Genomic DNA, 129,596 nt, shown 5'->3' with positions numbered 1-129,596 from the left:
GAGGCGGAGCCAGGTTGCCCTCTGAACCATCGTCTGCCAGGCAGCGATGCGAGAGGAACACACCGCTGAAGTGGCGCACATATTCAGAATCGCGTCAGCGGCTTTACAGAGAAAGCCTTTCAGCTCCTCTGGCAGCTCTGCTTCCTCCACCTTCCTGGAGAAGACAAACGCTAGCATGGCAGTGTTGTTAGTCACTACAGCTGACTGAACAGTGCATTGATGTGCGCGATCAGTGAACCTTGCTATCAGCTGGTCAAGTTTGGCGGGATGGGCCGGTCGCTGTCCAACGACCTTGGTCATTTTGGTGCTGAAAACTGAAGCGAGGCTCGGCTCTAGAGGGGGAACAGGCGGAAAACTCCGGTCTGTGAAGCCCTCTGTGAAGCCCTAGGTAGAGACCGGCGCTCTAATCTTCGCTGGCTCTGCTGCTGCCTCTGAGTGGTAGGTCATCACCGCCGGGAACTGAGGCCAGATGGGATCTGGGCAACGAGAGTGAGCGGAGCCATACCTTCCCGCCAGATCATCCGATGGGGGTGGAGCAGGCTGAGGGACGGGAAGTCCCTTCTCACCAGCTGCCTCCTGGATGATGCCAGGCAGATCCAGGAGCAGCGCACCAACAACTGGGAGCGGCGTCCTCGCCGACATGTGAAGGCCAGGGGTGGATGAGCGTCCGCTGCCCAGCTGGGAGGCAGTGGAGCTGCCACCACTGCCGTTTTCCTCACGGTGGGTGGAATCATCCAATTCCGGCCCACCATTGAAGAACTCGATGGCTTCTTCCAGCGAGTACCTCTCTCTTAGCGGGAACGCCTCCTCAGCATCAGCCTTGAAAAAGGCTGACCTCCGCTGCTTTTCCTCTGGCGGGAGGAGCTAACAGGAGCGGCAATAGGATTAAGGTGTGAGGGCGAGGTCCGCATGGTGAGGACCGAGGCAGCCCACGCAGACGGCATGTCGGTCATACGACATGATGTAGCCGGTCTGGCAGGATGGACACAGACGGATGGTCTCGCTGGACATCTTCTGGCTGGCTGAAGAAAAACGTTAGAGCCGATTTCCTGGTCTCACCGTAACTTATACTAGACCAGGGTGAGGCCCACACAGCAGGTGGGCGTGGACTAAAATACTTCAGTGCTGCGCGCACAAGGGGAATACCCACTTAAAGGGCTGCGCCTATACTCATAGAATCTGGGGTTACAATACGTAACCAACGTTTCATAAAAATATTAAATTACTCTTCACTCTTTACTCTTCAGTAAAATCTAGTCTGTCGTTATGTGCTCCAGAGTTAGATAGGTGAGACAAAGGCACTTTGCAATCAGCCCAGTCATTCTTCAGTCAGGTTACATTAGCTTAGCCTAAAACAAGTTAAGTGAACGGAAATTACTAGCATTTATTGTTCCCTAGGCTTGGGAATGGTTTCGATTAGAACCATTCTGGTTTTGATTCAGATTCCTCATTTTGATTCAAATTCCTAGCGATTCTAGAGTCTTATGACAAATTAAAGCAACCTGGCTGCTGCAAGATCATCAAAATCACTAGGATGGTAGCAACATGTTTTTCCTCACTTATCTTATGATGGGGGATCTAACAGACCAAATTTTATTTACAAGTGGATATCCCTTTAAATGTTCACTTACTTGGGAGACGTCAAACAACGCCGGCCATCTGTCCTTGATGTCGCTGACACTCAGCTGTTGGCTGATAATATCATGTCTTCTATGTGCAAAGGTTTTGCACATTAAATCCTTGATGGCTGTGCTGTTTTTCTTCTTACACTCATCAATCAGTTGTTGTCGCTCCAGCTCTTGCTGTTCTTTACCATCTTGTCCTGGATAGTGTGGCAGAAACAGCACTTCTCCTTTCCGCGCCTTCTTTATGTTCTTCGCTGGAGCCTTGTCATCAGGGTGCTTGTTCTTCAGTGAGTTGCAAGTAACCTCTGGAACTCCAAGACTTCGTAACTTTGACCTGTAATTTCCCATCTTGTATTTAAGACTATACATCCATCCCATCCAGCCATTACGACTGCCTGGCTCTGTCAGACATGGGTGCTTTTTGACCAGAGCCTCTGCCACTTCTCCAATCTGAAGACCAGTAGGGTAGGCTGTGTAGCTGTACATATAATCAGCTAATTTTTCCATTATATCTGACTTGACTGAAGTATTGTTCAGCACAGTGCCATTTTGAACAAAGACTTCATTGGCATTTTTCAGTACAGTCTCTGTTGCCACAGAGAAAAGTGGAATGACAATTTCATCTGGCCATGTAGTCTTCAGAGGACTTTGAAGAGGGGAGAGTATGACGGTGTTGTCTGAAGACAGAGATGATCCATCTGTTTGGTCCTCTGTGGTTTTATAGGTTGAAGAGCTTGAACTTTCATTCAGTGAACTTACATCTGAGGGATTTTCACACTGAGGAATCAATGTAAGCACTACTGATGGAATGACCACAGCTTTGACTGTACCCCTATCTTTGATTTGGTTGGGAGAATGAAGTGTAAAGAAATCTCCAAATGAGTCATCATAATAGTGCAATGTGAAATCCTCAACTAGCCCAAATGTCTCTCTCACCGTCTCATGCAACTCCTCAACAGTCCTGGGTATTCCTGAAGAGAGCACAAGCTTCTCACTCTGTTGTCCAAAAATTACTTTCAAGGCAACGGAGTCCATCTGCAGAATAAAAACCACAAGAAAAAAGAAAAAGAAAGGGGGTATCTGAGTCTTTCCCCTTACACTAACAAACAATGTGATGTTTTATTGACACCATTTGCTTGCCTTCAACACGATATGGTGTTAAGGGGTAAGTGTCACCAAGTACTCTGGGATGTATTAAGGTCATTTTCCCAGAAGGATCCAGAATAAATGCCCTAAAATGTTCATCATACCAGCTGTTGAGCAACTTCACAATGAAAAGAAATTCACTGCTTAAGACAACAATCTGTAAAATCTCCATAAAGTCAGGTAAGCCACAAGTAGATCCATGAGGCAAAACCATTCCTGAGGCATATTTAGTTCCATGATGAGTCAGAGAGTTGGTCAAATTCACATAGGCTTGTGTTGGATAAAGTTCCTTGAGACACTGCTGTATTTCTACATCAAGCAGTTCCAATGGAAGAGATGATACTTTAGTGACACACACTGATGGCTTCAATGCATTACCATCTGAATAGTATGCCATCATCATCTGGTGCTTTGAGGCAAGTGACAATAGTACATTTCTGAAGCTGTTTGTGTGTTTAACAACCTTCTTAAAGAAACTATGTTTAGCCTCAAAGTGCATAGTCCAGAGGCATACTAATGGACCAAATCCTCTGATCAAGTCAGGATAATGCTCCAAAAAATGGTGTTTTGGAGTTAGTTTTTGCTCTGGGAAAACCTCCAATAGCCTGTTGCGATGTTCAGATATAAGTGCGTCCAAGTAGCAAATACTTTCCTCTCTGTGAATAGGGGACACAACAAGTTCAGTTATATCTTTTAGAGTCATAAGAACTTGCCATGCTTCATCATTTTTGGGAATCTTTTCCCCAATAATAAAAGGTAATAGTCTCAATAACGTCCAATTTTCATGTGCGTTGCCACCAATGCTTTTGCGAGTGGAAAAATTTAGGGGGATGATTTGGGGGCGATCTGTTTTATCGGTCCATTTGTAAGGAAATTCTGTTATGAAGTTATTGAGTTCAGTTAAGGAAAAGTAACGTTTACGGATAAACACATGAAGGCATAATGCTAATTCTAGTGGAATTATGCCTTCAAAAAGGTTGTGCAAAAGATCTGGAGGATACCCTGTGACAAAATGGAAATATTTTAATTTCCCTGTTAATGGACAACCTTTCTTCACACCACAAAAATGAACCGAGGAGGAATCTTCCTTTATGGTTTGGACATGTAGATCATAGTTCTCTTTTGTTCTTGGTGGAAAAGCTCCTGAACGAACTTCTTTTTGCTGAAAGTCTGAATGGTCTCCAAGGCAAAATCTACAGATGTAATGTCCAGAAAAGCTTTCCACGAGTCCACTAAGAGAATGAGCGCCAAGATTGTCAGCACAAACACAAAAAACAGTGCCCCTGATATATCTACCAAGCTGTGAACAAAAAATCCCGTCTCTCTAATGTTATGAGATCCTTTAAAAGTGGCTCGAGAACAGTTTCATAGCTAAAAGTTTTAACATCACTTGCCTTACACAGGAGAGCCAATTGAATTGATGTTAGCTGTGATCTCAGTTCAGTTGGTATATCAGCAAGTACCCAGTACACAGCTGTGACTGTGTTTTTTTCTTGAAGTCCCAAGTGGATTACAAATTTCAAAGTCATCCACATAGAGAACAAGGGAAATACTTAAGTCCTCAATAGCACAAAGTTGGTTTTGCTTGAAATATTGTCCATCGTGGAAAGAGGATAACTGTGAAGTGTTCAAATGTCTAGTTAATATACTGTTAACATGTTCTTTACTCAGTAACAGCTGCAAGGACTGAAGAATAGGCACATACTGAAAAGTGGAATTCTTTTATGGATCCAAACAGTATTCTACTGGTTCAATAACACAGAAGTTTTCCTTGAAATATTTCTGTCTCTTATATCTTGAAGCAAAGGGACCATCAGGACTAAGGGCTGCACATAAAGGACTACAGTGACATATTTTTTCAGCCAATTCACTGACAAAAGACTGATCAATATTACAGTTATTCTTAATAAGAATATCACTTATTGACTTTGGAATATACTGAAGTGATAATGTGCAGATATAACTGAGCTGTTCCACCAAGTCATCCACACATTTACCAGAAACATTATAGATGCTTTCCAGTTTTAACAAGAGCACACCAATATTTTTCAAAATTTCATTTGTTGTTTCCCTTTCACAACCAAGTTCAATGGTGACATCCAAGTCCTCGTGATCTTCTAATTCCAGTGCTGGTAAGAAGATTTCATTAGATGTACAGACAGTTTGCTTTGAAATCAAGTTAGTTTTAAAGTGCTTCCATGAACAAAATCTGTGCTTTCGACTTCTGTGAGTCGCATAAGTCCCACAAATGTTTGTCTTAAACTCACAACCATCAAAAACACACTCTATGGTTTCATGGCTTTTCAAATGGGAATTTATATGTTGAAAATAGTCTTTTGTGTTTGGGTAAAAAGAGTCACAGATTTTACATCTAATAGTTGGAAGGACCTCACACTCTTCCGTTTCATGCGAACTGTGAGACCTAGACAAGTGTGAGCGTAAGGCACCCTATGTCTTAAAAGAGCAAGGACAATTCAAATGAAGACAGGGTATGGAATAGCCATGACCAAATGTACCATGTTTCACTCGATAATGTTTGAGTAGTGACACTTTTGATGACTCCTCATGTTTGCAGAGTTTACACTGCCATCTCATCACCTGTGACCTAAAAAATTGTGAGAAAATATGTCTCACAGTATGAAGATGACAGAATGGTGTATAACCATATTTACACAGTTTTTGTATGATTAACTGATTGAATAACCAATACTCACTACCAATTCAGGTGGAGGATACAACTTACAAATAAGTCAACATGGAACAAAGTATAATACTTAACCACATTGAAATAATCTGAATCACATCACCACGCTGTATAAATAAAAAGATAGTATGGTGACACTAGATGACAGACCATGAACTCATCAATATATTTACCGAACTGAAAAATTCTCAAAATTTAGATTTGGCATTTGTATGACTAAAATAACCCACCACAAAACCAGTATAAATATTTAGGTGGTATCACCATCCACTACTCAGCTTGTATAAAACAATATCATATCATTCCAAAATTTAACACATCAAGTCCTCTGAGTAAAATTACCTGCTTTACTTTGTAGTTGATGCAGATTTTTTTTCTCCTGGTGGTGAAGATGGTGCTGAAAAAATACAAATCAAAACTTTATCATTACAAAACATGTCACTGAGTAATCTGCCATAACATCAATCTCTTATAAGAAATTTTAGCTTGGATTGAAATAAACATTTATTTATGTAAATTGGGAGTAACTATACTGGAAATGATGGTACTTTTGGCTTGACCCAAAGGACCAAAGCTTTTTTTTTCATTATTTTCTGGGATCTGAAAGGAAGTAGGGCCCCGAGTCAAAATTTACTTAAGGCCCCATAGTACTTTGGACCGGCCCTGGATGAGGTAATCTGCTGACCCGGGCGGTCCTCTCAGCGTTCTCTCAAAAACTGGCCCTGTTCGGGACAAAGCTGAAAGCAGCGTCTTATATGCTCTGAAAGACCCCACATAGAACAAGAAAGCTAAGCAGCATGGTTGCTGCTATGAACTGTTCCGCGGGCAGGTCTTCTTAGTTACCAAAGCCATTGATGACGTCTGTTCATCTCCTCCTGAACAACCTGACAGAGTGAGTCAGGCCGTGTGACTACCGCAGCTCCCGCACCGCGACTCAACAGGGCCATTTTCTAGAAATGTCTGAGCACACTTGCTTTCACGTGGTTCCTAAAATGCCCTCGATTAAACGGTCAGGTCGCTGGTACCGGGACATTCCGGTCAAATTACCCGGAACGCAGATAGCGACTCAGAACGTAAAAGGATAAAAGGGCGCGGTTTCCCGCCGCCTTGACTGGAAGACGGGTTGAAAACTTAAATTAACGTGCACAAACACGCTGCGAAAAGTGAGCCACCATGACAAACGCTTTCTTCAGAACATGTTATAAAAGAACGGTGTGGATAAAGACAGCTAATGTAAGAATTGGTCACTTACCTGAAAACGTTACCAAGTCTGCAGTGGATGTGTGTCTGTCTCGTTCAACGTGCAGAAAATCTCCCATGAGGCCATGCTCCTCGCGCGCGGTACATGCCAAAGGTCATTAGTCTTACTCAAAGTTTTAAGTTAGTATTGGGGGACAAAATTATATTGATTTTGAACCATTAATAATTAAAGTTAAAGACAATGATAAGTATGAATACCAGTGTCTCAGTTATTTTGAGTACTTTCTATGAGATATGTTGAGTAGATTTAAATAATGCACCCTGTGTTTCAAATACAGAATTTTTTCTTTTAAATAAACTTGAACAAAAGAGCTCAGTTCAACTCAAAAACTGGTGTTGAAAATTTAAGCATTCTTTTCAGTATTTTCAACTCAAGATAACACTTTTGTGATTTTCAAAGATTTAATCAAGGTCATCTAACTTAGAATTATAATGATATTTACTAAGCCCCTGAATAATTTTTTAGGGTGTAGCAGATCATTACATGAAGGAACCTTTTGAATACAAGCACGCTCATGCTCACAGGTGTACACACGGGTGCTCACACAAACAAACTACACCCTTTTTGGCTCCTACCTCAAAGCACACTGTGTGCTGTCGATCTTACGTGCTGCACAATAATATCCAATATTTAGTATTTACTGTTATATTCACATAGATTATCGCGAATATGTTGTTTATTATATTGCTCTCTTTTTTTCTTGTTTTCTCTTTTTTCTTTCTCAACAGGTGATCCAGGTGATTGATATATATTTATGTATTTTTTGTCTGTTTGTTTTGTTTGTTTTTGTTTTTTGCCCTTTATCACCGTTCCTCTTCCCCACTGTTTCTCTTTCCCTACCTCTCTTTCTTTCTCCCTTTTCTTTCCTCCAGTCATGTCTGTCCTGTGTGTAGCAAGTGAAAATAAAATAAAATAAACAATAGAAACAAAGTTCAATCAAATGGACCAATACGGCAAGGCCGGGATGGTCCATTTGGTAAAGTTAATCCGTTGGGCATCTTTCTTGGCCTTTAATTCTGATGGCAAAAGAACCAAATGGGACAGGCGGGAAAAAAAAAATAAAAAAACAAGTCCTTAAACATTCCTTCTGTCAGAAGCTGATGAAAAAATACAAAAATATTTTCCCTTTTGTTCCTTTATCTGTTTGTCATCAGTCTCCCTGAGTGTCTGAATTTAATATGTCAGATGATGAAGAAAGAGATCTATCAGCAGCCTCATCATTCTCTGCACTAAGACTGTTAGCTGAAAGTACTGTATGCAAAAGTCTTGAGTCACCCCTCACTCCTTTATATTTTTCTTGGAAAATGGGAAATAGGTGCACTGATTTATTGAAACATGTATTCACAGAAATACAGTATGTCAGGCAAAAAGTTTGTATAGTTCTAAAGAACTTGAAAATCAAGATTTTCAGATGCTTTCCAGATAGGATTGTATGGTGGATCAAAATTTGATGATATTTTTCTTCATTCATAATTGCAAACAAGATCTCCAACACCACTGGTTGAAATGGAGCTCCGAGCTATGACAGAGCCTCCGCTGTGTGTTGTAAACTGATTTTCAGCCCAGTTCTTGTTTAAGTTTGGCATTGTTTGGCATTTTTCAGAGGTTCAAATAAAGATATTTTCCATATACTGAAAGTAAAATAAGAACATTTCAACAAAAAACAACAAAATATTTAAAGATGTAACATAAAATGTATGCTAGTAGTAGTAGTAGTAGTAGTAGTAGTATATATAAGGATCAAAGAACTATTTACACAAAGAAATTTTAAGAATGAAAACAGAGAAAGAAAGAGTAAAAGAGAAAGCATCACATTTAAAACCAGGAGAAACAAATAGACAATGAACCTGAAATCTTATTGTTGTTATAGCTTTTAGTCACCTTTACCTCTGCTGTCAGTAAGTTGTGATAATGAGTTTGACTGACACCTTGTGTATTTGCTAACCTCGGTCACATTCCTCCATCTGACAGCAGTCAAGGGGTTATTACAAGAAACCTTCTTGTAAATGAAAACAACTGGAACATCCATACTTTGTTTCATCAGACTGTCAGTCAATGTTAACTCTTATGTTTATCAGTATTTAGTAAGTGTAAGTTGAAGCATAACATATTTAATTTACAGTTTACATTCTTTACCACAGAAATTTTGAAAACATTAGTGGTATATTTCATCCGTTCTCATTAGAAGGAAAAAAAAAAACCTGTGAGACAAATGTTTTTGTAAAAAAAATCCTTTTATTTTAGAAAAATGTGACTGTGCTAGCTCACAATTACACATCATGTCTGAATAGTTTTTTCTCTTCACGCTATTATTGGGTGAAAAATTGTGGCTTGTTAGGGTCATTTTAAATCAGTGAAAAAAATAAATAATATAAAGAAACTTTCAGAGTGGCCAGACAGATTTAATAATTGGATAGAAAGAAAGAAAATATTAAGGTATATGATATCCTTATTTATAGTAAAAGTTTATATAAAAGTGGGAAATTTATGGAAAAACACTAAAACAGAAACTTGGAGTAGGATGATTTTTTTTTATCAGAAATTTACATTTTACATTTGGAACACTCGGTTTTGGTCAGAATATTGCCCTCCTCTGCTGGCTGTACATACCACATAGAAAACACAATACAAAACAAAACATGGAGGAAAACAGAGAGCCCAAGACCTGCATGCAAACCAACAGAACATGATCCATCAACTTTGCTTTAAAGAAGAATTTGGGGGTTGAGAAGCCATTTGAGTCATGAGTGACATTTTGAAACAGTTGTTTTGGATTTAAGCGTTCTAAAGTGACAAACATACACCAAGCCTAAACATATATGAAAAAAAATATCAGTGGTTGTACTATCAACTACAGTTAGTACAAATCATTTAGTTCATAGCAACAAACAGAAAATTCAAGTACTTAAAAAGAGAAAACATAAAGACAGATTTTAAGAGGCTGTTTTGCAGATGAGAACTTCTATTCTATTTATTTCATCAGTTATAATAGTTTCTCTCTCTTAGCACCTGGTTCATAAAACCGGAAGTCATGAAATTTTTATAAATGTTTTCTTTCATGTAAGTTAACATCTTGTGCAAACATAACAGCAAATGAATGAAATTTTCAAAACTTTCTCAGTGTAATTTACATAATATTATAATATCTCGTCAAAACCATAACTTCTTGGGGAAAGCTAGTAACTTGTCAGTACAAAAAAATACCTGATTTGACCACCAACACCTTCTCAGAACAAGTCAGTCACCTGTCTGAATAACACAGTAACTTGTAACCTGTAAAATAATGTTTTACATTGGCAGAACAATAATAGTTACTTGAAACACGATAGGAATTTGTTCAAGCAAGATAGTAAGATACTGCCTTAAGAAAACAAAAAGTACTATATTTATCAGAAACATAACACCTTGGTAGAAAACAATAATGTGTTGAAATGAGACAGTAACTTGTGCAAATACAATAATAAGAATATTAATTTCTTGAGAAAAGGAGAGGAACTTACAGTCATGAGAAGAAGAAAGTTTTCACAGCAGTGTAGTTTTGTGAAAAACCAAGTGAACCCAATGATTTACTGGCTTCTAGAGGGGGATTCTACAAGATGTATGGATGGAACTTAAAGTAATCGGTTTCTGTTTGACATTATCATGTCCCATCATTGTGTAAGGATTTTGGCCCACTCCTTTTCTTTGATGGTGCTTCAGCTCATTGAGTTTTGCACAGCTCTCTTAAAGCCCCGCAACAGGATTTCAAACAGGTTGAGGTATGGACTTTGCCTGGATCATTGCAACACCTTCATTCTTTTCTTTTTCAGCCATTCTGTTGGAGATTTGCTGTGTTTGAGATCATTGTCTTGCTGCATGATCCAACTTAACTGCTGGACAGATGATTTGACTTTAGAATACTTTGGCAGGCAGACAAGTTCATGGTCACCTCAATGACTGCAAGGCGCCCATGTCAAGTGTCGGCAAAACAAGCCCAAATCAACACCCTTCCACCACTGTGTTGACGGTTGGTATGAGGTGTTTGTGCTGAGGTGCTATGATTGGTTTTCTCCAAACATGATGCAGTGCATAATGGGTAAACATCTCCACTTTGGTCTTGTCTGTCCAAAGGACATTGTTCCAGGAGTCTTGTTGTTTGATCAGATGCAACTTTCCAAACCTAAGCTGTGCTGCCATAATCTTTTTAGAGAGAAGAATCTTTCTTCTTTCTAAAAAGATTTGCTGTGATGTCCACTCCTCTAAAGGTTGTGGCATTGTGTTAACATACATCTGAATGCCCAAGACAAGTAAAATGCCCAAACTTTTGCTTTTGTAGAGGTCACACTCACTAAGGATCACTGACTAAAATGCATTTAATTAGCAGCACTTGTCTGCTACTTACCCTCAAGAATAGATAGTCTTGAAGAAGACAGTACCTGCAGTGACTTATGACTTGTCAGAACATGACGATGCCTTCTCTGAAGAAGAGAATAACTTTTTGGAGAAAGATAACTTTCTTGAACTTCACAAAGATATACAACACAGTGACAGGCTATGCATGTTCAATACATCAGTTAATGTTCCAGCAAGCACTGACTAACAAATGTAAACATTCCCATTTGCAAAGTGACTGATTGGGTGAACATGAAGCAGAAGGAAAAAAAAAAGAAATTTTGCTGATTCAAGCATGGTTTTATAGTAATGTATATATTTAAAACAAGGGCTCTGAGATTCTACACATCATATCCCAGAAAAAGCTACCAGAGCAGCAAAGGCACTGATGGGGATGAGCGTTGCAAGTCACAGCTGTCCTGAAAAACCACGTCGGAAAAACAGAAATTAATACCAAAAGACATATATTAAAATAATGTTACTGGTGCAAAAATTAAAAACTATACTTCAGACGCGCTTCTTTAATATGACAGCAGTGACAGGCAAGTTGGGATATTATCAGAAACCCTTGAATTTAAGCTAAGGTGAAAGTGTAAGACAGAGGTATGCAGCTGTGAAACTGTTGAGAGGTTAAAAAGCAGTTACTGAAGTCTTTGTACAGAATAAATAAGCAACACAGTGAATACAGGAAAAGTTGAAGTTTCAAGGTAAGAGAAGAGGCAACCTCAAGGATCCCAAGTTCATTTCAGGGTCCCTCAGAAGTAAAACACTGTTCTTAGAAAATAAACTCCAAGATTGTTGAACATTTGGTCACCTTCACCTCTACTCCCTTCCTCAACACACAGACGAAGGCAGGTTTCTGTAGAGAAATTAGGACATTTATGCAGGTCAATGAAACGTTTTTCATCACACAACATTAAACAACTAAACTAAGCTTTTATAGTGCAGGAATGTCAGCAAATCTAAGGAGAAAATCTGAGGAGTTAAACATCTCCCAAGCTGAGATGTTTGCAGTGATGCTAATCCCTTTCAGCCACTCTAGATAAAGTCTTACTCTTAAGGAAATACATGGTGAGAATTGTTCTCTATATTTCCATCAAATACTCATTCTTTGGTCAAGACTGGGAGGTCAGGAGATACTTTTGGTTCTATGTATAGTTCGACTCTGAGACAACTTTTGTTATTTTAGCTATTTACAAAAGAATATTAAAGTTCTTGTAAGAGTTCACTTTTTGAGGGGTTTAATAGAGCAAGAACCATTGAAGAATTAAATGTATTTATATACATAGTCGACTGTTTTCAGACACTCAAATGCAGTTGAGCAAAACAATGAAAAGCTGGACAAAATTCATAATATGACTTCTTCATTTAAGCAGATTGAAGATGTGGAGATGGTTCCAAGTGAGGAATTTGGAAGCTGCATCTGTGCAGCAAAACAGTATGTCCTCAGACTGCAAGTAAAATAAATCCATCAGAGAAAACAGTGGGAACATTGGGCAAGCATGAATCACAAATGTGTTCATTCAGAGAACAAAACAACACACTGGTAAGTTCACCAACATTAAAACCTGGACCTTCACAAAAGACAACAGAGGGTGATGAGTCCATCTCCATGGAAAATCCCTTCACAAGATCCAGGCAAGTGACCAACACTCTCCAGGAAGTAGATACATGAATACAGAAAAATCACTTAATATAAAAAGATGAGTTCACAGGGAAAATCCAGAGGATTCCTGTATCGACAGAAGCATACAGCTCAGGAACAGCGTTCTTTGGAAAAATGAATCAGAGATCAACCTCTAGCAGGAAAAGCTGGAGGTAACTTGGAACAAATCATGACCTGAAAGTCACAACACGAGCTGGAACACGTTACAGTTGGAAAGCAATGCATAGATATTAATGGCTTCAAGTGGCGCTGCCGTTTAATGTTGATATGTTACAAGGCAGAAGAAAAAATATGTTATCTGTTCACGTTAATCCAAATGTAGGGAAACAGTAGAATATTGAACAATTAGACCTGAACCCAATGGAGCTAAATTTCACTGTTGAAGACAAAACCAAAGCCAAAAACAGCCGTGAATAAACAAAAAGTGAAGCAAAGAGGAGATAACTTGTTTAGTCAATGAGTTCATTGTCCGCAAAGGATTCTCCAGAAAGGATTACAAATCAACAATGTAGCCTTAGTTTTATTTGAGACCCTGAAAATAAAGGATGGTTTATGCACTGTTATTGTTAAACTGCTCAACTTAAAGTCTGAAGTTTGAGTCTATATTAATCTTCATATTCATCATATAATCATCATAACTTTAATATGTTCTGGGACAAAACTGAAATAACAAATTGCATATTTCCCTAAGACATGGTCATCTTCATAGACACATCAAGAAATGTAGAAGTAACATTTATTTCAGCTGTACATGACCTGTACAGATGAAATCAGCTTAGCCAACATTTTCCTAGTGGCCCAATATTTTTCAGACTTTCCAAAACCAACGATTTGACTTTATTCCACTTTTGCTTTCAGACATGTTCACAGTTTGCCTGTTTTGTTACAAATCAGTGAACAAATTGGAAACAGCGGCAGCAGCCCAGGGTTGGAAATCAAAACCAAGTCCTAGAAATCTACAAACCTTTATTAAAAATGTAAAAGAAAAAATGCAAAAGATTTATGTGTCATGAGAGGAGGAAAATTAGAACAATGCTCCTGGCTGGGTCTGGCTATATTGTCTGAATATAAGCCAAGATCAACCAAATATCAGGACAACAGGAAGGAATCGCACATGGTGTAGATTTGTCTGTGGTTCAAAAATTGTATTTACAGTTAAATGCAGACACTGAGGTGTAACTATCAGTAGGCATAATGGAACTGTGACCGCGCTCTTCATCCTCAGAAATGATCTAACTTTGCCATGTATTTACCTTAGAGAATGGGGATATGTTTCAGATAATTACTATCTCTGCTGTCCTGTAGCTTTAATTCTGTCACATTTTCCAGTGTACTGTAAATAAATTTCAGTGGGTGGGTTTGTTGGTACCTGGTCAGAGGCTGCTGGATGGTTATGTGCTGGAGCTCCCTCTCCTCTCCAGGAATCTGGTCCACCAAACAAGAGAAAATTGGATTAGTTTGCTGGTTTTGGCTGCTGACTGATGAGGTCCAAACAGGCGACTTCCAAACCACAAAAAAACCCCAAATTAAACCGAAACATAAACAGGCGAGCATAGAGAGGAAGGAGGATTATTGTTTGTATGTTTCCGCACATCTGAGGTCAGAGTGTAGTTTAAAGCCACTCGCCAGACCATTCCTGCTATTTTTAAATGTTTCCAATGTTTTTCCTCAACTCAACTCTCATCATGATGGAGATTAGGCTGAGTTTAAAGCAGTTTGTTTGGTCTGAAGCTTCTGCACAGGCCGTTAGGGTAACCGCTGAGGAAGTTTCACTGGGTTTTATTTCCCTGGAGTACAAAAGATATTTTTCATACACTTCACGATGAGAGTTTAAAATCATCAACTTAACCACAAAAACCTACAGAGTAAACTCATTACCAGTGGCATGGTGTTTGGATATGATTTGTTTGAGTTTGGCTTTCATTCATTGTATTTTTCATTTTAACATTCATGTACAAAGCATTTCTAAGTTATATTGAAACATTCAGTTTTTTTCCAGTTGCACACTCGTTTTAGCATTTCAGAAATCATTAAATTCCTCGCTCCATGTTAGTCATACTAGGATTAATCAGAAAATGCAGCTAACATGAAGATTATTTCTTTAGCTCTTTTTAAATTGGATGTTCACACCTTCAGCTTATGTTCACTCTACAAACAGCAATTATAAAGCTTACATTTGAGTCTGTCGCACAAATTCTGCAAAGTGTTGATCCCTTGCACACAGCTCGATTATCCTCAGGCGTTCTTGAATCTCCTGCAGAGAGGTTAGAGGTCAGCACAGAGAAAACATGTTTGTGTGAGAGTCGGTCTAGAGGAGAAAGAGGAGGGGAAGAACGAGGACGAGGAGTTCCTGCATGTAAAAATACCCGTCTGCGTAGTACAGACCTCCTGCTGAGACTGAAAACCTCTGATCCAGAAAAATGTCACAACAGCTGGCCGGCTCTGTCTGAGGTGTCAAATTGATTTTACTTGAAGTAAAGCTTTGTGTAGGAGGTGAAAGTCACTTCCTTTACCAGCTGCCCTGTAATCCAGAACTATAAAAATCAAACCCATAAACTGGGTCCTCTTGAAAAGTTTCCTTTTCTAAACATTGCTGATGTTATAAAATCAGCACCCTTATTGTTCTTGATACAACATGCTCAGTGTTACCCAATTCTATGCTACATAATAAATTTTTCAAAATCCTAAAACTAAATAGAAATTCATATTTTTCCACTCAATATCTGACACTCAGCTTGTTTATTTAAGCTACCATTTTTTTTTCACTATTTGAGGGCATGTTCATGGTGTTCCACAAGGCTCAGTTTTGGGCCCATATTTTTTTGCAAATGCAACAAATTCCCCCTGTATGCAGATGACACCCAGCTTTACGCAGCAAAAATGTTGCCTTTTTCCTACCTCTTTACTGAGTGTGGTGTTTTGATAGATGTTTTTTATCTCTTCACTGCTGAGGTCTTTAGAATCGCCTACACTGGCAGAGCTGCTGAAGTGAGGGAGCCCGCGATCAGACTCATGGTAGTACTGGGGCACGTCACCATTGTAGCGGCGGTAGTACTGGGCAGTAACAGGGTCACTCTCAAACATCGGGTTGAACTTGGTGGCACGTTCAAGTGTTGGCAAACTGTCACCTCGCCTGGAAGACAACGCAAGTTCAAAAAGTTTGCTTTCTAGAAATGTATTTTTTCTCATTTAATTTGTTTTTAAAACTCCAATGATATTGTTGTACCGTAAGGGGTCCTCTGTGTCCTCCCCATCATACTGCTCTTGTAACGACCTAGCCAGGAAAAAGATAATCCCAGCCGCCACCATCAGGAAACCAGCCACTGAGGCAATGGCGATGCCCACCACCAATGGCTCGGAAACATACTCTTCACAGTGTTCACCACGATACCACCAATTTTCTCCAACACGACACCTGCAGCAAAGATTACAAATTTGTAGTACAAATTTGCAGTAAAAACACCAAAGATTATACTGAAATGGTCTAATGGTATCCTTTCAGGCTTTTTCAGCCCTCTTTTATTTAATATTTCTAGAACTGGCCTAGCATTCATCTACACATAAGTCAATATTCACATTTCTGCAGACAATGCAACTATATGTTTTAATTTTGCTGTAATTTTCATTCAGTATACAGCTGAACATCTAAATGCTTCACAGGTATCCTTCAACCTAGGAACATTTTGTGTTCATATTATTTATATTCTCCAAAGTGCTATGTAGCTGTTTGCAGATGAAAAAGGTATTTATGTTTAAGAACAACTGAGACAGATCATACAAAGTGCCTTGTATTTTGTTATAACATTAATCACATATTCACAAGGGCCACAAAGGACAATTTAATTTTAGAAATATATAATGCAAATCAAAAAAACTTAAAACTTAAAAATGCAATTTTGTTGATAAGAAAAACATATCAAGGTAATATAAGCAGCTTTTATTTTGGAGGTAGTGCCCTCTCTTAACATTTATCTTTAATTGTCAGAGACCGTGCATAAAAATACTGACTTCATATCATAAAAGATACTTTATACCAGAATTCACTACTAGCTAATTTCTACCTGCTGTACCTGCAAAGGATCTTTTTACTTTCACTGGGGAAAAAGTACTACCTACATCTGTATCTACAGGACATTAACTGCTTAGGCAGGGATAGCTCAGTAGGTAGAGTGGCGGCCCCATGATCAGAAGGTCGGGGGTTCGACTCCACTGAACGGCTACCCTGAGGTACTCCTGAGCAAGGTACCGTCCCTACACACTGCTCCCCGGGCGCTGCATTGGTGGCTGCCCACTGCTTCACTGGGTGAATGGGTTAAATGCAGAGGAACTATTTCCCTATGGGGACTAACACGCACACTTTACTTAGTAAGATGCATTTTATTTGAAGAAAGCTGACTGTTTTCTCTTTATTTTAAAGTCCTCAAATTGGTGCATGCAGACATATTGCAGTATATTTATACATTGTAAACTAATTAAATATGTGGTAATATACTGAAGAATGAAACCAATGAGGCATAAAATACAGAAACATTGTGAAACAAGAACAGCGATATTTAATTTTCTCTTACCTGCAGATGGCACCCTTGCCAGGGATGATGTCACATTTTCCATCATTAAGGCAAAAATCATGTTGCACCTCACAGATGCTCTGACATGGCAGGCCATCCACACTCAGATATCCAGCGTTGCACACACACTCTGCTTCACTTGACCACTGATTCACTATACACCTGGAAAACTTGTTACATGCCTGGAACTTACAGGGATCAGCCCGGTCACCTAAGGAACAAACAGTGGAAAATGAAAGGAGCAATTAGAAGACAGTGTCATATGAAACCATAAGAAAGAGAAGCAGATGCCATCCCACATAAACAGAGGTAAGGGTTCAAAGAGCTCTAGTAAACTCCAGGCCTCAGTAGTCTGCATCTGGTCAGCACTCAAATGACAAAATGTTTGTTGGCCTGGTCTTAATAAAGACAAAAGCAGCACAAGGATAAATCAGTTTATGTTTATGTACTTCAGCATACCCTAGAAAGTGCTGGAAAATCTTAGATGCTTTTCTTAGGCTTTTTCAAGTCTTTTTTAACACAACAATCAATGACTTTAAATATTTCACATGGAGACACCAGACCAGCAGCAAGAGTCCTGACTGTTTGTATCTTGGGAAAATCCTTAAGAGTTCAAGAACAACCAACCTAACTAACCTTTATATGACCCAATAAGGTTGACATGTGCTTGTGCAATGGAAAACCTGCCTCGAGAGTACAGGGAAGATGAGAGGAGTAAACTGATTATATGTACACAGTGAGTCCTGATGCAGTGACTCACTGCTATAGCTTAGGGTGATCAGGCAGTGAGGTGCTCCTCTGATTGGCTCAGACAGATTACAGAGCTACAGCTCAGCAGCAGAGGTGGAGGGAAGATGGAGTAATTCCTCCGATAACAGTAAATAAAATCTCATTCTTCTGTGGATAAATCCTAAACTCTGCTGAAATGCAAACATGTATGTCACTGGACTGGCAGATTGGGTTACATGTAAGTCTTGAAACACTATTACAGCAACAAAAAACTTTCTTTTTGGACCTCTTGGTGGCAAATTGTTAATGATGTGTTAAGTGATTGTTCCACTCAGAGTTGTTGTTTTTTGCCAAATTCCACTATTTTAAACTTACACCACTTTCTTAGTTTTGGACCTGTCAAACTACTGTCTTCCTCATAGGATTAGAGACATTTTATATTCTCGTTGAATGTTATGATTCTGCAAAAATGTCCTGGTGCTAATTAAATAAAAACAAAAATAATACTTTTCAGGAAAACGGGACAGTTATTTTAGCAACATAGTATACAGACCTAAAGAATTAAAAGTGAACCACAGTGTTAATCTGAATTTAACAAGTAAAATGATTTCTCCCTCCTTTTCTCCCTCCTACACCTGTTTAAGAGCTTCATTTAACACATACGTCTTTACACTCCTTTCAAAACCCAGATAAGAATCCTCACTGTCTACACTCAAAGACCTGCAGTTACTGCAACTATAAAAACCAGTCTAGGCTCAAAGGAGCAGCTCTAAGCAGCGGCCATGATGATGTCCCATAAGGGTGAGTCAGTGTGTGCTGCTACTGAACACGTTTCTGCCAGACAGATTATCTCAGGTATTAGATCGCAGTCCTGACAGCTGAAGCCTGTCAGAGCTGCTGAGACGCTGCACATACAAACTTAGGATTTAACAGTCTGAGGAGCATCATGGCAATAAGTGCACAAGTAAACAGTAGCTTTGATTTCATTTCTCCACAGCAATAAACACATCTGACTGTATTCCACTTTATTCTACATTAAAAATAACTTACTGGAAAAAGAAAAACTATCAGTACATGACTGGAAAATAAATTTCTGTGTTCAGATTTTGAAGGTATTTATTTATTCATATAGGTATTGAAGGGATCGTTTCTGTTTACCCTGAAATTCAAGCCTTAGATGCATAAAACCATGAATCAACTGGATAAAATTTTTAATTAATTCTGTACATTGTGGTTAAGTCGCCACATATAGAAGACAAATGTGTCCTGGTTTGTCCCTAACACCTAATCAGTCTAGGGATGTTGTTTTTCATGAAGCCCACTGTGATCATAATTGAAATATGCTAAAACTGGAAGGCACTGATAGATACATTCAAGATGCTGGTCTCATAATTTTAGTAACTGTATTAAAATTCAAGGGTCTTTAGTTTTAGAGAAAAACATTTTCAACTTATGAAACAGTTATTTTTAATGAATGTAAACTGAATATTTTCAGAATAAAGATAACACCTCAGTGTCAGTTTTAGAGACCCACAACTGGCAAAATTAGCATCTGCATTAAAGCATTAGATGTAATTCTGCACGAGCCTGGTTCTCCCAAAGGTTCCTTCGTGTTCCCTTGTAACAGGAAGGAACCCACTATCGCAAAGTGCTCACTCATGTTGGTGGGGGGGTGGGGGGTCATCTAATTGTTGGGTGAACTGATTTGAATTGAATCCTACCTGACTCAACATCAAGTGAGTACTTGTCAATTGCGAGGTTCATGGTCTGATAGGCAGTGTTGGCAAAGTCTTCCAAGATTAAATAGACAACATTGGTGACTCCTCTGTGTACTGGTTTACCAAACCTCATCCTACTGTTTACCACAATGCTGCCATTTCTAAAGTTAAGGATCTCCAGGTTCTGGAAGTTGTTCAGGTTTGACTCCAGGTATGGGACCAGCTATGAGGTGAAGATAAAGATGTGTTAGTAGCATGGCATATGAATCTGGAAGGTTCCTATTCACTGAGTCATGATTCTTTGAATCCTCACCAGCAGGAGGAAACGCTGCTCCAGAGCCTTGTATTCCGGGGAGCTCTTGTTGAACAGGTCCATTGAGAACACCATATTGGTCACCCTCAAGCTGAAGAAAATTGTTAACGCCCTGCCAGGTCGAGTTGGCAATGCAATGGCATCTAAATCAGAGGCCTGAGCTCCACTGGAGAAGCCACTGCTTTCCCCTTCAATCGACACCCCGCCATACTGGAAGACATCAAAGCTGACAGCGATGCTGGGCACATCAGAGACACCATGTTCAAAAGGTTGGAGTTCAGTCACAGGAACGTGGTCATCAACTTTCTGCACAGAGGAAGGAACAACGACTGCTGGTTTTGACTGTGGATCTGAAAATAGAGTGTGTACTGGGGTTTCACTAAGATCTTCATGTCTTGTGTCCTCACTGAAAACCACAGCTGGTTTTGACTGAGGAACCTTTGGAAGTGGTGTGTTTTTTGAAGCTTCATTAAGATCTTCATGGTTTCGATGCTCATGGTGAACCACTGCTGGTTTCGACTGACGACCATCTAAAGACGGAGCCCTCACTGGAGCTTCAGGAACATCTTCATGATCCTGATGAGGAATCACTGCCGGTTTTGACTTAGGACCATCTGAAGACGGATCCCTCACTGGAGCTTCAGGAACATCTTCATGGTGCTCATAATGAATCACTGCTGGTTTTGACTGAGGACCATCTGGAGAAGGAGTGCTTACTGGAGGTTCAGGAAGATCTTCATGGTTTCGATAATCATGGTGAACCACTGCTGGTTTCGACTGATGACCATCTAAAGACGGAGCCCTCACTGGAGCTTCAGGAACATCTTCATGGTCCTGATGAGGAATCACTGCCGGTTTTGACTTAGGACCATCTGAAGACGGATCCCTCACTGGAGCTTCAGGAACATCTTCATGGTGCTCATAATGAATCACTGCTGGTTTTGACTGAGGACCATCTGGAGAAGGAGTGCTTACAGGAGGTTCAGGAAGATCTTCATGGTTTCGATAATCATGGTGAACCACTGCTGGTTTCGACTGACGACCATCTAAAGACGGAGCCCTCACTGGAGCTTCAGGAACATCTTCATGGTCCTGATGAGGAATCACTGCCGGTTTTGACTGAGGACCATCTGGAGAAGGAGTGTTTACTGGAGGTTCAGGAAGATCTTCATGGTTTCGATAATCAAGGTGAACCACTGCTGGTTTTGACTGAGGACTACTTGAAGATGGAGTGCTTCTTGAAGCTTCAGGAAGCTCTTCATGGTGTTCATGGTAAACAACTGTTGGTTTTGACTGAGGACCATCTACAGGTTCTGTGCTTACTGGTGCTTCATTAAGATCTGTATGCTTTGTGTGCTCATGGTGAGCCACTACTGGTTTTGACTGAGGACCATATGGAGGAGGAGTGCTTGATGGAGCTTCAGGAAGATTTTCATGGTGTTCATGATAAATCACTGCTGGTTTTGATTGAGGAGCATCTGAAGGTGGTGTGATTACTGAAGTGTTAGTAATATCTTTATACCTTGTGTGTTCATGGTGAAACACTGCTGGTTCATTGTGAACCAGATGGTCTAACCCATCTGGAGACTGTGTGCTTATTGAGGATACAGTAAGCTCTTCATGGTTTAGTTGCTCATGATGAATCAGATCATCATCATCTGGCACTGAATCTGACACTCGAGTGAATGGTGAGTCCTTCTCTGGTGAGAGTGCAATGCTACTGTGGTGATCTGGCCTTACTGATGAAGTTGGGACTGGAGTAGTAGTTGTTGTAATGGCGATCATCACCTCATCCACAATCAGGTCCTCATCTTGTACTTTATTTGCTGGTGCTGTTGTTGTTGTCCCGATATGCTGTTCTTCCAAAATTTCAACCTGATTTTGGGCTTTCATTCCTGCCAGTAGCAGTTCAGGTTTTTCTGTAAGAACTTCAACTATTGATGGTGCATCAGTGATGGCATCAAAGCTGAAATCACTGCCTGTGATTGTGTGTGGGGTAGCAGGGCTGTCCCTATCAGGTACTTTAGGTGGTCCAGATACAACTGTAACTTGAACATCTACATTCTCAGGTCCATTTTCTGCATATTTAGATTCAGTCGTAACCATTGAAAGCTCTATTGTTGTTTCACTAGGCACTTCCACCTCTTCAGTGGTTTTATGAAGCCCAATAGCTAAATCCGATGGTCCAGGAAAAACAGCTTCCTCCTGACTCCAAGCCCCAGGTTCAGGAGAATCTGTAACTACTCCCACAGGGGTTTGAGGCTCAGTCAAGGAGTAGTCATCATACATGCCAGACGCTTCCACTGTTTGTACAGAAAACTCGACAGCCAGAGTTTCTTTGGGTGAAAAAACAGGTGCATGAGTTGTGGTTGAGTATCGGGGATCAGTGCTTATGTGCGGAGTCACCAGGACCTCATCCAGAAAAGGTTTTTCAATATGTCCTTCTGACGATGCTTCTTCAAAAACAGGAGCTGCTGTTGCTTTTAAAATAAATTCTACTCCCATGTCAACCAAAACAGATTTCTTAGTAGTTAATGGTTCAACAGCAACCTCGCCTAAATCAATGTCCTCCTCTTCAGTCTCCTCCAGGTCAGGCGGTGGGAGCATGTCCAGACTTCCACCTTCATTGTCACTGAATGTCACTGAAGTCTGCCAGGTCCAAAGATCAGCTTCCTGGTCGTCTCCAGAGGACCCAGAGCCAGAACCATCATTCTGAGTGAGCCCAGGTATTGTCTGCTGGTTTACAGGAGGGGGTTGTCTGGCTGCAGAAGAAATTTCAGGACTGACAGCATCATTCTCTCGGTTGGCTTTGTCACTGGCAGGGGGAGAATTACTCAAGAGGAATCCCTCATCTTCAATTTTTCCATCACCTGTAGAAACGAGAAAATCAAGAACAGAACAGGTTTATTATATATTATTATATATTCTTGTATATATATAAAATATCTAATATTTTATATATATACATATATATACATATATATGTATATATATATACCTGTGCACTGGTCAATTTTTCCAGATTTTTTCAAAATCATCCCTTTGACTATTAAACCAGCATTTTCTTGCTCTTTGTAAATCTAAAATATAAACAACAAACTCCAATCTGCAGAATTCAGAATCACCTTCAAGAATTTAGATAGTGTTCAATTCAAGCCTTAGAATTTTTGACCAAGCTATTGAACAATTATAAGATAAACAAGTGTGTTCACACTATACTTCGATTTAAAATTCACTTTTCTGTACAGTAAGTAAGAATTTACTGTTTCGAGTCTCCAGATCGAAGGTCTTCTGTGGAAATTCAGGGTTCAGTGGAGACGCTGTACTCTCATCAAGCAAAAAGACATCATTCTCGCTTGTCCTGTCAAGCTGTGGAGCTTTCCACTGGCTGAAAGGATCGAACAGGAAGTCCTCCTTCTTTGAGAAAACATCATTGTCATCCGCCTCATGCGTCGGTGCATCGGGAGGCTTCTCTGCAGCGAGGACATTGTCCTTGAAACAGAAATCATTTAAAGAGTGTCATCAACATAAAATTGTATATATTTTACTAGTTTCCAAGAACTATGATTTGCCATATTCTTCATGTGAGAGAGTTAGCGGAACAGTATAAATGCACACTCATCTCATGTTTACTTTAATTTTTTATCAACAGTAATAGAGCTGGATGCTTGTACTTTATAAGATGGTGGATACTTTAAAGGAAATGAACATATGTAGAACATGTACCGATAATTTTAAGTATGTTTAAGTTCGACTCACCATGTTGTCAAAGGTGTCAAATGGTTGACTTGTTGGTTTCACAGGAGGCAACAAGTTCTCTGCTGCAGAAAGAAACAGGATCAGTTAGAGTTGAAGATCTGTCTGATGGAATATATTTATTTGTTATCATGAAAAAGAGTAAAATGGATTTACACTCAGTTTTGTTTTGAACTGAGCTTTAAATAGTTTTTGGTTTTATTTGAGTTGTTAAAATCTTATTATTTATTTCTCAATAATAATATTAAAACACTTGAGGTAAAGTTTCGGGTATGGTACCATTCTCCAACAGCAGTGGGTCACCCTGTGTCTCCAGGCTATTGTTGGTCATGAAGTTGTCTTTGTGCAGAGCCTCAGTGATGTAGTTGCGGAAGTCAGTGATGGTGTAGACAACAGTGGGCTGCTCAGCGGAACCAGGGTAGTTCTTCTCCACAAGGTTGTTCTGCAGAGAGATGAAATCCAACGTGTCGTTGGCAATCCCACTCCCATCCACCTCCAGAGTGATGGCATAGTGCACAAGGACCACCAAACCCCTAAGAGGACGAAAACAGGACTGGTCAGCTTGTTTCACGATACTACAGGAACCTGAATCTCATCAGGTTAGTTTGGTAGGGAATTATCAGGCAATATTGGGAAATTATCTTGACATCAAGATGTCTTTTCTACACTAACCCAATGCTGCTGAATCTTTGATTTTATTTATTTTTTGCTGTGTTTTACTTGGATCTATTTGAAAGAGTAAGTGTAAACACAAAAAAATATTTTCTTTTATATGCTGAAATATGCAGAAAATAGGTTTAAATGTTAAACAAATTTCTTCAAGTTGCATATAACTAAATTTTTGCTTGATGCAATGTGCATAAAGTTAAAAGATTAAAACTATTAAAATAATTTTTAAAAAGAGACTTTTTCATTTGATTCAATTTTATATGATAGATTATGCAGAAAAAATGAATTGGGCTGAAATGTCTGTATTCAGGTTGTGTACAATGTTTTTATAAAGTAATAAAGTAACTAATTACTTTTTAAAATAAGTAATCAGTAAAGTAACGGGATTACCTCCTTGAAGAAGTAATCACTAATTGGTAACTAATTACTATTTTCAAGTAACTTGACCAACAGTGATCAAGACATTATCTGGAAATGTTAAAAAGATGTTGCTTTATTATCCATAAATTATCACAATGTCAATTAAGATAAATATTGGCAAATTGTTATGAGATTATCAATAACATCTGAGGAAATTATATCCACTGCAGTTCTTAATAAAACCTACAAGTTATAAGGCTATATTTAGTGAAAAGAGTAACTTTTTACTGATGTCTGATAATGTTGTTTCAGCAGTTTGTTTCTTTAAATCACAGCTGACATGCAAACATCTATAATCTGATGATTTTACAGCCTGACTGTTTTCCTCCTGCAGCTCTCACAGTTCAGGTAGCTTTAGGGGCTCACAAAGACAGACTAACCTGAGGTGGGGTTTCCCGGACAGAATAACGGTGAGCCTGTCATAAACCTTTAACGGTAACACTACAGGGTCTACAGGTGGCCTGAAGCTACCCAACGACTTATCCCACTTAAGAGGTGATTGACTGTTGGTAAAGACATTAAGTGGCAAGTAGAGCAGAGCTACAGCAGAGCCGTTATTTACTTCAAAGGGTAGGTCACAGGGGTTGTGAAGACATGATGACGTGGAGAGCATGACATTTGGACTCATAATCTACAGGGTAGCTTATCTCCACACGAGCTTTGAGAAGTTACTTTACTGTATTGTCTGTATCAGGTAGCGAATCTATAAAATCAGGGGATAATAGAAAAACTAACGTTTGTCCAACTTACCGCTCCAGATCTTTCTGGGGTCTGAAAAAACAGGCAAAACACAACATAATATAACTAAAACAATAGTCAATGACTTATTTTAAAATTTGTATCTTTTCTTTAGCAAAACTAATTTTACATGAGGGCTTGATAGGTGCTCTTTTTGTACTGTATGCCAGCTGAATTGTACCTGAATTCCACAATGTAAACCGTCTTGAAGCCCGGCACTCTATGAAAGGCGTCTTCAATCTGTTTGTCGAAGAAAGGAAGAAAACACGAGTGAAAACCTCTAACATCAGAGTCAAACCAGACTTTTGTGAGGCCAAGTTAGCAACTTATAACATATATATATGTGTAAAAATAAAGCCCTTTTATGAGATCACAGCTTTTTCTATTGGTTGAACAACAAGTGGGTGGGGCTTCTGTTTCTCAAATGACTATATTAGGGGATATCCATTTTTAGGATGTCGTGCAAAACCAAGGGTAGAAAAACATTGTGTGGAACTGAGCATTTAGAAAAGTCTGAAACTCACAGAGATTTCTTATATGTACACTGACCTCAGTGCACTCTAGGTCTAATCCATGTTCTGTTTCTAGTAGAATAGGCCTGAAACACCTTATCCAGGAAGTGTTCAGCACCAAATCATCATGTTAAAAGGGATTGCTCATCCGAGTGGTCACAAGAGCCAAGTTTATAGTTTCACAAGGCAGACTGGTCCTAGGTGTGAGGCTAGACTAAGAGTGATTATGAATATCACTATGATAAACTACAACAGCAAAAACCAAGTTACCCTGCCTAGGACAAAGTTACCAAGCACCTTACTCTAGTCCCAGGCCAGGGTTAGTAGCTTAGGATTGACTGCCTGGTTGAACGAGCCTTAACCCATGGGCTTCAGTGTATTATGGACTGAGCAGTCAGGGCATGATATTAGAGGCAGAGCTGATGTTGTTTTGCTCGGAACTGCTAAAGAACTGATGAATATTTCTGGAGAGAAGGTGGACTTCTCATTTGTCAGACAGTCTCATAGTTGAGATGAAAATAATCTCTTTAAATTACTTTTGGCTGTGAAATGTGTGCAGCTAAAAGCTGCAACGAAGGATGAGTGGACTCAAACTGTCAGAGAAAGAAACATTGACCTTTACTTAAGACTGCAATCTGTAAAGATTTAATACACTGTGAATAATTGACTATATAAATATATGGCTTTAAGTTGTAACAGTGGAAGTAAGTCTTTTTCCATATGAGTATTGTTCATGTCAGCCCTTTTTCTGCTTTAAATTATCAAGAAAAATGATCTGCTGATGGTGAGACATACTCTGAAGACCTGCTAATGTTCATAAAGCTGGAGGTTTATACAGTCTTCTCAGAGAGTGACCACTGTGTGCATTTTTAAACACGTATTAGCTCTTCAAGTTGGAAGTCTTCCCACTTTGTTAAACCATCATGGAAAGACATAAACTGATAAATGGTTGGCCATTCGGTTTCTTGATGCCCAGTTAAAGTCATGCTTATCTGGATAAAAACCAGCATTTTGCATTTGCACTCTGCTTCTTCTTCGTCATGTGTATTTCTGTGCTGCAGCAGAGCTCCTGCTGTTTCTATTATCCACTTCATACTCCCTCATTAACAAGCCTGACCCCGATACTCAAACCATAAACTGCCTTCCCGCGTCACTAACGTGGAGCGGAGCCTGAAAGCCTCCCGGCAGTTCGGGAACTCACCGGCGCTCTGCTTTCCTGGCAAAGCAGCTTTTTTTCCAGCAGCTCGTGGTGACTCACTGCTCGTATACTGTACTGTATGTCCTCTGCAGTTTTCCAGCTCTGTTTCTGCCTCATCGGCTCGTATAGCCGATTGCTGGCAGTGGGGAGGAAACTGAGCTCAAAAGCGTGAAGAATCCGAATGCGTGAAAAACAGGCAAAAGCCTTTAAAGACACAGCCAAACGCCTGAGTCTGCAGTTTGTGGGAAACCACAAGCAAGTCAGTTTGGTGATGAGTAAGTATGGTGGACGTCAGAGAAAGTAGTTAAAGAGTAGGAAGGAGGGAAGAAGAGGTGTCAGCAGGAAGCACAGAACCAAAACAAGGAGGAACAAAGTTAAAAACATTCTGAGATAAAAATCATTTCCAGAAAATCCCTGCTGTTTCCAACATAAAATCGCTCACAGAGTACAAACAACAATCACTGAGAAGGAGATGGTCCTCTTTTTAAGGCCCCTAGACTCTAAACTGCTACTTTCATATGTTTGCATTTGCTTTGAACAACTTTGTGTTCAACAGACAAAAACTACAGTTACATTAAACAGGTCTCCTGGCTAGGGATGGGTATTGATAAGATTTTCACGATTCCGATTCCATTTTCGATTCTGTTTAACGATTCGATTCTTTATCGATTCTCTTATCGATTCTTTTTTTTAAAAAAGGAGAACACTAAGGTCGATTAGCTTAGAACTTTGTTTTATATCCTCTCTTTGAACAAGATAGAAATTTAGCAGTAACATGGCCTTACAAACCCAACAGTGAGATCTTAAGAGATCCAGCCTATGGCTCTTCAATGGGGTGTCACAGGGTCCCCGGGGAAAAAATTGTAAATGTAAAACAATAAAATAAATATTCTTCTGTAGCAATAACAAAGTATAACATAAATTATTCTGTAGCAATTACACAAGAATATCCAGTAATGTCCCTGCCTACAATTAAACACATTCACTTACCGAAAATCGGGGGCATCTGCTGTAGCAAATGGGTGCAAGCCTTTTACCACAAACTCAGTCACTGCTCGGTGACATTCGTCTATCCTGGCCTGAAAGGAGACGCTACCGGTAGACTGCAGCGAGAACTGCCAGCATCTGAGCCAGCCAGACTCTGTCTCTCTCATCATGGTCACCTAAATGCAGCGCACAGTAATGGCAGGTTTTGTAATAAGGCAGATCGCGCTAACATAATATGCACTGTTAGTTGATTATTTACCTGCCGCATTAACGGGAGAGGACGTGCAAACGTTACCGCTGCTGCTGGGTTTAGATTCACGAGTCCGGAGCAGAATTAAAATCACGACATCCATTTAAGGTTATCGCGTGTTCTGTGAGCAAATGCTTTTGCATATTCGTAGTGTTTCCTCCCTTAAATGAAATATCTACTTTGCAAGTATTGCAAGTTGCCCTGTTGTCATCCGTTCTCGTAAAGTATAACTAAACTTTTGAGCGTTTAAGCCACTTAGGCGTCGTGTTTCCTGCCAGGTAAATGACGCTCCGCAACATGGTGACGTCATTCGGGGCGACTGGAATCGATAAGGGAATCGTTTGCAAAAATGGCAAACGATCCCAAGGAATTGAAACAGTGGGAACCGGTTCTCAACAAGAACCGGTTTTCGATACCCATCCCTACTCCTGGCACCTATAGCCCCAGGTACAGTGACTTGACCCATGTGTAAAGGGTTAGATAAACCGACACCAAGTAAGTAACAAAGATTGCAGTTCCTCTAATGCAAGGCTGGGAAACTCCAGGCCTCAAGGAACAGTGTCCTGCAGATTTAAGCTATTACCCTGGGTCAACACACCTAAATCAAATGATTAGTTTATTACCAGGCCTCTGGAGAACTTAAAGACATGTTGGGGAGGTAATTTAGCCATTTACATCAGGTGTTTTGGATCAAGGACCCATCTAAAACCTGTAGGACACCGGTCCTTGAGGCCTGGTGTTCCCCCACCCCCCCGTTCTAATGTCTACTTGAGGCTGGCTCCAGCAGTGATTCAGTGTTAGAATATCCACCTTTACAGCAGAAATACACATGTCTACCTGATACAAAAGCCTGTTACAAAAAACCCCTAATTTCCCCCTTCATAACAACTATACAGGGGATAAGGTTCAAGGGTTCAAGGTTCTTTATTTGTCACATGCATAGTGAAATGTAGCCTGACACGCTCCTCGACATGTGCAAAAATTGTGTGTGTGTGTGTGTGTGTGTGGGGGGGGGGGGGGGGGGGGGGTAGAGGAAGAACATTATATATATATATAGTATATACATTGGGTGAATGTGCAGTAGTAGCAGCAAGCAGGTGAATTCTGTACATTAATATGAATAGACATCTGACTATTTTACAGGATAGACAATATAAACATATTTAAAATTAAAGGAATTTGAAATGTACATTGTGCCTTGGTTTAGAGTGTCTGGAAGAGAGTCCTGTCTCAGTCAATTATAAAAGATGTGAGAGGGCGGGTGTGTGTGTTTAGGGCCTGGATGGCTTGGGGATAGAAGCTCCTCTTGAGTCTCTCTGTCCTTGCCCGGATGATGTGGAACCTTCTACCAGATTGCAGAAGTTGGAACAGTTTGTTGCCAGGATGGGACGGGTCCTTCAGTATCTGCGCTGCTCTAGTCCGGCATCTCCTGGTGTAGGTGTCCTGAAGCGGGGGGAGAGCAATCCTGCAGCAGCGTTCTGCTGTACGGATCACTCTCTGGAGAGCTTTTTGGTCCTTCACACAGCTGTTCCCAAACCACGATGTCATGTTCTGTGTGAGGATGCTCTCCACAGTGCCTGTATAGAAAATCCTGAGGATCTTTGGAGAGACCCTGAACTTCCTCAGTTGTCGTAGGTGATACAGGCGCTGCCTAGCCTTTTTGGTCTGGACCTGAATGTGGGCAGCCCATGTCAGGTCTGAGGAGATGTGGACACCAAGATACTTGAAGGACTGCACCCTCTCCACTGGAGCTCCATTGATGATAATGGGCTTGTAGTCTCTGTGCTGACCCCTTCTGAAGGGTCCTTGGTCTTGCCGACGTTCAGCTGGAGGTGGTTGTCCTGGCACCATGATGCCAGATTCTTCACTTCATCCATGTAGGCCGCCTCATCGTTGTTGGAGATGGCGCCCAACACCACTGTGTCGTCAGCAAACTTCACAATGGTGTTAGAGCCATGGGTGGCCACACAGTCTGAAGTGTAGAGGGAGTAGAGCAGTGGCGAGAGGACACATCCCTGAGGTGCTCCTGTGTTGATGGTGATGCTGTTAGAGACGCATCTACCCACCCTCACCACCTGAGTTCTGCCAGTGAGGAAGTCCAACACCCATGCACACAGACGGCTGTTAAGTCCCAGATCCCTGAGCTTTGTGAACAGTCTGCAGGGCACTATTGTGTTAAACGCTGAAATGTAATCAACAAACAGCATTCGCAAATAGTGACCCTGTTTCTTGTCCACGTGGCTGAGAGTGGTGTGTAGGACGTGGGCGAAGGCATCCTCTGTGGATCTGTTGGATCTGTAGGCGAACTGCAGCGGATCTGTGGTGTCTGGGATGGAGGAGGAGATGATGTTCTTCAGCAGCCTCTCAAACACCTTCATTACTACCAAGGTCAGTGCAACTGGCCGGTAATCGTTCAGGGATGAGGGTTTGCTGTTCTTGGGCACAGGGATGATGGTGGATCTTTTGAAGCATGTGGGGACCACAGACTTCGCCAGGGACTCGTTGAAGATGTAAGTGAACACACCTGCTAGCTGGTCAGCACAGCAGCGCAGCAGATGGCCGGTGATGCCGTCTGTCCCCGCCGCTTTCCTTGTGTTCACTCTCCTCAATGCCGCTCGGACGTCAGGCGGTAGATAGCATTAGCCGCCTGGCTAACCTCGAAACGGGCGTAGAACTGATTCAGCTCGTTGGTGAATGCAGAGTCGGCGTTGATCGGCGCAGTGTCCCTGGCTTTGTAGTCCGTAATGGTGCGTAGTCCGTGCCACATACTCCGTGTGTCGCCCTGGTGGAAGCGGGACTCCACACGTTCCCGGTACCGGCGTTTGGCATCTCTCACCGCGCGCCGCACGCCGTATGAGGCCGCTTTGTAGGCGCTCATATCACCAGTGGCGAGACCCGCGTTGTAGGAGGCGGTCCTGGCGTTTACTGCAGTGCAGATCGATCTGTCCATCCACGGTTTCTGGTTTGGGAATGTGGTGACTCTCGCAGTGGGGATAATCTCCTCCGCTAGCATATTGACGAAGCATACTGCTACTTCCGTAAACTCGTTGATGTCGACTGCGCATGCTCTGAACATGTCCCAGTCGACGTCGTTGAGTGCGTCCTGTAGCGTAGCTTCTGATTGGGCAGTCCACCGTTTTACCTCCCTCGTGGTCACGTCTTCCCTCCGTATGTTTTGTTTATACTGGGGAATGAGAAAGATGGCGTTGTGGTCAGACTTCCCAAAAGCCGGGTGTGAGACAGCTTTGTAGCCCTGCTTGTATGACGTGTAGCAGTGATCCAAAATTCGATCCCCTCTCGTTGGACACGAGACATGCTGGTAAAAGTTTGGCATGACTTGTCTGAGGTTCGCTTTATTAAAGTCTCCTGCTACAATGAGGGCTGCGCCCGGGTCCTTGTTTTGAAGCGAGCTCAGCACATCATGTAATTCGGACAAAGCCATACCTGTGTCCGCTTGGGGTGGGATGTAGACCACCGTGGCGATGACCGAGGTGAACTCACGGGGCAGATAGAAAGGGCAGCACTTAATGCTCAGGAACTCCAGATGTGGCGAGCAGCCACTGGAAAGAGTAGAAATGCTCCTGGCATCACACCACTTTCTGTTTACCATGAAACACACTCCTCCACCTTTGGTTTTGTTCGACTCTGCCGTTCTGTCCGCGCGGAGCACAAAGAATGAATCCGACGGAGTTACGGCCTGGTCCAGCACGGTGGGGGTCAGCCATGTCTCCGTGAAGCACAGAATGTTGCAGTCCCTCATGTCACGTTGGAAGGTGACCCTTGCTCTTAGGTCATCGAGCTTGTTCTCCATGGATTGTACATTGGCCAGTAGGATACTGGGCAGTGGTGCGCGATGCGCCTGCTGTCTCAGTCTGTTCCTAATACCAGCGCGTTTCCCCCGGCGCTTCTTTGTTCTGCGCCTCGGATGAGCGGCCTGTCCTTTGTTGTTCTCCGCGCCGCGTAGAATCTCTGGCGGCCAGGAAGGGTCGGGTTTAAAAGTGTCCAAGATTAGATGTGCAACCTTGGCACCGATGTTTACAAGTGATCCGCTGTCGTATACTATAAGACTAGAGGATTTTGGGATGTAAACCAGAGCAAAAAATAAGACAAGTGGATAGTCGGAGCGGAGCGGTCAGGAAGGCGTCTGGACGTGGCCGCGCCATCTTGGGAATAATTTTTATAACTCATCTGTTTAAATTGTATTAAGACTCAAGGTTTGTATTATTAGAGGCATGACCTCGTAGACTGGCAGACAGATGATGACATATGGAGCTGTAGCTGCTAGCTGTCTTCCAGGCTTCGTGTCAGCAAATCGATTCCCTAGGATAGACTGTGTTTGTGCTGTTGAGCTTTTTGGAGCATTTTAAATGTAATTGTCTGAGTACTAGTATGGCTGTTCTATGCGTACTAATAGGCCATTCAAGAAGTCTCTTTTGGTGAGCGAAATTTTGGGATTTTATTTATATGTTAATTAGCACAAATGTACAAGTATTTGTGTCAGCTTGCTGAGAAAACTAGCTAGCATTTGCCAATAATTTGGGACTCCACTCTGACTTTGACATTTTCACTTCCTACTCCAAAAAAACACCGCACCACCAGACCTAATATTAAGCCTTAAAAAGAGTTTTCAAATCCATTTCACTCACTGAAATAAACTCAATTAAATAGCTGCACTGATTTCATGAAAGATTGACCACAGATTCTAAGGTTCTTCTTCAGATTTGTTGAGTCATTAATATTTGCATTAATATTCTTGGTTTATATGAATGAAAAAAGAATCACACTCCTTTTCCTACTCTTTTTCATTTGACATTTTTGGCTGTTATCTAATGCAAAGAATTTGCAGTCAAGCATATAAAATTCTTTAGAAAAATACCCGTGAGTATACTCTTAATGCTGTATACAAGTCACTGTTCAGGTAATAACTACAGCAGGTATGTTGATATCTCAGAAAGTCATGTATATCCAACCCAACATTTCATAGTGGTAAAGCATCTTAAAAAGTGCACTTTACATGGCATGTCTGCACAGACCCCTTCATATATAGAGCAGATTGAAAATATAGTTGACTCACCCTGCGTTTGAAGTGTCTGGCCAGCTGCTGATACTCAAAGCTGCTTGGGTCTCTCAGCGCATCGTTGTAGGTTTCCTCTTTCAGTTTCATGCTCAACTCTACCACCTCATCCTTCAGGGGCCTCGGGGGCAGAAGTAACGTGTCTATCTCATTGCCAATCTAAATTTGAAGGTAGGCATACGGATATGGGGTTGGTACGGGAATGTCATGTATGAAGGGATTACCTCAAGTCATCTGATTAAACATATCTTCTTACCAAGTTCTCCTCCTCATCCTCCAACTTGAAGCCATTGTTTCCAAAAAAGTTGCCATTTACGTCATAAACCCTCTCTGTAAGATCGGGAAAGTTGCCATTATTGTATTCGACCACATACTTGGTCGTAACCTCCAAATAGGAAGTAGGGGTAGACTCCTCAGTGGCACCCAGTGTAGTACTTTGTGTTCTCTCTTCAGTGAAATCCACAACTGTTTCTAGGGTGATGGAATCAACTGACTCAGGTGCCACTTCTAGTGGAGTCTCTGTTAAGATTTCATCCACTTCTTCAGTTGGGGAGTCACCCTCAGCTGATTCTTGATCAGGGTCTTCTAAAGCTACCGGGATACTGCCCTCATCTGAGGCACCATCTTCCTTACTGGGAAGCTCTTTAGGAGACTCTGAGGTGACCTCCTTAGGGGTTTCTACCTCTGAAATTGTGCCTGGTTGGGCATCAGTGACAGCTTTTGGAGATGTTTCAAGTGGAGCCTTTGAGATTTCTTCCTCACTTCCCACTTCAGATCCACCTGGAGGTTCCACTGTTATCTCAGGTGCAGATGTCTCTGTGTCTTCTGGAACAACAACAAGCACAGGAGTGATTTCCTCATCAGATTCTGAAGGGGTCTCTGTAACGTCTGGTGAAGTTTCATCTGTTTCTGGATCTTCAAAACCAGCTTCTTTCTCCGTTACATCATCTAAGCTCTCAGCGGCAGCTTCTTCTCTGTCCTCAAATGTTTCCCCTTTAGCTGCTTCTTGAGTTTTATTGACAGATGTTAAAACAAAATCAGGTTTATCATCCTCCGTTATTATTTTGGGTTTTGATTGTTCTATAGATTGTCTTGTTGGTTCATTTTTTTCACCAGTTTCTTTTATAGATTCAATTTGGGCTGGTTCTGTTATGGGTTGTGTTTTTTCTGTAGTATCTTTGATGAGTTCGCCTTCTCTTGGTTCTTCTGTGGGTGCTGCTTTGAGTACTGGTCCTTCTGCTTCTTGAACTGGATCATTTTTGAGTTCAGGTTTCACTGTCATTTCTTCACTTAGTTCTGTTTTTCTTGTCGGTTCTCTCTTGGGTTGTGGTGACTTCTCATGAATCTCTTCTACGGATTTGGCCTCTGTCACTGGTTTTTCTACTAGTTCTGTCTTTTCTGTGGTTTCTTTAACAGGTTCCAGTTCTTGTGCCAATTCTTCCAGAGGTTTAGTCTCTTCTCTGATGACTTCTACAAGTTCTACTTCTTCTGCTGGTTCTACTGTGGGCTCAGTCTCCTTTGTTGTTTCTTCTATGGGTTTGACATCCTTTGTAGTCATTTCTGAAGGTTCTACTATATCTACAATTTCTTCCACAGGCTTGAGAGGTTCAGGTTCATGTAAAGTTTCCACTAAAAGTTTTGGTTGTTCTGTAGTTTCTTCCTTTCTTCCTTCCTCCTGTACAGTTTCTCTAAAGTCATCAGTTGTATCATCTTCATCTTTAACTGGTTCTCCTGTAGCTTCCAACATTTTCCCTTCTATCTGTGTTACATGTTTTTCCTCTTCAAAAGGTATTTCTACAACTACCTCAGCTCGCTCTTCTTCTGTTTTGTCTGTTGCGACATCGTCTGAGGTTATTAATGTACTCTCCACTATAACTGTTGCCTCTTCTGCTTTTTTGTGTAGTTCTTTTGCTGCTGCTTCTGGTGCTGTTACTGTTACTGTTTGAACTGCAACTTCTTCAGCAACTGTATCTTTTGGCCCTTCTACACCAGTCTGTGTTATTTGTTTAGTCCTATCTACCAGAACAACCTCTTCTTGTTTGACTTCTGCTTTTACCTCCTCTTTTGACACCACTGGCATTTCTTCTTTGCTGTGTTCCTTGGATGTAGTTATCTGTATTGTTGGCGGTTCCTCTGTGACACTATACTTTTCACCTTTGTTATGTTCTAATATTAGAACAGGCTTAGAAGTAACCTCAGCCATTAGTGTTGGTTTGTCCTTTGGAGTGTATTCAACAACTGTTACTTCCATCTTATGTGTTGTCGTCAGAATAGAGGCCTGGGAGGGGACTTCTGTTTCTACATTTGAGGCAGATCCTTGTTTTGGAGTCACATTATTGAATATTTCAGCTTCTTCTTCTGCATCTGTTATCAGTAATACAGTTTCTGTTGCTTCTGTGATGACTTTGGTTACTTCTTGGCTCACCTCTACAACTGCCTTTGAAGGATGTTCTACTGGAGGTGCATGTATTTTGTCTTCAGCTTCTTCAGGAATTGGAAGTGGTATTGCTTCATCAATTGGCTCTTGTAAATCCTCTGAGGGTTTCTCTACAAAATCCTCAGTGAAAGTTTTGTCATGGATATCCAGAGATTTTTCTGGAATTCCTTTAATTTCTGTCTCAACAGCATCTTCCGTGGTTGCCTTAGGGATGTGCTGTATCATGACTTCTGAAGGAGCCTCAGAGGTCACCTTCAGATGTACCTTCTGCCCTAATTCCTCCAATGTGATAGTTTCTGATGCTGTGGTGGGCTTCTGAAGAACCACAACAGTTTCTTCTGTGGGTGCTTCATGGGCCACAACCTCTAACGGAGGTTTCTCACCTTTTGGGGTAACTTCCTGAATGACCTCAGAGTCAACTATGATCACATTTTCAGGGATGATCCCAATGATCTTGTCATCTTCAACTACAGCCTCCTCCTTATCTGATATTTCAGGGATAGTTTTGTCTTCCCCAATTTCCTGATCGATCCAATCTAAAGGCTTATGTGTAACAGCATAATCAGCCTCTGTTGCCACCTCCACAGAATCCTCAAGCAGGCCCCCAACACTTAAAACCTCAGTGTTAATGTGTGCCGTAGACTCTTGATGTGGACCTTCAGTCACAGAGACCGGAGGAACCCAAGAAGTGACCTCAAGATCTACAGTAAGATCGTCTTGCTTGATTGTGATTGCCTCTGATCCAATGATGATGTCACTCTCTCCTATAGTTGCAAAAAAAGAGAAAACTTGAAGGAGGAGGACAAAGAAAAGGTAGCATTTTAAGCATTACAACCAAATTCTACTGCAGAATTTTTAAATTTTGTTCACCTTATTGTTGATACACTAATCTCGAATACAACAAATAACAACACCAAAACATTTCTGTATATATATTTAACTTATCAGATATCATAAATGGGTTCTTTGTAACAATGAGGGTAAGTATAAAATGCTTAAAAGAACTGAAGAGAAGAGCACCAGTTTTTAAGAAATACTCAGTTTATCCTCGCTATTGCAGTTTTCAGCTTCATAAAACAAGGTGTGTCCTTCGCCTCTTTGTTCCTGCTTGTAATTGACATTGACTGCAAAGCTGAAGAATGTTACTTAACAATGCTAACCTGTGACCTAAAGTTCCACTGGAAGTCTGCCATGTTTTCCTTGTGGATAAAATAACTTCCAGGTCTGCCAACAAGTAACTAATCCTTAAAATGATCTGCTAAAAAAAGGCTGCAATTCATGACTTCTGACAGCAGGGGTTCTGTTGAGAATCTCATTGAGATCTGGGGACTATCATGAAAGTCACAGACTTCATGAACCAAGAGTGTCATGAAAACATTCTGCAGTTTTCTTTCTATTGGATGTCAATGTGAAGACCTCATAGCCGATGCACTTTGACAGAAATCGTACTGATGATGACATGAAACAAAAACAAGGTTAAAATGAACCATCTGTAGCTGTGATCTCACTAACCCTGATAGTTGTCCTGCAGTAACTCTGTCATGTCCACATTTCTGCTCCCAGTCCTCTACTCAGTCTCCATCCATTGACCAGACACTTGCCCGTAAATAGGCTTACAGATCTATTCTGAGAGTGGAGCGTGTCACGGGAATCAGCCTCCTACACCCACTCCTACTTCACATAAGACAGATTTGGTTGTAAGGTGAGTGACTGCGGCTGCTGACACTTTGTGCCACCAACTGGGGTTTCAACAAAGACTTTCAGTGGCACGTAAAAGAGTCACCAGTAAGGCACTAATCTGTATGCACATCCAGTCCATAGATTCCTTCAGCTAGTTGTAAAGCCCATTCATGAATATTTGTTAGGGCTATGCCAAAGATGGCAAAACATCCCTAAACTAGAAGTTTTTGGCATGCACGGGGGCTTCTCAAATCAGTATTTTTTTTTTTCAATTTATCAGTTTTAAACCAAAGTCCTGGTGTCCTGGTGGGTTTATCAACTTCCTTGACCGCACAATTTATTAGGGTACAATAGATAATGATAACACCCTTCTCTGTACAAGTTGGCTGAGATGTATCTTTGGAGATGCATAAATCAAGTAATCAGCAATGGTCCACCTTGTGTACACCTGTAGCTACATGTTGAGGCTACAGTGAGCTGTGATTGGCTTTTGTCCAAAACGTGTTTCTGGACAAAGCTGAGCTTTCTGACCAAACAGAGTAAAAGGCTCTGTCTGCCAAGTTACTAAGTTACTACCAAAAATATCTTCATGTACTTTGTGTTCTTGAAAAAAAAAATTGGTCAAAGTTAAGGACGTTTTGAATAACTGGCTTATACTGACCAGAGCGCAGAGCTCAAAAGACAAATATTGCCAGATGAACTGATTACCATGATGGGAATTATTTCTGATACACTGGAAAATAACTAAAGCATCTAGTAGTATCTTAAGAATAACTGCTTATTGTATTAAAAGCTCATTAGAACATTAAAAGGGTAATGGAGACTCCCTGATATCGAAAATATTTACCTGGTGAGATCTCGGTCACTGCATCTCCAGTCTGAGTGGTCGGTGTCTCCGAGCTACAAGACAAACAGAGACAAAAAGCAAAGCATTTAGCAAAAACGTGATTTATCTCCTCTAGCACTCAGCTGAGAGAAACATCATTTAACCAGTAGGACAGTGCCAGCTTCTTTAATACTAATGCTTTAATACTTCTGTTTTTGTCCTCTTCTATGATGGTGTGCTGTGAAGTCTAACTTTGTTCAGTAAACAAAGATTTGATGTGCTACAAAAGACATATAAAGCATGATAATGTGACTTCTAAAGGGGAACATCATCTGTTTTAAGGTTTCTATGTCCTTCTTGTTTCCCAGTTTAGTGAGAAGAACAATTTTAAAGTCTCGTATTTATGTCCAACATTTACCAAACCCTACAAGTCCACAAACCCTGGAGCCTCATTCATTGTCAATGTACACAAAACATCTGTGAATCCTTAAAATAGTTGGCATTCCCCTTTAAATTTATTAAACTGCAACAATTCCCATGCAGCTGGACTGAGGCATTTTTATTAACAAAAACCACACAACTGTAAAATAAATATATAAACATGCAGCAAGCCAAAGAAAGCAGAGATGATAAACAAGCCACGCACGCGAGCACTTCACTTTCTCTTCTCCAACCTCTAAAACTGGCCAGCGTCCTGCCAGAGTAGAAAGCAACAAAGCTCAGTTTTCTGTCTCTGGGATGGAGTCATTAAAGCTCTTCAAAATCTCTAGATTAGACTAAAGTTGACACTTTTTTATTTATTTTCTACTCTGATACATTTTGATCTTAGTGCTAATGCCAACGAACACTGTCAGATATATGCTGTAAACATAGACATAGTGTTAAATAATGAGTTAACCACTGTTCTTTCAACTGTCTGAACTACGTCATGCATTTATTTACTACACACAGCTCAGAAAGTCTGATGTTTGCCCCTCAGCTGGCTTCCAGAAAAGGGGGTAGGGTGGGGTGGGGGTGTTAAAGAAACAGTTTAGAGTACAATGTCAGTCACATGTGTTTAATCTCTGTAATATTCTCGATATTTATATTTGTATATATATATTAGGACCTGATTTCACTTTGTAATATATTGTATTATTTAATTTAGTTCAGTCATTTACCCTCCTTATTGATTTGGAGCAATTTCCTTAGAAATTTATAAAGTATTCTGATTCTGAAGGGCTGCATAGAGATTCAGCAATTATAAATAATAAGTAATAAGTTCTGAAATCCCAGAGTCTGGGGTTGGTTGGTGTTCAGTGTCTGCAGGCCTACCTGCATGGAGTAGGGCTGATGGGCACACTGCAGCAGGTGATCAAACACAACATAGATGTAAATACACAACCACCACTTTTAGTTTTTGAACTAATCACTGCTGGTACAAAAAGTCTAACAAACCATTTACTTCAGTGTCAGGTCCTCAGAAATCTTATTGATTTAATACTGATTAAACTTAATTTAATACTGTTAGGCTATACATAGTGCATAAACTCATAATTTGCTTTGAACTAGCGTTGTACAATGTGTTGTATTGAAGTGAGATATTTTATTTTAAAGACCACAGACTTATTAAGTTAAAAATAATGTTCTAGGAAAGCAATAAACTAAGAATTACATGTATCCATCCATTCTCTTCCACTTATCCAATTCAGGGTGACGGGGAGCTGGAGCCTATCCCAGCTACCATAGGGTGAGGGGCAGGGTACACCCTGAACAGATCGCCAGTCTGTCGCTGGGCCAACACATAGAGACAGACAACCATTCTCACTCACATTCACACCTATGGGTAATTTAGATTCAACAATTAACCTAACCCCACTAACTGCATGTCTTTGGACTGTGGGAGGAAGCCGGACTAATATGGACGCAAATATGGGGAGAACATGCAAAGTCCACACAGAAAGACCCTAATGGTTGAATTATACTTAGGACTTTTTTGCTGTGAGGCAACCGTGCTAACCACTGTGTGACCGTGCTGCTGAATTACATGTAGACTGTTTATAATTAGCAGTATTATCAAAGTTGTTGATTAAGATTTTGTTGCTTGAAAGCTTTCAAAGTTCAAATCGTTAAATAGTCCTGTCTGACCTGACAACATTATTTACTGTTTTTTACTTTTTAAGATATCCATGGACATGACACGTCACTTAGTGATTTGTTAAATTTATATTTGTACAGTTTACACAATAACACATTCGACTGTCTAATTGCTGGTAACTTACATGTTCATTGCAGCAACCAGAGCAACTCGCTGAAATACAGAAAAACACATAATCAGCAAAAGAATATCACCAAAATTTACAACTTCTCAAAGAAGCACGAACGTGGTATGCTTTAGCCTGTTAATTTTAATATAACGTGGAAGGGGAAGAATGGAAAACCACAGCAATCTTCTTTTTGTAAATGTATAATGATGAGAACAGTGGAGAATAAAACATTTTGCACCAATACCACTATCTGAAAGCAGGGCTGCAACTTAATAATATTTTTTATTATTGTTTAAGATATCAATTAATGGATCAATTATTAGCTTTAGTGGTGTTCTTACACTCCTGATGAGACTCCGATGCTCCTCTGATTGGCTGAAGAATCTGCCTATGTCCATGACACTGATGGAGCCATCCATGCAGCGGCTCACCCAGCCCTGGTACTCATCCCGCTCGGGCAGCCGATCCCAGAAGATCTTAAAGGCCTCCCAAACTGTCTCCTGACAGACTAAAACACACAGAGACACCAATTACTGAAGATAATAAGATCCTGAAAGGTAAAACTTACTGTTGGGTCCACATTAAAAAACAAAAGTTGTCTGTAAGGCTGTCATTTGTCAGGTTTGTGGTCCTCACAAAGCTACATGACTATTTTAGACGTAATCTTGCCCTAACAAGCAGCTTTTTGTCTGCCTCCATTTTTTTACTTCAACAACTAATAGCACCCCTGCAAGCTCTGACTGATAGGACTTTTAACCTATATCTGACGTAATGTAAATGTGAAAACTCAACAGGTAAATCATATCAACCCTCAAGTCTGAAGAGAAGAGGAATTATTATGTATTTACTGTGTTGATACTTGCAGAAGGGCTAGCTGCCTTTTATTTTTACTTATATGGACAATGGATACATCTTTTCTTGAGTGAGTTAAAAATCCCTTTATAGTAAGAATAAGTGAATGTTTTCCATAAGCTGCTGTGATATTTTCCCAGATTTCTTTACTCAAATAATACTTGAATACATTTGTGAAAGAGTCAAAAAGATTTTTTTGGGGATGAAAGGGAAATTATCACAGAGGAATCTGCGAAAAGACCCAAGGTGGTCGAAAACAATGGAAATCAAAAAAGAGACTAAAATTAGACTATAAATGTATATAAATATCTGTAATTCCATATGATTAGAGGCTTCTTTAGATAGTGCTCTGTTATTCAACCAAGTGGTGCTCCACTCAAGTGTTTTTGAGAGGGTACAACATTTCCATATTATAAATCAGGTCCACATCTAAAGCAAGTACATTTTAAAAACACCTCTGTCTTCAGGCCAAGATCCATCCACCAACAAAAAAGCCACTGTGCTGCTTCTATTTGTTGCTTTTTGTCACTTTGAACACATTTCTTAATGCTAATCTCCTGGGGCTACAATGGACATATAGTAGTTGTAGTAAGTTACATAGTAATGTGAATGTGCTCAAAGAAATCAATGAATCTGAAGAGAAAGAGTGCAATGGAAAAGAAACGAGGCCTAAAAAGAGCTGGAGGGAAAGAAACATGATGGATGGTTGATGAGATGTAATTTCAACCACATCTGCACTTTGAGGAAAAAAAATAAATAAATTCATCTGAGTAGAGCTGAGGTGATTGATGAAACCCTGTAATAACGTCTGTTTCTTCAGTAATATCACATTGCTGTTGCTTTATACAAAGTTTGAACCAAGAATACCCCCCCCCCCCTCCCCCCCGAAAGGAAAAAAAAAACTGAATGTGTGAATGTGTTTAAGGGGTTGGTAGTTATTGGTGTGGGATTAGTTTTTAGTTAGCATCATGCCAGCAGAAACCACGTCCGAGCATTGATGAAATCATAAGCATAACTAATTTTAATGTTATAATCATGCACATGACACAGGAACAGTATGTGATCAGAGAAATTTAAATCAAGGAACAAATTCCAGCAATGAAGGTCAGAAAACAGCATCAGTATAAACGAGGAAATACTTTTTTTGTTTCTGGCATCAGAGAAAAGAAACACAGATGTTTCATTTGCTATTTAATTAAAAAGATTTTTTGTTCTGTACAAAATGTCATTTATGAGTCTGTTTACATGAATTCAATCAAATCAACAGTAAGATTATGAGGCATATGAAAGAAATCCTTTCATGCCAAAAGCATTCAGTGCTTGTTTCTGAAACCTTCCCCGTTGTGTTTACTTTGGGCTTTTCTTTCCCATTATTACTGATCATTGTATTATTTTAATATGTTCAGGTTATGAGACAGATGAATTACGAAGCTGTTGTATTTGTGGTTCTTTGTGTATTTGAGTGCATTGTGTTAAATCCTGTTGCATGACTCCTGCCAACATTTGTTGTAACAGCAATAAAGTTAATTTAGCTCATGTGTTGGTCCAGTTTGCTTTGGCTCATGTGGCTGCTATTTAAAAAAAAAAACTGAACTTTTTAATGATTGTTCTGTTTCTTTTGACCCAAATAGAGACTAGGACACACAGAGACATGTTTTTACTGTAATAAAGGTTTGAAGCTGATTGTTCACCTTGGAACCATGTGAGCTTTACTCAGTGGTTTCTTTAAGTGCTTATGTCTGTGTTGTTGTGTTAAGGTCTAAGCCATAGCTAGACTTAAATACAGAGAGATGTTTTTTGATTGATATAGAGGGATAAACTTGATTAAAGTAGAGATTTGACTCATGCTTTAAATCTGCTCAGAAAATCCCAGCAACTCAACACAATTGACAGAACTGAAACCAAAAGGCCGAACGAGCTGATCGGCTTGTTAAGAAACAGTGCATCTGGCGTTGCAAGACCTCTGACCTCTGCCACAGAGGTGACAGCAGACTTGCTGCTCAAGCTTATGCTTGGATCAGAGCCTAAGTGAAAACGCTCTAGCTTTGAAGAGAAGATGAAGGGGAAAACCTTGTCGCCCGCAGGCACAAATATCAAAATTAAGGCAGGTGAATCGAAAGAAGTGCAGATGGGCGGAGAGATGTACCTCTGAGATGGAAGTAGCTGAGGTGGTTCGCAATAGCTTGGTCGAACGTCTCCTGAGAGCAAAGCTTGACTCCGCTGGGAAACAAGACGTCCCTCTTCTTTCGAGTTAGAGCGCCGTGTCGTCTGTATAACAACTCATCAGAGGCCGCCACTGGCTCTCCTGTAGATTCTCCACTCTCCTCCAAACCCACCTCCAGCTCAAAGGTGGCATCTGTGGTTTAAATTAATATTAGTGCTAAAGCTAAAGTACATGGTACTGCTTTACAGGTACCTGACTGTTACCTTAAAGTTACTTCATATTTAAAAACAAATTATAGGTTCTGTCTGTTTTTGTCAGGTTTTTTATTTTTTTTATTTTATTTCTGTTAGGACCGGAACTAACAGTGCTTTAAATTATAATCACCTAATCAAAATATTTGCCAAATAGCCTTCTGTTGATTGACTAGTTGATAAATCAGTTGATTTTAAAGAAGCGGGCACTTAAATTTCTCATACAAAGTCATTTCAATAATTGTGGAAGTTACCCAAAAGACAAAGTTTATTGTTGCAGTTTGAGTTTGACCTCATTGTAACATAGTAAAAGTTACCACACTGAGTACCAGAGGTATAATTCTATTGTATTTTCCTCCTTAAACTCTATCCCATCCTTCCCATTTTTAATGTGTCACTGGTCTTCCTTTGACGGCCCATTTGAGGGCCACACCTCTCCAGATTAGGAGCCGCTGATTAAAATGGCTCCAGCAGGAAAACACTACTGAAGATTCAATGTGTCAGGATCAATAATCTGATCAAAGTAAATAGAATTAGTGCTACTCCAAACTTTCACTTGAGTGATGGTGCTGTTTTTCCCCGGTTATGCAATGCTTCAGCTCATACTAGAACATTTTTATTAAAAGAATCAAAGCATGTGATACATCGGTCATGACTTTTACTGTGATATTTTGCTGATGACACTGTGCTTTTACTTTGTAAAGCAGCACTATCATTCAGAGCATTTTATCAATAAAAGGAAAGAAATAACTGTTAATAACATCAACATACAGACCTGTTTCCATGTACAAGCAGCATGAAAGCAGCATGGCCCCAAGCACCCACAGCACCAGCTTCCCACACTTTCCAGCCATTTCTCAAAAAAAACACCTCCCCCAAAGATCCACCCTGGACTCGCTGCTCCTTATTTCCACGTTCTCAGCTCATCAGCAGCTTCCCGCTCATCCATCCACCAGATCTCATGGCAGAAGAAAAAGAAAAAGAAGACAAAAGAGATCCTAAAGTGTGTGTTGTCTGCAGGCCGCTTCCTCTCAGGTGAGCAGATGGGACTTTGCTGCTGCTGCCGGAGATTTTTTTCCTCTTTGCTCTAATCCTATTTGTTAAGCTGCTGGAGTGGATGACTGTCAGAGCCACGGTGCGACGGGCCAGTCAGAAAGAAATCAAACAAACAGGCTGTGTCGGGCAAGGAGACAGTGCACAGGGTTAAAACTTAGTGGTAAAATATAGAGTTATGCCCAAGAAAATGTGAGGCGACAGGTTAAATCCAGACCTAGGTAACAACATTAACCACCACAACTGCTGAGAGAAACAGAAAATAATCCTAACTAACAAATGACTGAAAAAAAAAAATTATGAAGCCCTGTCAGATAATCCATTTTATTTTATTTTGTTTTTGTGCTCAAATGCAGCTCTTTAAAGTCCAAGATACATTATCATTAAAATAAATCTTCTACAAAAAAGGTAATTTCCTTAAAATATAATGAAGTTCCACCAAAACAACTGACATTTTTGAAGGAAAAGTTCTTCTGTGGTGCAGCCAGAACGATGATGACCATAAATGATCCTTTCCTTTATTTTTCTAGTAGCAAATTTCATTTCCACTAAGACAAAGTCGCTGGCTGATTCCAGCTACAATCCAACTCAAATGCACCACAAGTCAATCAAAATCAATGTACAATCCAGCAATAATCCAGCTAGATTGCATCAGAAATCAATAACCAGAATAGGTCCATAATCCAGTCTGAGACCAGTTTGAATTCAGATGGAATCCTACCAAAGTCTAGTCTGGTTCCATTTTTAGCTCAGTGATTGTTATGTTTAAAATATCTTGCATTTATTTTCTGGAGCTCCATACATTTCCTCTCCACTAAGAAAAGAAATTGCTGTCTGAATACATCTACACTCCAGCCTGGTGAAATACTAACATGTCTGATTCTAATAATGACCCTAAATTAGTCTTCTATTTATATTTATGGGATCAAGTCCATTAAGGCAATTTTGTATCTAGAATGCATCATACAAGAATCCAGCGACTGAGCTGAGATTGAGTGGTTGCGTTGAGTGGTGTTTTATAATCACATTTCTGATCCAATAGGACAAAGTTAGTGTCTGATTCCAGCCACAATCCTGCCAGATTACAATGAAAACTCAAAGAATGTAGCCATAATCCAGTCAATCCATCTGAATTGACTGGTTGTATAAGTGACCATGCATCCTGTACATATTTTTCTGGGGTTATGTCCACTGATTCATATTTTCCAGCAGAATCCAGTCAGAAATCAGCAACATTCCAGCTAGATTACAGCCAAAATCCAACCAGTACATGGTTTCAGTACAATCCATCCATCTTAAATCCAGATGAAGTCAGTGGTGGCAGTGACAACCATAAATATGTCATATGTTTATTTTTCCTTGAGTAACATTACAGTCTTCACAGTCATTTAAAAAAAGAAAGGGAAAAAAAAAAAAAAAAACACTTAAGTGACACTAAATATAAAATAAATTCTCAAAAGCTCCTGAGAGCATGAATAACCCAGTCAACCCGTCTTTACTCAGATTACTTTGTTAGGTTTTGCATTTTTCAAATTATTAATAAGGTTTAAATGATTTATTCATTGTATTTTTTATGATTTCAGCAGAACGTGCTAACATGTTAAAGATTAAGCTCACAATCGTTTTCAATACCATTTTAATCAAAATCTTTCTGTATTTTAACATTTTTTGCAGTCAATAACAAACAAACTACAATACATGACAAAAATCAAACCACTTAATTTTGCATTGCATGTCACATGTCCATATTAACATAATTTACATGAAATATACAAAAATTATATGTATTATTATTTTTACATGATCTACTTTATCATATAGATATTTTCAACAGACACAGTGAAGAAACCTAAAGAAACATGCAGGTTGAATGACAACAAACGGAGAAGGATTTATTTGAGCTATGACTTCCAGTTTTCCGTCTTCAGGGCTCACTTAGATTATTTTGGAAGGTCTCATAGGGGCCATAAATCTGTCTAATCTCAACCTCCCATTGCTAAGATTAGCCGATTCTATGGCCTAAAAAGGTCAGTCAATCAGTTCAGAGTCAAACCAGGACCAGAACCAGAGAAGAGACAGAACAGAGCCCCAATACATCCAGGACCAACGCCCGAACAAAAGAGGGTTGGACCAAGTCTAGATGTAAGAGATACCAGAGTCCATCCAAGCCTGGGACCAACAGAGGGCCACACTGGGCTGGACTATGACTCAGGAGTCAGGGGTTCCCTAACCAGAGTCAACTGGAACCAAAAAGGGACCAAACTGGGCTAAACTGATGTCAGACCAAGGCCAGACAACAAACACATTTAGGCCAGGAGAGTACAGGCCGACATTTCTAAGGTGTCTTTAATGTTTTTACATTTTAACAAGTTTATTTTGGTTAGAAAACTTTATTCTCTGACAGCCGTTACGTTGACATGTGGCGGCTCTATGGTGCATCCCACCTCAGTTAAAAAAGTTTTTTTGGGCTCCATAGAGGTGAGTAATTAGCGGTCATTATGCTCATCCACTAATCTTGACCTCTACTGTGGCGCTCCTGTCTTTAAATGTATAAGCCCTCCTTGAGGCCGGCGCCCCCTCCTGTCTGATCCAGTTAATAAGCGGTAAGCCGATTGGTTCTCAGTGGGGGGGCGCTCGGCTAAAACCACAGAGATTACCCAACTAGCCCACACAATCGAATGAACACAAAAGCAGACAAACATGTTTTAACACAGACACAGAAATAAAAACATCGCATCGTGTTTGAACAGGAGACGACTAAAACATGAAGAAACTGAGAAAAATAAATTAAAAAAGTGAATTAAAGAAGTCGGAATGCTAGAAAACACCAAGACACTCACTGGTAGTAACCCAGTGACCTCTGACCCCAGCTTAGACAAACACCAAGGACACACTCTCCTCACTTCACTCACAACTGATTACCAATTAATTCATCAATTACACGCTTCACTCTGCAGCACGCCAGCTCCAGGCTTTCAAAATAAGAGCCTCACATTGTAAAATTTAAATAAATACTTTTATTTTAAAAACCAGGAAGTGTCAGTATAAATTTATGTACATTCACAGACATATAGTTTGACTGAGTGAAACAGGAAGCAGTCAATGAAGCAGCAGCAGCGGTGGTGGCGAGTTAGCGGCTCGGCGACGGTTTTGGCTCCTCCTCCTTCAGCTGACTCTGGTGCAAACTCATGATTAGACTCCGGATCTCATCGCGCTTCTGTCGCGCTCGCTGCCGCGGAAACCAGCTCTCCAACCGCAGCGGGATGTCAAAGTGCACCACAGGGTTCTGGAGGAGCCAATCAGAGAGCTCGATTAAGCCTCAGACCATCAGGACATCAGACAAAGCGCACCATGAAGACGATAACAGAGCGACGCGAAAAAAAAAAAAAGCACGTTTCTGTAAGTTTATAATAATTCAAATTAGGGCTGCACGATATTGGGAAAACCTGCGATGTGCGATAACTGTGATCAGTACTGCGATAACGATATGACTTGCGATAAAATAAATAGCAAAAAAAAAAAACAAACAATACATAATTTCCGTTTTACTGCAACAGTTTTATTTAATGAAAGCTGCTGTATTAGCAGTGTAACAACAAAGTGCACTTTAACATTGAAACATTGCCCCCATAAAAAAAATTTCTGAGGTTTGAATTCTGAAAGACATCCTTCCCGGTCTCTAGAATTCGTTTTAAATAAAACATAACTTAAATTATACTGCAAATTATCTCAGTGCAGCTGTTCATCATTTTACCACTCACCAAGTAGTTATGATGTAAGTCAAAACTGGAGAGGAAACTTTACTGTAGTTCTTTACTGTAGCGGTCTTGCGGCATGTTTCATACATTTGTGGAATGGCAACATGGGAAAAGTAGTTTCGTGAGGGGATGCGGTATCTCCGGTCCACTTTATGTATCAGACTGGTGAAACCCTCTCTGCTAACTGTATTTATAGGCATCATGTCTTTGTCACAAAATGTGTAATGGCCTCTGTTATTTCTTTGTAGCGCTTCGACGTTTTCCCATAAGGAGTTCCACTTGAAAAACTCTGATACAGAGACGGCTGTTGGACTGCTGTGCTCTTTGTCTTAACATTAGCAACCTTTGTTTGGCTAGCCCTGTCTTTCTGGAACTATTCAAACAGTTCTCTGTGGTTGTATTGAAGATGATGGTGGAGATCCGTGGCAACCACCAGAGGAAACACGACTAGTGTTCGGCAAGTTTTGCAGAGTACCTGTGTTTGGAGAACGTCGTCTTTATCAAATCCAAAGTACCTCCAAATAAGCGAGGTACTATTTTTTTCTTTTAGGCACGAGTTCATAGTCAGTAGCGTTCTCGTCATGCGTCTCGCTCTCAGCCTTTACAACTCTGACTCGTTGCTGCAGCGTTGTTCGCTCCCCACCTGCGTAGGAAGCGGGCCTCTAATCCATTTGATTGGTTAATGCCGTGAAGGGCTCTGTTCGACTGGTCAAATGTGTAAAGGGGATTCTTTGATTGGTAAATTTTTTAAAGCACGTGTGTAAACATTTTAAGGTACCCAATTATCGCAGTTTACGTCATCTTTTGCGATGGTCCCATCGCGCAGGCTGATATCGCGATGACAATAAATTTTCGATTTATTGTGCAGGCCTAATTCAAATATTATTTTTAGTCATAACGTCAGAAAAACACACTTGAAATACGATTCAACACATTTACTTAATTAATATTTTCTTTATCAGCATCATTCTGTGATTTTACACATTTATGTTCTTATTTTTCACATATTTCAATAGAATTTTTACTGTGTGGTAAATATTATTTTGATACAATTTATTTAAAAAATAATGCCAAAAATAAAAATTATTTGGAGACTTTGTTTTACATTTTTAAAATTACAATTTTTTCTAGATAATTAAATACATTCTTGACATGCTTCACACAGTTTATTACTCTTTTCTTCTCTATATCTTTTGTTAATATTTTGCTAAAAATATTCACACCTGTGTGTGTGTGTGTGTGTGTGTGTGTGTGTGTGTGTGTGTGTGTGTGTGTGTGTGTGTGTGTGTGTGTGTGTGTGTGTTTTCACCTGTAGGAAGCTCTCGACATACTGCAGCAGGTAGAGTCCACAGTCGCTGCTGTTGTCCTGCTGAGGGACTCTGCAATTGAAGCTCTTCATGGTGTCGGACGTGAACAGACGAAGCGACTTCCTGCGGACCTCCCACTCCACCTGCAGGTAGCTGAACAGAGCGAGGACCTTTAACCCTGCAGCTCGGTGGGTCACAGTTAAATATGTTCAAATACCACAGGGACGTGAAAGCAACTGTGACACTAACATAAAACCCCAAACATTTTTTACTCAGTGACACTAAGTCTGAACGTGATCAGTTGATCAATAATATTCCCTCACTTTATTCATTTGCAATTGACATTGATTTAGGTGATTGTGTTGACATCATAATACCTTTTAATAAATTTTTGGTGCATGTATTAAGCATTTCTTTCATTGTTTCTTTATTTATTTTTTGTACTTTTATTTAATTCTTTATATAATATTATTACATTTAATAATATTACCGTATTTTTCAGACCATAAGGCGCACCAGATTATAAGGCGCATTAAGCAAAGCAAAACAGTCAAATAAGTCAAACTTTACTCAACTTATTCTTCTTGCTTCCTCCACTTCCGTACCATTGATGTATTAATGTTGAATTCTCTCGCTGCTCTATTCCCATGTTGTTGCAGTATATTAATGACTAACCTCGTATTGTGGATGGATTATCTCAGTTGTTCTCCTGACTGAAGTTTGGTCCGTTTACAGCATCCTGCCATCAGATTGCATTTGTCCCTAACATCGGGAACCCTCTGGAACTTTTATTGAGTGGTAAAAAGTTAGCGTTCATCCACCAGCTTTACTGTGTTTATGTTATGCTAACATAGCTGTGTCGCTAGCCATCACGTAGCACATCATTATATACCAGCTAGCCCAACTTCAGCAACCCTAAAAAAAAGTCACTGCAGTTTAGTTTTGTCTTCATTTATGTTGGAAGTGATAGCAGAGCTGTACATTTTAATTCTTTCATAAATCTCTCAGTCAGAACATGGTATATCATGTTTAGGTGGAAACTAGCGAGCTAACTTCCTGCTAACTTACTTCTAACTCCCATTAAATTGAATAAATTCTGTTTTCATGGATGCCTGGATGTTAAACTTAATTGTTACACCCGTTAAAGCAGCGGCGGACAGAGTTTTGGACCCAGATTACTCTGCGAGGCTCCTGACTACGGTAGCTGTAATGCTCCAACAATCCATCAAGCGGTGCAGCTTCATAGCTTACCAAAGTCGTACTAAAACATTTTTGATAGACTTTTGAGCGCCGTGTTCCACATAAAATCAGTTCGAGGACAGTAAGAACAACCAGAATTCATACACAAGGCACACTGTCGATTTTTGAGAAAATTGAAAGGAAATTAAGTGCGTGTTATAGCGTGGAAAATACAGTATATAATTTTTTTCATATTTTTATGGGATCCTAAATATTTTCAACAATTTATTACATTGGAAATAAAACAAATTATACAATTATTTTAGAAATTGCTTTAAAAATATTTTGTGTTAACTATTTTAATATTAAATATTTCATTAAAAACTAATATAACATTACTGATAAATGTGGGTTTGGTTTGTTTTCCGTCCTCTGTGCGTGCTGAGGTGGAACTCACTCTCTGATGAGTCTGCAGACGTTGTCGTGGTACGACAGTTTCAGTGAGTCCATGACCAGGAGGCACGGCCTGCAAACGATGACAGTGTTACACAACCATGGAAGGAAACTGGACAAACTGCAAAAAATACAAAAAAAAAAAAAAAAAAAAAAAGGAAAATGGTCCACAAATATAAAAAAACTGAACAAAAAAAAGGAATAAAAACTGAGGAAAAAAATGGAAATCTGCATGAAATGTCACAAAAGTAATAAGAAAAAGCAAATAAACTGAAGAAAAATGAAGAAAAACATGAAAAGAAACATCATTGACATGTGTCTGGTAAAATAAGGAACAGAAACCTCCGTGATTGAAACGAAATGATGTATAAACTTGATAAAATCTGTCATATGTGCAGAAAAAGTGACAAGTTAAATAAAAAAAAAACTAGAATAAAATCTGATCATTTCTGATTGATTTCGATGTAAAATCTCATGTGGGTGAACTCTGACCTCTTTAAGACTCTGTCCTTCTTCCAGCCCTGCTCACTGGACTCCTGCAAACACACAACACAGTTACTCAAACCCAGGATTTTAAAACTATAACGGAAAAAAACATCTCAGTGATTGTAAAGAACGCTGCATCTCCTCCTCTTCAGCAGCATCAACTAACCATCACATTTCACATTCAACACAAAGGTCAGCCCATGTTTTCCCAAACAGATCTCACTAGAAGATTCAACACTGAACTGATCATCTGAGCCAAATAAACTGTGTGCACTAATGAATGTGCAGCGTGAAATCTCAGAGGATCAGTTTTACATAAATATAAATAAATAGTGTCGTCACAGCTGTACAAAACAAGGTGGAAACCCTCCACAGACTGAGGACACCTGCTGCAGTTTGATGGATTTACAGTCTGTACTTACACTTTAAATACCCGGTACTGCTTAATTACTGTGAAACCAGTGGTAACTTGTAATTACAGTTTACTACAATCAACTTCACACCTAAAGTGAAAAAGTATATTTAAACGGTAATTAAAGGGTAGTCAAGTTCAAGTTTAATTACAATAAAGTTACTGCTCATCAGTCTGTGTAATCAGTGGAGCTGATCTATAATTACAGTATGTTTACAATGTACTAACAGTATATGTGGATTATAATTAAAGTGTAATGGCCATAAATAAAGTGCCTATGAAATTAGTCCTGTACTTATGGTCACAGTATATGTTGGTTGTCTTTTTTTCAGTAAGTTTCCCCATTGCCAGGTTTCTAAAATTTTATTAAGAGACCCTCACGACTCATCGAGTGACACCATTGATTAGCCAATCAGTGACATGGAGTCTGTTGATGTCACTTTCTCAGATCAGCTCAGAACACTTAGAATCCTGGCTGAGCAGGTAATACTGAAAAAATGGTTATTTATTGCTGACGGCAGGTTGCCAGTGGACATTTCAGGCTCTGGTAGCCTAGGTAACCGTGTGATGCATTTACATGTGAGTCAAGGCTATCCTTTCACTCTCATCATTCCAGCTTCAGTTGCTCACCTCAAAGTTGAGAAACATTTTAGACCCACCCATGTCACAACCTGAATGTCACCGGCTTTCTGTGGTCGTGACACAACTGGATATTTACACCACACTGAAAGCAATGACAGTGTATGAACTTACTGGTGGCTGCTGCGACACGAGACTAGAGTTTGGCTTTCCCACAGCTCCGGATTTCCCTGCAACGACAACGAAAACATGTTCGCGTCTTCACGAGCAGCTCTAAATAAAACTACATGTGAGGTTAAACATAGAACACCAAAGGAAAAAAAAAGAAGATCAATGAATGAAATGGAAAGATGGTTAAAAAAAAAAAAAAAAAAAAAAGAAAGGAGAAATGAGCACAGATGATGAACCAGATGTGACCTCCAGTTTACTACGAGCTGATTTATAGACCATAAAGATTCAGAAATGTCTAAATGGGTCTTTAGTGGAGAACATATTTAAGTCTGGAACATTTAATCCTTTAATTTTGGGTGTCAACTTCGAGCATGGTGTTTTAATCAGCGCTGGCGAACATCGTGCCCCAAATACCCCAAAACGCTGCCTCCAAGAGGGACGTAAACACCAGTATGTCTGATGCCCATTAGAGACGCTCTGCTGAACGTGACCGAAGCCACAGCTTTCATTCAGCCGCCGAGACAAAAACCAGGTCAGCTCACCTGCTCGCCTCTGAAACTCCTCATACCGAGCCTCCTCCAGACCTGGGAAACACACCACCACCAGGTACCAGTGAGCTCTGCCAACACAAAACCACAACATACAGCTGAGGAGAGACAGACAGAACAACCCAGAACCAAAGCTAAAAACACCCACACACACTCAGGGTTTAAATATTAAAAAAAAAAAAAAAAAAAAAAAAAAAAAAAAAGGGAAAAAGTCAAGACTGGAAAAATGTGGTACAACTGAGCTTGTACAGAGAAAAAAAAAAAAAAAAAAAGAATGTGTAAGAAAACAAAACTATACAAAATAAATAAGAAGGTCAAAGAAAAGAAAAATGGACATTTTGCACTAAAAAGTTTCATAAAATACCAGTAAAAAAAAAAATAAAATAAAAAAATAATTGAATTAAAATTTAGTTAAAAATTAAAAAAGTAGTGGCTACCAAATAAATACATGTGTTAAAAAAATTAATGTCCCAGAAGAAAGAAAAAAAAAAAACAAAAAAAAACAACAAGCATAAAAATGGCACAAAACCACAAGAAAAATGGCCTTAAATTGTGAAATGTCACATAAAATTGAAACAAAAAAAAAAAAAAAAAGCCTAAAAATTTTTATAAATAAATAAACAAAACAACAGAAAGAATAGTAAGAATTAAAAAAAAAAAAAATACATAAAACCATTTTTAAAAATAATGAAATAAGGTGGAAAAAAAAAAGTGGAGATAGTCCCACCGAACAACCTCAAAATCAGCAGACGTTTTATTCAACAGTAATAATAATTAAAAAAAAAAAAAAAATGTTGGTCTCCATTTTATAATGATTAATAATGGGACATTATAGACTATGTGCACGTTAGCATATGCTACTTCCGGTGCGGAAACTCCTGTGGGGAGCTTTGTTTCCGGCGTCCTATTCGCGCCTTGTTTACGGTCCAAAAGTTAAGCAAATTAATGAATCAAGTGGCGATTTATATTTCTATAGATGTCTTGGGCATTTATCCAATATATCTGTAAATTATGTTCATCGACTTGTCGATATTTTTCCCCCGCGCCTCAGAGCAAAAGAGATTCAAATTTTATATTTCTCAGTATCTGTAAACAGCTGTCCCTCGTTTATCACGGGTGTTATGTTCTAAAATTAACCAGCGATAGGTGAAATCAAGTAGCCAATTTAATTTTTTGACGGTGCAAAACGTTTCATGGACATCGTGGACATACAGTACTGCACTTCAGAGTCACACTGCTAGCGATCGATGCAGCGATTCTGTACTGTACAGGAGAGACGTCACGGAGGAGATCGTCTGCAGCGATCAGGACGCAGGACACAATGTGACGTAAAAAAAAAAAAACGTGCAAACTTGCACTAAAAAAATCTGCGAAACAGCGAGGTGAAAGGAGAACCGCGTTATAGTGAGGGACCACTGTAATTTTGAAGGCAAGTCACAACATACCCTTCGTAAATACTAATGTATAGAAACTCTTACCAGCAATCATTCATTTTTTGTGTGGCTTTTTTTCACAGTTTGGTAACATGCTGTGTAGGTGTGTACTTGACTAGCTGATATCGACATAACGGGGGAAACATCTGGTTTGACTATTCTTCACCTGTAGTTTGAAAGCTGAACATTTGCCTGTTTAAATCATAAGACCAGTCACTATACAGAGATGTGCTTCTGAATGTGGACGATGTGTCTTCTGCTGCAGTAATGCAGTTCTGCTTGTGTTGAGAGATGTAAACAACTGATCGATCTAAACTCTTTAAACGTCAAAATTGATCATTAGATTTTATATGACACAACAGTGGTGAGTGTTCCCACCTTCTGCTCTTTGTAACTTAACGCGATCTTTCCGTTTTCGAGTTTGGACATGATTTTGGAGTATATCTTTGTAGTAGCCCTACATCCGGTCTCAAACCAGGAAGTTAGCATTTTCTCGTGCACAGGGTCTATTGAAACTGTGACGTTGGTGCTGAGAGCTGACCAGAGGAAAACAAAGCCAGGTTTTCTCTGTGGTTGTGACTCTGAGTGGAAGTTAAACTGATTTGGTTGCACTTTTTTTTCCCTTTTTTATTTTTTTAAAAGAAAAACAGAGTTTAATGTGTTTTTCAGGCCTGAGTATTTCATGTGGATATCTGCTGTATGAACGCATGAAGGTGCCACATTAACACTGCGCCTCTGAAAATATTCTCAGTGTGGAGGTAAAATGTCGCCTGGCCTCGTTAAAAACACGAAGGAATGGTGCAAAGATGCCGTAAAAGCAGCCTGAGGTTTAAGATGTCCTGAGCGGTTTTGGATGTTAATGAGGACCCTGAGGGGGGGCGGGGCCTGGGGTCAGAGTGGAGCGACAGTGGAGGAAGCGTCTCTGGTAAAGCCATCACGTGCGGCCAGTTGGCAGGTACACGCGCTGATGAAGTGCTCGAGTGCAGCTTTTATTGAAAAGTGGCGTCTCTGAATGTGGGGCGAGGAGCTGAGGTCAGTGCGGGCGGCTCCAGGAGTTTTATTCCAGCTGACCACAGCGCCACTGTGAAGGTGGAGGAGGAGAGGGACTTACTCTTGATTGACAGGCACGAACAGGAAGTCTTTGGTGAAAATGTCCACGTGGCGAGTCCACGTCTTCACCCGCTGGTGCCGCGTGTGACGGTCACTGAGGACACATGAGCACAGAGACACTCAAACATCTGAAACCTCGCACACCTTTTTTTTTTTTTATAAAAGAGATGCACACGCTTGCTCGTACGGGACATAGGGGGCGGTGCCCTCGCCGGCCGTTCGCCGTCTGCTCAGCTGCTTGTAAAAGAAGCTGCTGAAGATGTGACTCCTCTCAGCCACCGAGCCGCCAACGCCCTCCAGGAGGAGATACCTGCAGCACACAGAAGGAGGGGAGGGGGACCCCTGCAGGTGACCAGCAGCTACTACAACCTCTGAAACCTCTGAGGGAGGTGGGCGGGGGAAGGATGGGAGAAAGAATCAGGGTTGGGGGGAGAAAACAGTGAAGGAATAGGGAAAAAAGAAGGAAGGAAGGAAGTAATGAGAGAGGGAAGTATAGAGGGAAGAAGGAAAGTAAAGTAGAAATGAAGGCAGAAGGAAGGAAGAATAAAAAAGGGGATGAGGACGAGTGGATGAAGGTATCTGGGAAAGAGGTAAGGAATGACGGAAGAAGGAAGGAAAAACAGAAGAAAAGAAGTGAAAGGAGGGGAAGAAGATAGGAAGAAGAAATTGGGGAAGGAAGTAAAGAGGAAAGTAAGGAAGTAACAAAGAAGGATGATGGAGGGATGGAAGAAATGAAGGAGGGATCAAGGAGAAAAGCAAGTGAAGAAATGAAAGAAAGAAGGAAAAATGCAGAGAAGGTAGAAAGGAAGGGAAGCGTGAGGGAAAAGAAAGAAGAAGCAAGAGGTTAGGGGGCAGGGAAAGAGGGGAGGAATGTAAAGAAAGAAAAAAGCAAAGGAAGCAAGGACAAGTGGACAAACTGACTTGAGGTAGAAGTCGATGATGACATCATTGAGGAACTCGCCAGCATCCAGACAGGCCAGGTCCTCCTTGGTCACGGTGATGCGGCCTTTGCAGGGGGCCACGGGGTACTGGATCAGCCTGGAGACCAAACTCAGGGTTAAAGCCCATATATGTACTGTTTGTCCTGGTTATACTGGTTATACTGGTTTTACCTGGTGGGAAGACCAGCAGAGTTTAGGCTGGACTTGTTTCTCTGACCTCTGCTCAGTTGATTCGACCTCTGTCAGGAAACACACATCTGTGACTTTAAACCTAATTGTGACTTTTGACCTTTAATAGTAACGTTTTGTGACAGACTGATTAGTTTGTGTATCAGGTTACAATCTGTGTCTCTTTATTTAATGATCTGTTTTCAACCATAACTTTTAGTCTCATAGTCTGTCCTGATGGCGTTCAGCGCCACGGCAAGAGCAGAGGAGCTCAGAGGAGGTGAAGGGAGAGGACGAGTCATCTCTTACCGTCGAGTGTCCCAGCAGTCTGAGGAGGTGCTGGTCCACAGGAGGAGGACAGCTGTGGAGGAGCAGCAGCCCGTTGGCCCAGTCCAGAGGGGAGGCCGGGCCTTCAGAGGAGGAGGGGGTGGCGACTTTGTACTCCTCCATGTCGAGGATGGAGGCCAGCAGGGCGGCCTGGAGCTCCTGCAGCTGCTCCTTCAATAGCAGGAGGATGAAGCAGCATGGAGGACCTGCAGAGAGTAGGAGATGCCAGGTTATCCAACATGAGTACATTAAAACCAGTTATAAACAGACTGGTCCAGGATCAGCCCAGTGCTGTGATGTCATTGAGCACTGTGAGCCCAGTTGAACCAGTGAGAGCTCTTCTATTCTCCCAGTAAACACCAGCAGCAGCTCTCTCTCTCTGCTTCCACCCGCAGGTCTCTCTGGCCCCGTACAGATGACCTCACAGCTGGAATTGGTACACTGTGCCTCCGGCTTGCCACGATTGGCCGATGGCTGGGTATGGAGCCCTCTGATTGGCTGGCAGGGGCCCGGCCCAGCGCTGCACGGCTGCAGAAGTAAATTTTCCGTGAAGCCTCAGATTGAAGCTTTGATTTTGGGCTTTGTGCAGAGATCCTGTGTGAGGCTGATGGATCACTGCATGGGGAAAACAGCTTGACTCTGTAACAGTTTTATAATTGAATCTAATAAACCGACTCCAGCCCGGTTATCCTTATCCTCTGAACACCACCTCAGACTCTGCAGGTTTCCCTGGGAGGAGGTCGGGCTGGTTTGGTGATGCAGAGTGAGCGCTCGCTGCAAGCTAAACTGGGAAGCAGCTGAGTGGAAACTGTGCGGTGATGGAAACTGAGCAGAGCAAACATCAACCGGAGCTTTAACCCTCGCCTTACCCGAGCAGCAAGACGAGGAGGAGGAAGAGGAGGTCTGGATGGAGGACAGCTCCTTCTGCAGCAGGTTGGCCTGAGCATCCGTCACCCACAGGAAGAACAGTGAGGGGGCGGGGCCTTCCCAACCAGCCAGCAGAGTTCCACCGCGGGCCACGCCCCCGTCCCACAGGCCGTAACCCCGAACCTGAGACGCCACCACGCTGACCTGACACTCCTCCACCCCTGAGAGGAAAAAAAAAAAAAATGAATTAATTTGTCTCCTAATTCTGACTTTTTAAACTCATCTTCATCTAATAAACTGTGACTTTAAACCCATAATTACACCTGATGCGACCCTTCACGAGACATCTATCTCCAAAACATCACTTTTGAATTATGAAATATGGCCTTTTAGTAAGATTGAAATCATAAACGTTGCACTTTGTAAATCAGAATTGTCAGTTTCTAATCATCTCACACACACACACACACACACACACACACTATTATTTATTTATTTTTTTAAACAGTAAATGGTGAGTTTAAGTCTAAAAATTACACTTGGACAACTATTAAAGAGTCTGACTGACTGCATGTGTCAGTGTTAATGTTTCTGTCTAATCAGTGGGTGGAGAACATGAACCAGAGGGTGGATAAGTTACCTTTCATGGGGATCATGATCCCGCTTTCAGTGATCTAAACAGAGAAAGAGATCAAACTGTTAGACAACAAAGAAATGCTGCTTATGACTTTAAAAGTTTATTTAACTTGAGCTGAACAGACGACATTCAGGAGCAGACCCTCCACTGACCCCCTGACCTCCTCCTCTGCCCCCTCCTGCTTTTTAACAGCGCTCTAACTGAACCTTTAATCACTCGTTACAGGTTGAAATGTTTACGACCTTGGGGGAAACAAACAAAGCCGCTTCATAAACTCAGAGTTCGGCGATTTCTCATCTGAGCTCTGGCTCTTGTTTTACCTTTGCTTCAGCATTTGTATCCCACCCTCACACACTAAAGAAAATTAAAGATGCTGGAAAAGATGTAGGATTATTAAAAGTGCAGAGCAAGCAGAAGAAAGTTGGACTAGCATGTGGAAAAAAAGAAGAACAAGGTTAAACTTTTTTTTTTAAACCCAAAAACACAGAAGCTGGACACAAACACTGGAACGTCCCACAGCCACTGCTTGGCAGCAAACACACCGCAGATTGACCTCAGCAAACAGGTTAAACAACGGAAAACCACGACTGCCAGTTTAAGGTACTGGGATTATTATTATTAGATTATTTTTAGATTAAAAACGTGACTGTAGATCAGTGAGGTATCGATTTTAAAGAGTCAATAAATGTGTTTCATTATTGTAACATTATGTGCCTTCATTTAGACCCTTCGATATAAAAACATCACATTTTCACAGCAGCAAAACATTACAGTATGTTAAAGGGTTCAGCACATCTGGAGCTGGGAGACGGGGTCACAGTAAAAATACCTAAAGTTTAGCTGTTAATTTAAATATATCAATAAAATAAAAAATAAAAAAAGGAATATTTTATTGTGTACATTCACATAACAAAGGTCTTCTCTGAGATTTTAGTCATAATTTATGGGAAATCTAGATATTAAAAAAATTATATTTAAAAAAAAACAGGTAAATTTGATGGAAAACACTTGGACACTCTTAGATAAAAGTTGCAAATTTATGACAAAAATGCAATTAACGACATTTTGAAATTTTTACAATGAAAAAAGTTGTAAATTTACAATCATGTGACTAAAGTCACATATTTTCCTTTAATTTTAATTAACATCTGAAATTTTCATTGTTCCACCAACAAAAACACCTGCAGTTTTTGGAGACAGTCAGAAAACAGAGCAGAGGGTCTAAGAGTAGAAAAAAAAAAATGTATAAATAAACGTGTGAGGGGAAAGAGGACCTGTAAAAAATGCTGTTAGTGACACTCCTGTCTATGGGCAGGAGAGACCCCACGACAGTGACTCAGTAAAGCTGCCACACCTCATAGATCACAAATAACAGAGCACTGATGCTCCTGTGTCCCGTCACACTGAGCGTGTCCGTGTTTATGGTTTACAGGTTTATGTGAAGCTGTGACAAACTGTCTCACCATAATCGGCCCGTTAGCATCTGCAGCCGTGAGGCCGGCGTGAAGAGAGGCGAACTCCAGCTGCAGGAAGGACGGTGGCGTCACAGGAACTAGTTTGGGAGCCTGTCAGACAGCGCAGAGGGACAGAGTGAGCCCACAGGTACAATGTGTGCGAGTGGAAAAAAGCCACTAACACAGAGCAGTAAAAATACAATAATGCAAACAATAAAAGCGCCGCAGACGCTCAGGCGAGCGACCGTTTGTGCAGCAGATGGTGGACTCTCAGCTGGGATCAGGTTCAGTCTGTAAACACAACAACAAACACTCAGGTCCAATCTGGATCTGCTTAGAGGAGCATTTACAGGCCGGCAGAGCCACAAACAAACGAGGTGACTCACCGCGGCCTCAAACATGCGACCGAGAGCTCGCGGACGCCCCGCAGCTAAACTGGGTCATCTTAACAGGAGAGACCGCAGCAGCTGGCACTGATTATCACACAGGTATCTGATTCTCACTGAGATTATTAATCTGCAGCATCAGGAACAGTTTAAAAGGAGACTGAAAAAAAAGATGTCTTAAGTAAGACAAAGACAAAGTCTTTGTCAAAGTCAAAGGAGACAAAGAAAAAGAGACATAGATGAAGTCCAAGATGATGGAGTCCATCTAACCACGGAGGGACTGCAGATTCTGTTAGTTTAATTTTCACTGTGGATCTTCCTATTTTGGTTTTCATTCTTCATACATTACGCTTTCCAATGTTTCTATTTGCTCATGAGCCTAAAGGTGGCCATGTTGGATTTTACTAAACCTGATGGTTTGATGCCAAGTGTAACTGTGACTGTTCTTGGCTGAGCCTTGCAGGACTTTCTAACACTCTGTAACTGACTAGTCTAATACACTTTTAGTAACAAAAACAAATCACACTAATGATAAAACAATGAAAATGGTCACTTGCAGTAGGCTTCTGTCTCGTTGGGCTGTTTTTGGTTCCTTTGCCTGTTGACCCCTGCTGTTGTTCTCTTTCCTGTCCAAGCCCACTTTTCAGCCAATCAGCATTCTACCAACACCATCATCACGTCACAACACTGTGCTGGGTTTCTGGTGGACTGCATGCAAACACATCTGCACTGGCTGCACGCTCCAAATCCTTTTAATACCTTTGAATTTCATGAGTTTAATAAACATCACCTCTATGGACCCGTGCAGAGCCAAGACTCTGCTCTTTGGTTAAAGTGGATCCTGGTTTAATCATCTGCTGTTAAACTTAATAAACAGAACCACATTGTTTGGAAAGGCAGTCTGAAACGTCTGCTTGTTGTGGATGAAGTGATGGTTTTAAAATGCCGGATTTGTGGGTCACACGAGTGCACCACATAAAGCAGCGTCCTGTTTCTGAGCAGCTGCAGGTGGAAATGAAAGCCTGCTGTTCTTAAACGTGACTCTCATAAAGCAGCAGCAGCAGCCGCCACCGCCGCTTGTCCCGCCAGCGAGATCCCCCCTGTGCTTTTTTCGGATTATCTGAGGAACAACCCGGCTGACTTCTGGGTGAGGTTATCATGAAGCCTTCGGCCTTTATTTCTCACTTACAGACGTTTAATTATCGCAGATGTCACGAGTCAGAGGTAATCACTTTGTTCCTCAGTGCCCTGCATTCTTACAAGACAACACTTATGTCATATTTTAACAGCCTTTACCAGCATTTGTACACCTTAAAACAACAATGTGCTCTGAGCTTTATAGATAGAACATTTTATTCTGTCCTGAAAGTCCACGCCTTAAACATGCTCTAAACCTGGGCTAAATGACAAGAAAACAAAATAAAGAAAATCAAACCAAGACTGGACAAAAAAGACTGAATTGCAGAGGACCAAAAACAGAGCCCTGAGGAACACCATGAATAACTATTAAAGATGCCCACGTGATTTTGAAGCCGCTGTTGTCGAACATGTTATAAAACAAAGTTACTTTATTAGTTCTGCAAGAAAGCATCAAACCTGAGTTTCCAAAGAAGAAACTCTGTTTCTGTTCTATTTACCTACCTGCACCATCTCTGAGTTTCCCTGACGAGATTCATCGACCTGGTTGCTGCTATGTGACGTCCTCTTTGCTTCGTCTCCGTTTCCCTCACAGTCCTCCTCCTCCTCCTCACTGGACAGCACGACTAAAGGAAGAAACAAACAAGCGATATCAGAACCTTCAAATCATGTCACCATTGTCACTTTTCCCTCATAAGCATCAAGCTGTGGGGCTGAAAAATAAACATGATTTTCCAATTAATGCCAATTTACATCCTAGAATTTCACTCACTAAACATGGAGCACATAGACTCCATCACATAATTGGTGGAAGTCAAACTCACTCGGCTCAGTTGGTTGGCTCAGCTTCGGTTTGGGTGTCCTCAGTCGGAGGTGGAGGACAGCTGACCTGTTGTTCTTAGTCTTCTCTTTGAACTGCCTCCACCTCTCTCTCTCCTTCTCCCTGTCGTTGAACTTCAGGTTGCTGGTGAAGGCAAGTCGCACCCTCCTTACTGGCGTCGACGACGACGATAAGACCATGGAGATGGTCTTATTGTCACCCTCAGGCCTTTGTAGGCCTGAGGGTGAAGTTTGATTCAATCTGGAGATAGAAGAGTTCTTTGTCTGTTGTTTCAAAGGAGATTTGGGAGGAGTTCCTGTGTCGCTCTGAAACAATCAGACCGAAGGTGAAGATCCAGTTTGTAACAGGAAATTTAAAGTTTACAAAACATTCACAATAAAACCTTTTTTATTCTCTGCAACTCTTTCCTGCATCTCAGGTGTACCTGTTTAATCCTAAACAATTTTATTGTGAAAATACTGAATACTCTGCAAACCTTATTTTTCTGAAAAACCTTTGATGATTTTATTGCGAAAATATTGCAACTCCCCTTACTTAAGTTTCATGACTTTACTTTTTGTGACTTTCACTGTGAAAGTGCAGCAACCTTTGACCTTTACCTTCTCCTCAGAAGTGTCTCCATTAGACTCAACTCTCCTCCACCTTTTGTTTCCCAGTGTAGAAGAACTCAAACTCCCAAGATGCTCGTCACCTCTGAACTCAGCCAGAGAGTCCACAGAGTCCACTGAGATCCTTTTATTGACCAAAGCTACAGAAGAAATGACGATCAATCATGTTGATCAATAAATCTCAGACAGTCCTCTCTCTACCTGTGAAAAGCTAACCTGACAGCTCTTTCTTCTTCTGTGGTGGAGACAGGTGCTCTAAAGCCACCTCAGGCTGCAGCAGCCGGTCAGACGCTCTCTTAGGACGCCATCTGGTGGAGAAAACAGAGACACTCAGTGAGATTATTTAAATTATCTCGCAGCCTGCATCACTAATGAAAGACTTAAAAGTATATCAGAAACTTCTTTTTTACAATTATAGTTAATAACAAAATAATTCCAATGAAATATCATTGAATTAAAGTATAAAAAAATCTGAAGCCTGTCAATACGTGTAAAGAAATATTGAAACATTTAATAGTAAGTATCATGAAACAAATCTACAAAAATTTTAGAGAAAATAAAAAGTAACTTTCCAACTAATAATAAGGACATGATTAATAATATTCTAATAATATTTATTGTAATATTATAACTAATAAAAAAATAACTAAAAATCTTTAGAAATGCTCCCTAAACACATTAGGTTGTAAATAAATAAATAAGAAATATTTAAGTAGAAACCTAAAAATATTATTAAAATATTGCACTACAAAGGATATATTAAAATATAAACTCTTTAAAAGCGCTGCATTAAATGTCATTAAAACAACAAAACAGTGGGTGAAACTAAATTTATGAAAGATATTTGAAATGTGACAAAATACTACCAATTTTTTTAAAAAATTAAGTAGAAAATAAATCATGCTTATAAATTTAAATACCTGAAGATTTTTTAAAAACTGTAAACTCTCAATTCAAATGAATGACATATACAAACAAATAAATCAACATTAGTAAATCTAAACATTAAGGTTATGATTAGAGATGCAGAGGAACCTAAAAATTGTATTAAAACCCCCCAAAAAACAAACAATAAAATTAGTTTAAAAAATATTTTGGTATGAAGTCTATGATTTTAAGCGGATGTTGGTGCAGCTTCAGCTCGTTAAATTATTGAGTGCAAAAAGAAAAACTCACCTGTTTGACAAACAGCTTGACGTCACTTCTCTCTGCCCTGCTTGTGATTGGCAGCTCCAGCTGCCTGCTGCTCTTTGATTGGCGTCTGAAGCTCCGCCCCCGATGGGGCTCTTGAGTACCTGCTGTGTCTTGAAGTTTCCTAAGAGCTGCTTACACGGTGTCCTGCAAGGAAATGACCTGGTTACGTTTAACATTTCATGGCAAGTGTAATGAACTATTTAGACTGCAGAGGGTGCTGCACTCACCTCTGTCTGGCTGACAAAGCGCCCACAGGATTCCCAGAATGCATCCTGTCAGTTTCACCTCTGCCAGACTGATTCCCGTAAAACTGCACACAAAACAAACAAACACAACCGCTTGATTAACTCAAACATACCACCTTAAAAAAGGTCCAACACTTTATAGATACCACCTTAAATGAGCCTTTCCTTAAATAACTGAATGGGTCGGACACTTTAAAACAACAACTTATATCACCATAAGTAAAATCAGCCTTAACATAAATCATCACCACACATCAAGAAGATGGGCTGTTACCACCTTAAAAAAGGAGTGGTGTCTCATGAGTTGCCTCCTGTTCAGCGGGGAAGGTGACTGAGTGGAAGGAGTGGAAGTATCCTGATATGCACTCTGCACACTCTATATAAGGGCAACTCCTTCCAATCAGTCACCTTAAAAGCAGAATTTTCAATTATTCCACCTTAAGAACCTATATCACCTTAAATATTGAAGGTTTCACTGGAGGCAGTACCACCTTAATAGTACTCAAAACTGTAGATTAGCTTTTCATATGACTAATCAACTAAACATGAGAAAGTTTACAGACACCATCTTTAAATATCCCAAACAATTAACCTGTCAGATCATTAATACCACCTTAAACGGTTAATCAGAGGATTAAAGGAATGTAATATCACTTCACGGGGACAAACGGATGACACGAGGAAGATTTAGGAATACAACCTTTAGTCGAGGGGTGGAGGTCTGGAGGCGGGACAGAGGTGACTGCATGTCTAGGGGACTGGAGTCAGAGCCATGAGGATGTTTCTTCTTGGGAATCTTGAAGGAAGATGCCATCCTGCAATGACACGAATACCTCAGACCATACAAAAAAAACAATCAGGCAAAAGTACAGGAGCCGCCTCATAGAGCTGCTGTATCCAGAGAATTGGATGTACAGGGGACGCTATGTCAAATTCCATTAAAAAACTGGACAAGTTATGCAGAATTTCATCAAACTCAGTGTATAAATAAAAAAATTAAAAAAAACAGTAGATTTAAAGCAATTTTGTCACATGACTGTCCCGCATCTTTCAAAAAAAAAAAATTACAATATTAACTTAAAGAATCCTACAGTAATTAAAAACTAACTTTTTCTATAAATATGGGTAAGGACTGCTACACCACGCACAAAGGATTTCAGGAAATTTGAAGCGTAGTTATTATGTGTATTAATCTGTAGTCTGAGCCCTCAAACAAATCAGACAAAACTAATCTGTTCAGAATAATATAGCTGCTTAAAAAAAAAAAAAGGTCTTACATGCATTTCTGAATGGCCACATATTGGGCTTCTGGGGCTGGGAACTCTAACCACCAACGTTCAGATCAAATCAAAAAACATCCCGGAAATTATGCCTGCCAGTGAATTTTAAACATATGCGAGTACACGATATAAAACTACTGTAAAATCGATGCTTAGCAGACCAAAGTCCATTTGAAAATTTCGGGGTTTTAACCTCACCATCGTTCCCTGCCACAAAACACAACTCTGTGTTTTCACAAACACTGGGACATTTGATGTTTTATACGTACAGGTTTAAATAAAAAGGTAAATGACCGTTATATATATTATCACCAGAATTTGTGGCAGTTCTCCCTCAGATCTTCCTTTAACTATAGAAATAAATATATTTGCCCCGTCTATCACAGCTGGTGGGTTATTTTTGCGCCGAATTTTCAAAAACAAGTTAATGATTTGTAAGGTGTTCACTGCAGAAAGCTACCACAACTGTGGACCCGTTAAATAATTAAAAACTGAATAAATTTACCAACCCGAAGTCCGCCGGGGGAGCCAGCTAAGCGGCTAAGTAGCCGGGGCTAGCCGGTGAGCTAAGCTAGCTGCTGGCGGACTCTACGCCGTTAAATGTCGCTGAATTATCCGGACGCCTCATGGGGCGGCAGGCAGAGAAGCTGGAGGAGTCCCACCGTCCGGTTAAGCTTAACCAACTAATTCAAAAAACATCTTTTTCTCTTTGGGCTGGACACTCAGCAGGATAACTGCTAAATAACAACAACCACAGCGTAGCGACGTCACTCTGCGTGATTACGTCACGTGGTTTCCTGTTCCCTCAATAAAAAACAACTATGCAAACAGCAAATAAATTGATATTTATTTTATATTTTATTTCATTCTGTTATATGTCGTCCCTTAATATTAATGTTTGTAAATATTTGCATTATGTTTTTGCTATTTTAACTGCTATAACATTAAAAACGTAATAAATAGTTCCTCTTTTAACAGTTGTATTTTGATGTTGTACATTTTTGAAGAACTCTTACTTTTTCTCAACAAGAAATTAATTACACTAAACACAAATCAATCAAGAGAGGTCAAAGTGATCAAACATGTTTTCTTCTTTCATTGGTTGAGACATTGCTCTAAATGGTGAGGTGATTCACATGGTGCCTGAAGTCCTGCTCAGGTGGCCTCTTTAGCTTGGTCAGCTTAAAAAAGCCTTCAGAGTAACAGAACAGATTAAAAGTGTCTCCATCTTCACAGCTGATCATCTTTTAAGCCTTCAATTCCATGACAAGAAGGTGAAAGTATCTAATACCACCTTAACAGCCAATCAGGCTACAAAAGTCACTTTCATTAAGGTCAACTGATGAATAATACCACCTTTTATGAGGCTGACAGACAGAGGAAACTTGTTTAAATAAAGTTTTATTTTGAAACATAAAGATGCATTTCACTGAACTTCCTCCACGCGTGAGGGATTGATCACTGTGATTGATCAATGGTTCGAATGACTGGGTGATTCACAGGCTGGTGGTTCTTTGGTTTGACCTTTAACCCCAGCACAGCTGGATGTTTAGAGCGTGTGTGTGTACGCAGGTGAACATGTGTGTTTCAGTCCTCGGGAGGAGCACTAAGACCAGATCGAACTGGATCATTCTAGAAGTTGTTTGTGTCAGATCAGCAGAGTGCGACTAACACTCTCACCTCCTGTCCAGGGTCTGCTCACATGTTCCTCGACATGCTAAAGCTGAGGCCACACTTCCTCTTCCTGTCACATGATAAGTCTGTCAGTTTTTAGCTCTGTGATGTGGTTCAGCTTCTCTGATCGACGGTGGTGGCAACGTCATCCGAGTGTCCCTCTGCTTCACCATTCCCACAATCCTCTGGGCTTCCTGTGGCGCTGGCTCTGGGCACCGTAACCTCCTTATAGTAGCCCTCCCTGTGCAGCTGGCGGCGGACCGTTCTGGCTGACACGCTGTGGCTCCGCCCAGCGTTCACGCTCTCCGTCACCTGAGCCAGCGTGGCGCTGCGGTTCTTCTTCACAAACTGCACCAGTGCCCGTGCGTCGTGCTCGCCTAATGAGCGCTGCCGCCCGCAGTTCCCCACGCGGCTCACCGATGATTTCCCCTGCGTCTTGTACGCCGCTGTCACTTTTGTCACTGTTCCTATGGAGACGCCGGTAAGCTGGGCGGCCTTGGTGACTGAAACTCCCGCCATCCGAGCCCCAACAATGACGCCGCGCTCAAAGTCGCTCAGATCCCGACCTCGGACCATTAGGGCACCTACAAAAGGAATCACATCATACCCGGTCAGGGGTCATGGGGAACACCTGAGAGAACACATGCACCGTCACCCTGTTCAGACCCACCTCTGAGAATCTGCTCCAGGTCTTCTTCTGGCTGTGTGGCCGTAGATTTTAAGGCGGAAGTGATAGAGCAGCTCTGAGGAGAAACAGAATATGATTCAAACCCAGCAAGCGTTATGTAAAACAAAACACTAAAAGGGATTACTAATACCACCTTAAAATTCCTAAGGATCATCAGCAACAACCCTTCATAACCCTACAGTAATACCCTACAGTTCAGTAATACCACTTTAAACCACCAAAATCCTAAGGGACAGAAGCTGGAAATAAGTTAAAAACCACCGTAAAAACCACCGTAAATCAGTCACAGGTGCTACAACTTTTACAAAAATGAAAAGCTGAGTAATTCCACCTTAAAGAGGTACCTAACTGGATAAAGTTAAAGTGAAGCCGACAGAGGGACACTTCACTAAAGAGGTGGAGGCGGCTTCAGGTGAGGAGTAGAGAAAGGGGGAGGAGAAAGAGGGGCGTGAGGGGGGAGTCTGTGAGGAAGAGGAGTAACTCCACACTACCGAGCTTACCTGGAGGCCAGTCTGCCGCCCTCTGACCTCTCTGCTCGGACTGCAGTCCTCTGTGTCCCGTTCTGTAACACACTGGAGGTTACTCAGACCTTTAACTCATCTCTGGCCCGCTCATCTCGCTCCTCCTCTCGGCTCCAGCTCCTTCTTTAGCTCCGTGTTCCAAACACAGCTTCCACTCGGAGACGGTGTTAGCGCCGTCCCACTCCGCCTTCAGCAGAACCGCTTCTCCTGCCCCAAAATGGCGGCCGAACTTTTGTTTTCTTCCTACTGGGCTTGTTCTGGTTGACCCACTGCACATGCGCATTCGTGTTTTCCAAACTGGGCCCGCCCACCACTTCCCGCTCTTTTATTTTTTAATGTTTTAAACTTTATTGATATCAAACATATAAAAAATTACGAATCCCCTTTATAAATTATTTATTAAATATATAATTAATAGACAAATGTTAGTAAATAATATCTATTATTACTAACATTATATATATATTTATATATTGTAAATAATTGTATATACAGGATACAGAGACAGTAAAAAACAATTATACACTCAGTAATAGCCAAAGGTAAATACAACATTCATGTAATCTATCATGAATTTTTTCCACTGAGTTATTTTTCCAGATAAATAATCCTGAAGCATGAAGATGAAGACTTATATGTGCAAGCAACTAAACCTGCTCTAAATTCAATCTACATCACAGTTTCAGCTCATATAAAATCTGTGTAATAACATTAAACAGTCCTGTCCTGAACTGTCCGCTGAAGTCCATCGAGCAGGTTGGGGAGGAGAGGATGTTGTCTAAGCTAACATCCATCATGGACAACGCCTCCCACCCCCTGCATGAGACTGTACGAGCACTGAGCAGCTCGTTCAGCTGTAGACTTTTACACTCACAGTGTAAGAAGGAGCGCTACCGCAGGTCATTCTTACCAGCAGTTGTCAGACTCTATAACACAGTTTAACATCCTTTTGGTTATCTTACTAATCAGCTTGTTTGTTCACTGCACATTTTATACATATCTCTGTACAATTTTTCTATACATATTTCTGTACATTGTTACCTGTATATACGAACTTCAGTTGCTTATGTATATAGGACCACGTTGTGTTTTCCTTTTATGTTTTATATTCCCCTTGCTATAAGAGCCGTGTGACACCCAAATTTCCCATCCGTGGGATAATAAAGGTTTTTTTCTATTCTATTCTCCATTTCTCCAGAAAAGACTGACTGTGTGAAACAAATGCGGCAGCTCAGAGCAGACACACAGCAGCATCATATTAAACAGTCATTCAGCATCATTTAAAGCATAAACACACAAAAAATACACTGGTGTAAGCCATTTCCCTTTTATTATGGCAAAAACTTCTAAATAAAGACAGAGAGAGAAAAGTTGTGTGTCCACCAGGGGGATCCACAGCTTTACTCTCAGGTCACCATCACTGATCCACCACCATGAACATCATCACAAACATATCTGACTGTGTCCTTCCTTGCTCCTTCTGCTGGTGGTCGTTGGCTGTGTCCCAATTAAGAGACCGCACGCTTGAAGTACGCGCACTACGCATACTACGTACGGTGCGTACTATAAGTACGAGAAGTGCGGAAGTGAGAGGCTTGTGAAATGGGACGGTCTAGCCTTCGTCGCGCTGTTCAGGTTGCCTAGCAACCATGATACTAACCGCGAGAAACGTTTCATACAGCATTGTTTGACAGAAATGAAGGAGAAAAAAAATGGTTTTTTGGTCATTCAATTTTGTCATGACATCACTTTGATTAGTTGAGTATCTGAGGCTGAGACCACGGGACTGTAAAACATGATTGTTGGGCTTCATTTCTGTACTGAACAGTCATTTCAAGATTAGTTAGTAAATACCAATTAGCTAATGTTGTTCGTGAGACTAAATTCATCTCACTGTGGTAATGTAAATATAATATGGCCAATATTATATGTATTGTCATATTATTATGATATATATATATATATTACAGCAGTGAGCTTGAACTGTATATAGTAACCATTGTCCTTAATGTAAATATGTAAGAAAAATTGTGTATGTTTCTGTTCTGTGTCCTGTGTACTGTTTGTTTGTATATGTGTCTTTTTGGCTGCTGTTACAACCAAATTTCCCCTTGTGGGACAATTAAAGGATTATTCTATTCTATTCTAACTCTGGGACAAATATTCAAGTTGCAGTTGTTTATATTTCCTATCACCTTAAATCTTCACTCAAAGACAAGTATCTTTGACAGTGTATATACAGATGTGTTATACATAAGAGACAAATATTGTTCTTTTAATATGTTGGCAATATTACATTTGGCTCAATGCTTACATATATGTGTAAAAAGAAAATGTACTAGCTGTGATAACTGCTTCTGACAGAATGAAGAGTAGACTGATATATTAAATATTCCTTTATTGGGTGAGAAAATCAGACCATGCCATAACTGCTTTAAGTCATACAGAATAGATATCAGAGCCTTAAACAGGCTGACTTCTGCTAAATGGGTCAAACTGGGCAGAAAGTATACAAACACATAACATCCTTATAGAATATGATGTAACACTATAGATCAACTTACCTCAGAATATATAAAGCATATAAACAATTACAGCAATATGATGTAACAAACACAGCAGTACTACTAATCCAAAATACTCAAAGCTTCATAGAACTGAAACAAACATTTATTTTTTTAGGTCCATTCTGCTGCTGATACATACTTTAGGTTTCTGAATATTAAACTTGTTTCTGCCTTTCATAGTGTGTAACTTGAAGGCCCTGAGTACTTTCTCCCACACTGAAAACACTGGAATGATAAAATTATTTGAACATTACCTAATAAGACTGATTCAGGACAGACAATTAGTTATTTTAAACTTTTCTAGCAGTCCTTCACAAACAGGGAACAGTCTGTCTATTCTCTCCATCTGTCAGCTGCTGCTGGCTCTTCCTCCTCCTCTTCCTCACACACTGCTGAGTTTGTCCTGGTCGATCATCAGGGATGCAAAGCCTCACAGATGATGTGCAGCAGTGGGTCCCTCAGTCTGTCCTCACTCTGGACACTTGCAGTTGTCACACATGGAAATCAAATGTGTGATAAGCTGCCGGATTCAAACACAAGTGTAACTTATAAATACATGTTCATACTTTTATTCCACAATCAGAGAGAAAGAAAAAGAGAGAGAGTGCAGGACAGACAGACAGGTGACAGTCTCAGGTGTATACACTGCTACAAAACAGCACAAGAGAAGGAGGATTTAGTGTTTGTGTTATTACGAGTGCTAAACAAGAAGAGTTCCCAGATGGTACAGTGGACACATGTGTGACTCCTGTGATTAAAGTATCTTTCTTTCAGCTTAACGAGTGAACCGTCAGCTCGTTCAAACACACGTTAAAGTCCGTTTGGCTCGACACCACCGAACAGAGGCAGCAATATAACATAGCTAACATTAACAGTGCAGTGGATCCTGCTTGTGCCGTGATATTCAGGACTGCAAACCGAGCAGCATCACTGACTTTCAGCTTGTTGTGTTTGTGGATATATGACTGACTTTAATTATCCATAAAATCATCACATTCTTTGTAAGATTAAGGTCGACTATATATATATTTTGAAGCAGAGGCTTTAAAACCAAGTTAACGCTGAAAGTACAAACATCACTAACGTCACATAACTTTGCCGACATGTGGCCAACAGTAATGTTTTAATGTTCTTCATTATTAAACATTCGCAATGTTGGGGAAATGTGGAAATTGATGGCGCATTTGGAGTATGCATTTGAAGTACACTTCAAATTGGGACAGCTGTCATCGCGTGGCGGTGACGCAATCGCACTCAAAATGCGTACTTCAAGCGTGCGGTCTCTTAATTGGGACACAGCCACTGTGTACCTTTTACTCCTCAGAGGTCAGAGGTCACATCAAAGTGACTACTAAACCACCAGGTGAGCTTTACTCGTGCTTCATGTGCAACTTTAAGGTGTGCTTTGACCCCGCCCACCTCCAAATGCTGTGCCAGTGTTTCTGATCAGTGTCTAGATGATGGTCTACATTTCCTCTCCTCATCCTGTGGATTTATTTACTTTATTATTTATTTTATTATTGATTGATTGATTTTATTATTATTAATAACATTAATAATAATAAATACTATTTTATCATCTATAACTATGGCTTTGAAATCAATTCAAAGCAGTTCGGTTGAACACTCAATGACATCTGAGTGTTTATGGCTCCTCAGACCAGAGCCATGGACGTTTGTCCCTTCTTCTCCATCCAGAATGTCAGCATGGACATCTGGCACAGATGCTGCATGTGCCTGGTGAGTCTCAATTAATATTACAGTAAAAACACTCATTTCTACCTGTTCTGCTCAGATTCTCTGAATATCATTAAGTGCACCTGCAGCATGTAAACAAAAAGACATGTTGATTTCAAATAAAGTAAAATGAGAGGTTTATTGTCTTTTACTGGTGGTCTCTTAAAACACCAGGGGGTTAAATCGGTCTTTAGTCTCATTTTTCTGTCAAACACCAGCTGCAGCAGCAAAGCTGTAAATAAGCTTGTTTGTTATGTTGCATTTCTGGTCTCCGGTAGCAACTAAAGCTTCCGAAACAGCTGTTTTTGGAGCATACTACAATGTCACGATCAACCTCAAAGACATCACAGACGAAGCCTTCAGAGCTGCTGTACGCGGTGTCCACGAGCTTCTTCATGCATGTTGTTGATGTGCTCTGCTCGTGAATAACTAGTCTTTGTTTCTGCTGCAGACTCATAGGAGAGCGTCAGAGATGCAACATTACATGTCTTACAAAGAAAAACAGAAGTCTAAACACTGACAAAATCTTCAGAATAAAGGGGTGACTTGAAGTGGTAAGGTTTTTTATTTTGTTCACTTCTTTAATTTCACAGTTACAGAGCAGCTGAAAAATAAAGCTCCCGAGGTTTAAAATAGGAGATTAAAAAAAGTAATTAATTATAGTTACTAGTTACTTCTTCAAAAAAGTAACTGAGTTAGTAACTGAGTTACAATATTCTAAAAGTAATTAATTACAAAAAAAAAAACAAAACAAAACAAAAAAAAACGTTTAACCCTCTGGGGTCCAGGGTATAATTGGCCATTTTCAACTACTTTTGATTTTCCCTCCACATTTTACCTTTAAAAACTATTTACTTTGCCTTGTTTGGTATCATTCTTTTCAGCACAACCTCACGTGTCTGAATTTACAGTTATGTTTTCATTTTTTACATACTGTATTAACACAATTGATCTAAAATCAGACAAAAAACATAAAATCAGAGTAGAAAAAGTTATATTTTTACTGTAACAACCACAAACATGTTTAATGAATCATATTTCATAACTTTAATTGCAAATATAAATTGTCAATTTTAAAATCCTATGCACAAGTTTTCCAAACAAAGTTATTTGCATCCATTTACCTTTTACCTTGATTTTTTAAATAACCATTTCAAACTATTTACAGAACAATCAGCTGTTCTGCATTCAATAAGATGCCACACAAATTATTTGTGCCACTCCAAAAAAATAATTTCTGTCCACTATAAAGGAGAACATCACAGCCTGATACCTGCAGGTCTGACAGCAGCAGGCGTATCACTCCTTTTTCTACCTGGAGACAGCAGTCGCCTCATTGTTCTGACACACAAAACTATCCACAACACTACACACTAACTACACAACACGACACATTAACTACACACTCCAAACAGGCTAAACGTCACAAATCTCTCACATCTCAAAACTCGCTCTCTCTATCTTTCTGCTGTCTTTCTCTCTCTCTCTCTCTCTCTCTCTCTCTCTCTCTCTCTCTCTCGCCGTCACTCCTAAAACTTCCCCTGTTTTGTTTTGGGTTTTTTTGCTCATAAGCAGAGAGCGCTTGCTAGCTCTGTCCTTAGACAGTAAACGTGACGAAACTATTGAGGAAAAAACTCCGCGTATATATTGTTTATCATGACTCTGGTTTTACATGGCCTATCAACACAATTTATAAACTGGTATATATCACCTTGTTGCTTTGTCTTTAAGTGGTCATGTGATTGGCTTACCACGACTACTTTATTCTTCCTCAGTCAAACAGCAGCACTCATGCGATTGTTTTGCCCCCTTAACTCCAGGTGTTGTGCCAGAAAGTGATTGCCGTCCGCAGGAGCGCGCACAGCTGCCTAAAGCTGTAGCGTCCAGATTACTTATGCAGTCAGCTTCTTCTGTGCAACTGATATAAGATGCGGTAAGCTGAACACAACTTCAACCGTCTGTTTGTTGAAAAATAGTAACGGACCGCATTTTCTTGTTAGTAACTGTAACGGCGTTGTAACAATAGGAATAGTAATTAGTTAGATTACTCGTTACTGAAAAAAGTAACGCCATTAGTAACGCCGTTACTTGTAACGCCGTTACTTGTAACGCCGTTACTTGTAACGGCGTTAGTAACGGCGTTACTAACGGCGTTACAAGTAACGGCGTTATTCCCATCACTGGTGATCACAGATTTGCCTTTAAGCCACAATTCAGCTTTTGCATAACATGTCTCAAACGTAGAAAAAGCTGAAGAGTAACGAGGGCTATATTATATTACACAGAGAAACAAAACGGTGAGCAGATCCAGAATATATTTTCAGTGAATACAGTACTGTTCAACTGGGATAGGCTCCAGCTTCCATCATCATCAAATGTTAGAAATCATTTTCTCTTAAACTGAAACAATAAACAGACTAAGTTATTTCAAACTCTTTCTCTGAAACGTCATCCACAGCAGAGCCAAGATGCACTGATAAAGTCTCCATCCCTTCAACAGCACAAGTCTAAACTGTAAAGAGTGATTCATTCCTCTTTGAGGGTTCATGATAAACATTTAGTTTCCCACCACAGACAAGCAGAGACAGTATTTAGCCTCTTTAGCTCCTAGCCTGGTGCATTCATAAAGAGCAGATCACTGTAAAACAATAAAGGTAAAAAAGTTGCAGAGTTCTCATTTATCATCTTTAAAGACAGTAAATGTTGAAATGAGGATGAAGCCTGCCTGCAGGATAACTTGTTCAATTGACAACAATGTCTTTGGTGAATGTCTCTGAGAATAATCGTAGCTTTCGTCTTTAAAGGACCGAAGAGGAAGAAGTTTACAAAGAATCATTTAGAACAGTTTAAAACATCAACTAATTCAATACACGAATTTTGAAAACGTGTTCCTGAGTGAAAGAGATAGACATGTACAGACATGTACAACTATCTGTTCAACAGTCAGATTGTTTCTCTAACAGGAGGACACTCTTTACACTCAACTCAGCACAGACGCACTGAGAAACCAGGAAACCAGAGTCTAAATCCAGGATAAAGAGGATATACCAGTGAATCTGGTGTTGAAGGTGTGGAGGTGGATCAGAATGTCAGAGGATGATGCTCTAGAGCAGCGGTCCCCAACCCTCGGGCCTCGGACCGGTACCAGTCCGTGAGTCGTTTGGTACCAGGCCGCGAGAGTTGAGGCTTAGGTGTGAAATGTATAGTTTTCAGGGTTTTTATTGGTTTTCAGCATTATTTTGTTATTGTTTTTATCGTTAACTCGGTTTTCCTGGGTCTTTTCACGTGTGTTATGAATAAATCTTCTTTTTTTCGGTACCGGTAATAGTTTTATTTTGTTGTATTTATCCGCGACACCTTAAAGGTCGGTCCATGAAAATATTGTTGGGCCTAAACCGATCCGTGGCGCAAAAAAGGTTGGGGACCGCTGCTTTACATGATCCAGCCCTGATTAAACTCTTAGAATGACTCACTCTTTGTCACACAAACGTCTTTATTTTAAATCACTGTTGGCCAAATGTTTCCGATCCCACAAATCAGCTGTTAGACTTCAGGCTTTGATGATTTTATAAAAGTTTAAACTTCTCTGCATTTATCCAGAGAACAGCTGACTGAAGATCAGACACATTACTGTGGTAACTGTGATACTAACAATAGTCTGGATACTTCTTCACTTTTGTATGCTTTAAAACAATAACAGCTCAAAATAAAAAAGCCCATCACAATCTTTACTCAAAACAGGAAGCAAGATACAAAATAAGTCAAAGGAACTAAAAATGATGAACATTCAAAAAGCTTTTACCAAGAATCTTATTTAATCCAGGAACCAGTTTATCATCAGGTCTGTAAACCTGCTGTGGCACCAAGAGGGAATTAATCAGGAATCTCAGTAAAGAAGGTAAAGCTGGCAATGCATGGTCACCACGGAGACCGGCATCACTTAGAAATACTGGTCAGAAATATTTGGATCAATAAGAGCAGAAAGGCTCTGCAGTCAGCTCATTAACAGGAAACTGGAGAGAACCAGAAAAGGTGAGTTTCACATATGAACACAGAAATGTGTGAAAAGAATTTATTCACAAACACTGAGTCAGGAACAACATTTGGACACGGCCAATACCTCTCTGCAGAAGCAGCACCTGGTCCTCTGTGAAAACTTAGACCAGTATCCAATGACTGAGCACGCTTTAAGGCCACATTCCTATTTTCAGTTTCAGGAAGATCTGGTCTTAGAAACATCCTGACAGAAAAAAGAAAAACACGTTCATTCATGTATTTGTAAAATAATAATAATAATAATTTTAAAATGTAAATATTTTAATAAAAGTGAAGGAATAAGGGGAGGAAACCCAAAATAAAGAAGTCACACACCTCTGAACACTAACCTCCTCTGCATGGATCCTGCACTCTGTCACATTTCCAGAGAATAGCTGACTGAAGATCAGACACATTACAGTGATAACTGTGACACTAACAGTAATCTGGATACTTCTTTAGTTTTGTATGCTTTAAATTTCTTTATAAATCAGTGCTCTTGTGGTGGATCATAATTTTGATTAGTTTTGGAGTTGTACATCTCTGTTCCTTACATTTCATGTGATGCCTTTATTAATGTTTTATTTGTTGCTTTGACTGTTTTCGAATAGAATATGCAGTGGGAATATAGAGGGAGATAAGTAGTGAAAGTTTTGCCTGGGTTGATTGTGCGTCGATCCATTGTTAATGCCTCAGGGCTCCAGTAGGTGGGTTCGCGCGCTTCCTCCTTCACTCAATACAGACGAGTGAGAGTGAGAGCTGCGTGTCTGTGCCGTTCTTTCACCTCTCCTCACTATTTCCCCTGTTTAAGGTAACTGTCATGCACAAATGTGTGTTACTGTTGATTATTACATTGTTATCATTGTTCATTGTAGCAGAAGATGTGAATTACAGACTATTTTGCTGAGAAGTTCCAGTTAATCTCTGTTGCTGTGTATGCTAGTTTTCGCTATTACTCCGCCATATTGTGTGAAGATTTTTCTGTTACTATCTGTATAAGTTAACTACTGAAAGACATGCAGTACTTATTAGTATTATTTCATTGCTGTGGAAAGTTAGTGACTGTGTCAGCTAACATGTGCGAGTTAAAAAGATGTTTTTGTCTAATGCTACAGTTCATGTTATCTAAAGTATTCTCATCAGCTAATGCAGCGAACAATAGTGACTTAGTTTGGACACAGTTGTCCTGAGACTGAGTGCATCCATAAGAATATTGTTTTGGTTGTATTGCTTCTGAAACTCAATACAGACGAGTGAGAGTGAGAGCTGCGTGTCTGTGCCGTTCTTTCACCTCTCCTCACTATTTCCCCTGTTTAAGGGCACAACACTCTGACTGGTCACCGTGAAATGCTGAGAAACCCCCACACAGTCAGAAATGTGTCCATGACAACATCATTATCTGGATCAGTAGCACAATCAGGTTTTACAGAGCGGGAAAAATAAATCTTGCAGGAATTTTGTTTTCTTTGACTAATTTAATGTATTTTGACATTAGATCCATGTGTCAGTGTAAATGGAGTAAATATGGTCACTTAAGATGATGTCATTTGAAATGTTTCTTGTTTGTAGTGTTGCCTTTCCTAAACTTACCTGATAAGTCTTTCATGATTTTTCTCATAATATAATTAGGTTTTCTTTATTTTTTGTTTTTCTACCCGTTAGAAACTGTTAAAAATCCACACAGCCATGGCTCAGTGCTATCCTATCTGACTGCAGTGAGTTCATAAGAAGTGTGATCTGTAACCAGAAGTGTTTCAGTTAAAACTGTGAGTCTGCCTCTCTCTCGCTCTCTCACTCTTCTCTCTCCCCAGGACACAGCTGGTGTTCATTGGCCTCGTTTACCACCTGGGCCCAGTCAGCAATCACCTCTAGTAGAGTAGTGTGGGCTTGTGGGCCTCAACAGCAGCAACAGTGGAACTTGCTAGTGACAGGGTGGGCTCGTGGGCCCCCGGAAGTGCCTCCTCGTGGTGTGGAATTTTTTGTTTGGTTGCTGTGTTCTTTGTTGCGACCTTTTCCTTTTTCTAGAGTTATTGGTAAAACAGCGTTGCATGGCTCTTTATGTTTAGATTATCTATAATAAAAACTATTTTATTTACTAAACACCACTGTCTGTTTTCCTTTCATTCCGTTCTGGACCACTCCTTGGGGTGGTAGAGGTTCGTCCTGAGTTCCTGAAGACTCTGGATATTGGAGGGGTGTCTTGGTTGACACACCTCTACAATGTTGCTTGGAGATCAGGGTGGTACCTCTGGATTGGCAGACTAGGGTGGTGGTTCCCATCTTTAAGAAGGGGGACCAGGGTGTGCACTCTATAGGGGGATAACACTCCTCAGCCTCCCTGGGAAAGTCTATGCCAGGGTGCTGGAAAGTAGAGTCCGTCCATTAGTCAAACCTTGGATACAGGAGGAAGAATGTGGTTTTTGTCCTGGTTGTGGAACACTGGACCAGCTTTTTACCCTCTCGAGGATACTTGGGGGTGCATGTGAGTGTGACCAACCATTGTTTTGTGGACTTGGTGAAGGCATTCGACCGTGGCCCTCAGAGAGTCCAGTGGGAGGTGCTTCGGTGTGTATGGTGTGCTCCTCTTCTCGTGCCATTGTATTGGAAGTGACCCGTGACTGCTGGCCAAAACTGACATCTATATTAATCACATTTCGTTGTGCATGCGCAATGAAATGCGCTTGGCCCTGGCTTATCGGAGAATTAAGAGAGCGGAACCGGCTGTTCAAACCCCCCGAAAGGCTGCCCGCTGGAATTGAAGCGATGGGACGAGGCGCGACCTCTCACAACGAACGCAGCATGGTTAACACCTTGGAGACGCTTACAGCTGCCGTGAAGACTCAAAATAACACCACTGAGTGTATATTGGGATACATCAAAGAGAGGTCTGCTCAGAATGAGACCCTTGAGCGAAAGTTGGATCACATCGCAGAACGGCTCACTGCAGTTGTGGGGTCTCAGAATCACAAGAATGACAACACCATGGAACAGAAGTTTGATACCATCATGGGGAGGCTCGCGGTTCTCCAACGGGAGATTGAGAGACCAGTGTCGGAGTGTTAAGAACAGCTTTGAAATTCTCCCGAGCTGCTCGCATAAAAGAAAAATCAACAACATCAACATGTGGACACCACGGCGCCAGCTGCACGGGCCCAAGGCTGGAGCCGAACAAAAACTCCCTGATAACGACTGTGTGATGACTATTCTTCCCATCCCATGCAAGGCCACCTGGGTTGGCTAGTAGACTGTTTACTTAGCCTGATAGGGTGAAGGACACTGTCTCAGCTGAACTATGGACACGCACACACATACACTTACACTGATAAGCACTCACACATCCCACCTCCCCTTCCAATGCCTTCGATGCTTGTTGCCTCCTGGGAACAAGAGGCGGGTCTGGGCCCGCGCTGGTGAGTCGGCGCAGTGGCAGGATGGCTGCTGTGTTGCCTGGGACTACTCCTTATCCCCTACCCAACCCTGTTGCTGGTCACGTGCTCTATAATGTTGTACTGTGGACATTTATGTGCTTTCTGTGCAGAGGAGTTTTTTTGTTTCCTGTTCTCATGCTGTCCTCCTGTAGCCCAGCATGAGTAGAGGTCTCTTTTTTTCCTCTTGTACTTTTCCCATCGTAGTGTACATTTCAGTGTTTTTTTCTGTAATGCAACCGTTCTCTGACTTGTATCCCCATGTGATGTCTGTGTTGTGTGTGTAAGGTCGGGGGGCGGGTTCATTTCACTGCAGGGCAACCTGCATGTGGCAAATAAATTTGAACTTGAACTTGAACAGACTCAAGAAAAAAGGGAATGTATACGCACTTAACATGTTTATTGAACATTTGTGTTAACAAATAACCCTCTAAACATTTATCCACATTAATTTGGCCCTGTTACTCCTCTTTCAGCCAGTTGCTAAGACTAACTTGTTGACATTGTCCGAGAGGACAGCTGACTGCGTCTTATTTACAATGTTGCCTGCAACTGAGAACAGTCTACAGTTGTGACTTTTCCTTCAATTTCCCACTCATGTGCCACTGTTTAAAAAATGTTTCGCACTTGCCTTTAAAATATCCACCTGTGCCAGGTTTGACAGTGAGGGGTACTGTCATTGAACAGGTCTCTGAGAGAAAAGTGACAATATGTTAAACTGGAATAGTCAAATAAATCAAATATTATTGACAATGGGCAGGAGTATGACAATTGTAAAGCACTGTAGAAAATGTTTTTCTAACAGAGTGATGAAAACACTTTTTGAATCATTAATTTTGTTACATTTAGATTATTATTCAATAACTTGGTCAAACACAACTGAAATAAATTTGTATCAGTTGCAAATTGTTCAAAACAAAGCAGCTAGTTTAGTTCTAAACTGCCCATTTTCCACAAGTGTTAGAAAAACAAACACAAGGCTAGTTTGGCTAAGTGTAAAAGGGAGGATTAATTATACCATAGTTCATTTGATTTGAAAAATAATTATAGCGAAACCGCCAGCAAACCTCGTTGCTGAACTAATCTAATGCAGAGGACAGTGCAGTATAAGGCAACAGTAGCATGGCATTTACTTCCACAGTTTTTGATCTTGAATTTGAACAAAACTTTTTTTTTTTTTTAACGAGACACTTTATATTTACACTGTAAAAATCCTTAGAATTTGTTTTTGTTAGGTGTTGGACATTTCGTGCGATGAGCATGCTAGGGACAGAGTTAATAATTTAAAAAAGCTAAAATGAGCTATTGTGAATCCTATAGATGTTTATTTGTAACAATCAATGTATGTTTAATGCAGAGCCGTTGTTTTTAAATTGTGTTGCTCTCTTGCTTATAAGCCTTTTTTGTGTTTCATGTCGTACATGTTTAAACTATCAGATCCCAGGAACAATAGCTACTGCTATTACAGGAGCTCATGGGGATCTGGGAATAAACAACATCACTGAGAAACACTGATCAGAAATATTTAGATCAATAAGAGCAGAAAGGCTCTGCATCAAAGCAGTGCTCACGTGGAGTCAGGCTCACTAAACTGTTTGTCCACATCCATCCAGCAACAACTGAAATACCTGAGTGGAAGTTCCTGCCTACACTGTGTTTGAAGGAAAGCACAAAGGAGACACCTGCTGGAGCAGCTGGAGTCCTACAGACACTCAGCCTCTTCACTACAGAAACACCTCCTACAACATCCGTTCTTTACACTCTGACTGCTGTGTTTGTGGAAACACTCCAACACACACCACTTCACATATGAACATAGAAATGTGTGTGAAAAAGAGCTGAGCTGACATTAAACATGATGAAGGATTTATTCACAAACACTGAGTCACCAACAACATTTACACACACATTACCTCAGTGGAAGAGAATATTTCGAGGCCAGTCTATACGGAAAGCTCATCCTGCCAAAGTGAAGAGAGAGGAAAAAAATATAAAAAGCTTTTTAAAATTCATTTTTAAAAAGCAAAAGTTCAATAAAAGTCTAACAGGAAAATAAAAGAACACACAAATAGAAACAAAAGAAGTCACAGACATGAAGCACCAAATTATGTCCAAATCAGAACCTATTTACCTGATAATAGATTCTTTTAACACAGAATTATACTCAGATTAAAAACTGAGAGTGACTCTCTCTGTGTCAGACAAATGTCTTTGGTTAAAGTAAATATTAAAAAAAAAGAAGTTATTCTTCCCTTGCACTTCCTTTAGCTCAGCTATTAGAGTGCAGAGTTTTATGCTGCAGCAGTTTGTAAAAAAAAGATACAAATGTGCTTGAGTCACAAATTATAACTGGAGGATAAACAGCCTGATTTGAGACTCTGCTGTTAATAAAACTGTCCACAGCAGACAAACAGATCGCTGATCTTTAAAAAGTGAAATCAAGTAAAGTTCAGAAAAAGCTCAGCAGTGATGTGAGTGGAAGAATGTGGCAAGGAAACTGGAGAGAACCAATCAGAGTGAGCTACAGTCCAAACAAACGTACACACCTGCCGTCACTGATCACTTCCTGTTGGCTCAGGTGTTTAGAAACCAAAGGCTTGTGTTTTAAAGGAGACAGTTTAAATGGGATCGAGGGAATGATGTGTTTGCCTGCAGTTTATATCCAACAACATCAAGCAGTTAAATGAGCTCAACTACAACAGCTCACCTCTCTGCAGCAGACGCCTGCCTGACTTTAAAATCAATTGGCTCATCTTTACACTGGTGACTCTATAAGGACATACAGCTTGAACCTGAATCTGAACCAGAACCAGTTTCAGGTCCAAGTTCAATTTCAGGTTCAGGTCCAGGTTGGTTCCTGTGAATAATGATGGAGCAGTGATGTGAGTGCTGAGCTGTGACATGGAGAAGAGTCATGGACAGATTGTCATCTCACCTCTGAGCTTTGGTCTGGCTCTCATGTTCCCCACACAGAGTGGGTTTTAGAGGGAGGGACTCCCTCCTCTCTGTCCTCACACTGATCCATGCTGCTGAATTCACATCCACATCAGCTCACACACACTTTCTACCTTCACCTGTAAAGGAAACACAAATCATTCATGTGCACATCAACTGAAATCCTCCTTTCCATCATGTGTACTGTCCAAATATCAGCTGCTTCTTTTCTGCTTCCTCTCAGTGTCAGCTGAATGCAGTCAGACAGCAGTGTGAGGCAGAGGAAGCTGCCATCAGCTGCTCTACTTCTACTATCAGTCTACTAGATGGAGCCATGAAGCACACACGATGCATTTACTGACACACACTGATTCACTGTGACTGGAAGCTTCAGTCTATTAATATTCAGTCAATTCAACATGTCTGAAAAACATTTTTAAGCATTTCAGCTGATCCATGATTCAAAGAGGATCAGCAGAGCTAAAAACTTCACACTAATTATTCCTGCTGAGTTTGCAGAGAACTGTAAACATACTGATTATTTATCAGTTTGGTTACTTCCATCTTCTTTAAGACATTTTTTTATAATATTAAAATGGTTTTATATTCTATATAAACAATAAATATGTCTGGTTTCATATCTGCGTGTTGCAAAATTCCTGTTTCACATTGAAATACAAACAGACATGATGACATCTGTAACATCTGGACTCTCACTGTTATCATATCAGTCACAGTGACGGTACTTTACGTTCAGACCTTTTTTTAAATGTATTTACATGTTTGAAATGTCTTAAAATCATATTTTATCCGATTTTATCTGTTTAAATTAAACTTGTTAATGATTGGATTGGATTGGATGGGTCATCAGCTTTAAATGGCTTGAGTGAAGTTCAACACACAGGTCAGTTTTTAGGAGTGCTCAAACACCTCTAGATTTCATCACAGCACCCCTAAAAAAGTGTAATAACAGTAATAATTATGTATTTTTGTTTTTGTCTTCTAATGATTTATCCTGCCAACTCCTCTCCTGCAGACAGGAGACTTAAATCTGTCCAGTGCTGTTGATGTCATCATGCCACTGTGTGCTCACACACTGTGACATCATGACATCACACAGAGGCTGCAGGTTTGACATTAATGGACATTAATGGAAAGAGCAGAAAGAAGCTGCAGAGGTCATTTCAAACCACTGGTGCAGATTTAAAACACACTTTAACTAAAATATAGCAACAACTGTTCTGATAATGCTGGGTTGCTGTTGTTGTTCATAAAGTGTTTGATTATTTTTATTTGTTCTCTAAATGTCAAAAACGTTAGCTAACGTAGGCTAGATCACTAGAGATTATAAGGTCATTTTTGCCAACCAAGGAGCTGATGCAGAGGGCGAGAAAGGGAGAGAGAGCATGATGAAGACAGCAAAGAGAGGGAGAAAGAAATAAACAGGTAAGAGTGGACATGCAGTCAAAGTCCACAAAGCCCATAGTCATTGATGATGTTTCACATAACTGCAGTGTGTTATACTGATATCAAATACGGATCCCCAACCTGCTCTTATAATAATAGTAATAATGATCAAATGTATTATTCTGTTATCTTGTAGTCTAAAACAGGGTGTTGTGATTGTCAGGGCAGAGGAGGGGAGTGAGAGATTGCACAAGAACTGAAAAAAAAACCCCAGATGGTTAAATGGGAGATGAAGTGGAAAAACAATAGATTTTTACCTTTCTGTGGAGTTTCCTCTAAACATGGTGTAAACAGGATGGCTGATGCTATATTAATTTGACAGACTACAAATCTATTCTCCACTCTTGGAGTTGGGATACATGGCGATGCTCCGAGTCTGCACAATAAAAGAAGGGTTTGTGTGAATTAGTAAAGCAGCTGTTACAAGTTATTTCCTGTCTGGGTGTGAGGAGTGGCAGAGTGGTTTCACTTTTACTAAAAAACGTGATAGAGGAAGTTGACCAAATCATCAATGTGTTTAAAAGACAGAAACAATGTTGTGCATGTTTCTTTTTCTCCTCACAAATTGTTATTTAACAAAATTTAAAAAAAAAATCTGGTTAACATAATTAAGCCTTCTCATCATATTTGATAACTTAAGGTTTCACCCTAAAACTGGTGTAGTATATTGTAATCTGTGATTGTTCATTATGAATTATCCTTAGATACTGCAATAGGTGAGCCAACTATTTAAATTGCTTTTAAAGGTAACATTGTAATGTGTCCCCAAATGAAATGAGGTTTGCAAATGTGAAAAGAGTTTGCTACAAGTAGAATATTTCATTAATATTAATTCTAATGCACTGTAAGCATGACATTAGGTCTCAGACCCCTAAACCTCTGAACCTTTAGATTCGCCCCTGGTTTAACTTTGTTCTCTAACGCAGGCAGTCTCCGAGTCACGTGACTGAGTCCCGGGCGCAGACGCAAACGTTTGCGTGGCACACCAGGATGTCGATCTGCAGTAACAACAACTCTTCAGTTCAGCTGCTGACCATTAACTAACTCTGCTGCTGCTCTGATATCACACAAGCAATGATGCAGATTAGTGCTGAAACTAAGCTTCACACAGCTGATATTAATGGACTTTAATGGAGAGACCAGAAATAACACACACACACTTTGCTGTGTGAAGAAATCAAACATGAGCTGAACAAATAGTAAAGTTCCTAAGGAAAAACTGTTAAAGGAGGAAACAAAGCAAACTTACACTTTCTTCCAACACACACACCAACAACAAGCCCCACTCCACACCTGGACACTAAACACGGACACGCAGGTAAGCTGCGTCCTGTAAGGAGCCGGGACTCCACCTGAAGTTTAGCACTGGTATCAGGGTCAGGAGTCAGATTTTCACAATAAGAGCACGTTGCTTTTGACTTGATTTTTGACTTGACTTTGATTTTATATCGGTCCTATTGGTCCTATATAAGATAATTTCTTCTTGGACTCTTGGATTCTTCTTGGATTCTTTTATTTCCATCTTATTCAGCTTAGATACAGAATAGAATAAAATATCCCTTTAGTGTCGTTGTGCATGTAGAATGAAAAGGTGGGTGCTCCGCACCAACTGTACTGGAATAGGATATAAATAGTAGACAGGACTAAATAATTGAACAGAGAAAAATATACAAAACAAGAGAGAAGAGAACAGGTTGCAAAGTGTTTGCAAGTACTGGAAATATTCCAAAGTATAAGAATACGTGGTACCGTACAGTCAACACAGTCCAGGTGTCATTTCCTATTTTAGCATGACTTTAGTGTATTTATATACCCCAAATTTCCCTCATTTTTAAAGCAGTTTGGACTCCTTGTAATGGATTTTATGGATTTTTCCCAATATAAATCAGTAGAGTTACGTACAGGGAGTGCAGAATTATTAGGCAAATGAGTATTTTGTCCACATCATCCTCTTCATGCATGTTGTCTTACTCCAAGCTGTATAGGCTCGAAAGCCTACTACCAATTAAGCATATTAGGTGATGTGCATCTCTGTAATGAGAAGGGGTGTGGTCTAATGACATCAACACCCTATATCAGGTGTGCATAATTATTAGGCAACGTCCTTTCCTTTGGCAAAATGGGTCAAAAGAAGGACTTGACAGGCTCAGAAAAGTCAAAAATAGTGAGATATCTTGCAGAGGGATGCAGCAGTCTCAAAATTGCAAAGCTTCTGAAGCGTGATCATCGAACAATCAAGCGTTTCATTCAAAATAGTCAACAGGGTCGCAAGAAGTGTGTGGAAAAACCAAGGCGCAAAATAACTGCCCATGAACTGACAAAAGTCAAGCGTGCAGCTGCCAAGATGCCACTTGCCACCAGTTTGGCCATATTTCAGAGCTGCAACATCACTGGAGTGCCCAAAAGCACAAGGTGTGCAATACTCAGAGACATGGCCAAGGTAAGAAAGGCTGAAAGACGACCACCACTGAACAAGACACACAAGCTCAAACGTCAAGACTGGGCCAAGAAATATCTCAAGACTGATTTTTCTAAGGTTTTATGGACTGATGAAATGAGAGTGAGTCTTGATGGGCCAGATGGATGGGCCCGTGGCTGGATTGGTAAAGGGCAGAGAGCTCCAGTCCGACTCAGACACCAGCAAGGTGGAGGTGGAGTACTGGTTTGGGCTGGTATCATCAAAGATGAGCTTGTGGGGCCTTTTCGGGTTGAGGATGGAGTCAAGCTCAACTCCCAGTCCTACTGCCAGTTTCTGGAAGACACCTTCTTCAAGCAGTGGTACAGGAAGAAGTCTGCATCCTTCAAGAAAAACATGATTTTCATGCAGGACAATGCTCCATCACACGCGTCCAAGTACTCCACAGCGTGGCTGGCAAGAAAGGGTATAAAAGAAGAAAAACTAATGACATGGCCTCCTTGTTCACCTGATCTGAACCCCATTGAGAACCTGTGGTCCATCATCAAATGTGAGATTTACAAGGAGGGAAAACAGTACACCTCTCTGAACAGTGTCTGGGAGGCTGTGGTTGCTGCTGCACGCAATGTTGATGGTGAACAGATCAAAACACTGACAGAATCCATGGATGGCAGGCTTTTGAGTGTCCTTGCAAAGAAAGGTGGCTATATTGGTCGCTGATTTGTTTTTGTTTTGTTTTTGAATGTCAGAAATGTATATTTGTGAATGTGGAGATGTTATATTGGTTTCACTGGTAAAAATAAATAATTGAAATGGGTATATATTTGTTTTTTGTTAAGTTGCCTAATAATTATGCACAGTAATAGTCACCTGCACACACAGATATCCCCCTAAAATAGCTAAAACTAAAAACAAACTAAAAACTACTTCCAAAAACATTCAGCTTTGATATTAATGAGTTTTTTGGGTTCATTGAGAACATGGTTGTTGTTCAATAATGAAATTATTCCTCAAAAATACAACTTGCCTAATAATTCTGCACTCCCTGTAAAGATACTGGCATTTAAAGGGTTGAAAAAAAAAATCTGATTAATATTTGATATTTATACAGTACTGTGCAGAAGTTTGAAGAAGCATTCTTTGTAAACAAAGAATACTTTCAGAAATACAAATAATTGTTTCTTTGCCCCAAATGTATTCTGCAGCAGGACAACGGCCCCAAACATACAGCCAAAGTCATTAAGAACTATCTTCAGATCAAGATCAAGAAGTGATGGTATGGCCCCCACAGAGCCCCGATCTCAACATCATCGAGTGTGTCTGGGATTATATGAAGAGACAGAAGGACGTGAGGAAGCCTACATCCACAGAAGGTCTGTGGTTAGTTTTCCAAGATGTTTGGAACAACCTACCGGCCGAGTTTCTTCAGCAACTGTGTGCAAGTGTACCTAGAAGAATTGATGGATGGTCACACCAAATACTGATCAGATTTAGATTTCTCTTTTGTTCATTCACTGCATTTTATTGATTGATGAAAATAAATGATTAACACTTTTTGAAAGGATTCTTTTTTTTCTTTCTTTAGCCTGTCCCGTTTGGATCTTTAGCCATCTGTCTGAAGGCCAAAAAAGATGCCTAGCGGATTTACTTTACAAAGTGGATTCTCATGGCCTTGCCATATTGGTCCATTTGATTGACCTTTATTATAATTATGTATTTATGTTATTTTATTTTCAGTTGTTACAGACGGGACAGAAATGACTGGGGGATAGGACAGGGAGAAAGAAAGAATGGAAGAAAGAGAGGGAGAAAAAGACAAAATAGAGGGGAGAGAGAAATACAAAGAAAAGCAAGAAAACAAACAAACAAATAAACAAAAAAACCAAAAACACCTGGATCACCTGTCATGAGAAGAAAAAAAAACAGAAGAGAAAACAAACAAAAAAGAGCAACATAATAAATACAACATCATCACAATAAACTAGCTAACAGTAGATACTAAATATTAAATGTTATTGTGCAGTACGCAAGATCGACAGGGCACAATGTGCTTTGAGGTAGCAGCCACGAAAGGTGTAGTTTGTGTCTGTGAACACCCGTGTGTACACCTGTGTGGATCAGCATGCTTGTATTCAAAAGGTTTCTCCATGCAACGATCTGCTAGGGAATGTGGGGAGCCATAGCCCCGTCCCCCAGGGCATGAAGCAGGTATGGAGGAGATCCAGGCCGCAGACATCCAGAGGGCCCAGAGTACGAGGACCCAAGGCCTGAGGGCGCCCCACCCCGAGAAGGGGCCCAGCTGGGCCACAGGCGCCAGGCCCTGCCAAGCGGCCACCAGGAGTGAGCCGGTACATACATGAGCTCCCAGCCCCAGACACCAAGAACCACCAACGCACCGACGTCTGAGGGCACCAGCCACCGGCAGGGAGTGTGGTGAGGGGAGATTTGAAAGTATTCTTTGTTTACAGCAATTCTTCCTCACTTGCCTAAAACTTTTGCTCAGTACTATAGTTCAGGCTGGGGTAGTTTTAAAAGATTAAGTCATTTAAATTGATAAAATAAATAAATAAATAAATACAATTTCCAATGGAAAAAAAAAAAAGAAACCCACAAAACAAAAAAAGAAAACATTACAATTGAATATTTTTAGAGTGGTTTGGGGCAAGGGGCTTTTTTGTGTTTGGGGTAAAATGAGTCAGGATTTTTAAGGGTTAGTGAAGACATGAACTGAAAGCATCATACTTGATCCTGCTGTCTGCTGCATACCTTTAGTGTCTGAATATACAAGTGTGACACAGGACCCACACACACACGGGTTATGCTTAGTGTCTTTTTATTGGGGAAAATAATCTGCGTTTTTTTGGCACCCGCCTCGGACGCAGCCACTCCGTCTCTCTGCCAGCATCATCTGCTCCATCGCACACAAAAACACATCTCCCTCATTAAAACAGTCCCATACACAACAGGTCCCGTACACCTGTTGCCTCCCCGCCTCCGTGCTGCCCAGAGAGCTCACTGTGTCACCCCTCCTCTGCAGCAGGCCAGCAAACCATGCCCCCGCCACAAAAAGCTCAACTGTTTCTCAGTCACATGATCGTCTTCAGTCTCTCCATTCTGGCTGGAGATTGATGTAAAGTGGGTCAGATCAGTGAAACTACTGCATGATAACCTGGATTCAAAGAGAAGAACTCATTTCCATGTTTGTCAGTGAAAATATTTAATGTGAAAGTTGCAGAGGCCAGACTCTAAAAAGCTAAAACTCTCCAGTCCAGTCCTGTCTCCCCCTCTCCCACACACACACACACACACACACACACACACACACACACACACACACACACACACACACACACACACACACTCACTCCACCCAGAATATCTTTACAGTATTAACAGAAAAATCAAAATTAAAACACAAACAGGAAAAAATGTGCAAACAATAACAATGAAAGTGAGACAATAATTAAAGATACGGGATAAAGAGAGAGAGGAAAGCTGTGGTTATTAATATGTCCACCAGAGGGAGCCACATCTGCCTTCTCTGATCCCCATCACTGACCCACCACCATGAACATCATCACAAACATCTGTCTCCAATGAAACCTTCCTTCTCCTCCTCTTGATGCTCTCTGTGTACTTTTTATCCCTCAGAGGTCAGAGTTCACTTCATTGTGACCACCTTACCACCAGGTGAGCTTTATTCGTGCTTCAGGTTTGCTGTGACCCCGCCCACCTCCAAACACAGTGCCAGTGTTTCTGATCAGTGTGTAGATGATGGTCTACATTTCCTCTCCTCATCCTGTGGATTTATTTACTCAATAAATAACATTAATAATAATAATAAATGCTCTTTGATCATCTATAAAAGTATTTAGTCTTTAAATAAAGAAAGAGTCCAGCTCAAGTCTGTGTTCGAGGCCTTGCTCCTATCAAGGATTCAGTAGGAGGAAGATGAGGAGCGTCAGGCTGGTGGTGAGATGAAGGTAACCTGCTGTGAAGCTGGAGTCTGCAGATGAAGGTCCAGGAGTCCTCTGAGCTTCAGACACGCAGTGATCTGCATCAGGAGCAAAGAGCAGAGGAGCTCTGAGGGACACGACAACAGAGCTGTGAACATGCTCAGAGAGGAGGAGGAGCTAACCTGACACAGTGAGCTGGATCGTCTCCTTGAGCTTCAGCTGTGGGATGAAGCAGGTGTAGCTGCTGCTGTCTGACAGCTGCAGGTGCTTCAGGAGGATGGAGAAGTTTCCCTGGTTACAGGTGTGAGGGAAGCTCTGCACTCGCCCTCTGAACAGGTGATGCTGGAAGCGAACATACGGGCTGCTGAAGATGATGTCCAGCACAGTCCGGTCCTCTCTGTCCCTCCAGAAAACACCGACTCTGTGAGGCAAACGCCGCAGCTCGGGGCAGACGCACTGCAGCAGGACTTCACCTCCAACCGGGGCGCACACATGCACCACACTGCTCACTGACAGACACACAAACACAACAGCAAGCATCGAGACCATGCTGAGGGAGGTTACCTGACACGTAATCTCAGAAAAACGTAACTACACGTGGGGTCGACACAGCCCTTAATGGATGAGTGACATGGAAGGTTACAGTGTAGCGTTAAAAGGGGTTTCGTATGTTACAACGTAGATTTCCCACACCAGCTTAGATCACACTTAAGTCAGCTGAGAGACATAATCTCTCCAGTGTGTCTTGGATCTGCACTACAGACTTTTCAAAGGAGGACATACCTGAAAAATCTCGTCTAGGAGGAGTCAGAGCAGCATCCAGTCGGATGCCTGAACAAAGTCAACTGCCTCCCTTTGATGTGGAGGAGCAGCAGCTCTACCTTGAGACCCTCTGAATGATTAGGTTAGCTTTCACCCACAGCTCTCTCTTCACCACGATGACCCAGTACTCCAGACTCCACGCTAATCCATCCGCTAATCTCCCGTTCCTCTCTAAACCAAGATACTAAACTCCTCTCCTGCTTTAGTATCATGTGACATCACACAGACGCACCAACATCACCAGAAGTCACCAAAACCAATGACGAGTAAAGACAGTGAGTAACGAAGGCTTCAGGAGAAACATCAGCACACTGGAGAAAAATGAGACGCTCTCGCCTCACAGAGTGGAAAAACCTGCACTGCATTTAAAACACAACAGAGACAAAGCCTACCCATCTGTCTGATCAGTAACTGCAATCTGATTACTGATTACATCTTCCTGTTTGATGAAAGAACAGAGGGATACTCACCTGTGTGTGAGACGATGAAGACGAGGCAGGTGACTGCAGCTCTGTGGACACACAGATGATTATAGCACACCTGAGTCAGACTCTCATCACAGCTCAGAGGTGTGTTTGTAGGTTTACTTTGAAAGGTCTGAACTGTGAGCGGACCACATGTTAAATATTTTACTTTGAAAGGATTCTCAGACTTGCAGCTTCCTCTGTGGGGTCACTGAACGTCTGTGTTAAGAAGTGAAACGCACAAATGTGAGAAACTGCTGCTTCTTACTGTCAGCCTGTCTGTGTCCCTGAGCTTCATGCTCACCTGTCACAGGTAACTCTGAGAGCTCTCCTACCTCTCTTTGAACCTGAGCAGACAGGCTGAGCAAGGCTGGGAGTGAACACCTAAGGACCTGCTGCACGTCACACCTGTGTAAAAGCTCCATGTCCATCCAGCAGGCTCAGTTTCTTCTTCTTCCCTTTCTGTCTAACCTCAGCTGGCTCCACTCTCACACCAGGCGAACTGCATCTGCACATGTGCCAAAAGGCCTGTCTTTGCCTTTCACAATAAAAGCTCCAACTGCTGGAGCGCCAGACTACACAGCACCAGGTGGAGCTGTGTCTCCACCTGGTGGACACATTGAGAAACAGCTTTGCTCTCTCTATCTTTAAATGAGTAAACTTATTTAATCTGCTTTAATCAGTGCTGTGAATGTAAATAAAAATAATCCACTCCAATCCTCAGTTCTTTACTTCATTTATTTTTTTATATTGGTAACATGTAAAATCCATCTCGAAAAGAGGACGGTTGGTCACCCTAAACTTTACCTCCCCCATAAAGGACTTTCATGGGTGGCTGAAGGTCAGTGAGTGTCTATGTAATCCAGTCTTTACTTCATATACATGTGTATGAGGTTTTCCTGTATTCCGACAGAGGACCCATGTTTGCGTTGTGAGCGTTTGTTCTGCGCTGACAGACGGGACTGACAGTGCGCAGCAACGCGCCTAATGATGTTTAAAAGATCCGAAAGCGCAAGTGCATCTTTTCAGACGAACTGAAAAAGAATTTTCCTCGTACCGACCATAGCTGGACTGGCCACCGGTGGGCGATTTTTCGTTTTTACAGCTGATGGTTTTGTTGTTGTTGTTGTTGTTGTACGGTATAAACAATGAAAGGTGGTGGATTGGCTAGATGCTGGCCGATGTGTAAAAATAACTAAGTTATTTGGTGGTGGCTATGGCGGAGCTTCCACAGAGGCCAGCAGGTGGATGAGTGAAAGGGGAGGCAGGAGGAGCAGAGACCCGAGGCGGCCGCCGGTCCGAGTATCAGGTGAACTGAACTTCAGGTAAGAAGTTATAACCTGCAGTCTATCTGGGTCAGATATAAACCAAGTTTAGGTGGAGTTAATTTTCGTTGTGCTGACTTTTTACAGTCAGTTACAATAACTGCGTACTAGTTAGCATGATGGAGTTTCTATACAGCTGGGTGGGTGCTATGATGTTATGATAGTGATATGATATCGGTTTGGATATGTGGCGAGAGGGAAACATGAATATGAAACCAGGAGATGTCCTTACTGAATCAGCAGAGCTGAACAGGTGATGGAGAAACAGGTTTACCTTTTAGGTGACATGAATGAGTTGAAGGGACGTTATGAACTGTTTCTGAGAGACAAATAACACCAGGATCCTTTTCTAAGTAGCTGACAGCTGGTAACTGTGCAGGGGCGGGTCTAGCAAAGTTTTGCCAGGGGGCCAGGTAGGGCACTAACAGGGAAAAGGGGGGCACAAAGAAATACTTTTCTTTCTTATTCGCATTTAAAATGTCTAGCTTTTAATAAATAATTATCTGAATCTTACAGCCAAAGTTTTTATCTGATGTAAAATGTATAGAAATCATACATATACCAACAAGACAGTGTACATCACTGTCACAACAGCATTTGTTTTCATTCAAAGGCTTTATGGCTTTTCCTATAATACCTGGTGGGCCGGTCTCTAGTCAAAATGCCCCGGTCAATTTTTTGTCCCAGTCCAGCCCTCATACCGTCCCAGTACTGGTAATTTTTCTTATGCAGATGTGGCATTATTTCTGTACCATTATTTAATTCCAGAGGTTTTGAAGTTTGTTTGTTTTTTGCACTTGTTGACTTGTAAAAGCCTATATGACATATTTTATTTCACAATTCATTAACCGCACAGAGAAGGCATCGTTTAAATATGTTAAATATGTTTCTTTAAACAAGTTCTTCATGACTGAGCTAAGTGTCCTCTTTTTTGGAAATCAAAATATGGTCACCCTAGTTAAAGGATGGTTTGTGGAGTTTTTAGAGATGCTTTTAAATGTTTTCTTTTTTTTTTTTTAAAGCGCCTTCATTCAGTTTAAAATGGCTGAACTTCATGCTTGCATTTCCACAGCAAAAGACATTCCGGAAATTCAGGAGTGGTCCATACTGTGTTCCTGTGAAACCTGGCTGGGGGAGAGGATACCCGATACGGCAATAACACCAGAGGGCTACACGGTTTTCAGAGCGGATTGAAGCGCCACGGACAGCGGCAAGATCCGTGGCGGTGGAACGGCCGCCCTCGTCCAGCAAATCCTGTCCTAAAAATGTGGAATTTCTGAATCTGAGGTTAAGGCCTTTTTATTTGCCCAGAGAACTGCAGTGCATCATTGTGAGTGCCGTGTATATTACCCCCATCTGCTAATGAGGAGGCCGCACTGAAAAAGCTGCACGACATGATCAGCGAGCACGAAAATAAAAACCCAAACTGCATCAGTTTGTAACCTTCCCCACCAGGGGAAATAAAACACTGGATCACTGTTACAGCAACATCAAAAATGCCTTCTCAGCTGTACCAAATCTGGGTACAGGGCTCTGGTAGACAATGTTCTTTTCTATGGCAAGGAAAACAACCTCATCCTCAACACGGACAAGACCAAGGAATTAATACTGGACATTCAGCTACTCAGGAAAGCCGGCATGAACCATTGCCCTCTCACGCAGGCCTACAGAGGACTAATAGAGAGGTTCCTCACTGCAGGCATCACTGTCTGGTACGGAAACACCACACGGGCAGAGAGGAAAGCTCTGCAAAGAGTCATAAAGTCTGCAGAGAAGATCATAGGAACAAAACTTCCTTCCATCGACTTTCCGTACAGACAACACTGCCGAAAAAGATCAGAGAGAATTATCAGGGACTCACACCATCCAGCTCACCCTCTGCTCAGACACAAAAACTGTACGTACAATCTGAGACACGACAGAGAGGACAGTATCATCACACACAGAACAAGGTTTTTTAACAGCTTCTTCCCCACAACTGTCAGACTGATGGCAAAACACAAACACTGAAATACTCACACAACACTGAACACACCACAGTCAGACTGTTGGAAAACAAAACAAAAAATACTGAACACTTAAAATAACACAACGATACCTCATCTCACCTCGAATGTACAATGGGATTAAATCACCGACTAATGTGCAATATACTCACTGAAACAGATTTGTGAAAATGTGCAACATTATGCGTGCAGTACTAGAAAGTGTATTGCCACCCTCTCTGTACAGTGTTGCTCCATTCCTTGCTTTATGTCTATTTCCCTCTTAGTTGCTTTGTTTTGAATGAATGTTTTCATTCAGAGGTGTGGATCACCATAAATCAAACTTTTCTGCTTGTCGAGTGGGAGCTAAAGTTAAACAGGCAGAAAGCTTTACATCCATGACACGTTAAATGAATAACTTTAAGAGGACATTTGGCAGAGTCTCTCGCTGTTTGGTTAATTTGTGAGTGTTAAATTTGAAGCAAACTGTCTTTTTTGTGATTAAATGCATAAATTCACTCTAACTGAACTAAACTGACATTTTATTTACCCCACAGTTTATCTGTAAGGCATCAGTACTGAAACTCTTTGACAGCTGCAGAGGTCATAGTTTGGTTTAAAGCCTAGTATGAGATACGGAGGTTGAAAGAGTATGAACATGAAAAGACAAACAGTCCTGGAGGCCAGGTGTAGGTGGATCACAGGTAGGTAGTGCACAGGTCTCTACTCCAGCTGAGTGTAGATAACATAAAGTGTTTATGCGTTCACAGTAAGTGTGAATGACTGTAATGATTTACGAACCTGCACAGTGTGATGAAGTGGTGGTAACCTATACTGGCCCTTTTCTGGAGTACATAAATAAATTTCATAGCTGAGAAACAAGTTTAGGTGATCAAATTCACAAGCAGATGGATAAAATATGTTCATTATGGGAATTATGATCTCACTATCACCAAGAAAGGCTGGATAATCCAGGATACGCCTGCCGTTTCCATGCTGCCATTTCCATGCTGTGTCATCGAGTTTATGAAGCATTGAGGTTTCAAAACACCCAGGTCATGTGACCACGGCTGATTGAGGTTTTGATGGGTTTCAGCCTGGTTTCAACAGGTGGCTCACCTGCTGCTTCCAGGTTTAGTTAAAAAAAAGTGCTGAACAAACATGATGATACTGAAAACTCCCAGAAAGCTTAAAAGTCATCATCATCATCATCAGTAACAGCATCAGCACTCAAAAAATATCATTCTTCACCTTCGATAAACAATAAAGCAACAATTCTGAGTAAAATGAAGCTTTCATTAAATTAACAAAACTACATGGAACATTTCCACTTAATCACAGTAGTTAAAGTTTTCTTAGGCAGAATTTTTCCCTGAGTGTGCAGGACTCTGATGCAAGGTCTGAAGATACCTCACTAATGTGTTTGTTACAGAAATGTGATCTTGTATATTCAGTTTCACAGTCCAGAACTAACAGAAAAACGGAAACATATTTAGTAGAAATATGTACACATGAAAAATATCAATATTATTTCTTGGTTTTTCTCTTAAATAAAAAATGGACTGGAGTGTAACAGCGACTTGCTTTGTTATGAAGGCCAAAGTGACGCTCAATGAGAACAGAAGAAGAAGACTCTAAAGACCACTGATCTGTTATTAATCTCTCACAGGTCAGAGTTGTTTCTTACAGGATCCAACAGATGGCGCTAATCCTCCAGAACACCAGTAAAAAAGCATCTTCGTACATGTTTGTTGTGTTTGGTTTTTGATATGATCACATGATGGCACCACGAGGCTGAAAGCTTAAACTTCAGCTCAGTGTGATCTCTGGTGAGATTTCAACTGCGTCACTTTTTTTATAACGTAAAGAAATCAGATGTCTGAAAAGTCACTGAGAAAGATTTTAATGACATCTGTAAGTATTAAATTAAAGAAAAACAATTAACTTTTAATTTTTGATTAAGACCTTTTGACACATTTAAATACTTTCACTCCCATTATAGTTAGTACCTGTAAAGTTTGGGTTATGTTCAAAAGACTTTAAATCATCCTAACGTGTCTTTTAAAGAAAAGCTCTAGTTGAATTTTAGAACTATTTGCTAACAACACAATGAAAGAAGTGAAGGTGAGTGATTACAACAAACGAGGGAGAGTTTTTTTCCCTACATTTTCCACTTTTACAGAACACAAAAGCCAAATATTATTAGTACTAAGTAATAAACACTGTTTCTTGTTACTACTTTACAACTACATTCAAAATAAATATTAGGAAACTGTAAAAATTAAACAAGCTAATAAATAAACCATATAAAATACTGACAGATAAAATCTGAGGTATAAAAGTTGCGAGAACACACAAAGTGAAGTAAATCAGTGACAACGGAAGCAATACAACATTTGGATTAACTGATATGAGCAAAAAATGTCAAAATAGCTTCAAGTGTCTTGTTTTGGTTTGATAACAAAAAAAACCCTTAAAATCAGTCAAGTGTGCCCCTCTTATAAATTGGTTCAGCTCTTTGTGCCACCTTTAAAGTTTCACACACATCTGAGGTTTGCATATTTGAGCTCCCATAAAGACCGCTTAAATGTAAAATATGTAGGTAAACATGAAGTCCTACCGGAATTGGCCCAATGAGGGATAATAAAGGATGTTTCTATTTCTATTCTAAACCAAGTGAAGCTTAACGATTGTTTATAAGGTGCTCAGGCTGCCAGCCTTGAGGATATTTTCACATATTTGTTTTAGAAACAGCAGCAGTGGTGGTAAATATAACAAACGGCATATTTTAGGTGTCAACTGTCATTTTGTTAATAAAAGGTTATTTAAACAAGGCATGAAGACTGTCCTTAAACAGAGAAGCACAACAACGAGTCCTCTTTGCCTACTTTAAAGAGCTGAAGAGCACAAACAGAGGGGCAGAGAGGAGAGAAAGGTGGTGTTTGGAGGTCGTCACTGCTGCACCACGAGTCGTAGGAGGCTCAGGATGTGGAGTCGTTATTTTAACAGCAGGTTTCACTGCAACACACAAAAAAAACAATCATCAGTTTAATAAGAACTGAACATGTAAAGAAACACTAAATTGTTTGATTTAAAGGAAGGAAGCCTAAATCTGAAAATTATGGGCATTCATGTAGGAATTTCTGAAACATTGCTGCTGCTGATGTAAAAAATAGAAACATTCAGCTACTTTGTTTCTGTACAGCTTGCAGATCACAGCAGATCACCCACAGTGTGATCTCTGTCTGGTGCTAACACAGTAAAAAAAACCACATCCTTTGACCGTTAGTTCAGATGTTTCCTGTTTTTTCAATCTGCTTTTAACACTACTACAGCTCTTTAGCTGAACCTCACACTCAAATACTGATCGACTGATGATCGGATCAATCAGAAACAAACAAAAACAAGCAAGAAAACATCTTCAAGCAGACTGAGTTTGATCACAAACTGAATAACAATCATACAAAACACCCACACCTGCTAAAGGATCATTTGGTTCCACTCATGAAAATTTAATCTGTTAACGTTTGTCCGCCTTCCACATTTGCCTGCTGCTATGTCTTCAAATAGGATCTGATGTCTATTTTTTCTACATATGGTTACAAAAGTTTCTGTGGGATAGTCTTACATATGCTGCTGATTAACCCCTCCACTGAACATGCATTTAGTGGGAGGGGGAGTGGATTCATAAGGAGGCTTTTTGTGCAGCAGTCAGCTCTTTGTGAGCTTGAGGCTTCATCGACACTTACTGTGAACAGTTTCTGCAGTAAATCAGACTTAAAAAGGAAACCTGTCCTGACTGTCTGACTGTTTGACCTTCATCCATCCATTTCTACTCACTAATCACTGCAGCTTATCCTTTTCTGCTGCTGCTGCACAAACACTGAGGTGTTGCTAATAAAGTGCTTGTACTGCTGAACTGATCTGTGACCTTCAGAGTCATCTTGGTCTGATAGTCCACTTTGGGGATGTTGCAATCGTACGGGCCGGCGTCGTCCGCCCTCAGGCCCTTTATGAGGATGGAGAGGTTTCCAGTCTTGTATTGGTCTGGGAAGCTGACCACACGACCTTTAAACTTTGGATCTATTTTATGCTTTCGATGATGTCCAACACAACTTTGTCATTCTTGTCCCTCCAGAAGGCAGTGACCGGCTCGGACAGCTTTTCAGAGTAGATGCAGGGCAGCAGGACCTCACCCCTGATGAAGCCGGTCCTCACAGACTGGCTGCTGGTTGCAGAATGACAGGACAGGTGAGTTACATGTTACCTGTGCACAGCTTCACCACAGCTCTGTGCTTTAGCTCACTGTGTGCAAAGTGAAGAACTCAGCAAACCCTCTTGAATTTCTCTAAATGTGCAGAGAGGCCAGTTTTACAGGGTTTGTAAACATGAAGACATTCTTGATAAAACAATCTGGAAATCTCAATCTCGCACATTCTGTGCATTGAAAGCAGACAGATGAGGTGGTTTTGTTAGATTTTGTTCTGGGCAAACCCAAATGGACGAGACCCCGGGGTAGACCCAGAACCTGCTGGGGAGATGATCTCATCTGTCCTGTAAACATCTCGAGATCCACCAGGAAGAACTGGATAGTGTGGCTTTGGAGCAGTATTTATAAAATCTCTCTATCATCATTATCTATGTTACAAAAAAGGACAATAAGGAAAATCCAAAACTTTGGTTAGAGAGATCATAATGAATGATTCTTAAAAATAAAAAAAAACACTTAAATTCACTCACCAATTCATTTTTAACTCCAAAAATATGTATAAAGCAATAAAGCTTTAAAATGTATCATTTTACAAAAAAATGGGAAAAAATAACTACAGTAATATTATTTGATGCCACTGAGGGTTGAAATGCACACAGTATGGGAAAATTATTAAACAAGATCAATAAAAACTTGGGTAAATGGAGTAAACTAAATTTGACATTGTGGGGAAAAGTGAACACAGTTAAAATGGTTGTGGCACCACTCATCAACTATTATACAGGAATGCTGCCTATGTGTATCCCGCGACGGATGTTGCAAAGCTACAATAATATGATAAAAGATTTTCTTTGGAAGGGTGGTAAACCCCATATTAACATAAATCGACTGTCCCAATCTAAGAAAGAAGGGGGACTAGCCCTGCCCAATATAGAGTATTATAGCATCTCTTTTGAAATGGGTAGATTAGGCAAACATTGGGCAGGGAAAAACAATATAGATTGGATTTTAATAGAACAAGAGCTTGCATCTCCATTCACACCAATTGATATTTTATCACAAAAAGTGAATAATCACGGTAAGACGCAAAACCCTATTTTGAAATTTTCGAAAATGGTATGGTTGGAGGTGCATAAGAAATATAAACTTGTGCCATATGTACAGAAGTATGCCCCCTTGTGGTATAATCCTAAAATTAAAATTGGTAAGCAGACTGTTTACTGGACACAATGGCTGAGAAGAGGTATCAGAACTGTTAGTGACCTATTTGAAGGGGGTGTTTTCATGTCGTATGAGGATATTAAAAATAAGTTTTGTTTAGAGGGTAACAGTCATTTCTGGAAGTATTTGCAAATAAGAAACTGTTTAAAAGGAGGAGTTACAATAACATGTGAAAGTAACCCGATAGAGAATTTTATGCTACTACTCCCATTTCTGTGCACAGCTGCGAAATGGTATAATATTTGCCCATGGATTAAAAATAATATAAATAAGAGCCTGAAAAAAGCATGGGAAAGGGATCTAGGGCGTACAATGGATGAAGGTACATGGGATTCTATATTGTCGAACAATGGATTATACATTAGGGAAGCCAGGGGGAAATTTATTCAATACAAAATTCTTAACAGATACTATTATACTCCTTCAAGGCTGTATAGAATGGGGATTGGTAGAGATGACTTGTGTTGGAAATGCCAACAAGCCAAAGGTACTCTGATACATGCCCTTTGGGAATGCCCGCTGGTTTTTCCAGTTTGGAACACTGTACTGAATTATTTGCAGGGGTGGACACTTTGTAACCTACCCAGATCACCTAAATTATGTTTACTAGGAGACAAAGGAGAGGTGCCGCAATTAAATAAACACCAGTTTAGAGTGTTAAGTACTGCATTGGTAACATGTGCCCGTGTCATTTTGGAACACTGGAAGGACTCCCATATTCCAACGCTTAAAATGTGGAAAGACAGAATGATTGGGAATGTTGCATGCGAAAAGATGCTGGGAAAAATACATCATGTGACGGAAGCTGCGCTGGAACAGTGGGACAATTTTTGCACCTACATGTCTACCTGACTTGGACATTTGAGCTTAATACAACATATGTTAAAACCTCACTTGTTTTGTTTTGTTTCGTTGTGGTTTTTTTTTGTAATTTATTTATTTTGTTTGTTTGTTTTTGTTTGTTTGCTTCTTGCTTTTGGTTGTTGCATCTCTGTATTTGCTGTTATAAAATGTAAAATCTAATAAATACTTGAATTATAAAAAAAAAGAAAAAAGAAATGCACACAGGAGGCATCAAGGGAGCCGGTGTTCCCTACAGCTTCACTAACTGACTTGTCTAGATGTTTATGCGATTTATGTTCGTGTTGATTGTGTTGATTACAAAGATCTGCAGAAAGGCTCCAGTTATTCTTCACTCTGTACATTGCTGTACATGCCTTGTATACTTTCTTCAGCTGAACTGTGTACATTCAGGAAATATAACTATAACTACTGAACCATGCAGACCGCTCAAACAGTAACAACATCACTGAAATGGATACAAATTGAACCAAAGAGAACAAAGCAAATCTAAACACAGTGGCTGTGATTGGAGGTCTGAGCTCCACACTGAGATCCACACCTGGGATCAAGTCTCAGATACAAGTCTCAGTAGTGGGAACTGAAAACAGGTCTGAGTAGGATGAATACAACAAAAGATCCTGCCTTCAAAAGTCCACCTTAAAAGCTCACAGACTCACTGAAATCTTTATTCTGTCCTCTAAAAAACTCAGAGCAGGACTAATCTCACAGCTGTCAGAGTCTCTGAGCTGGATGGACTCTGAGGTCCTCGTTTCTCCCCAATGAATCACAGTAAACAAATTTTAAAGCTTAGACTCACCCGAGCTGCAGAGAGTCGACCACTCAGAGACGCACATGAAGGTGATTACGTCCTGCTGCTGATGTCAGATGCAAATTTAACTGCCAAAGGTATGAAAACACCCCCTTCATTGTTTATGTACTCTGACAACCTTAGAGTCAGAGTGGAACTTTGTGGAACAATGGAAGCTTCATCACTGATGAGGAAATTTTCCTTTTCATCGTTCTTTCTGTCACAGCCGTCTATGATAGACTGTAGTAACACCCGAGTGCTTCGTGCTGGTGGTTGGAGTGAAAAACCAGTGGAAAGGAAGCAGAGATGTGATTGACTCAGAGACGGTGGTGTGATTTTTTTTTTTCTTTCCATGTTTTTTGTCAGGCGTGTTTGTGTGCAGGAAACCTTTAAATACATCCGAGGCTTGCTGTGAATTTAAGTCACTGTTTATATTGTTTTGTTTACCTGTGCTATTCTTCATAATGACATCATCAGACAGTTTATTATCTTGTAAATTTCCTATGACTTGTACAGTTTAGGCAACATTGTGCTACTGTATAGTTACATTGTATGTGTCATTTAATCCACAGTTTTTGGACTTTTGTTTATTTAAATATTCTGCTTGATTGTTTGTTTGTCTAACATCCACAGTTTTCAAGATATCGTATTGAAATATTGTGTGCTTATAGATACCAATAACAGCTTCAGCTGAGCTAATTCTGGTGAAAATTGGGTCAAAGTCACAGCAAATGTGAAAGTCAGTAAAACCCCTTTATCCACATTTTTTATAGATTGCCTTAAAACTTAACAACAATACACTAGGCTTGGGGAACATTAATAATTGTTTCACCCTGACCTGTATTGTTAGCGCCTAAGGTCAAAGTTCACCTTGAAAAGAATTTTTTCAAGAAAACATATTTAGTATAATATTAACAGGCATGGAAACAGCTGTACAACACACTTTTTATTTTTTCAATTTGACAACATCACAGTGACACCTTAACAGACTGACGTCATCATGTTGCCATAAAAAGATCATAAAAGTTTTATTAAAACCCTTGTTCTTTTACAGGGTTGTGCTCTGTGACTTCTCTTGCTTTGTGTGTTTTCTTTTAGTGAACTAAGTTTTTTTTCTTGGGTTCTCGTTGGTTTAGTGTTTGAGTCTTCCCTCAGTATTGCATTCATGTGTCCGTGTTTCCTCCTTTATCTCACTTCCTGTCTTATTTTTACAGTTAGTTGCTTTGCTATTAGTTTTGCTTCCCTCGTGTTGTCCTCTGTGATTTAGGTAAGCTGTGTCTTGTTTCCCTGTTTGCCCTTCTATGCGTATAAATTGTGGTTAACTTCCACTAGTCTTTTGTCTGTTCTGCTTGCCCCACTGTGTTTTCAGGCTTTGTTTCAGTACTTAACTTTGTTTCAGTTTCAGTACTTACTTACAGACTTAAGGATGGCTGTCTTTACTTTCTCCAGATTCTCAGTCTTTTCTTCACTTTGCAGAAGAGTGACAGTGGAAATATTAGACAAAGGATGTTGCATATGGAGCTGCCCGAGAGGAAGACCTCAGAGAAGTTTCATGCACGTAGTGAAAGAGGACATGAACAGGTTTGGTGTGACAGAGGAGGATGCAGGGACAGGGTGAGATGCTAGAAGATTAGAAAAAAATTCTAATTTTTACAGTTCACACAAAAAGCAATCTATAAGTTTTTTTCATTGGCATGTGACTCAGCAAACAGCAGAGTCCCACAAGGGAAATGCATAGCATGGAAACAGAAGCAAGCCAAAAATACTGTGTAAAGATAAATAAAGACAGAATGAGAGAACATCACACTCCTCAAACGCACTTTAAACACTGACAAACTGTGAGCTGTGCTTGACATTTACAGCAGAAAACAGGAATTTAAAACATATTAAAATCAAACAGACTAAACCATAAATGACAACGGTATTTGGTCATCAACAAAACGGGTTCCTTCAGGCATTAAATAGCATGTTAGATGGTGTAGTACCTTTATATTTTTGTAAAATAAATAATTCCAGAAGTTCAGACAGCAGCAGTTATGCAGGACTGGCCTTCATTATACAAAAAGAATGAACTAAAATGTGTGAAGACATCTTCAATCTGAACAGAGCTGTGAGGACAAATACAGCTTTTCCCTCAAGCATCAACTCTGTGCACACACTTAAATCACAGATCACAGTGACTCCACTGCAACACACACAGTCAGGAGGATATTTTGCTGAGGAGACATTTCTATAAAGGTTTCAACAGGAAAGCAGAATAATAAGAACCACAACCAGAGTCAGAGGAGTCATTGCATTGACAGCTCCTGCAACATAAACAGGATCCGGATCAGTCGGGTTAATATGAGTGACTCTTAAAGATTCTGCTGTGCATGACATGAGGCACAGCTGTGTGAGGGAGCTACAAACCTGATGTTCTGAAGGCAGGACTGTGATGCAGTTTTCTGCCTCGCCACTAGAGGGCGCGGCCGTTTTGTGAGTAATGTTTGACTGGGAGGAAAATGGTGTTCATGGAGGCAGTGTGAATCACAAGTTATGCTCGGGAGCAGTTTATGTGGGTTCAATGAGAGTGTGCGTCCATAAGACTGGTGAGTTACAGGATATTTCTTGTGTAAGAAGGATAGCCTGTATGTTTTATTGCTCTGGACATCCTCTGTTTGTACATTTTCTATAAGCTAAGTTAAGAAAAACAAATGTACAATATAAATCGTCTGATAGGGAGGTCAAGCAATCATGTTTTCAACTGTAGCAAAAAGAACGTCCACAGAGCTCACAGTTTGAGTATAAGTGTAACAGTGTCACGGTTTGCGGGGCAAGCCATGTGTAAATTAAACAAATAAATAGTAGTGAATAAAATATTCTGATTCGCAAATCTCATTAACTCTTATTTTAATCACAATAGAATCCAGAAAATATATCAAAGGTTTAAACTGAGAAAATGAGCTTTAGTGCAGAGAAGCAGCGTTTCTGGATAATGTTCACATACAGCTTCTTCTCTCCACGATGATGACCTTTAATACTTTTGTGGAAGACCAGAGTAAGCTGTGTTCACAGACAGTGATTTCTGAAAGCGTTCCAATACTGATTTCCAACCATGTCATTTGGACACAGAGTTTTCTTCAGATTCTCTGAATCTTTTGGTGATATTATGTACTGTGATAATAAATTTATACAAAATCCAATTTTATCTATTGAATTTGATCCATGTAATTTTACATTCAGAAATATTACGAAATTGTTCCACAATTTGTGGATGCAGTTTGTTGCAGATTAGTGAACGTCTGCAGAAGATGCTCGTTTATATACCGAATCACTACCTCCCAGATACTGTCACTTAAGACTAGAAAAAACACAGTAACTAGAGAAATACAGTAAGTAAGATAATCCTTTGACTCCTTGCTGTAATTAATAATTAACACTATAAAAACAGTGACTCTTAGCTGTAATTGTTTCTGACAGTGGGTAATAAAGCAAATTCACTCTGGAATGAATTGTTATTGATAGTAATTGGCACATCATTGAATTTAATTTCATGGAAACTGACTTTCACCATAAAAACAGACACAATGCAGAGCAGTCCCAAAAGATCCAGGTGCAGAAACTGTGGATGAACCTGCAGATCAACTAGACACAACTGCACCACTGACAGAGGTGCTTAGCTGCCTCCATGTAACTCATAATCACCCACTGCAAAGTCTCGTTGTATTTACTATGAAACCATTCCAACAGTCAGAGATGAACCCCAATGGAAACAGCAGACTTGCAACCTACAGAGAATCGCAAGGAGGCAGGTGATTTACCAGGATACAGTTAGATGGATATAAGGAACTTTGCTAGGCATTTATTATCTTAGGTTGCAAAGGGAAGTGGTTGTTCCCAGTATGTCTGATCTCTGAGAGGCAGAATCCAAACTGTCAGACTCACATGAAGCAGTTGGGACTGAATTAACCAGAACTGTGAAATACTTAATCTACAAGGAGCTTAGGACAAACCTCTGTCTCTTTTTGGAGGCACCGGGAGGTTTTTCCAGCATCTATATGAATTTTAGCTGATGATGCTGAGATTCATTGACGGAATTCCACCTTCATACCAACTTTATATCATCTAAGAAGAGAATGCCAGGATTGAAATGAGCCAGGGAAACTTAACAAACATCTGCTCACGTCTGGTTGAAATCAGTTCATCCACAAAGAGCAGCAGATCAGCTGATCACAGCCTGTACAATAAGAAAATCAGCTAGAGCTTGTTGGAAATCAACCTTATTTTTTTTTTTACACATATACCTCATTATTTTATATGGCACAATAACATCATAATCTTTTGTCACATTTATGTTTTCCAAGATAATATACAATAGAGCGTTGCAAGAAAATGCCACACCCATCCAATACCAGGCTAGTGGAAAATTACAGGACTGGAAACCAGACCCAGTCCCAAATAAGGGAAAGACAAGTCTATACCACGGCTCCTCCGCAACCTTTTAACTAATAATATTAATATTCTTGATGTGTTTTTACTGCTTTGGTGTTGTACCCTTTCTCTGTCTGGACCACTGGACAGAGGCAAGTCCATGGTCCCGTGCAAAACTTGAAACTTCAATCTTTTAATAATTTTTGAAAACGTATACTTTGAGTTTGCTCATCTTGTCTCACAAAAGAAAAGCTTTTTGTTACCAAAAGCTCTCAATAGAAATTCTTGTGAGTTATGATTCTTTTCCCCACACTGAGCCATTACAGCCAACTTCAGGATTCACCCACCTGCTGAATCAACTTTAACACGTGACTGTACACATTTTCCTGTTTAGAGGCAAAGTCACCCTCTACAATGTAGCAACAGAAAATAGAAATATATTTTTAATTTCCTTCTTTTTCTTTATATTCAAGCTGAATTCAATTAAAATAAACAAATTAGACTTAAGTTTGTATTCCCATCTTCAAATGTTATTTTATTATTATGTTAATACAGCACAAGCTTTGTACAAAATAGAAACGTCCTCCAAAGAGATACTTTTTACTTTCTTACTTTGAGTACATTTCAGAGCCTGTAATTTTTTTACTTGAGTAAAATCAGTCCATCAACTTTTACTGGAGTATTTTTTAACAGTACTATCTGCACTTCTATAGAATAGCTAAGTATACAATGTCTGTACTTTTGCCAATTCTGCATTTTATTCAAAGCAGCTTTATCTATAAGTTGTTTCAGAATTTTTTAAAATGCTCCTCAAGGATTCGGGTTAATGGGTTAAAAGAGCTCAAATAGGTAAAAACTAAGAAACAGCGAGTAAGTGGTGGTCAATGTTGAGTACAATAGCTAATGCCTCTGTCACACAGAGCTGTGGCTCTCAAAGACTAAGGCTAAGGGCTTTTTTTTTTTTTTTTAGTTTTGATGAGTCTTTTCATTGTTTTCTCACCTAACTCTCACAATCATTCTCATTCATCCATTCACAAACTCCAAACTTGTTAGTGCCTGTCATGCTTTTTTCTCTTTTTTTCTCTGCTTTGCTGGTGACTGTGACTATCCAAGTAAAACTTGAATACAGTTGATCTAAAATACACTTAGAAAGCATAGAAATCTTACCAAGTTCACTGTCTTCCAGCACTCTCAGTAATGCCTCGCATAAAAAGAAAGATGGAATGGACTCAGTGCTGTTATCTCTAACAAGGAAGAGACCAATAGGATCATGGGAAAATAAAATGAACCATAAAATGTAAATGAAATGAAGAGGGACAGCCTACTATTCATGCTATAGCCATCACCTGGTGTTACAGCCAAACTGAGTGAACTGGTGAAATGAAATAAAGAACACCATTGTTGTTGTTTTTTGTAATTTTAGTTTCGTACATACTGCAGGTGTCCGGAAGTTTTGGTTGCCCTACCTAAGCATCTACCTAGCTAAAGCTAAGCAAACATAAAGGAAGTAACTTTTTTCAAGTAGCAGGTAATTTGTAAAAGCAACGTTTCTATCAGTTCAAAAAACATCAGTGAACATACAAACTGTGTGTGTGCAGTTTGTCATATGTCAGATATTGGGTGTGTGCATGTGACATCATGTTTTTTCATATTGTTACACATGCAGCTAAACAAACTGAGGTGAACTAACTAATGTTATTTAAAGCTTGCATGGAAATCCTCTGCAAGTAAGTGCAGGATAAACAGGTTAGTTTGTTAGTTAGTTTGCTGCAAAATCAGCCTCTACAATAAAGACAACAGAAAATAGATATATATTTTTATTTTCCTTCTTTTTCTTCACATTCAAGCTGATTATAATCAGAATTTGAATTATTAAAAAAAAAAATACTAAAGTTTGTATCCCCATCTACTGATATTATTGCATCATTATGTTAACATAGCACAAGGTTCAGTTAGCTTTGCACAAAAATAGATGCTCACTCAAAAGCAGAATTTGTCAGTGTGTTGTTCAGAGCCGTCACAATATCAGATTTTCACCATACAGTTGTCAAGTCTCTGTAGCGATTGCTGTGCAACAGCAAAAAAACCCACCAACACAATAGCCTGTCATTAACATGACATAATTTGTCTGAAATGTGTCAGCCATGATCATATGACATTAAAGTATCCAGATTACAAATGCAATGTCGATGACTTTTGGGGTGACTGTGGGTTTGTGCTCCACCCCACGGCTGTATGTTTCCTGATTTATAAAATCCTGGAAACACCCCTGCTTATACCTTCTTTTTTCTCCCATTTCCCTTTATCTTTTTGTGTTTTAATAATTGAATATGTTCATTTTGTGTGATAAATATTTTGTGTGTGTGCATGCTTTCAGAGATATTGGGTTTCTGTTCACAGTCACTGCACTGATTGAAGGCAGAATAAATAACATGAAAACTTTCATCCTGGCAGCTGTGTAAGGTGAGCGATTCTCTAAAAGATACACGCAGACATCATCAAACTGGGGCTCTTGTAGAGATGTTACCCCAGAATTGATAGTTTCTCTTCATATCTTCATTTTTGCTCCATGGATAGATGATCCAATTAGTCTGGGCTTGAGGCAGGTGAACAAAAACAAAACTTTTGTCCAGCAGTACCACTGACTGTCCACTACTGGGAGTCTGATGTTTTGCTCACCAGGGTAGCAAGTCGGTCACGTGACTGTATACTGTATGATGAGATAAGTTCATATTGCTTGAATGTGTTGTTACAGTAAACAAGAGCAGAATAAATGAAAACAAACTCAACAAAAATCTCTCAGCTTTGAAATGAAAATACACCAGAATGTATCAAAAATGAATCAGATGTGCAAATATCACATTGTTATGAACAAGAGCAGCTTAAAGAACCCCCAGAAAACCCTGAAAGACATTTCAAAGAAATACATTTAAACTTGTTGAACATCACATTGTAATACCATGGCCCTTGTAACCCACTGTTTATTTTTGGCCACTAGCTCCCGCAAGATTTGGGTTGGGTCCCGTAGGATGCCAGATGCCAATGCTGGGCTCTACCACAGACCTCCAGGTGTGTTTAACTCCTACTTCATATGCAAATTTCAGAGGTGAAATGAAACCCTGCCCTCCTACGTACACACTGGCAGTCTTTTCTTTCCATCTCGAAAAAATTATTAACATTTGTTTTGTACTAGCAGCAGTAGTGAATGACAGTACCGATCAGTCTGTGTTGGAAACCGTGCTTCATTAAGAGTTAATGAAAAAGATCAGAAATGTGAGGTTTGTAGTGAGATGCAGGTGGCCCGGCATTGACTTGACGTCTCCAGATGAAGGTCCAGAAAAATTCATCTCAGGTTTGGAGACACATCTATCTGCAATAAGATAAACCACATGAGGCAGTAGCTCTGATATCACTTCTTTTTCTTGCATCCTATGCATCTTCTAATGATATAATGTGGCATAGGATTCAGAATGAAAAGAAACTTCTGAATTATTAATCCAAGCAGTTTTTCACACTGGGGAGATGCTTCTTTATTGACTGTAAGAACCAGAAGAGTTTTGAGTGCTATAAGGTTATGCTGTTTGTGGAGAGTGTGATCGGTAGGAGTTCTAGTTTAACTGTGTTGTTTGAGCACGTTAACTAAACCACATACCAATAGATGGGAAAATGTTGCTTACATCGCTTCACTGAAATTGGATATTCTCCAACTATAAGATCTCTGACGGTTGTTTGACATCATTTATTATGCCTGCCTGGATGTTTTGTTTGACCACAGTGATACGAGCACACTGATCTGACCTTGAAGTCCATCTGTGGGATGATGCACTTGTACAAATTGCTGTCTGATATCTGGATGCTCTTCAGGAGGACAGAGAAGTTTCCCTCTATGTACAGATGAGGAAAGCTCTGAACCCGCCCTCTGAAAGTCTGATGTTGAAAGCAAACATCTGTGTTGCCATCAGTGATGTCCAACAGGATTCTGCCTTCTCTGTCCTCCCAAAGAACCTCAAACCTCTGAGGTAAACGCTGCAGCTCGGAGCAGATGCAGGGCAGCAGAACGTCATGTCCAGCCGGAGCGCAGACATCCAGAATGCTCATTGACAGATACACAATGTGTGTAACATGAATAGGATGACATATAAAAGCATGGCTCAGTGTGAGCTACACATGAGATAATGTTTAGCAAAGCCCCTCACAGATCCCAGTCTGATCTCTCTGTTCTGAAAACATCAAACACACTGATCACTGCAGACGTCTGCAGGGGATTTAAACCCTTCCAGTGATTGAGAACGAAAAAGAACACAGAGGAAGACTCACCTTTGTTGAAGCTGATGATGAAGATGGTTTAGAGGACAGCGGGGCTGTAAAGCAAAGATATAATGTGTCAACACACGACTGCAAATATATCTCAGTGAGAGCAGGTGAACTACAGGCCTCTCCCCAGTCTCTGAATACAGCAGTTTGGCTGAACAGGGCACAGATACAGGGTACTTTAAACTCTCAGCAGACCACAGGTGAAGCAGCGTTTTAGCTGCAGACATTAAACTGGATACGTTGGAAACTGTGAAAGGACCCGAGGAACTCACAGACAGCGCATACAAATAGAGAACAGGCTCCGGTGATTCTGCAACTTTGCAGTCACTGTGTTTTCCATGCTCCCCTCCGACTGCAGCTAGCTACTAAGGAGCGTGTGATCGGACAATCAATCCTAGCTATTCTGCCAGCCTACCTGGTGCTGCCCACTGAACTCACTGCATTGCCTCTGCAGCAGAGCTGCAGACCACACCCTGCAGCACACCCGAGGATTTGTGTGGCAGTTTCACTTTTTTTGCCATGAACGAACACAAATTATTATCTGATATCTTGAGATCACAACTAATTCAAAACTCTGCCATTCATTTGTCCCATTGGAGCTTAGTAAGGCATCATATGCCCCGTCGGATACTAAAATCACACAAAGTTGCTTGACTGGGCAAAAATGGGCAACTCTTATAATCTGGTAGGAAACACAAAGAATAATAAATTTCAAGTGTTGAGTTTACAACAGAAGCCTCAATTGTGTCATTTATTACAGTAAATCACAACGAAAGAACATTTTAAAAATGGCATTTTAATGAGTTTCAACCAGAAGTGGCTGTGATGGAGCCAAGTGGTACAATTGGATGCATATAATTATTATATTTCCACATATACAATTATAGTATTGATATATTTAAGCAGCTGAAGTTAGAGCAAAGAATTAAAAAAATAAAAGCATGTGAACTAGACAGAAATGGCCATCATAGAGGGTTAAATCATATTTGATCAGAGACTGAAGCTTTGAGCGACACCTAGTGGCCGTATGACACCGCCGCTTCAATACAAGCTTCGTAATTAAAGGTCCATCGTCCATGAACCACTGCTTTAAATCATCTTCAGTGCAGAAAAATGCATGTGACCAATGGCGTCACATGATTGGATCACACGACTGGTCCAAACCATTTGATAGTGTTACGTAACGTGAGATGCGTGTGAACGTGTGTTTTTGAAAGCAGGAGAAAAGAAACTAAAAACTGTTTCCACAGGCACGCCTTCTTCCAACCGCTGCTTTACACAAGTTTATAGATCCATCTTTGCAAAACTGTATTTATATCATTTGCATAAGCCCAAGTTACAGCCAGCACTTTGTTACAGACACATTCTTCTGCTGTCTCCTATTTCACCACTAGATGTCGCTGAAACTGAGCTTTGAATGAATGAAGTGGTTCAATACTGGTGCATTTCTTCATTTGGGCATCACAAGTTACACCCAAAGCCATCAAGCTGCTGTTTAACTCCAAGTTTAAGGAACACGTATCCCCAACAATATGTCACTGCTGCACCACTAACCTTATCCAAAGAGTCTTGAACGAGCTCTGCTTCTAAGCTTGGCTGCTCTGAAATCAAGCACCCTGTGCTCTGCTACTTGCACTGCAGTCTCCAGCACATCAGTCCATCCACACAGAGCCACAGCCCTGAGCTTCGACCCCCCCGCCCCACCCACATCCACAGTGCGTGACTGTGGTAGAGATGTGGTCTCTGGCCTGCTGCAGTGGAGTGGGGGTGCTGTGATGTCAGGGGGAACAGGTAATGGTTATGAGACTAATAGTGACGGAGAAGACTAATGGGAGGGGTGTGTATGTGGTGGAGGAAACCACGCAGAGAGCTGGCTCCAGGCTGGAAGACTGTGCTGAAACTAAAAGAGTGCTTGTGATCAAAATAAAGCCTTTTAGCACGCCAAGTGTACGCTGTGTGGATCCAGTCTCTTCACAGTGACAAAAGCATCATTTGCTGCTGGCTGACTGTCTACAGTCATAGACACAGTGACCTCAGTCCCTCCCGTCTGCACAATCTCCTTGTTGTTGTGTTCCACTTAAAATGTGTAAACATTAACAAGTAACGCAAGCGGGCTTCAACTATTTCAGAGCTGCTGCTGTGATTTCAGTCAAATCTAATCTTTTGATGTTTGGTTTTAGTCTTTTTTATTATTAGTGCATTTATAGCAAATGCCAGAAGCCAGACTTCAGAAGCAGCATCAAGCTTGTGATAACAAATTTTTACCTAATTATAAAAAAAACCAAGAGACCAAAGGTGTAATAACAGCTGTGTATTGTCTTTTATATCTGAAGAAAGTATTTAAACCCAGGGCTTTGCCGGTTCAGGAGAGACTCTGCTGGTCGTTAGTTCTGCGATGGCTGCTCTCGCCAAGCTTGGTTATGTTTTTTTTTTTTAATTTTTCATTAAAGGATAATGGCTACTACTCACCGTTTGTCTGCAAACTTTATTAAATGAAAACTTCCACAACACTATAAAACAGCAGGGCTGGAATGCAATGTGCAGACATAATTTTTGCAGTCCGACTTCTGCATATTGTAGCGTCAACATGGAAGACATCCGCATCACATTGTTAAGGAGAGACGAGTATAAGAGGAAGTGTATCAGAGCGTCAGTCAGCTGCTTCAGGTCCAGCAGGAGGCGAGGAATCAGAGAAAAACTCAGTTTGTTGCAGAAGACCTGGCAGTGAGCAGGTGATGTTCGCAGAGTCTATTGCCATGGTAACTGACTCAGTTAAGTAAATTCTCATTCTGGAACAGAAAACCTCAGTGTCCCTCATCTCAGGATTAACAAAGTTGTTAACTACACCTGCTTCCAGCCCAGATTAACAGATTAACTGATTGGTTGACAAGCATCTTTTTTTGTTGTTTTTCAAAGAAAGATAACTCCATCTCCACCTTGTAGCATCACAATGTAATTTCTAATAGTTAAAATCATCCTGGTCACAAAAGATAAATTCAAACAAAAGAGGTTATGTTCTCTGAGGGACACCTTGAGAAAAGTTTCTTACTACCTGATCCACTTTAACAGTACAGAAAAGCCAAGTATTATTTGTACTAACTACCAAACTGTGCTCCTTAGTGTCTTGATGCATGCTCAATCGTTTATACTGCACTAAACTGCCCAGTATTTTTGTGTAACATTTGAATAACACAAAGTTATTCTATTTAGTTTGGTTTTCAGGATGTTTCACAATAAAAAAAAATACATAATTTATTAAAACACACCAAATCCAATATGTGATTACAAATTATTACATCAGACATTTAAATGTACAGTCCTTACCTTTAAATGTAACCTCTCTCTTTCTCTCCTGTCCTCTTTCTTATCTTTTTCCATCTCTGAGTGAAGTTAGTGCATTCTTTTTTTGCCCTGTGAAATACAGCAGCTGGACCTTTAGCTAACAACACACTGTGAGACAAATTGAAAACAAACAATTTGTGTGTTTGCTGATGTTTGTTAATCTGATAGAAACACTGTAGAAATGTTAAATCGTGGCGAAACGTTACTCCCTTTATGATTATTCCTATTCTGTAGCATTAGCTAGATGCTGACTACAACTTTGGGACACCTGTACTGTTTCCGGCCCACTTTAACCCCCGAGTATACACCTATTGATGATACTGTTGAAACAAATGTAAGGAGTAGAAAGTATAAATATTTGTTTAAAAATGTAGGAAGTAAAAGTCAGAAGTTAGAAAAATAAATATTCATGTAAAGTACAGATACCTAAAAACTCTACCTAAGTACAGTAACAAAGTAATTACGTCCCACCTCTGGTTGCTGGTACTGCTGTTCAAGGTGCAGTAGCACCGACAGCTAATGTGTTCGTTACTTTGACACATTTGCTGCATCTATTTTTAGTTTTTCTTTTCTTTTCTTTTTTTTATTGTTTTCTCTCAGCTTCTCAGCTCCACTTTTAGTCTCTTCTTCCACACTAAATTTTTCTAGCTGAGTGAGCGCACAGCGAAGGTAGGGAAGGGACCGGTTACATTAAAAGATGTGACTGAAAATGAACAAATGGGCTGTTGTCCGTCCTTGTACTGTGGGTGCATAGCAGCACTTCAAGCCGGCCCGTTGGCCCACTGGGAAATGCCAGATTACCAGTCCAGCCCTGGCATTTACTTTAAAGAGCAGAAAAGCACAAACAGAGGAGCAGAGAGGAGAACCAGGTGGTGGCTGGAGGAGGTTACTGTTGCACCATGTGATGTGGGTTTCTCTGCAACACAAAATACAAAACATAATTTTAATAAGAGCTGACAGTATGAAAAAAAACAAACCAAAAAAACATAAATTATTATTTTTTCTTTCAAGGAAGAAAGCCTGAACTAGTGATCCTCATTTAGACTGAAACAAGCTACAAGAAGCACATCCTCTTAGTGGTACAGTAAATTAACCATGCATTCTAGTGAGTCAGTAAGCTCTCGATGATCTGTTTCCTGTTTGATCTAATTGGTTTTTAACATTACTGCTGCTTCTAGAAATAAACCTGACACTGAAATACAGGAATATAATTTGTGAGTTGATCAGAAACAAGCAATAGATCATCTTTAAACACAAGGACCAATTATACAAAACACCCACAAGAAGTTCTGTCTGCTAAAGGATCATCTGATACCACAGGTGTAAGCAGTCGTTCCGGTGTAGCACATTTAATCTATTGATGTTTGTCTGTATTCCACCTTCCTAATAAAGTGCTCGTGCTGCTGAACTGACCTGTGACATTCAGAGTCATCTTGGCCTGATAGTCCACTTTGGGGATGTCGCACTCGTATGGGCCGGCGTCGTCCATCCTCAGATCCTTTATGAGGATGGAGAGGTTTCCGTTCTTGTAATAGTCTGGGAAGCTGAACACTCGACCTGTGAACTTTGCATCTATTTTATCCTCTCTGCTGTTGATGATGTCCAATACAACTTTGTCATCCTTGTCCCTCCAGAAGGCAGTGACCGGCTCGGACAGCTGGTTAGAGCAGATGCAGGGCAGGAGGACCTCATCCCCGATGAAGCCAGTCCTCACAGACTGGCTGCTGCCTGCAGGACAACAGGACAGGTGAGTAACAGGTTACCTGTGCACAGCTCCACCACAGCTCTTTGGTTTAGCACATTTGGTGACCTCAGTAACACAGCAGAATCAACACTTACTGGATGCTCTTCTGCTGGTGGACAAAGTAAAAAACTCAGCAAAAACTCGTGAATTTCTCCAAACATAGAGAGGCCTGTCACTTTTTACTATCATTAAAATCCTCCACATAATGATGAAAAGACTTGAGCTCCAATCCTGGATGCTGGCTTTTCCATTGCTGCTGCACTGCCTAATGAATACTCAGTGCTGTGATGAATCTGAATGGCTGTGAGTGACGTAAAAACATCAACACCTCATAGCAAAGGTCATTCACTCAAACAGAAGCAGTTCTTTACTGCTATCCCTTAGAAGCTGCTCAACTCTAAATCTTTGTTGTTGGACTTTAAACGGCCTCAAAGACTGCAGACTACAAACACATTTTTCAAACTTGAATCCAAGTCCTTCAAAGTTCCTCCTACGCTTTGATTTTCAGACTTGACTTCATTGTAACTGAAATCCATATAGATTCTTTCATTATATTCTTATGATAAACTAAATTATTTGTAAACTGAGTATAGACGAGGTACACTACATTCCCCAAAGTCTTCAATTGTCTGCCTTGACATATGAAGTTGAGTGACAGCCCATTCCTAATCCATTTAACATTCTGTCAGGGTCCTGGATCTGAGCGACCCAGGGTCCCTGAGCAGTTATGGACATGTGTATTTTTGGTGCTGCTGTCCCTCGTCTTCCTGGTTTGTGTCTGTGTGTACTGAGCACTGGTCTACAGGAGTCTTCAGGCCTGGTGGGTGTGCCCTACCAGGTGGCTGGCCACACCTGAGGAAATGATCACACACACCTGCAGCTGATCAACCATCATCGAGGGAGCTACAAGGCAGTGTGGCTGAGAGCTCCTAGACGCTGGATCGTTGAGTGATTTCCCGTCAGTTTCTCAGCAAATGTGCGAAGTAAGTGCCAGTCTGCTGTTGTGTGAAGGTACTCATAGCCGCCTTTGTGTGTGTGTGTTTCCCAGGATGATTTGTGGAAACGAGGAAGCAGCTGACGCAGTGTACATAGGGAATGGGGACACGGAGCATGAGTGTAGGGAGAAGACACGGAACGGGAGTCGGGAACACACTGGGGATTTATTGTTGTGTATTAGTTACGTCACTGTAAATAAACGCACTGCTTGCATTGAAGAGTTCTGCATTTTGGGTCCTACTTCACCACACACCCACAGTTGGCCAGCGCTAACCGTGACACATTCAATTCAATGTTTTTTTTTTATATTGCACTAAATCAATACAACAGTTACCTTAAGGTGCTTAATACTGTAAAGCAGCGGTCCCCAACCTTTTTTGCGCGACAGACCGGTTCATGCCCGACAATATTTTCACGGACCGGCCTTTAAGGTGTCGCGGATAAATACAACAAAATAAAACTAGTACCGGTACCGAAAAAAAGATTTATTCATAACACACGTGAAAAGACCAAGGAAAACCGAGTTAAGGATAAAAACGATAACAAAATAACGCTGAAAACCGATAAAAACCCTGAAAACCATACATTTCACACCTGAGCCTCAACTCTCGCGGCCCGGTACCAAACGACTCACGGACCGGTACCGGTCCGAGGCCCGGGGGTTGGGGACCGCTGCTGTAAAGCAAAGACACTAGAATGATACAGAGAAAAGCCCAACAATCAGACAACCCCCTATGAGCAACTACTTTGGCAACAGCGGGAAGGAAAAACTCCCTTTTAACAGGAAGAAACTTTCAACAGAACCAGGCACAGGGAGAGACAGCCGTCAGCTGTGACTGGTTGGGGATGAGAGGAAGGAGACAGGACAAAAAGACCTGCTGTGGAAGAAAGACAAAGATGAACATTTCATAGAGCCGTAAGGACCCCACGGACCAATGGATGAAATCAAATGTAATGTCCTTTTCTGCTGGACAAAACAGCTATAATGCACTCAGGCACACAAACATATACATCAGCGATTCTTGGCCACCTTGCAGCCTCTTTATTCTGTGCATCACAGTATCAACAGATGCCTTGATCAGCTCTGCTTTTCACTTACATGCAAGTACATACTCACAAAACTGGATTTAAACCCTCTGCTGCTCACAAAGGAAACAAAAACTAGTTCCTGTTTCTGAATTTAGAGAAATAAAAATTTTCACTCTCCGATCTCTGTTTCATACTGCTGTAGATGTGCGTTCATCCATATATCTTTTTCTGCTTATCCTGGGCTGGACCGTGGGCACAAAACCCTAAGCAGAGAACCCCAGACCTCCCTCTCCCCAGCCACCTCTTGCAGCTTGTCAGGGGGAACACCAAGGTGTTCCCAGGACATGCTGGAGCGATAATTTCTCCAGTGTGTCTTGGGTCTGCCCCGGGGCCTCCTATCAGATGCCCAAACCACCTCAACTTGCTCCATTCAGTGTGGAGCCAGTTCATCCACTCCATGTTTAAAAGAGAGGCCAGGTACCCTTCAGAGAGTAAGCTCATTTTTGCCACTTGTGTCCAGGATTTCGTTCTTTCAGCCAATAACCAAAGCTCATTAACATAGTTCAGGGTAGGGACGTAGGTTGAATTGAGTAATTTGAGTGCTTCGCTTTTATGCTAAGCTCTTCACCACGATGGACCGGTACAGTGTCCGCATCACTGCACCTGCGCCAATCCGTCTGTTGATCTCCAGCTCCCCCTCACTCATTTACAAGACCCAGAAATACTTAAACTCCTCCATGTGGAGGTTCTGATTCTCATTCCTGCTGTGTCACACTGCAAACCGCTCCCGACAATACCCTGAGTTGAAGTCCTGGTGCTGTACATGTTTTTGTTTTTTATGTATATATTAAAGAGAAATCACAATCAGACGAGGTGTTTACATTCAGAAAATAACTATAATGTGATCAGTGGGAACTACTGAATCATTAAGGCTGCTTTCTAATGCGCAGTAATGGACCTATAGTTCCACACAGACGTTGTTTGTGTATTTTTCCCGTTTGATCGAACGAACCTGGCCTGATGCAATGACATGAGTCAAAGCATCAACAACTTTATCATCACTGAAGTAAAGAAAACAGTAAACTAAAGTTAGCAACCTCTGTGTGGCAACTGAAGAGAAAAAAACCCCATCTAAACCCAAAGAAAAACAAGTTGAAAACCATAATTACAGCAGAGATTACAGGGCTGATCTTCACCCACAGATCCAGACCTCTAATTACAGCTGAGAGCACTACAGTAGCATGTGGAGGTTTACTCGGCTGGTTTCAACAGGCATGCCTCAGACAAATTGAAGTCTTCTGTCCTCTAAATTAGGTACAACAAATAGAATAGAATAAAGCCCACCACCCTCACACCTGGTGATCTTTGCTCAACATTCTCCCCCTATGAATCACAGCACTTATATCAGAGAGTGTGTACTAATCTCACCTCACAGCTGTCAGAGTCTGTGAGCTGGAAGGACTCTGAGGTCGTTGTTTCTCCCGATGAATCACAGTAAACAGGTTTTAAAATATAGTCTCACCTGAACTCAGACTGCACAGCAGACACAGCAGCATCACCGAGCTGCAGAGAGGCGAGCACTGACAGACACTTCTGAGTATGACCATACTTCTTGCTGCTGGTGTCACAGCTGAGAGAAAAATGGATCCTCCCCGAGCTGAGCTGTGATACCCAGCAGGGCTGTCCTGCCTTACTTTACTTATTTATTTTGTTTATCCATCTGGTCTCCGCCCATAACCACGGCTGCGTCTTAAAACCAATGCTTGGAGATGACAGAACTTCAGTTGTAAAAAATGCTACCCAAGTGCCCATTGCTATTTAAAAAATGCAATCTTTCTCAGCAGCTTCTGGATTCTGATTCAATCTGAAGAAGTGCTAACTTTTTCACCCCGTAACTCGTTAACACTCAGGGCTGGATCTACATGGGTGGCATGTGCCACCCTAAAATAATCTCTTGCCACCCTAGTTTTGTATATGACAATTTATTTATTAAAATAAGCCAGCATTAACAATGTCACCCTAGCTACAATTTATATTGAATATAAACTCTAAAACTGAATATATTGCATTGTGTTAAAATCCACAGTTAAAAATGATTCAGCCCATAGCGCAGACCGGCTTTATTTCCTGTTGTCAGCAGCAACCAATGCCTATGAGTGCCTGTGGTCTACAGCAATCTCCTGTGGACATTTTGAAAGTTACTCCACGCTGGCCACCCATCCTGATTTACTAGGACCAGAACTAAGGGTACAATGATCAGGTGATCTTTTTTATTGAATAAAAAAGATGTATAAATACATAAAATTACCGCTATACTACATTTTTATGTAATAATTAAACATCTCCATCATTAGCATGTATGCAGTGGCTCCTCCTTGTGGCAGAACAAAAGAAAACTGCACAGAAATGTTTAGTCTTATTTAGTTTTAGTCTGGTTTTTATTAAGAATGAGAGATGAACCTGCAATATCACACTTAGCAACACAACAAAGGTAAATTCTAAAAAACAACCACAGATGGAGGAAAAGAAAAAAAAAACCCTACACAGGCTACTTTTTCCTACATTTCCCACAATGCATCCAGATGTACGTATTAGGTTAGGTATCAGTTCAATTCCTTGGATTTGTTAGTCTGCCTTTCAATAGATCCTGTTTCTTGGTTTCTCTTTTACTTTTACTGATTTCAGTTTGTGTGCTGGAGGAGGAAAATAGTGTAACAGTCTGCAGCGTAGAGATGGACATAAATTTTATTTTTAGAAAAAGGACGAGAGCACGATGGTAAAGTGCAAACTCAGAACAGAAACGACTGCTTTCTGATGCTAACACAGCTTTGGAGCTTTGCAGCCATGCTAACACATGCTAACGCTAAGCTAGCTAAGAACCCAGAGTGTTGATAAAGCTTAATGAATGCTGACCCCAGTCCAGCAGCCAGACCCCGAACTTCAACTGCAACGTCCATTTCAACCCGTTTGTGTTTCTATAGTAAAATCATCGTGGCAATCGCATTAAAGTCTTTGTGTTGTTTTTCATCTTTGCTTTGTGCTGTTGGTTTTGTGTTTACCTCCATCATATATCAACTAAACAAAGTAACAAAGAAAACTTACAGAAATGAAACATTTTGCGAACAATCCGTTGCTCAGCATCAGATGAATGACGAGCAGAATTATTCTAGTGAACTAAAACTAAAAACAGGAGGTGGCAAAAGTACTTAAGTAGAAGTGCAAATGCCTGTGATAAAAAATACTCCAGTAAAAGTTAAAATACTGAAGAAACTTTTTTTTACACAAGTAGACAAGTAACTCTGAAATGTACTCAAAGTAAGAAAGTAAAAAGAATTGAATTGAAGAACAATTCTACTAAATTCTACTTCACTGTTGTACAAAGGTTGCTCTATTAATATATTAACATAGCTACTAAAGTGCTGCTTAATGGTTGTTTATAAAGTGCTCAAACTGTGAGTGTTCAGGATATTTTGTACTTATTTGAATCAGAAACAACAGTAGCAGGAAATATAAAACACAGCAGATCAGAGATATCAATTATTTATTAATAAAGGCAATTTAAACAAGACAATACTTTAAGGTGTAATTGAGCTAAACCCGACTTAAGTTTGAACCTGTGTTTACTGTAAAGAACAGAAGAGCACAAACAGAGCAGAGAGGAGAACCAGGAGGTGGTGGGTGGAGCATGTTACAGCTGCACCACTAATCGTAGCAAGGTCAGGATGTGGAGTTGTTATTTTAATAACACCAGGTTTTTCGGCAACACACAAAAAGTTCCAGTTTAATCAGAGCTGAACATGTAAAGAAACACTGAAACACCGAACTGGTGAAGATCATTTGGACTGAAACCTGCCAGAAGGAGCGTATTCTGTTATCTCCACAGTAAAATAACTGTTCATTATAGTCAGTGTTTGAGCTGTAGATGGGCTGTTTCCTGTTTGATCCACTCTGTTTTTAACACTACTGCTGCTTCTTGAAATATACCTGACACTGAAATACTGATATAAAAAATGTGGGCAGATGGGAAACAGGAAAAAACAAGGAAGAAAACATCTTTAAACTGAAGGAATTTAATCAAACTGGAGAAAAATCATACAAAACACCCACACGAAGTTCTGTCTGCTTCTGATGCCACGAGTGTAGCTAATTATTCCACTAACGAATATTCAAGCCACTGATTTTGGCAGTATTCCATCTTTACATCAAGACACCTATCAAAAAGGACCCAGTGTTTGCTTGTCCACATATGGCTAAAAAGAAGAGCCAGAATAATTTTATGAGACAGTTTGGTACAATTTGTTATGAATCCAAATAAAGATATGAGCTGGATTAAGGCTTAAAATTCATTTAAGGAAAAAAGCACAGCTCACAGAATATTGTTCTTTTTCTTGTGGTGCTGCTCTTGCTTCCAGATGCAAATTTCCACTGAATTAAAAAGTCATGTTAAATAAAAGGAGTTAAAATGGTAAGAAAGATGGTCGAAGTTCACAGGTTTCAGTGCATCATCTTTGTCAGTGTGATCAACCCAGCTAGCTTCAGTAGGATTTGGTGTTTACTGATCCTGTATGACTCGAAGGGCAGAGTGTGGACTGTAACATCTGACTTTTATTGCTTAAATGTGCTGCAAATAAAAATTAACGTGAACGAAGAACACCTGCTGTGAACACTCACTCCAACTCACTAATGACAGCAGCGTGGTCCTTTTCTGCACTTTTCAAAGACCCCTGAGCTGCTGCTGCACAAACACTGAGGTGTTCCTAATAAGGTGCTCGTGCTGCTGAACTGACCTGTGACTTTCAGAGTCATCTTGGTCTGATAGTCCACTTTGGGGATTTCGCAGTCATACGGGCCGGCGTCGTCCGCCCTCAGGCCCTTTATGAGGATGGAGAGGTTTCCAGTCTTGTAATGGTTTGGGAAGCTGAACACGCGACCTCTGAACTTTGGATCCATTTTATCCTCTTTGCCGTTGATGATGTCCAACACAACTTTGTCATTCTTGTCCCTCCAGAAGGCGGTTACCGGCTCGGACAGCTGTTCAGAGTAGACACAGGGCAGGAGGGTCTCATCCCCGATGAAGCCGGTCCTCACAGACTGGCTGCTGCCTGCAGGACGACAGGACAGGTGAGTTACAGGTTACCTGTGCACAGCTTCACCACAGTTCTGTGCTTTAGTTCGCTGTGTGCAAAGTCTAGTAGAAAATGTGAATGTAGTATTACTACTGCGACCATCACTAAAACAAACCAACTAACTAACTAATGTATCAAAAGTTATCCTTGAAATGCTTGGCTATAAAATGAATAGCCACAGGGAACATTATCCTCCATGGAGGGTACCACGAAGAGAAGATAGTAAACCATCAGAGCTGCAGAAGGCTGCGATGAAGAAAGGGGTGTGTAACCCTGAAGGACCCGACACGGCTCAGAATGCTCACTTTCAGCTACTTCATTTTATTCACAATGACTGTGTTGTCAGTTTTTCGTTCCTGCTGCAGCCGTGCCGCAGAGGACATTAACCTGTTTGGAGTCTCTGTTTTCTGCATAGTGGACAAAAGGGTTGACTATTTGGGCACAACAACATGCACATAGGCGACTTTCAGTGACCATGCAGCCCATTTTATTGTGTGAGATAGATGGTATCCACAGTATCAGACTCCCTGCTCAGCTCTGCTCTTCGCTTGTATGTAAATATATACTTAAAATTGTGGATTTAAATCATTTGCTTCCCACATAAGGAAGAAAAACTACAAAGATCCCTTCTCTGATTTCATGGCTCAAATGTTATTTTTCACTCTCTGGTCTCTGTTTCATACTGCTGTACATGCATTCTGTACTGATACAGACTGCACTCTGTAAGTCTCAGATATCAGTGGTGCAAGCTAAAAGGACGACGTGCCCCACCGACACTCTGAACTCTTTATTGTCCTCTAAAAACGACACTTTCAGATTTCAGACTGGCTCTTCTTTAAACCCGAGACCCTCACAGCTTAGAGGGACTTACCTGAGCTCAGACTACATAGCAGACACAGCAACCCCACTGAGGTCCAGAGATACAAGTCATGAGGGTGAACAGGCCACGACATGGACACGAGGATGAATACTTCCTGCTGCTGGTGTCTATTACAGTTATTTTTGGAGACTTTTCACAGGTGGAGTGTCCTGGAAACAGGGTGAGGTGGAGGCAGATGATCTGCTGTGGTGACCCCTAAATTGAGCAGAAGAGTAGGAAGTCTCTTGGAAGTGAAGACCTCCTTGCAGAACTCTACGAAGACCAAGCTCCTGTTTGAAGCAATATTAGAAATCAGTGAAGAAGCTACTTTACCTCCCTCGCTAACACAATGCCCCATTACATTAACAAAGGATCACCTGCTCATTGATAACTGGTGGTTTGTTCACTAGTCTTCGATCAGCTCCAGCCTGGATTCATGGGAAAACAACATTTCCCATAATTCTCTGCACATCGTCAATAGAGCAAATTGGTCATTTTTGTGTTCTGATGATTTTATTCTTTCTTGGGACCTTTATGAAACCTTTGACTCTGTAGAACTTTAGATATCTTCATGTTTCGAACTCTGACACCAGGTGTTTGCTCATGATTGTTGGTGTTTCCTTTTTATTATTGAAGGGACTTTACCTTGCAGCATAAAGCTGGCTGTACCAGAGCTTCATTTCAGTTAGAAAAACAGTGAAATTGGTTCCCTGTTCATCTTTTTACAAATAAATAATCATACAACCTTTGACTTGTTTTTTTTATTAATGAAAATGTTGTGCTTATAGATTAATTTAGAAAAAAATAATTCTTCTGCCTGCAGTGGAAACTGTGTGAAAGCGAGGCCTCAGCAGTTTATTTTGAGTGAAGCTCAGGTTTCAGGTTTCATGTGAAACGTCCAAAGAAACAGATGAAGATTTCCTGTTTGTTTAAAACAGCGATTCCTCCGAACAGCTCTAACTTTAGCTCTTCTTCATCAGTCAAACACAAATAATCTGTCACATTAACAGGAAAAATACTTTAATGCACATAAAAAAACAGCTGCTTGTTTAAGTGAAAATACATTGATGGGGTTTTTTGCACTAATAAAATGGTGGAGTTGTAAAGTATTTTGTCTTGCGTCAATTATATCGTCGGTTATATCGTTATTGCAAATTTTCAAATATATATCGTGATAAATATTTTTGGCCATATTGCCCTGCCCTAGACAGAAGCCTGATGCTCATTTGGACTGAAACGAGCTAAGTTACCAGTTATATTAATGATTTCATGAAGTCAAAGTTTTGGCTGCTTTATGTAAATCAGGGGTGATCACATCTCCCGAACCTAAACAACACTCTGAAATTTTGGTGCTGTTGGGAGCAGGAACATTTCCACACATCTTTATGTTGGTTACAGAGTTCTGGAGAGAGGCAACAAATGAAAAGTCTTCAGTTAATGAACATAACACAGATTATCATCATCATGAGTGTGAAGGTCAGAACAGTGAACTGAAACTGAGTCAGGTCAGATAAAACTCAGCTTTGGGACTAATAAAGACTAAACTGTAGGAAGCAAACCCACGCTGGAAATAATCGAATATCTATATGAAAATAAAACCGAATTCTGACTTCGATTTTTCTTTTCAGACTGGTCACCGAGGGCTAAATGAAACAGCACTGAGAACAGAATCAGCTTAACAGACACTTCTAGTGTAGAAAAAAGGGAAAAAAAACTACACTTACATATTTACATGCATATGCATATACTTGTGTCTACAAAGAGACAAAATAGTCACAATCTGACTCAGCACAAGTCAAAGTTCCACTCTGTCCACCTTTTTCTTTTTTCTCCTTCCTTTAAATACATATGTAAAATATACCTTTGCATTCCTGCTTTTATTGGACTAAATGTGTGTAGAATACAAAGCTTTGATGATCTGTTACCAAACAACATTTGGAGTGATTTCAGTGTCGAAAGCTTCCAGAAAGTCAGGACAACTTTGAAAAAGTTGATCAATTATTTTAAGGCGGGCATGAGCTGAACTGAATCAAACTGTTTCAGAGGATATTTCTTGCCTTACAAATGGCATTATCACCTAATTGAACCTGTGATGTAACCCACTAAAGTTACCATAAGGTGGGATTTTAGCATACTGTTTTTAACCTGCTAAAGGAAACAGAAGCAGCCAAAAAAAAAAATTATTGCCATAACTGATCTCACATTCAGTCATGATCAGGGTTCATGCTGTTTATATGTGACACATGTAGAGTCACATGGATGTATGGTAACACTGCTGATGCTCACTGAATCAGACATAAAGTGGAAATCTGTCCTGACTGTTTGACCTTCATCCAGCCACTTCTACTCACTAATCACCGCAATGTGATCCTTTTCTGCACTTTTCAAAGACCCCTGAGCTGCTGCTGCACAAACACTGAGGTGTTCCTAATAAAGTGCTCGTGCTGCTGAACTGACCTGTGACTTTCAGAGTCATCTTGGTCTGACAGCTCACTTTGGGAATGTCACACTCGTACTGGCCGCCGTCGTCCGCCCTGAGGTCCTTTATGATGATGGAGAGGTTTCCAGTCTTGTATTGGTCTGGGAAGCTGAACACGTGACCTGTGAACTTTGGATCCATTTTATCCTCTCTGCTGTTGGTGATGTCCAAAACAACTTTGTCATCCTTGTCCCTCCAGAAGGTGTTGACTGACTCAGACAGCCGTTCAGAGTAGATGCAGGGCAGGAGGACCTCACACCTGATGAAGCTGATCCTCACAGACTGGCTGCTGCCTGCAGGATGACAGGAAAGGTTTGAGGTTTAGCTTGCTGTGTCCATAGTAAAGAACACAGTAAACCCAGTAACAGCCAGTCCTCAGGATGTGTGTGGAAAGGGGAGATGCTAATTAAATGCTAATCATAGTAATGATGATCCTTTTTAGTGACAACGGCATAAATAGCTCAAAACATCTCTTCATGTCACTGACTCTGGTCAGAGCAAATCTTGTGATTCCAGGGGTCGTTTTGATGACATTTGCAGCAGCTGCTCCGCCATGTACATTATGAGGTACTTAGCTCCAAAAGATCTTACTGTTTTTGGACTTGAATCTTTCAGCAGGAGCAGCTTCAGCACCAGCGACCTCCTCCTCTGATCAGATGTGTCTGTGTCTTCTGGATGATAGTCCACATTGTCTACCTCCTTAGAAACCTGCCCATCTGAATCGCTATGCTGCTCTGTGTCCTCTCCTTCATTTTCACCAAAAATATGATCCAGAACTTTGCTCACTGTAAATCTTCTTCTCATTTTTGTATGCTGCAAATTGTAAATGTGCACTCTGGAAGTCAAATGGCCACTCAAATGAGTGAATTCACCTCACATGTCTTGACATGCCCGTCTTTGTTTTTGTTGTTTTTGCGCAGGTATACTGGAAAAACACTTATGATTTCAGTTTTGGCTCTAATTATTGCTTTATACTCACATAAATTTGTTTATTGCATCAAGGCTTTTTGACTTTGTCAGGAACCTCTATTTCTACAAAATAAAACAAAAAAAATCGTTTCACTAAATTATAAAATGCCCTAGTTGAAATTATGACCTTTGTTTTGTTAGGGTTGGTTTCGACCCAGTTATAATATTATGATTTTTTTTATGCATTTGAAATTTAAAACGAGCCGGTGCCAACTCTAACACAAGAGGAAGGTTAAGTAACTTCATGCAACATATGACTTTTTTGGTCAGTTTATTTAAATGGATATTGTTCAAATTTCATCTTAAATGACCGATCTTATTCAAGTTCAGGTTTATGTTGTTTTCTGACTGGTGGTGCTGCAGCTAAACTGGATCAACATGAAATCTCTCTTTGGATAAATTCTTAAAGTCTGTATTTTATTCACTGACTAAAAATAATCTCACACGTTTCTTTTTAAACAGTTTTTTAATGTTTTCCTGTCCTGTCTGGCAGGT

The 129,596-nt window shown here is 40.5% G+C and overlaps 6 protein-coding genes across 8 annotated transcripts in view; all 6 read right to left on the bottom strand.

Moving 5' to 3' along the window:
- The window catches only part of LOC146361606 (uncharacterized), a 6,515-nt gene extending 2,030 nt beyond the window's left edge, over positions 1–4,485 (bottom strand). Inside the window, exon 1 of the mRNA XM_084922655.1 lies at positions 1,632–4,485. Within this exon, the coding sequence (XP_084778781.1) occupies positions 1,632–2,660 (1,029 nt within the window). The 5' untranslated portion in view covers positions 2,661–4,485. The remainder of the gene's footprint in view (positions 1–1,631) is intronic.
- Positions 4,486–8,911: 4,426 nt separating this feature from the next.
- On the bottom strand, positions 8,912–46,451 carry LOC146361605 (uncharacterized). Of its 2 annotated transcripts, XM_084920667.1 has the most exons (21): positions 44,937–46,451; positions 43,893–44,102; positions 41,236–41,402; positions 40,910–40,938; positions 39,963–39,989; positions 38,670–38,722; positions 33,962–36,906; positions 33,706–33,864; positions 25,866–25,924; positions 25,697–25,717; positions 24,137–24,390; positions 23,861–23,922; positions 23,365–23,593; positions 20,102–22,971; positions 19,792–20,011; positions 17,342–17,552; positions 16,000–16,188; positions 15,672–15,906; positions 14,948–15,027; positions 14,143–14,198; positions 8,912–11,966 (listed from the first exon to the last, which is right to left on the bottom strand). In XM_084920667.1, exons 1-20 carry the CDS (start codon positions 45,013–45,015, stop codon positions 14,165–14,167), a joined length of 8,133 nt encoding a protein of 2,710 aa, XP_084776793.1. In that variant the 5' UTR covers positions 45,016–46,451; the 3' UTR covers positions 8,912–11,966; positions 14,143–14,164. The 2 variants fall into 2 exon arrangements, with proteins under 2 accessions (XP_084776793.1, XP_084776794.1); XM_084920668.1 differs by lacking the exon at positions 39,963–39,989.
- A 1,765-nt stretch (positions 46,452–48,216) lies between these two features.
- On the bottom strand, positions 48,217–68,517 carry LOC146361604 (uncharacterized). 2 transcript variants are annotated; one of them, XM_084920670.1, is made up of 22 exons: positions 68,416–68,517; positions 66,156–66,270; positions 65,438–65,520; positions 65,193–65,354; positions 64,233–64,324; positions 64,008–64,156; positions 63,392–63,713; positions 63,072–63,193; positions 61,054–61,155; positions 59,594–59,627; positions 58,956–59,174; positions 58,069–58,292; positions 57,763–57,830; positions 57,572–57,688; positions 56,838–56,960; positions 56,652–56,744; positions 54,102–54,178; positions 53,563–53,618; positions 52,404–52,447; positions 51,916–51,984; positions 50,282–50,432; positions 48,217–48,500 (listed from the first exon to the last, which is right to left on the bottom strand). In XM_084920670.1, exons 2-22 carry the CDS (start codon positions 66,267–66,269, stop codon positions 48,345–48,347), a joined length of 2,577 nt encoding a protein of 858 aa, XP_084776796.1. In that variant the 5' UTR covers position 66,270; positions 68,416–68,517; the 3' UTR covers positions 48,217–48,344. The 2 variants fall into 2 exon arrangements, with proteins under 2 accessions (XP_084776796.1, XP_084776795.1); XM_084920669.1 differs by lacking the exon at positions 68,416–68,517 and adding an exon at positions 67,245–67,531.
- LOC146361603 (uncharacterized) lies at positions 68,120–69,905 on the bottom strand. Its single transcript, XM_084920671.1, has 3 exons — positions 69,598–69,905; positions 69,080–69,152; positions 68,120–68,993 (listed from the first exon to the last, which is right to left on the bottom strand). Exon 3 carries the CDS (start codon positions 68,983–68,985, stop codon positions 68,524–68,526), a length of 462 nt encoding a protein of 153 aa, XP_084776797.1. The 5' UTR covers positions 68,986–68,993; positions 69,080–69,152; positions 69,598–69,905; the 3' UTR covers positions 68,120–68,523.
- A 21,223-nt stretch (positions 69,906–91,128) lies between these two features.
- LOC146361602 (uncharacterized) lies at positions 91,129–94,002 on the bottom strand. Its single transcript, XM_084922064.1, has 4 exons — positions 93,850–94,002; positions 93,448–93,488; positions 92,338–92,664; positions 91,129–92,253 (listed from the first exon to the last, which is right to left on the bottom strand). The coding sequence occupies exons 1-4, from the start codon at positions 93,870–93,872 to the stop codon at positions 92,129–92,131; spliced, it is 516 nt and encodes a 171-aa protein (XP_084778190.1). The 5' UTR covers positions 93,873–94,002; the 3' UTR covers positions 91,129–92,128.
- Positions 94,003–115,084: 21,082 nt separating this feature from the next.
- Positions 115,085–117,655, bottom strand: LOC146361601 (T-cell surface glycoprotein CD4-like; the record flags this gene model as incomplete). Its single annotated transcript, XM_084922365.1, has 2 exons — positions 115,085–116,815; positions 117,313–117,655. Coding segments are annotated over 2 exons (441 nt in total), but the record flags the coding sequence as incomplete, so codon positions are not given.
- Positions 117,656–129,596: the final 11,941 nt, after the last annotated feature.

This window comes from Perissodus microlepis, chromosome 23 (assembly GCF_051167445.1).
Source record: "Perissodus microlepis isolate ML-2025 ecotype Zambia chromosome 23, ASM5116744v1, whole genome shotgun sequence".
NCBI lineage: Eukaryota > Metazoa > Chordata > Actinopteri > Cichliformes > Cichlidae > Perissodus > Perissodus microlepis.
This window is presented reverse-complemented; position numbering and strand designations above follow the sequence as displayed.

Coding starts and splice junctions, on each gene's coding strand:
- LOC146361602 (XM_084922064.1), bottom strand. CDS start 93,872: ATGGACATGGAGCTTTTACACAG. Junction 93,489..93,849: donor GACATGGAGCTTTTACACAG/GTGTGACGTGCA, acceptor GTGTGTCCACAG/AGCTGCAGTCACCTGCCTCG. Junction 92,665..93,447: donor CTTCATCGTCTCACACACAG/GTGAGTATCCCT, acceptor TGTGTCTGTCAG/TGAGCAGTGTGGTGCATGTG.
- LOC146361605 (XM_084920667.1), bottom strand. CDS start 45,015: ATGGCTGGAAAGTGTGGGAAGCTGGTGCTGTGGGTGCTTGGGGCCATG. Junction 39,990..40,909: donor CTGGTTGCTGCAATGAACAT/GTAAGTTACCAG, acceptor CACCTGCTGCAG/TGTGCCCATCAGCCCTACTC. Junction 17,553..19,791: donor CTCACTTGATGTTGAGTCAG/GTAGGATTCAAT, acceptor TTTGTTCCTTAG/GTGACCGGGCTGATCCCTGT.
- LOC146361603 (XM_084920671.1), bottom strand. CDS start 68,985: ATGGTCCGAGGTCGGGATCTGAGCGACTTTGAGCGCGGCGTCATTGTT.
- LOC146361604 (XM_084920670.1), bottom strand. CDS start 66,269: ATGGCATCTTCCTTCAAGATTCCCAAGAAGAAACATCCTCATGGCTCT. Junction 63,714..64,007: donor GAGACACTTCTGAGGAGAAG/GTAAAGGTCAAA, acceptor TGATTGTTTCAG/AGCGACACAGGAACTCCTCC. Junction 57,689..57,762: donor TCTGCTGGTCTTCCCACCAG/GTAAAACCAGTA, acceptor TTTGGTCTCCAG/GCTGATCCAGTACCCCGTGG.